This window comes from Bombina bombina, chromosome 6 (assembly GCF_027579735.1).
Source record: "Bombina bombina isolate aBomBom1 chromosome 6, aBomBom1.pri, whole genome shotgun sequence".
NCBI lineage: Eukaryota > Metazoa > Chordata > Amphibia > Anura > Bombinatoridae > Bombina > Bombina bombina.
The window spans coordinates 854,817,386-854,961,564 of NC_069504.1; the positions used below are offsets into that span (position 1 = coordinate 854,817,386).

At 41.2% G+C, this 144,179-nt stretch overlaps 1 protein-coding gene and 1 non-coding gene across 2 annotated transcripts; one reads left to right on the top strand and one right to left on the bottom strand.

Annotated features, from left to right (window-relative positions):
• The first annotated feature begins 9,761 nt into the window (after positions 1-9,761).
• Positions 9,762-100,713, top strand: VAMP2 (vesicle associated membrane protein 2). Its single transcript, XM_053718279.1, has 5 exons — positions 9,762-9,882; positions 73,831-73,939; positions 93,904-94,062; positions 98,672-98,723; positions 99,194-100,713. Coding segments are annotated over exons 1-5 (339 nt in total). The 5' UTR covers positions 9,762-9,880; the 3' UTR covers positions 99,211-100,713.
• On the bottom strand, positions 15,902-15,973 carry TRNAP-UGG (transfer RNA proline (anticodon UGG)). The gene has a single exon. It is a non-coding gene; the product is annotated as a tRNA-Pro (tRNA).
• Positions 100,714-144,179: the final 43,466 nt, after the last annotated feature.

The following is a 144,179-nucleotide window of genomic DNA, read 5'->3' on the forward strand; positions in this document are numbered from 1 at the left end:
GATTGAAGGAAAAAAATGCTTGGAAGCAATGAGTCGCTGGAGAGAAAAATATAATGGAAACCAGGGTGGAGGAGGAAGGAGGTTAAAATATATAAAATGTATAACATTAATGTGATTTGGCTTCTTTTATTGATATCATTATGTATAACTTCAGTGATCTCAGAGGTCTCAGTTGAGACTAGGCCCAAGGAGCAATCTAGCCCTACAATCAGTATTTTCACCATTTAAAGGGGGCCTGGTGAATTCAAGGCTTCACCTGTTTCCTGTCTGGCCTGTCTGTGGGGTGCCCTAAAAAATAGTGTTCAAAATGTAAGGAATGTGTTTTTTATCTGCCTTTACAAGTATGGTGAGAGGGTTTTTAAGATAGCCGCCACAGTGCTAAACAGAAAATATGCCCCAATATTTGTATAGGAAGTGCATATCCATGGTGGATATAGCCAGACATCCCAAGTCTCCCTGAAGTTCAGGGAGTCTCCCTGATTGTAATAGCGACTCCCTGATGCCAGCAAATGGAATGCAATCTCCCTGAAACTCCAAGTACCATGATCCAATGTGGCCCAAATCCGGAAAAGTGTTTCTTTAAGGAATGCCTTTAGTTGCTGGGACGTTATAGAACCCTTAAAGCATGGATCAGTAACCAAAAAGCCCCCAGTGATTTTAATCAAATAAAAACACAAATACTACCTTATTTACTGCACGTAATTAAACTTCGTATTCTAAAATATTTGAGCATTCAACAAGCGTACGATCACTGCAAAATAGGTTTGTTGTATGTGGTTGTGCAATAAAGCTACTGTTTTTAATGTGACTTTAGTGGGAAGCTACTTTAATGATAAATCTCTATCTTATTTAGGATTTCAAGGTGTCCAATATATAACTGGGAGGGAGGAGGGGGGTGGCGGCGTAGTAGCGGGAGAAGCCACCTCCCTGAAATGGGTTTTTGCAGGTTGGGATGTCTGTATAGCTAATTTTATACCTACGTGGCTGATGGCTCAGCTTCTGCTGATTGCACACAGACAGAAAGGGCACTGTAAAAATGTGGGGCCCCACCACAGCCTTTGCCCAGGGACCCAGTGAGTTCTAGTTTTGCCTCTGATGAACTACTTAATGCATTCATTTACCTGCATTGATTTTACTCTCCATTAGTGGTCATGAAGCCTTTTCATGCACATTGTAACATTTAATTAGCCTTCATAGAACAATTTGTAGTTTTTTTTTTACCCTTCTTTAGATAATAAAATACACACAGTATATAAAGCCTAACTAGTGATTTATAAAGTGTTGCTAATACCCCTTCCTATACAACCATGACCATTTCTCCTTTTTTTTCCATCTGTAAACTGTCACAAAGTCTGTCACTAACCTTTGGCTTACTGTATCCTAATAGCATAATATGTGCAGTCTGTGGTGTCAAATTTTAATTGCAGTCATTTCTCTAAGTAAAAAGTTTTTTTTTTAAGATTACTAGTAATTTGATCTGCAGTCATTGGGACAACTCAGCTACACTTTTTTTTGTATTATCTTAAAAAACAACAAAACACACATTTTCTTAAAACACAACCATTATCATCATGTATATGTTAAAGAGAAAAACAAAAAGATCTGTGAACTGATCCATGGGTGACCCCCCTCTTTTGAATGGATCCTGTTAATAAATAAATACTTTGATACATATATAAAGATGTTTAACATTAATCATGAAAATCTTTTGATTTATTGCTATATTACAAATTAGTTGATAATTAAAGGGACACTGAACCCAAATTTTTTCTTTCGTGATTCAGACAGAGCATGCAATTTTAAGCAACTTTCTAATTTACGCCTATTATAATTTTTTCTTCGTTCTCTTGCTATCTTTATTTGAAAAAGAAGGCATCTAAGCTTTTTTTATTGGTTTACACCTCTGGGCAGCACTTTTTTATTGGTGGATGAATTTATCCACCAATCAGCAAGAACAACCCAGGTTGTTCACCAAAAATGGTCCGGTATCTAAACTTAAATTCTTGCATTTCAAATAAAGATACCAAGAGAATGAAGAAAATTTGATAATAGGAGTAAATTAGAAAGTTGCTTAAAATTTCATGCTCTATCTGAATCACAAAAGAAAAAAAATTGGGTTCAGTGTCCCTTTAAGTGATACATGATTAGGGTTGCCACCCGCCCCGGTTTCACCGGGACAGTCCCGGTCTGAGGCTCTGTGTCCCGTGTCCCGGAACTAGCCTCAAATGCCCCGGGCTAAGCGCTCCCTTGGCGCAGCAGTGAGCACAGATTTTATAAAAAATAAGCTGGCCAGAGGAGCGCTTAGCCCGGGGTTACTCAGGACCAAAGTGACATTAACACACCCGAGTATGGAAACGCTTCATAAACTCTGCACTAGGCTCCGCCTCCACCCCGTAACAAATCCGTGCATGGTTGTCATGGATTTCGGGTGACATGTGTGACGTGCCTTGGGGGGGCAGAGGCACCCTACCTCATTTAATTGGCTGAAAGGTTAAACATATAGTCTGCACTCTCCAATTGCAAGTGGCAGCCTTTGTCATCCCCCGCCCTTATTGGCCGCTTGGCATATTCTGTCACAAAATAGCTGGTGGGTGGATTTACATGTCTTGTTTTATGGAGTGTGCGCGCACAGTCTGTCATGCAGTGTTAGGGTTCAGTTACTGCCCAGCAGCTGCAGGTTAAAAAAAAAACAAGAAGAAATGAACAGCAGCCAATCAGCATCAGGAGTGTTGAGGTCATGAAGTGTTTTACTGTGATCTCATGAGATTTCATAGTAAACTTCCTTAAACTGAATAGGGAAAAGACATGCGTTTGTGTCAGGGTTTTTTCCCTGTTTTGTTTGCCATTGTGCTGCTGGCAGCCATTTTACTCACCTCTCTTGCTGACTATGGTGCATTGTGGGGGATGCTGCTCATTTCCTGCACTTCCTTTTATGGCCAGACTGGTGTGCATCATCTGTGTGAGACAGGATGCAGACTCAGAATTGTGATGTCATCACTTATTATTTAAAGGGCCTCTGTTCAGTATGCTTTGCCTTTGCGTTGTCTCAGACCTGTTTGTGAGAGTTCCTGACTCGGCTCGTCTGACTACCAGCTCTGGTTTTGACTCCTGGCTTGTTATTTGACTCGTGGACTTTTTATTATTTTTTTGTTATTAATAAAGGTGTGATTATTTTTGCACTTCTCGTCTCAGTCTGATTCCTGGCACCCTGACAGTTTTCAAGAGGCACACTCCCTTTCAGGTCCTAGGACAGGCATACTGATTTGCTGCTTAAAGTCCATTACAGTGGGGTGTGAATACTTAGGACATTTTGAGGTAAAATATCTTTATCTTTTACATATAGATGTTTAGGTGTTATTTTCTCATCAGCTTTGTACAGCCGTGCTGCACCACTTTCAAGTGTTTTAACATTTGGGTATCATGTCCCTTTAAATTAGGGCATCTATCCTTTTTCCATGACATGTAATTCCTATGGGGATCCTTCACTTTGGCTTCCTAACTGTAAACAGGTTCCATGATTCTACCTTAGTCCAGTAACTAGGTCTCTACCCCTGAGGGTTATCACAATCTAAAGTAATCCATGAAAAGGGGTAAATGGGGTTACTTTTATTTGTTATATCAGGAGATGATATAAGTAAATAAGTACTGTTTTTCTTAGTTATAAGTAAGTTTTTCCCTTTTTTTTCTTTTTTTTGTATAGTTCTTTACACTATGGATTTGATAGGCCACTGATGCCCCTGTTTCCACGCGAGCCTTCAGGCTCACTGGAAACAGCAGTTATGAAGCAGCGGTCTTAAGAACGCTATTCCTTAACTGGTCCACTGCCTCTGAGGCTGCAGACATCAATCCGCCCGATCCTATGCGATCAGGTTGATTGACACCCCCTGCTAGCGACCTATTGGCCGTGAATCTGCAGGGGGCGGCATTTCACAAACAGTTCACCAGAACTGCTTGTGCAATGTTAAATGCCGACAAGATATGCTGTCGGAATTCAGCGATGTCTGTCGGACATGATACGCTACAGCTGCCCCTATGTATTAAAAACTTTGGGTCAGTTCAAGATATAATGCTGTGTATTGTACCATGTAGCATCCTTCTGCACTAACCATGTTCTCTGAAATATTTCGTAAAATAGACTATATATTTAACCTCAGTCTGATCATGGACTAAACAGCAAATGTGAACAGACTTTATTTTACCAAGTTGCAGTGGTTCATTCTCAAAGACTTTCTAATATGAAAACTGACAACTATTGTAATCATCATTTTCCTATTGTTTTTATTTCTATAACATTCTAATAAAGAAAATAAAACATAAAAAAAGTAAGTTAAAGGAACAGCAAAACCCCAAATTTTCTTTCATGATTTGAATAGAAGATACAATTTTAACCCCTTAATGACCACATCACTTTTTCCATTTTCTGTCCGTTTGGGACCAAGGCTATTTTTACATTTCTGCGGTGTTTGTGTTTAGCTGTAATTTTCCTCTTTCTTATTTACTGTACCCACACATATTATATACCGTTTTTCTCGCCATTTAATGGACTTTCTAAAGATACCATTATTTTCATCATATCTTATAATTTACTATAAAAAAATGATAAAATATGAGGAAAAAATTGAAAAAAAACACACTTTTTGTAACTTTGACCCCCAAAATCTGTTACACATCTACAACCACCAAAAAACACCCATGCTAAATAGTTTCTAAATTTTGTCCTGAGTTTAGAAATACCCAATGTTTACATGTTCTTTGCTTTGTTTGCAAGTTATAGGGCAATAAGTACAAGTAGCACTTTGAAATTTCCAAACCACATTTTTTTTCAAAATTAGCGCTAGTTACATTGGAACACTGATATCTTTCAGGAATCCCTAAATATCCCTTGACATGTATATATATATTTTTAGAAGACACCCCAAAGTATTGATATAGGCCCATTTTGGTATATTTCATGCCACCATTTCACCGCCAAATGCGATCAAATAAAAAAAAAGTTCACTTTTTCACAAATGTTTTCACAAACTTTAGGTTTCTCACTGAAATTATTTACAAACAACTTGTGCAATTATGGCATAAATGGTTTTAAATGCTTCTCTGGGATCCCCTTTGTTCCGAAATAGCAAACATATATGGCTTTGGCGTTGCTTTTTGGTAATTAGAAGGCCGCTAAATGCCACTGCGTACCACACGTGTATTAGGCCCAGCAGTGAAGGGGTTAATTAGGGAGCATGTAGGGCGCTTCTAGGGTTAATTTTAGCTTTAGTGTAGTGTAACAGACAACCCCAAGTATTGATCTAGGCCCATTTTGGTATATTTCATGCCACCATTTCACCGCCAAATGCGATCAAATAAAAAAAATTGTTCACTTTTTCACAAACTTTAGGTTTCTCACTGAAATTATTTACAAACAGCTTGTGCAATCAGAAAGTCTGCCAGTACTATTTTTTTTTTTTTTTAATTATTCTGCTGTGTAGGATCCCCACTTAACCCCCAACCTCCCTGACATCCCCCAAACAGCTTTCTAACCCTCCCCCTCTACCTTATTGGGAGCCATCTTGGGTACTGGTAGCTGTCTGCCAGTACCCAGTTTACAAGCCATTTTTTTTTCAGTGCCTTGAACAGCACTTGTTTATTGGTGCTGTCCAATCAGCAAGAACAACCCAGGTTGTGAACCGGCTTCTAAACTTACATTCTTGCTTTTTAAATAAAGATAGCAAAAGAATGAAGAAAAATTGATAATAGGAGTACATTAAAGAAAGTTGCTTAAAATTGCATGCTCTATCTGAATCATGAAAGAAAAAAATTTGAGTTCAGTGTCCCTTTAATGAAGAAGTAAGGTTTGTTTTAACATTTAAATGAACATTAAACACTTATTGCTTTTGTGTAAAATTATTGCTTGTCCCATGAGCCCTAGATAGACCAAAATGCAAATTCTGTCCCTCAGTTTTCCTCAAAATACTGCAAATCAATAGCTGGTTTAGGCAATCTGCAGCATTTGAAGAAATCATAGGTTACATAATTTGCTTTTTGTTTTAATAGCAATGAGGATGGTGTCAAAAGCAACACTCTAAACACTGTGGTGATTTTGAGATATATATATATATATATATATATATATATACACACACACTCACCGGCCACTTTATTAGGTACACCTTGCTAGTACCGGGTTGGACCCCCTTTTGCCTTCAGAACTGCCTTAATTGTTTGTGGCATAGATTTAACAAGGTGTTGGAAACATTCCTCAGACATTTTGGTCCATATTGACATGATAGCATCAAGCAATTGCTGCAGATTAGTCGGCTGCACCCTTATGATGCGAATCTCCAGTTCCACCACATCCCAAAGGTGCTCTATTGGATTGAGATCTGGTGACTGTGGAGGCCATTGGAGTACAGTGAACTCATTGTCATGTTCAAGAAACCAGTTTGAGATGATTTAAACATCTTCTATTCTCCAATTTTGGTGAGCCTGTGCAAATTGTATCCTCAGTTTCCTGTTCTTAGCTGACAGGAGTGGCACCTGGTGTGGTCTTCTGCTGCATCAGCCCATCTGCTTCAGGTTTGAAGTGTTGTGCGTTCAGAGATGGTATTCTGCATACCTTGGTTGTAATGAGTGAGTTACTGTTGCCTTTCTATTATCTTGAACCAGTCTGCCCATTCTCCTCTGACATCAACAAGGCATTTTCGTCCACACAACTGACACTCAATGGATATTTTCTCTTTTTCTGACCATTCTCTGTAAACCCTAGATATAGTTGTGCGTGAAAATCCCAGTATTTAAGCAGTTTTTTAAATACTCAGACCAGCCCGTCTGGCACCAACAACCATGCCACGTACAAAGTCATTTAAAGGGATACTAAACCCAATTTTTTTCTTTCATGAATCAGATAGAGCATGCAATTTTAAGCAACTTCCTAATTTACTCATATTATCAATTTTTCTTTGTTTGCATGTTATCTTTATTTGAAAAAGGCAGAAATATAAGCTTAAGAGCCGGCCCATTTTTGGTTCACTACCTGGGTAGGGCTTGGTGATTGGTGGCTAAATGTAGCAAATCATTCAGCAAGCTGTACACAGGTGGTGAACCAAAAATGGGCCGGCTCATAACCTTACATTCTTGCTTTTGCAAATAAAGATAACAAGAGAAGGAAGAAACATTGATAATAGGAGTAAATTAGAAAGTTGCTTAAAACTGCATGCTCTATCTGAATCATTAAAGAAAAAAATTGGGTGTAGTATCCCTTTAAATCCACTTTCTTACCCCCATTCTGATGCTAATTTGAACTTCAGCAAGTTGTCTTCACCACGTCTAGATGCCTAAATGCATTGAAGCAATTGAACAGATGTACCTAATAAAGTGGCCGGTGAGTGTATGTATATATATATATATATATATATATATATATATATATATATATATATATATATACATATACACACACACACACACACACGTTGGAATAGTGTGTGTAAGTAAGTGGATTTTTGCACTAATGATGAAACAAAATTCCTAATTTGAATTAGACAACATTTTGGGGGCACTCACTCCTACTAAAGGGACACTGAACCCAATTTTTTTTCTTTTGTGATTCAGATAGAGCATGAAATTTTAAGCAACTTTCTAATTTACTCCTATTATCAAATTTTCTTCATTCTCTTAAGATCTTTATTAAAAATGCAAGAATGTAAGTTTAGATGCCGGCCCATTTTTGGTGAACAACCTGAGTTGTTCTTGCTGATTGGTGGATAAATTCATCCACCATTAAAAAAATGCTGTCCAGAGTTCTGAATCAAAAATAAAAGCTTGGATGCCTTTTTTCAAATAAAGATAGCAAGAGAATGAAGAAAAATTGATAATAGGAGTAATTTAGAAAATTGCTTAAAATTGCATGCTCTATCTGAATCACAAAAGAAAAAAATTGGGTTCAGTGTCCCTTAAAGTGAAGGTAAAGTTTTTGTACCCATCAATCCTATTTACAACCCTTTTAGTAACTTAAATCAAGTCGCTAGCTTTATTTTTGAAAAAACATTATTGATTTATGTAATTTTATATCTATATTTTTCTTACGCTTCCTTTCCGTTTCTCCTCCCATTCACTATTTCCTGGTTTAGGATACCGTGACGTATAGAGCGGTCCCACCCGCTCTATACGTGTATACTCAGCTCGTGCACATCGAGCATCGATTAACTGCGCATGCGCATCATTTTTAGACTGTCATCTTTGCGCATGCGGTAATCGCGGCTGCTGCTCTATACTTCGCATGCGTCAATACTTTGCAACATAGTATTGAATGAGTAACGAGATTCATTCAATACTATATTTGCCAACATAGAGACTGGTTCTTTTTTTTGCGATCATTCGCTTCCGTCAATTGTGAATGTTTCCACTTTGTTGCCGTTTTACTTCTGATGCGGTCAAAGCTATGCCTACAATAAATAGGGGATAATGCGCATGCGTGAAGCGTGAATGCGCGCGCTTGGGAACTGCAATTTAGAAACTGTTACGCATGCGCATCACGAACCAGACCATGATGACGTAAATTGACGGCCGCCTAACAGCCAGAGAATCATTTGGATGGCTGCACAATGTGATCGTTGTTTTAAAAAAAAAAAAAATTGACGGGTTGTTTTTCGGATAGCCGAGTAGATGAGAATAACATAGGATATCGCAGGTAATATAAAGATTTAGAAATATTGATGAATTAAACTTATATTTATTTGCCTTGATATATTTAATTTTTAAGAATAGAGCGTTTGTATTTACCTTCACTTTAAGCAAGGTCTAAGTATGGGTTGGGTGGCCCTGAAATGTAAATACTATCTATCTATCTATCTATCTATCTATCTATCTATCTATCTATCTATCTATCTATCTATCTATCTTTACTACACACAAAGACAGTAGAACAACCCAACTGCAACTCTGAAACCATTTGATGTATTCCCACTTAAAAAATGCCAAAACAAACTTTCTAAGAAACATCAGTAATATGCATAAATGAATCTCTGTTCTACAAATTGTGCTCTTTATTATTCTAACTCTCAATTTTCTACATTTGTATAAGAAATACAGAGGTATATATTTGGGACCTGTATGTTATCATCTTTCTTTTTTTGTTTAATTTCTTGATGTTGATTGATTTTTTTTTGCATTCCTAGAATGCTACCAATATTTAATTATTTGGTAGACATGATTGTTGAATGAAACCATTGTTTGAGATCTATGATACAACATTGTAAAAAATATAATAATAAAACAACATATTTAAAGACAACATTTTTTTGCGCTTACCACATATGATGGTAACATCTGGCTAAAGATACCATTTTAATTTCTAAATTTCTATTGCTTATGCCCAGTACAAAATAAAATATAAATAAATATATAGGGACATCTAAAGTCTCCAGAATAAGAGCTAAAAGGGTTAATCAAATAAACGGCTGTACATTGGTGTTTTATGAACCATTCCAATAAATGGTCTGTTTAGTTGGTTATGGTTCATTCCCGTAAGGCAAAATAATTATACAATGACAATAAAAACAAATAGTAGTAATAGGTTAAAAACAAATTGATAGTGTATGTGGGTGTTTTCTATGCACCTCATTATTAGTCATCCGTTTACATTTATCTCTACAATATTATAATATAGATATTATCTGATATATAGACACACATATCCGTGTGTGTGTTACGGTTGTGTACATATCCATATATACACTACATCCCTCCCTCATTCCACCTACACCGTCAATCCCCTTCCCCCCTCTCACACAGGCCCCGGATTGTAGTGACGTCACCGACAGCCATCTTTTCTGTCAGAGCTTGGAGAAGAAGGAGCAGCAGCAGCAGCACCAGAGACTGAACAGCAGCCAGCAAGATGTGAGTGACATTCAACTAATGCATACACAGCATTATGCAATGGTTCACGCGCATACATTGGCATTGCAGGCTACAATATATCACACATCTCTGTACAAGCACAGAGCGATATGATCTGATACTGGAGACAGCAGTATGCGAGGATTTGCTGATCCCGGTGAACACAGAAATATACTCTCTAGCAAGTTGTGACACACACTGCACCAAAGCTATCACACACGCTTACACACAGCATCCCACATACATCACACACTGCACCATGCAAAAAGATCATATCCAAACCATACATAGGTATCCTACATCCTGTTCATGCAGTGAAACACTATCCCCACACATAGATCATACACCAAATCCTATAAGATTTGCTCATCATATAAACCGTAACCAGTATTCTTTATTACACATATATTACAATAAGATCTGTACATACTGCAACCATAAAAAAAAATCTGAATGCCTCACACAAGGATCAGGAAGTACACTGCATTGTGTAGCACAAAGCGTTATTACCAACTGTATGTACCACATAGAGGGTAGTATAGCAACACCACATTACAGATGGAGGCCTAATTTATTTGTATGTACGTACATATGTGATCCTTACTGAGAGGTTGGGGGAGGGGAGAGAGATCCATTCTGGACCTGCAGCATCTACAGGGAACAGACATGGAGAGAGAGAGACTGAGATCAGAGCGCAGGGAGATCACATCCTGGCTCTGTAAATATGGAGTAAATGTATTAGATAAGCATCTCCATCTTCTTTCTACAGTAATCATGACATAGAGAGGTTATAATTCCATACATATTAATTTACAGATTTGTTGGGGTATTTAGTGTCATATGTAAATATACATAATCCTCATCATTAGGGAGGAACCACCCCCATCTTTAATAGCTGCACTATCATGGGGTGGAAATGTATCTATATATTTTTAAACTGTAAAAGGTTGAGTGTGTATATAATATATATTTTTATATATGTGTGTGTATAAATATAAATACATATTTTTTTTTAAATGAAATTAATTACATGATTGTGACACTGATTAACCTCAATATATACACACACACCACACACACACACATTTTGGCCTAGTTGCATTTTGTAATCTTTAGATGTGTGTTATTTATGTAGGTTGGGGGGTAGGCAGAATGTGTGTATATATATATATAAAATCATGGACCCTGTTATGTTAAATTGAAGATTTTACATTGCACTTCAATTTTGATTTAAATTGAGATTCTTGAAAGTATCTGATAAATATTAGTAACAAGATAAGGTGCTCTTGATGTATATAGATCTTGATAATCTGGGAGATGTTAAAAATTAATACAGTGGCTACCAAAAACTGTAGGAAATTGTAATCACATCATTATTTTTGTAGCTGTGTGTATTGAATGAATGTTTAATCTGCGTTATGTACATAAAGAATCTGACGGTGTAATGATGCAGTGTGACAAAGCTGCCTAGTAATACAATGTAAGAGCAGTGATGTACTGTTGATCTGATATAATGTTTTTTACATACTATAGAACATTATTACAGTATGTTGATGCAGAGTTCTGAATAGAAATATAACTTCTCTGCATATTGTCAAGGCTCAGATTACTAAATTAGATTGGCATCTAGACCTATCAGGACCTTCTTACATGATAGGATACAGACTGAGACAATCCTGGTTTATACTAAATGTAGTGTGGCCTTCTCACTGCAGATTATTTTGTACTCGCTGAAACATTGGTTATTTTGTGTTTTATGTGGGGTGGGTTGCTTACTGCAGTGTCAGTAGAGGGTCAGACAGCATTGTGTTACTCTCTCTAAATAACCTCTACAAGAATCAGAAACTACACTAATTTTATTTTTTTAAATATTGTGTAGATTATATAAAGAGACATATCCAGTGCTAGATATTTTTCATTGATATGGATTTTAAGAAATAGGGTAAGAGAATCACAGATACTCAGCTTATGTAGACTGAACTCCAGTAGTGATGTTTTATACCTTTATGTAGGGTAATCTGTTTGCAAATTAACAGTGCTAGACTAATATTTTAGGATTTTTATCCTTTGTGTTACTGAATACTGATTTAATATCAAATCAAGTCTTACACAGAGGTTGTTTATTATGCTGGAAAACCATACTAAAGTTCTTAATGTCATCTCACATTTTGCTGGTACTCTATACAATATTGGTACGCCCAACAAATGTAAACTATTAGGAAAATCTCAAATGGATAGGATTTGAATTGAATTTACAATGGCCTACTGGAGAGATATTATAAAGACAAGCAATATGTGGTGTAGATGCACTGAAAGCCAATGTGTAAATTTAGTATTGACTTTTATCTCATGCAAGGATGTACCTGATAATAGATAATCACTAGACTGGATTCCCAAAAATCTACAGGCTCTGTGAGATAGCTTCCTGTAACCCCTTGCGGGCCTCAAAGGATCCACTAACAAATGGCTGACCACTTGAGGTCACTGTCCGCTGCTTTCCATACAGTGTACTGAAGCTTGCTGGAACAGCATTTTTCAGGGTTATTGGGTTTAACATGGCAGCACCCGACACTGCTAAAAATCCTTGATTTAATGCTTATTTAATATATTTTTCTATTAGCTTAGCAAGTTTATCTTGTGTTTATGTATGTATGTGTATTTATATACACATATATATTAGATACACTCACTCACTCACTCACTCACACTCTCTCTCTCTCTGACAAAATAAGGTATGGATAGTTTAGAGCTTCTAAAGAACCATTATTAACCCCATAGTGACCAGACAATTTTTCAATTTCCTTGTCCTTAAGGACCAGGGCTATTTTTACATTTTTTGCGGTGTTTGTATTTAGCTGTAATTTTCTTCTTATTCATTTACAGTACCCACGTATATTATATACCGTTTTTCTCGCCATTAAATGGACTTTCTAAAGCTACCATTATTTTTATCATATCATATAAGTTACTATAATTTTGTTTTATAAAATATGTTGAAAATATAAAACACTTTTTCTAACGTTGACCTCCAAAATCTGTTACACATCTACAACCACCAAAAAACTCCTATGCTAAATAGTTTCTAAATTTTGTCCTGAGTTTAGAAATACCGAATGTTTACATGTTCTTTGCCTTTTTTCCAAGTTATAGGGCAATAAATACAAGTAGCACTTTGCTATTTCAAAACCATTTTTTCCCCTCAAAATTAGCCATAGTTACATTGTAACACTGATATCTGTCGGGAATCCCTGAACAAACCTTCACGTGTATATTTTTTTTTTTTAGTAGACAACCCAAAGTATTGATCTAGGCCCATTTTGGTATATTTCATGCCACCATTTATCGCCAGATACGATCAAATAAAAAAAATCGTTAACTTTTTTTTACTAACTTTTTCACAAACTTTAGGTTTCTCACTGAAATTATTTACAATCAACTTGTGCAATTATGGCACAAATGGTTGTAAATGTTTCTCTGTGATCCCCTTCGTTCAGAAATAGCAGACATATGGCTTTGGTATTGCTTTTTGGTAATTAGAAGGCCACTAAATGCCGCTGCACACCACACGTGTATTATGCCCAGCAGTGAATTAGGGAGCTTATAGGGTTAATTTTAGGTGTAGTAGACAACCCAAAGTATTGATCTAGGCCCATTTTGGTATATTTCATGCCACCATTTCACCGCCAAATGCGATCAAACTAAAAAAATCTTTAACTTTTTCACAATTTTAGGTTTCTCACTGAAATTATTTACAGTTTGTGCAATTATCGCACAAATGGTTGTAAATGCTTCTCTGGGATCCCCTTTGTTCAGAAATAGCAGACATATATGGCTTTGGTGTTGCCTTTTGGTAATTAGAAGGCAGCTAAATGACGCTGCGCACCACACTTGCATTATGCCCAGCAGTGAAGGGGTTAATTAGGTAGCATGTAGGGTTCATTTTAGATTTAGTGTAGAGATCAGCATCCCACCTGACACATCCCACCCCCTGATCCCTCCCTGACCCCCATCAAAAAGCTCTCTTCCCTCCCCACCTCACAAATGTCACTGCCATCTTAAGTACTGGCAGAAAGTCTGCCAGTACTAAAAAAGCTTTTTTTATTTATTTTTTTATAAATATTGATTCTGAAGTGTTGGATCCCCCTATACAGCTCTCTAACCCTCCCCCCTCTACTTATTTGCAGCCATCTTGGATACTGGCAGCTACTATTTTTTTTATTATTATTTATAATTAAAACTTTTCTGTAGTGCAGCTGCCCCCCATCAATACCCTATCTCCCTCCCCCTCCCTTTACATGCTTTTCAAAACTTTAGTATTTATTGGGCAAATGTGGTGTGCGCCCCCGCCCCCTCTACACGCTACCGCAAATGTGTGCGCACTTAGGGAACAAAGGGACAGGAAGCAACCATCGATGGGCCGCCTACCAGCAGTAGCTCCCACCCACCAACGATCGGTACCATCGATGGCCGATGCAGAGAGGGCCACAGAATGGCTCTCTCTGCATCGGATGCTTAAAAAAGGGTATTGCAGGATGCCTCAATATCGAGGCAATACCTTGAGAGCTGCTGGAAGCGATCACAATCGCTTCCAGCTCTCAATTAGACCAAGGACGTACCAGGAACGTCCATTGTCGCTAACTGACAGTTTTTGCAGGACGTACCTGGTACGTCCTTCGTTGTTACGTGGTTAAAAAATATTTGTGTGTGTGTACCCTTAAGGACCGGGCATTAGGTAGCTTGCAAGGTTCATTTTAGCTTTATTGTATATATTAGCCTCCCAGCTGACACTTCCCACCCTCTGATCCCTCCCTGATCCCTATCAAATAGCTCTCTTCCCTCCCCCAACCCCCACTGGTCACCCCCATCCTAAGTACTGGCAGACAGTCTACCAGTATGCGGTTTTAGACCTTTTTATTATTTATTTTTAATTATTTTGTTTATTATTATTTTCTGCAGTGTAGGATTACCCCCTTACATCCCCACCTCCCTGATCCCTCTGAAAAAGCTCTCTAACCCCCCCCCAACTAATTTCCACCATTTTAGGTACTGGTTGCTGTCTGCCAGTTCCCCTTTTTTCCATATTTTTTAAGATCTATTTTATTAAAAAAAAAACAATTTTTTTTCTGTAGTGTAGCTAACCCCCAAACCATCCCCCTCCCAGATCGATTTGTCACCCTCTAAACTCCCTCCACTATAGAAACCCCTCTCCCTACTCCACCCTCCCTGCCGCTCTAAGCATTTTGATTTTCTGTAGTGTAGCTGTCCCACCGGTTCCCGCCTCCCTCCTAACCCTCCCACATCACCAACAATCGGCATCCCCGCTGCCCGATGCAGAGAGGGACACAGTTTGCATCGGTACCTCTGCAAGTCTTGCACTCTCACCAACTCTTGCAACTTGTCAGGGTGCTATGAAAGTAATTGCAGAAATGTATAAAAGAAGCACTCACTGAACTTACTCCAACAGTGACAAAAGTTTAATGGAATATAGTGACGTTTCGGGACAGCAACAGTCCCTTCCTCTGACCAGAGGAAGGGACTGTTGCTGTCCCGAAACGTCACCACTCCATTAAACTTTTGTCACTGTTGGAGTAAGTTCAGTGAGTGCTTCTATTTATATATATATATATATATATATATATATATGTATATAATTATATTATATTATATTATATTATAAACATATTCCCCTATGTGAAGAACGCTGGAATGTAAAATATTTACAGTATATAAACGGATAAAACCATTGTAAAATATTAATATTGAATAAATATGCTTTTTTGATGTTTTCAGGTATTTGACTGCAAAGGGCTCCAATCTACACACATACATTTATATTTATATATAACCTGCCTAGCGTAAATCTTGATTGTGCTCTTGCATTCGTATTTTCTTTCAACTTGTAATATGCGCATTATTTCCGTTGTGCACAAAAAGCCAAAAATATCGCTCTTGCGCTAAAGTTAGTGCTCCACTTGTAATCTAGCCCAGTGTTTGTCCTTACCATCTCTTGTAAAAAGACGGGCTCGTCCGGGATTTGAACCCGGGACCTCTCGCACCCAAAGCGAGAATCATACCCCTAGACCAACGAGCCAGCTGTCTAGTTGAACAGCTATAAACAAGGAAAACATATTTTTTTGTAAACTCTATTAAACGTTTACCTTTCATATAGTTACCTCTTTTTAATACTGCAGTAAACACTAACTATGCTTTAAACAAGTCCCTACACCAGTCACATTCATCCCTAAACATTCATATTGTATGTAAGCTCTTCTGAACAGAATTGTTTTCCCAACCTGCTTACCCTGGTGAAAGAATATAACCTAGCTGATCTGATAGATTTTTCTTTTTCTTTCAAAAGAGCTTTATTGAGACATAAAAAGTTGTACAAAACTGAGAGAGGTCAAAAACAATGTGAATATAGACTACAAATATAAATCAACCCTTTGCCAGTTACGAGGGTTTTATAAGGTGCTTATGTTGCAATGCCCATAATCGAGCAGCCGGGAGGACTGTGCGTCCCAGGTCCGTCTAAACTACACTGAAGGTTTTACTTTTATAGGGGAGTTTTGAAAGATTGCTTGAACGGTAGAGATCTACATAGTAGGGATAGACCGATATATCGGAGCGGCCGATATTTGGAATTTTTTGAAATATCGGTATCGGACAGAAACTTACCGATATGGAGCAAATCAAAATAAATTTAGCTCTGTGTACTTCAGGGAAACTATGTAGTTTTAAGTGACACAAATCATCTATAGCAGTGATTTGCAACCTTATTTTTGCCATGGCACACTTTTTTACATTAAAAAATCCTGTGGCACACCACCATGCCAAAACACCATGCCAAAATTTTACAAAATCACACATTGTAGCCTAATACAGGATATATATATATATATATATATATATATATATATATATATATATATATATATATATATACTGTACTGGGCTGTCATACCATGCCTCCTACAAACTATACATGACATATTGACATTCATTCACAAACAATCATAATGATTGTCTGTGAATGAATGTCAATGTCATGGTTGTAAATGATGCCTGAAGAGCCTGTCACATACCTCCCAATATTTCAAAATTTGAAAGAAGGACACCCCCTCACTGTTGTCAGTCTGCCGTGGCACACCTGAGGATCTCTCATGGCACACTAGTGTGCCACGGCACACTGGTTGAAAAACACTGATCTATAGGACATATAAGCTGGATATAGCATCTACTAATAAATAGCACTGAAAAAAAAGTCCAATCCCAGGTGTTCCTGGGAGCTCAGTTACCAAGTACCATACCACCAATGGCAGGCCTCTAGATGGACTTGCATAAACAAACATATATGATTTGTGAAATGGAAAATGTGATCTTTAAGTGGCACTTAAAGCTACATAGTTTCCCTGAAGTACACAGAGCTAAATTACTTTTGATTTGCTCATAGGGGTCAGCAATACATAAAATCAATCTGCTTGCTAATTGCTGTCACAAATACATTATTTGTTGCATTCTGATAAATTGTACACATTTGCAAAACATTTCACTAAAACTGCTATATTTGACGATTTTTTATTTTAAATATTTTATTTTCCCCTTTCATGGGAATTGAAAAAAACATTTAAAAAATGATAGTTCAGGCACATCAATTAAATGTCCACAGCAACAAACCTTGAGTAGAAAGCTATGCCGTATAGGAGACTATCAATATTCTCTAGCAGTGGATAACAATGCTCTGACCATTAGGTGGCGCTGTTACACATGTATAAAACTGCCCTTATAATCCATTTCTCAGTACCAGGGAAGGTATTTGCAATCCAGTAAATATATGAGCATATTAAAAATTAAAGCAAATAAATCTAGCACTGCTATTTCAGCATGTCCTTTCTTTCTCTGTCAAGTGGCAGTATGTATGTGTGTATATAAAAAATATATATATATATATATATATATATATATATATATATATATATATATATATATATATATATATATATATATATATATATATATATATATATATATATATATACATTTTTTTTACTTTACTTTGAACCATTATCTGTAAAGTGTACCAAGTGGGCGTGTTTTTAGTGTAGTGGCAATATATGAAAAAAACAGAAGCCGTTTAACAGGAGAACATGCTGAAATGTTATGCTTTCTGCACTATAATGTTTTTCTACTTAACTGGAAGTACTGAAGAAATTGTGTAGTGTCTAGCTTTGCTAATTTTATATCGGTGTGTAGTTTAAAAGGGATTTATGCAATTTTTCTATGTTTTGGGAAGAAATTTAATTACTCCATTTTCAAGCACTTTATTTTTCCCAGTTGTTTACTTTTAATGTTTAACATTTTAATAAGCATGTTCAGTTTATACAAGATTTGTGTAGAAATTGTGTTGATTTTTTTTTCAAAACTTTAAATGTACAGAATATTGGCCCCTGTTATTAGCCTGAAAGGCGGTCAAGAATGGGTATCTGTATCGGCCCTGAAAAAACGATATTGGTCTATCCCTACTTCATAGTATTATGCAAAAGAAGTCTTGGAGGGGTAATGTTTCAAAAAGGAGAAATATAAGTAATTTGCAAAATGAAGAATTCTGTTGAGTATATTGTGAAGAATATCAGAATATAATTTTGAGATTAAGAACTTTGCTCATTCGGAGTGATACTTAGAATGTGATTCTGCAGCGAAGGGACTTGCAGTTATATAAGTTTTGGGTTTGTCAAGTCCTGCACTAGGGTGAAGGTTGCAGTAATGAAAGTGGAAGAGATGTAAATTCATTGGCATCTTTCGTGAGGATAGAGTGAAATGTGTTTTGAGAGAAGCAGGGTTTAGTGCTTGCATATGGGGTGATGGGGAGAGCAGCGATGGAGTAATGATTGCAGACTGATTTTTGGTGTGGGATGTATCATACAGGGAATAAATAGTATATGTACAGCTATGGTATTGAACTGTAAGTAGCATGAGGCTATCCAAGAAGAAATGGCAAACAAATAGTTGGTGTTCTAGTTGAGTAATATCTACAGAAATGGTGCTTAAAGGGACAGTCTACATCAGATTTTTTATTGTTTAGAAATATAGATAATCCCTTTTTTTCGCTGCCAGCTTTCTTCTCTCAAGTCCATGGCGGAGGGGAGGCTACTATCCGTCACACTTGCGTAGATTCCAGTAAGATCATTTCATTTAACTTCTTCATGATTGTACTGTAACTCATTTGTTCCTGCAAACTCACATGTTCTATTCAGACATGTTTTTGAGCTGTTTGTGGACTCTATCCTTCTCGGTTATGGGACTCATCAGTCTCCTCCTTCGATTTGCTCACCTCGTTAGACATGGGGGATGAAGTAATCTCCTTTAAGTCTTGTTATTGATATCCTTCCCAGTTTTGTTGGAAGAACAGGGTTTTCGTTAGGCTGGTCCTGCGGATCTTTCTGTTCTTCTTGGGCGTTAACCCTCGGGTTGCCTGTCATTTTATTTTATCTGGTTAGGATTAATTTATTTTTTATTTTTCATACTATGTTTCCTGCGGGAACTTTCTCTGGGATCGATACTCGCTGTTTGCTTCTACAGAAGTTGTTTGGGGCATATGTTCCATGTTTGTCAATTTTTTCTTCCTCCCTCTCTGAGGGCGGATTTAGCCAGCTTGGCAGTTATGACCCTGGTTGCTGGCTGGTCCTGCTTGGGTTCAGATCTTCTGTCTTGCGGCTTATTCAGACACGTGGCGCCTATTATACCTTGCTGGTCAGTTTGGGGTGCCGAGTGCTCTCAACATTATTTATGTTTCTTGTTATTTGTTTTCCAAGTTTCAGCTAAGCATTCTCAAGAGGACTTGCGGGTCCGTGCGGCTCACAGGATTGTTTCAGTCCTCAATAGCTGTCTCTCTGGTGACTGGGTCAGTGAATTTTGCTGCGTCACTCTGTTGCATCCGATACCCTAGGAACCTAGAGTATTCCTTTCCACATGGTGAGAAAATTAGAGGGTTTAGCGCCTCTTTTCCGCCGGTTGGGGTGGTATTGCTTTAGGAAAGTGTCCTTTTTGGACTTGTTCCTTTAGTGGTTCTCTTCTTCATTGAGACCTTCTTGGACTTTGTCCGTTTCTCCTTGTGGATGGGTCACCTTCGGGGGACATGGATTCCCTTAGGGAGTTGGTGGTTCCTTTTTCGGGACATTAGACAGTGAGGTCTTTTTGGGCTCTGGTTAGGGGGTCCTTCCCTAGTGTTGGGAATGCTCTCCAGGTGGCATCCAAGCCCATGTTTTACTGTCCTCTGACTTCGAATCTGAGGTGATGTGGAGGCTTGATGTTGCTCTTTTCGGGTGACTTGTCCTCACTGTTCCCCTTGTGTCTGGAACTTGTGGCTAGCTGGACAGCTACATCAGCATACTAATGCTCAAGTCCTGCACTAGGGTGAAGGGCTTATTGCTCTTGTTATCTGGGTTATGCTGGATTTTTCCCTGGGAGGTCTGTTTTTTTATATCAGATGAGGGATTTATGTTCCTGGAAGATTGTTTAATCTAAACATTTGTGGGGCCCGGGCTTCTTGTCCTGATCTTCCAGTTGTCGAGGGTTTTACTCAAAGTTTTCTCTTTGGGGATCCCGCTGTGTGAGGTTACCGGACCTTTATGATCCTAGGACTGGCCTGGGGGTTCCAGTTTCCAGGGTATTTGGGCTTAGCCCTTGTTCTGGCTGTTCTGTTTTACATCTTGGCCAGATTTACTGAAAGCCGGGGCTCCTTGGGGCTTGTCTTGTGCTGGACGATATGGTTCCCTTGGGACAGCCAACTAATGTGACCTGATGGTCGGATTTCCTGCCTAGCAAACGTAAGGTTTGCAGTTGCTCATCTGTCAATTTTGCACTTGATATGTGTGCAGGCACAATGGTGTTTCAGGTTTTTCTTTCCGTGTTCATTAGTGACGTGGCCTCTTGGTTCTTCCTACGACTTCCTGTCTTATGGGCAGGTGTTTTTACAATGCTCTCCTCTTCAGGGGGCTCGTTGTCCTCCTTGGGGAGGTGTGTTTCCTTTTTTTAGGGGCCTCTCGTGTTCGGGAGGTGGGGACAGATGTTTTATCTGGTTCGGGGATTGGGCTGCTCTTTGAGTTGTTCCTTTCCATCTGGGGAGCTGCTAGCTCCACATTGTGACTTAGTCGGGTGGCTTTGCTAGATCTCTTTGGGTCTAACGCCTGGTCGATTGTCTTTCGGTTGAAGTGGCTGTGTCCATTCTTCCACCCTTTTGGGGGTCGGTCTTGGGGGATCCTTTCTGTTCCCTTGTTTTCAGATCTTCCGTTGCTTGGGCTTGTCCGGCTAGGTGTAGGATCTGAGATCTGTTTTTCATCCTCAGGTCTTGGGGGTGCCAGTGGACCTTTGGTTTAGAGGTTCTGTGCCTCTCCCCTTTGAGATCTGTGAGTAAGTTTGGCGGCTTGGATTGTCTGGAGTGTGTCCTCTGCCTTGGAGGTTGGACAATCTGCTATTTTGTTTGGTTGCTTTTTCCTTACGGATAGTGTTTTTTCCGTGTCTTCCTACGGATGGCAGCATGTTACTGTACTCAGATGTTTATCTTTCTGAGTTTTCTACTTGTAATTTTTCTGTTTGCTGACTCTCTGAGTTGTGACGTTTTGAGGACTTTGTCTTCAGCTGTCTTTTCGGTGCTGTTGCACGATATTTGGGAGATGTTTCTTCTGCTTGATGATGCCCGGTTGCTCCTTGTGGGTTGGGCGTCGTCTCCCCTTGTTCTCGGGATCCATTTGGGTCTCTGTGGGCTTTGCCTTCTTTTGAAGGGGGCTTTTCCTTTTATTGGATCTTGCTGTACCTTTTGGGTATCCCTTTGGATCACCCTTGCCCTCTCCCTTTTGGGGAGTTTTGTACTGTTGGGCGACGGTTCTCCTGGAGGAGTGTTGGCTTAGTGAGTCTGCTTTGCGGTCCCTAGTTAGGCTTTTGGACTATCTGTGGGTCAGTGTCCTTGGGGCTTTTTCCTTCTAGTTTTTTTGCCCGGCTCCGACGAAGCGGGTTTGGTCGGGTCGTGTGTTTTTTGTTTTTTTGTTTTTTTTTTGCATTCAGTGTCCTCTATAGCTTGGGTATTGTTTTCACAAAAGTAATGAATGCAGCTGTGGACTCTTTCCATTTATGAAGAAAAACTTAAATTATGCTTACCTGATAATTTTCTTTTCTTCAGATGGAGAGAGTCCACGTCTTATTTTTTATTCTTCTGGCACCTTTTCACCCTGGTATTTCTTCTACTGTTCCTTGTTCCTCTGCAGAATGACTGAAGTGGGAGGAGTATTTAAGCCTTTGGCTGGGGTGTCTTTGCCTCCTCCTGGTGGCCAGGTTCTTTTTTACCAAAAGTAATGAATGCAGCTTTGGACTCTTTCCATCTGAAGAAAAGAAAATGATCAGGTAAGCATGATTTAAGTTATTACACGTTCCCCAGTTTTGCATAGCCAACATAGTTATATTAATATATGTTGTACCTCTGTGATTACCTTGCATCTAAGACTCTGCAGACTGCCCCATAATCTCAGGGGGAGTGAGCACAATGTTATCTATATGACACACATGAATTAGAACTGCCTAACTGTGAAAAACGTTCAAAATCCTCTGAGCTAAGAGCCGGTTTTCATTGGTTTAGAAATCGATTTGAGCCTACCTAGGTTTAGCTTATCAAAAATACGACCAAGGGAACAAAGCAAATTTAATGATAAAAGTCAATTGGAAATGTGTTTAAAATTGCGTGCCCTATCTTAAACACGAAAGTTTAATATTGACTTGACTGTCTCTTTAAATTCCAGTGACTTCTAAACATAAGAAGAGACAAGGTATATTCAGAGATGATCTGGGGGCTAAAGACTGAGCCATATGGTAATTTGAGAATACATGCAAAGAACACTAATGGGTCAGGGGATGTACTATCGAACATTCAATGAGTAGTCAAACCATGAAAAATGTGTCTTTTGGTTTCATGAGTGAGCTCAGATAGACATGGCTATGTCCTAAAGTAAGGGCTTGAGAAACCCAAGATTCAGTGGCACCTAGAAAATAAACCTTGGTACTTGAGAAAGTGCCATGACCCTTTGCCCTTGGAGAGAGATTCAAGGTGAAGGCTTGACAGATGTTCCTCTCCCCTTCATGTGGTTTGCACTTTGGCACAGCTGTGCATCATTTCTATCTGGCTTAAAACTTACAATAACACAAGGGGGCCTCCTACCTTTGTCAGCTTTGCTTTTAATAAGGTCATTATAAGATTAGTCGCATATAAAATACAAAACAGTAAGCACTTAATTGTTGAAGTTTTGGGTTGTAGGCCATGTGCATGCTGAACTCTGTGAAAACAGAACTGTGAAGGTGCAGAGCACAGGAGTCTGACTGTCTGATTATTACACAGGGAATGCGGACAAATAAGCCTGACTAGCCAAGAAGCCTGTCCTTATTCTTGGTTACTTTGTCCTGTTCCCACCGACTCTGATCTCTGATATCACTACTCCTGCAGTATACATGAATAGCAGTAAACATGAATCAAGCTGAGCAGTGACACAGTTGAGGATACCACTGTCTTCAGTATGTACTTACAATTGCAAACCCTACTAAGAAGTTATCTCAGTAAAACCAAGCTAAAATAAATAGCATGTATATTTTTTTTAATTGCTTAAGCCTCTGGATTGCAGGGCTATGTGAAATATTGTATGCACATGTATGATGGGAGGTCAAGGGATTAAAACACTGCTGCGATTTGTTATGCACCTGTGATTTAACCCATTTATGTTTTTGGCAAGCTACCATTAGTCATTGCTGTGTGTTAATGCAATGATTAAACCTATAGGTCACCTAATTAATCTATCATTGTGTTAAGTCACTAAATTGACACTTAATGGCCTAGACTGTGAAACTAACATCTCATTGAAAAAACTTGCCACATCATCACCTAGTGATTTGTAGCTACCCCTCACCAGAGCAGGAGGCAATGAGATCAGCCCTATTGAAGTCAATGGAACTGCTTCTATCATTCCACCGCTAACTTCCTGGGGCATAAAACCATTTTCACTATCAAGGACACCGGCCTTACAAAAATGTTTAAAATGTGTAAAATTACTAAACAGAAAAAAATAAAAATTAGCAGCCTCTGAAACAGTTCATTCTAATGTGCAAAAGCGAAAACTTTAAATTGTTAAAGAAAATAAAAAGAGAAAACGTTGTCAGCTTTCATGTGACACAACTGCGAGATGATACTCCACACGGCAGTTCGCATCATTCTAAATACCATATATCACGTTTAGGTGAAAAAAGTAATTTGAGGTTTGGAAGCGAAATAGATTTGGTAAGGTGTGCTAAGATGTATGATTAGAGAAAAATCTTATGGAAGTTAAAGGGACAGTCAAGTCCAAAAAAACCTTTCATGATTTAAATAGGGAATGCAATTTTAAACAACTTTCCATTTTACTTTTATCACCAATTTTGCTTTGTTCTCTTGGTATTCTTAGTTGAAAGCTAAACCTAGGAGGTTCATATGCTAATTTCTTAGACCTTGAAGACTTCCTTTAATCTGAATGCATTTTGACCACTAGAGGGCATTAGTTCATGTGTTTCATATAGATAACATAGAACTCATGTACGTGAAGTTACCCTGGAGTGAGCACTGATTGGCTAAAATGCAAGTCTGTCAAAAGAACTGTAATAAGGGGGCAGTCTGCAGAGGCTTAGATACAAGGCAATCAAAGAGGTAAAATGTGTATTTCTATAACCGTGTTTGTTATGCAAAACTGGGCTATGGGTAATAAAGGGATTATCTTTCTTTTTAAACAACAAAAATTCTGGTGTTGACTGTCCCTTTAACATAAGATTATTTCTTTCCAATGGCATGGAGAGTCCACAAATCCATTCTAATTACTAGTGGGAATTAAACAAACTCCTGGCCACCAGGTGGAGGCAAAGAACACCCCAGCAAAGCTTTAAGTATCCTCCCACAATCTCCAGTCATTCTTTGCCTGTGTACATCGTAGGTGGTGTGCGAAGGTGTCTGATTCAGATCTCTGCGCTGTTTATTCTTTTGCATATATGTCTGGCAGACCTGCCAGATGTTCAGTCTTTTGTTCAGGCCTTGTTCAGAATCAGGCCTGTGTTTAAATCTGTTGCTCCTCCATGGAGTCTTAATCTTGTTCTTATGGTTCTGCAGCAGGCTCCGTTTTTGAGCCTATGCTCTCTGTTGATATTAAGTTGTTGCTTGGAAGGTTTTGTTTCTCCTCGCTATTTCTTCTCTCAGAGTTTCAGAGCATTCGGCTCTGCAGTGGGATTCCTTTTACCTTATTTTTCATGCATACTAGGCGGTCCTTCATACTAAGTTGGGATTTCTTCCATAAGGTAGCGTCGGACCGCAATATCAATCAGGAAATAGTTGTTTCTGAAGGAATGTCTGTTGCATACCTGAATGTTGTGCGTACTCTGAAATTCTATCTGCAGGCAACTAGAGATTTTCGACTATCTTCTGCCTTGTTCGTTGTTTTCTCTGGTAAGCGTAAGGGCCAGAGGCCACTTCTTCTACTCTTTCTTTCTGGTTGAGAAGTGTTATTCGGTTGACTTATGAGACAGCTGGACAACAGCCTCCTGAGAGAATTATGGCTCATTCCACTAGGGCTGTCTCTTCTTCCTGGGCCTTCAAAAATGAAGCTTATGTGGAACAAATCTGCAAGGAGGCCACTTGGTCCTCATTGCATACTTTTTTCCAATAGTTGCCTGCAGATAGAATTTCAGAGTAAGCACATCATTCAAGTATGCAACAGACGTTCCTTCAGGAACAACAATTTCTGACACTACCTTAGGAAGTAATCCTAGCTTAGTACGAAAGACTGCCTAGTCCGCATGAAAAATAAGGTAAGGTGAATCCCACTGCAGAGCCGAAAGCTTGAAACTCTGCGAGAAGAAGAAATAATGAGGAGAAACAAAACCTTCTAAGACAACATCTTAATATCAACAGAGAGCATAAGCTCAAACGGAGCCTGCTGCAGAACCATAAGAACAAGATTAAGGCTTCATGGAGGAGCAACAGATTTAAACACAGGCCTGATTCTGAAAAAGGGCTGAACAAAGGATTTGAACATCAGGTAGGTCTGCCAGACGTATATGCAAAAGAATAGATTGCGCAGACATCTGATTAAGACACCATCTTCGCACACCACCTACGATGTACACAGGCAAAGAATGACTGGGGATTGTGGGAAGTGGGAGGATACTTAAAACTTTGCTAGGGTGCTTTTTGCCTCCACCTGGTGGCCAGGAGTTTAATTCCCACTAGTAATTAGAATGGATGTGTGGACTCTCCATGCCAGGAAAGAAAATAATTTATCAGGTAAGCATATTTTTTTTAATTTTTTTTATTTAGTGGTGCATTAAGAACGTGGGATCACTTTTTTTTTTTTAAGATTGGTGATCTGGTTGTCCTTAGTTATATTTCTTGAGTTTGTGATTTGCAGTGAATTTTGGGTGGTACATCTATGTCAAAAGTTGAAGAGCAACCGACAGGATAGGGTGAGTAATCTTTTTCATAACCCTGTGCAAATCTGGTATTACAAGTTAACATTAAAAATGTAATAGCGTAACTTAACCCAGCCAACGTTTTTTTAAAAGCTTCCTATGCTTTTAATGGATAGCGCAGGGAGCACTATTAATGCATATTTTACAAGTGGTGAGTTATAACTTGTGCTCGAGTGCAACACAAAATAGCAGTGGAAAATTTAGAGCTTTTGGGGACCTGAAGTGTTAATGCTTTAAAATATGTATAACAAAACACATGTATAATATATTAAAATAAAGTATTTCACTCATATTTAAACACATTAAGGGCTAGATTATAAGTGAAGCGCTAAATTATCGCGCCCCAGACATTACAAGTGGCAGGTTATTGTTACCACCAGCTAGCGGTAGCAATTAGTATTTAGAAAACTAAGCAGAGATCACATTTATAAATGCCCCCAAAATACAGTGTAATGTATTAAAAATGGCACTGAAAAGTGCCTTTACATTGTGATCTATGTGTTCCTAGTAAAAAATAAATAAATAAATAAATATATATATATATATATATATATATATATATCTCTATCTCTATATATCTATATATATATATATATATATCTATATATATATATATCTATATATATATATCTATATATCTATATATATATCTATATATATATATATATATATCTATATATATCTATATATATCTATATATATCTATATATATCTATATATATCTATATATATATATATATATATATATATATATATATATATATATATATATATATATATATATATATATATATATCCCTCAGTTTACGCCAGGGTTAGGTTCCAGAAGGAATGGTTGTAATTTGAAACCGTTGTAAATTGAAACCCAGTTTATAATATAAGTCAATGGGAAGTGAGGGAGATAGGTCGCAGGCCCCTCTCAAACACCTAATACATTATTTTTTAAGCTTTGAAATGAAGACTTTAAATGCTAAACAGCATTATAAACCTAATAAAATAATCACACAACACAGACTTCACTTGCATTTTTCTGAAAACAGTTTTTCCTATGCATTCCAATCTGGACTGATTTATAGACAGGAAGATCTTGTTCCTTTGAAATCTGCTCGATAGCTCAGGTCTGGTTAAACTGATTAATTTCAGCTTGCTTGGCTTTGCTGCAACACAAGGGGACAGCTCCACCTACTGGCTATTTTAATAAATGCACTACTTCTCAATGCTTTTCAATAGCAGTCACATGACTGGAAAAAAAGGTTGTTATTCTGAAACGGTGTAAATTGAACCGTTGTAAAACGAGGGCCACCTGTATATGTATATATGTGTATATGCTTATATTTGGTGCCATCGCATGCTCTGGCATTACTCAGTGTAGTGCAAATATCATAAAGCGATATTTAGCGATCCACTTGTAATGTGGCCCTATATATAAAATAAGATATTTTTCATATAATAAACCTTTAACAGTGTTTTAAAGGGATATGTTAAATAACATGATGTTGGTCTGGGATATATATATATATATATATATATATATATATATATATATATATATATATATATATATATATATATATATATTGTGTGTGTGTGTGTATACATATGCATGTGTACAGTGTTTTAAACATTATTTTACACCCATTAAATCTTGTGTCTTTACAACAACAATAGGTGTAGCTAGCGGTGCCTACAACAATCAATAGTTACCATAAAATAGTGTAAAAGTGTAATAAAAAGTTAAAAGAAATAAAACAATATTGACAGTCTATGTCAGCTGCAAAGATTGGAGGCAGTGCTTAAGTGTCAGGAAATCCACCTCGAAAGACCCTATGGAAAAATCACCCACATTTGAATAATCACTACAAAGTGCAAATCAAGTGGACTAGATCCTTATAGAGTCACCCGGCTAACTCGCCTCCCGTTAACACAAATTAACCAGCGATGCGTTTCATCAGGCTGATACTGTACAGACAACTTAACTACCTATTATATTCACATATTGAGCCAATCAAAAGAACCCTGCCTTCCTTACTTTCAATCACGCGCCATTCACTGCACTTGTGGTTATTGTACTAAAAATTCTATAATTTTTTTTTTTTATTAAAATGTGATAAAACATAAATATATTAATATGCATAATATGTTACCAAACTTTCAGAAGGCGATGCAACAATTTATATTATTGTGTGATGTGTTAAGGAAGACGGCTCGATCACATGGTTATTGATAGACCAATCATGACAAGTCTCCATGTGATCATACCTTAGTTAGTGAAGATCTCCACTTTTGACCTTTTTTTTTTTTTTTTTTTTTATTTCAGGGTGCCCCCATAGAAGCCTAATATTTGAAAAATGTATCTGATTTCCAAGTGTTAGTGTGCCCTAGACTATCACTTAAGCACTAATATATTACTTTAAACTTGTAATATAAGCACAAAAATAAAAGTGCTATTGATTTAACTTTAGGGGTGTTGGTGCACAAACTTGTAATTAAGCCTTATGTATGCTATTGCAGCACTTAACTAAAAAATGTTTTAAGCCAGAAGTTTAACAAACTCTTGACAACCTACCGTACTACAGAGTGACCCCGGAGTAATCTAATTGCACTTGAGCATTGTTTAGGTAATATGAGTGGTGGTTAGATGCTTATGGGGAGGTTTGGCCAGCCAAAGGTTTATTTAAGAAAAACACAGAAAATAGAGGAAAGATAAACAGTAGACAGGAGCTCCTAAATCAGGACTATCCTGTAAATTGCTGGCCACCTTAAAGGACCAGTAAATACAGTAGCTTTGCATAAGACACAAATGATAAAAAGACAACGCACTAGCACTTAGTCTGAACTTCAAATAAATAGTAGATTTTTTTTCAGGCAAATTTTAAAGTTATGTCTACTTCCACTCCCCCTGTATCATGTGACAGCCATCGGCCAATCATAAATGCATATAGGTATATTCTCTGAATTCTTGCACATTCTCAGTAGGAGCCGGTGACTCAAAAAGTGTAAATATAAAAAGATTGTGTACATTTAGTTAATGGAAGTAATTTGGAAAGTTGTTTAAAATGACCAGCTCTATCTGAATCATGAAGGTTTAATTTTGACTTGGGTATCCCTTTAACACGTATTGTAAAGCAGGGCTTGACAAATACAGGTACCAGATAGCCACTGACACTTTAAATGTAGGCCTTGGTGCCCTAGATTAGAGTCCCAAGACACCTTGGGTACCCCCCACTCCCCTGTCACCTACCAGCTGCACATAAAATTTATCTTGGTGAGGCTGGAATATTTCTATTTCATAGTGATGGGAAAATCTTCTGGCTTCTAATTTTATTGGCTGGCTCTAGATTTTGAACTAATTTGTTGAGTCCATGCTTGATAACTCATATACCAAGATTATCAGAGGCACTATGAGGTTAAAGTCAAATAAACAAGTAGTTAGCTGACATCAGATTTTTTTGGATAGGCTAGTTGTCCACATGACTTTATGTTATAGTGACACACCAAACAACCGTTCTTTAATGTATCTATGCTTAGGGAGTTTTGTTTATATATGAACTGATAAAACAGATTTAAAGAGTGAGTGTTAAGAGGGAGGGGTAAGAAAGTAGTACAGATACACTGTGGGAAGATGACAACCATGAGGGAGCAAAAAGAGAATCATTATGTAGGTGAAAGATAAAGTGCAAAGAGACTTAGTCATAGTGCTGAAGAGCAGCTTTACCAATATATCATTTTTAGATATATGATCCATTTACAGTGCACCTGTTTCTACAACTGTGGAAACCCTATCTCTTTCAGCAAAGACTACAATCTTATCCATTTAAGGATGTGTAGCTGTATAGCCTAAAGCACTGGTTTTCAAACCTGTCCTCAAGCCTCCCCAACAGTTCAGGTTTTCTTGATTACCTTGGACGAGAGTAGGTAATATAACCGTTTACTAATCAGCTGATTATTTCACCTGTGCTCCAGTGCAGATATCCTCAAAATGTGGCCTGTTAGGGAGGCCTGGGGACAGGTTTGAAAACCAGTGGTCTAAAGCATGGTCTTCAGTCATTGGTGTTAGGCTCATGCTTTTAGGAATTCATTTAAAAGCATTCTAAGTCAGACTTGGAGCTAACATGTAATATATAAAGGTTGTATACATAGAAAGCTCTTCTAGTTGCTAAGATAAAAATAATTAGCCCAAATTTGGTTTATTTTCATTACAAGAAGGTCTTATGTAGGAACTACTAGAGTGCAAACAATTGTAAAATGCAATCCAGAACTTGCAAAAAATGTATCTCAAAACAAGGCAGCCTAGGCAGGTCTGGTGCTTAAAGGGACACTAAAGGCAGAATAAAACTCTTCTTTAATCGATATATTCATATTTAACAATTATATATGTAAAGCACTTACTGTGTCATATTATTACCGTTATTGAGATATGCTTCTGTAAAATTTTATTGTTTTCCAAACCCACTGCTCTCAGTTTCTTTAGCAGACACGAATCAGCTACGATAACCTGAGTTATCAAAATGTCGGTATTCATCTGTAATGCGCATGCGTGATCTTATGAAATCGTCATATGATATGTCACTCTCCTTCTATACATCAAGTGCAGTCTCAAAGGTACATTCTGCGCATTCGCGCAGGTTACTGAAATGCAGTGCGCATGCGCACAGTGACGAAATGGGCATATAATGTTATGCGTGTAAATATATCGTGATTGGACATAGTTACCGCAATGCAGTGCGCATGCGCACAGTGACGAAATGGGATTATAATGATATGCGTGAAAATATTTTGTGATTGGACATTCGTTTGGGTAGTGAAAGGCCCATAATAGGGGGTTTGGCTTCGGTGACATCAGAATCGCAATATAAAATATAATTTTATTAGTGTTGGAGACTTCGTTTTCGTGTATAAGTAGGTAAGTGCTGAAATAGTAACTTTGGTGCTACGAATCTGATTATCTAATACCGCTTAAAAAAGTAAACTTTTGGAATCCTTTAAGCCATCCTTAGAGAATCTCTTGCTTTAGGAGATAGGCTGTATTATAGTTTAATCTCTTTGGTGAACAATATTCAGTTCCAGGGCTACAAGCAGCAGTTCACCAGTTCTACAATGATTCCAAGGTTCCTCGTAACCCAGAGAAATAGAAGGTTTGTGGGCAGATGTTTTAAGACCTTCTGGACTTATATGTAAAATCACTAGTTCTCAAATAGGTCATGTTGTGTCCTGTTTTGGGCTTGAAATAGCTGAACATATATGTAAGAGCTTTATATTAAGTATTTGACTTCTTTCAAGCTCTAGAAAGATATGTTGCCTTTGTTTAGCATCCCATTCCTTTCTAGAGTCTTAAATTATTTGGGTTTGCAGGTTTTTCTGCTGTATCAATTTTAGGTTATGTTTGTTATTTTACATTTATCTACATCCATAAGAGTTTCTGACCTAGGGTGCAGCTCTGTGTTACCGGTTCTTTTGTTTTCTCCTTGTGATGATGTGATTTATAGGGGATTTTTGTTTGTTAACCCAGAATGTGGGAAACCCTAAAAATAATAATTAGACTTTTCCATCATTCTGTAGTAATGGTAATATAAAGGCTTCCATGCCCTTCTTTGCTCCTTAAAGGGATACTGAACCCACATTTTTTTTTCTTTTATGATTCAGATAGAGCATGCAATGTTAAGCATCTTTCTAATTTACTCCTATTTATCAATTTTTCTTTGTTCTTTTGCTATCTTTATTTAAAAAGCAGGAATGTAAAGTTTAGGAGCCAGCCCATTTTAGGTTCAGCACCCTGGATAGTGCTAGCTTATTGGTAGCTACATTTAGCATTCTCTGAGTGCTAATGACGACTCAGAGCCGTCACTAGCACTCTCCCACCTTGAGGGAGATCTGGGGGCTCCCACCCACTTCTACCCCGGCGATCATGCCTGTAGAGTGACAGGCATCGCCGGGGCTTCCTGTTTTGCGTGGTGACATCACGCGCAATAACGTGATGACGTCACCGCGCAATAACGTGATGACGTCACCGCGCAATAACGTGATGACGTCACCGCGCAATAACGTGATGACGTCACCGCGCAATAACGTGATGACGTCACCGCGCAATAACGTGATGACGTCACCGCGCAATAACGTGATGACGTCACCGCGCAACTTTATTTATACTATAGGAGCAGGGGGCATGCTGCTTAGAAGCCTGTATCTCTGGCATCTAAGCAGCTACAGACCCCCAAAACCCACCATTGGAAAGGTAACCTTTCCAACAGTGTAAGTCATGGGGGTCTGAAAAAAAAATAAAAAAAAAATCTTAGCACCCAGGTGGGAAAGTGCTTAGCACTCAAATGGTTAAGTCACTATTATAACCCAGCAACACTTCAATATTTTTTTGTCACTAAAACAAACCTGCCAATATTTATTAGTGATAACCAACATTGTGTTAGGCTCGTGTTTCCTATAAATAGCTAAAGGGACAATTTTGTTTTATATCTGTAGAGTACGTATCAACAATTAAGATCTGCATTGCAAAAGATATATGTACAAAACAAATGCTTTGAAAACATTTTATTCTTGCAGTATTGCATGCACAGAATGTGTTTATCTACTGAACGGGGACTAAACATTTAGCTAAAGTCAGTTCTGTAGCAACACTACTTTCTTTCATGTAATTAACAAGAGTCCATGAGCTAGTGACGTATGGGATATACATTCCTACCAGGAGGGGCAAAGTTTCCCAAACCTTAAAATGCCTATAAATACACCCCTCACCACACCCACAAATCAGTTTTACAAACTTTGCCTCCAAGGGAGGTGGTGAAGTAAGTTTGTGCTAGATTCTACGTTGATATGCGCTCCGCAGCAAGTTGGAGCCCGGTTTTCCTCTCAGCGTGCAGTGAATGTCAGAGGGATGTGAGGAGAGTATTGCCTATTGAATGCAGTGATCTCCTTCTACGGGGTCTATTTCATAAGGTTCTCTGTTATCGGTCGTAGAGATTCATCTCTTACCTCCCTTTTCAGATCGACGATATACTCTTATATTTACCATTTCCTCTACTGATTCTCGTTTCAGTACTGGTTTGGCTTTCTACAAACATGTAGATGAGTGTCCTGGGGTAAGTAAGTCTTATTTTCTGTGACACTCTAAGCTATGGTTGGGCACTTTATTTATAAAGTTCTAAATATTTGTATTCAAACATTTATTTGCCTTGACTCAGAATGTTCAACTTTCCTTATTTCCAGACAGTCAGTTTCATATTTGGGATTATGCTTTAAATTATCATATTTTTTCTTACCTCAAAAAATTTGACTTTTTTCCCTGTGGGCTGTTAGGCTCGCGGGGGCTGTAAATGCTTCATTTTATTGCGTCATTCTTGGCGCGGACTTTTTTGGCGCAAAAATTCTTTCCGTTTCCGGCGTCATACGTGTCGCCGGAAGTTGCGTCATTTTTGACGTTATTTTGCGCCAAAAATGTCGGCGTTCCGGATGTGGCGTCATGTTTGGCGCCAAAAGCATTTAGGCGCCAAATAATGTGGGCGTCTTATTTGGCGCCAAAAAATATGGGCGTCGCTTTTGTCTCCACATTATTTCAGTCTCATTTTTCATTTGCTTCTGGTTGCTAGAAGCTTGATGTTTGGCATTTTTTTCCCATTCCTGAAACTGTCTTATAAGGAATTTGATCTATTTTGCTTTATATGTTGTTTTTTCTCTTACATATTGCAAGATGTCTCACGTTGCATCTGAGCCAGAAGATACTACAGGAAAACCACTGCCTGCTGGATCTACCAAAGCTAAGTGTATCTGCTGTAAACTTTTGGTAGCTATTCCTCCAGCTGTTGTTTGTAATAATTGTCATGACAAACTTGTTAAAGCAGATAATATTTCCTTTAGTGATGTACCATTGCCTGTTGCAGTTCCCTCAACATCTAAGGTGCAGAATGTTCCTGATAACATAAGAGATTTTGTTTCTGAATCCATAAAGAAGGCTTTGTCTGTTATTTCTCCTTCTAGTAAACGTAAAAAGTCTTTTAAATCTTCTCTCTCTACAGATGAATTTTTAAATGAACACCATCATTCTGATTCTTTGGACTCTTCTGGTTCAGAGGATTCTATCTCAGAGATTGATGCTGATAAATCTTCATATTTATTTAAGATGGAATTTATTCGCTCTTTACTTAAAGAAGTACTAATTGCTTTAGAAATAGAGGATTCTAGTCCTCTTGATACTAATTCTATACGTTTGGATAAGGTTTTTAAAGCTCCTGCGGTTATTCCAGAAGTCTTTCCTGTTCCTAATGCTATTTCTGCAGTAATTGCTAAGGAATGGGATAAATTGGGTAATTCATTTACTCCTTCTAAACGTTTTAAGCAATTATATCCTGTTCCGCCTGACAGGTTAGAATTTTGGGACAAAATCCCTAAAGTTGATGGGGCTATTTCTACCCTTGCTAAACGTACTACCATTCCTACGTCAGATGGTACCTCGTTTAAGGATCCTTTAGATAGAAAAATTGAATCTTTTCTAAGAAAAGCTTATCTATGTTCAGGTAATCTTCTTAGACCTGCTATATCATTGGCTGATGTTGCTGCAGCTTCAACTTTTTGGTTGGAAACTCTAGCGCAACAAGTAACAAATCGTGATTCTCATGATATTATTATTCTTCTCCAGCATGCTAATAATTTCATCTGTGATGCCATTTTTGATATTATTAGAGTTGATGTTAGATTTATGTCTCTGGCTATCTTAGCCAGAAGAGCTTTATGGCTTAAGACCTGGAATGCTGATATGGCTTCTAAATCAACTCTACTTTCCATTTCTTTCCAGGGAAACAAATTATTTGGTTCTCAGTTGGATTCTATTATTTCAACTGTTACTGGTGGGAAAGGAACTTTTTTACCACAGGATAAAAAGTCTAAAGGTAAAAACAGGGCTAACAATCGTTTTCGTTCCTTTCGTTTCAACAAAGAACAAAAGCCTGATCCTTCGTCCTCAGGAGCAGTTTCAGTTTGGAAACCATCTCCAGTCTGGAATAAATCCAAGCCTGCTAGAAAAGCAAAGCCTGTTTCTAAGTTCACATGAAGGTACGGCCCTCATTCCAGTTCAGCTGGTAGGGGGCAGGTTACGTTTTTTCAAAGAAATTTGGATCAATTCTGTTCACAATCTTTGGATTCAGAACATTGTTTCAGAAGGGTACAGAATTGGTTTCAAGATGAGACCTCCTGCAAAGAGATTTTTTCTTTCCCATGTCCCAGTAAATCCAGTGAAAGCTCAAGCATTTCTGAATTGTGTTTCAGATCTAGAGTTGGCTGGAGTAATTATGCCAGTTCCAGTTCCGGAACAGGGGATGGGATTTTATTCAAATCTCTTCATTGTACCAAAGAAGGAGAATTCCTTCAGACCAGTTCTGGATCTAAAATTATTGAATCGTTATGTAAGGATACCAACGTTCAAGATGGTAACTGTAAGGACTATATTGCCTTTTGTTCAGCAAGGGAATTATATGTCCACAATAGATTTACAGGATGCATATCTGCATATTCCGATTCATCCAGATCATTATCAGTTCCTGAGATTCTCTTTTCTAGACAAGCATTACCAATTTGTGGCTCTACCGTTTGGCCTTGCTACAGCTCCAAGAATTTTCACAAAGATTCTCGGTGCCCTTCTGTCTGTAATCAGAGAACAGGGTATTGTGGTATTTCCTTATTTGGACGATATCTTGGTACTTGCTCCGTCTTTACATTTAGCAGAGTCTCATACGAATCGACTTGTGTTGTTTCTTCAAGATCATGGTTGGAGGATCAATTTACCAAAAAGTTCTTTGATTCCTCAAATAAGGGTAACCTTTCTGGGTTTCCAGATAGATTCAGTGTCCATGACTTTGTCTTTAACAGACAAGAGACGTCTAAAATTGATTACAGCCTGTCGAAACCTTCAGTCTCAATCATTCCCTTCGGTAGCCTTATGCATGGAAATTCTAGGTCTTATGACTGCTGCATCGGACGCGATCCCCTTTGCTCGTTTTCACATGCGACCTCTTCAGCTCTGTATGCTGAACCAATGGTGCAGGGATTACACGAAGATATATCAATTAATATCTTTAAAACCGATTGTTCGGCACTCTCTAACGTGGTGGACAGATCACCATCGTTTAATTCAGGGGGCTTCTTTTGTTCTTCCGACCTGGACTGTAATTTCAACAGATGCAAGTCTCACAGGTTGGGGAGCTGTGTGGGGATCTCTGACGGCACAAGGAGTTTGGGAATCTCAGGAGGTGAGATTACCGATCAATATCTTGGAACTCCGTGCAGTTTTCAGAGCTCTTCAGTTTTGGCCTCTTCTGAAGAGAGAATCGTTCATTTGTTTTCAGACAGACAATGTCACAACTGTGGCATACATCAATCATCAAGGAGGGACTCACAGTCCTCTGGCTATGAAAGAAGTATCTCGAATTTTGGTTTGGGCGGAATCCAGCTCCTGTCTAATCTCTGCGGTTCATATCCCAGGTGTAGACAATTGGGAAGCGGATTATCTCAGTCGCCAAACGTTGCATCCGGGCGAATGGTCTCTTCACCCAGAGGTATTTCTTCAGATTGTTCAATTGTGGGGGCTCCCAGAGATAGATCTGATGGCCTCTCATCTAAACAAGAAACTTCCCAGGTATCTGTCCAGATCCCGGGATCCTCAGGCGGAGGCAGTGGATGCATTATCACTTCCTTGGAAGTATCATCCTGCCTATATCTTTCCGCCTCTAGTTCTTCTTCCAAGAGTAATCTCCAAGATTCTGAGGGAATGCTCGTTTGTTCTGCTAATAGCTCCGGCATGGCCTCACAGGTTTTGGTATGCGGATCTTGTCCGGATGGCATCTTGCCAGCCATGGACTCTTCCGTTAAGACCAGACCTTCTGTCACAAGGTCCTTTTTTCCATCCGGATCTGAAATCCTTAAATTTAAAGGTATGGAGATTGAACGCTTGATTCTTGGTCATAGAGGTTTCTCTGACTCCGTGATTAATACTATGTTACAGGCTCGTAAATCTGTATCTCGAGAGATATATTATAGAGTCTGGAAGACTTATATTTCTTGGTGTCTTTCTCATCATTTTTCTTGGCATTCTTTTAGAATACCGAGAATTTTACAGTTTCTTCAGGATGGTTTAGATAAGGGTTTGTCCGCAAGTTCTTTGAAAGGACAAATCTCCGCTCTTTCTGTTCTTTTTCACAGAAAGATTGCTATTCTTCCTGATATTCATTGTTTTGTACAAGCTTTGGTTCGTATAAAACCTGTCATTAAGTCAATTTCTCCTCCTTGGAGTTTGAATTTGGTTCTGGGAGCTCTTCAAGCTCCTCCATTTGAACCTATGCATTCATTGGACATTAAATTACTTTCTTGGAAAGTTTTGTTCCTTTTGGCCATCTCTTCTGCTAGAAGAGTTTCTGAATTATCTGCTCTTTCGTGTGAGTCTCCTTTTCTGATTTTTCATCAGGATAAGGCGGTGTTGCGAACTTCTTTTGAATTTTTACCTAAAGTTGTGAATTCCAACAACATTAGTAGAGAAATTGTGGTTCCTTCATTATGTCCTAATCCTAAGAATTCTAAGGAGAAATCATTGCATTCTTTGGATGTTGTTAGAGCTTTGAAATATTATGTTGAAGCTACGAAATCTTTCCGTAAGACTTCTAGTCTATTTGTTATCTTTTCCGGTTCTAGGAAAGGCCAGAAAGCTTCTGCCATTTCTTTGGCATCTTGGTTGAAATCTTTAATTCATCTTGCCTATGTTGAGTCGGGTAAAATTCCGCCTCAAAGAATTACAGCTCATTCTACTAGGTCAGTATCTACTTCCTGGGCGTTTAGGAATGAAGCTTCGGTTGACCAGATCTGCAAAGCAGCAACTTGGTCCTCTTTGCATACTTTTACTAAATTCTACCATTTTGATGTATTTTCTTCTTCTGAAGCAGTTTTTGGTAGAAAAGTTCTTCAGGCAGCGGTTTCAGTTTGAATCTTCTGCTTATGTTTTTTGTTAAACTTTATTTTGGGTGTGGATTATTTTCAGCAGGAATTGGCTGTCTTTATTTTATCCCTCCCTCTCTAGTGACTCTTGTGTGGAAAGATCCACATCTTGGGTAGTCATTATCCCATACGTCACTAGCTCATGGACTCTTGTTAATTACATGAAAGAAAACATAATTTATGTAAGAACTTACCTGATAAATTCATTTCTTTCATATTAACAAGAGTCCATGAGGCCCACCCTTTTTTGTGGTGGTTATGATTTTTTTGTATAAAGCACAATTATTCCAATTCCTTATTTTATATGCTTCGCACTTTTTTTCTTATCACCCCACTTCTTGGCTATTCGTTAAACTGATTTGTGGGTGTGGTGAGGGGTGTATTTATAGGCATTTTAAGGTTTGGGAAACTTTGCCCCTCCTGGTAGGAATGTATATCCCATACGTCACTAGCTCATGGACTCTTGTTAATATGAAAGAAATGAATTTATCAGGTAAGTTCTTACATAAATTATGTTATTTGTGGCCTGAACACGGCCAGTAAGCCAATCAGGGGTGGCATGTTTGTGTAGCTACAAATCACTGGTCGTCTGCTCTGGAGCAGATGTGTATTGTTATTCCGAAGCTGACTTTAAATATGTGTTTAACCCTTTGTGTTAAAAACTCAGTTCAGTACAAGCAGTAGTGCAATAAATAAAGGCTTCTCTACCACATCATTGCTATTTTGTGTGCTTAATGTCAGTTTAATTAACTGTGCAGTTCTGGTAAAAATTCTCAATTGCCTCAGGTGTTAGTTAGCAAATAATCTTTCTCTTGTTAACAGCCCAGACACTGTAAAACAACCTGTTTGCTGTGGGGAAAAAAGTGAAAATACAACCCTGTGTTCTCACACAAATCAACAGCTTTTATTAATCAGTATGAGCTGTAAGGAGAGAGAGGCAGAAATAAAACACTAACCTATAATAATCTTTATTTAAAAATGTATTCACATAAAACATTAGAAGTTAAAACAATTTACGGACCTTGCTTAAATAGTTATTATTGTACAATAAACACCTTAATGAACCAAGTGCATTTGTGTTACCGTTGAAAAGATAGGCTGAGAATACATTTTTAAAATGACTTTTCACACGTACTAAAATAACCCATACGTGTGATAACTTAATTGCTAGTGCGATCCTCTTGCAGTTTGCAGAGCATTCTTGACGCAAGCCATTTCGGGGAATACAGTTAATTTTTACTATATGTAATTTTTTTAAAACTATATATTTACAGGCTTAAAGGGATAGTCTAGTCAAAAATAAACTTCCATGATTCAGACAGAGCAACTTTCTAATTTACTCCCATTATCAATTTTTCTTTGTTCTCTTGGTATCTTTATTTAAAAAAACTGGAAAGTAAGTCTTGGAGCCAGCCCATTTTTTTATTCAGTACCTGGGTAGCGCTTGCTGATTGGATGGCTACATTTAGACACTAATCAGCAAGCGCTATCCAGGTGCTGAACCAAAAACGTGCTGGCTTCTAAGCTTACATTCCAGCTTTTTAAAATAAAGATATCAAGAGAACGAAGAAAAATTGATAATAGGAGTAAATTGCTTAAAGTTGCATGCTCTATCTGAATCATGAACGTTTAATTTTTACTATACTATCCCTTTAATTGTGAATTTATATGTAAGGTATTTTTGTGACCTATAGAAAAAGCTTCTGTTAATGTAGGATTATCCTCACAGTTGCAATTTATTTATTGGCCAGCAGGAGACAGTGTTCTGCCAAAAATGTCTGCAGGTTTGAGCAATTTAGTGGGTTAAGACATTAGCAAGTTTATTCCACATACTGCTCAGAAATTTATGCTCATATTTGTGAAAATATAGAAACCGGAGATTCGAAATGGGGAAGGAGCAATAAGAGAAAATTATAGGTCAGTGAGGGAAAAAAAGGATAAGAGAAATATTGTTAAAGGGACGTTGCTATTTCTTACATATACATAGTATACATATTATTATATTTAAGAAATTAAGCAATCCATTTCTAAAATGTTTTTTTCTTCTTCTAAAAATAGCATTTAAAATTATTATCTTGTTTTCAATCTTTGTTTTGTTTTTCAGTCAAGGGATACAACTTTTTAACCTTTTAATGCCGTTATGCCGTTCTATTCCGTCATAATTGCACTGGGCTTTAAAGCCGTTATGACGGAATAGAACGTCATAGCTAACGGCTGTCCTGAAGCCTTCTGTGCTTCTAGGACTTGATCGTGGTCTGGAGGGTGTTCCTAGGGTTGTAGGGACGCCCCCCAGATGCGATCCAATAATTGAAATTTCGCGATCGTATGCACGATCGCGTAGTTTCAATTTGTCTACATCGGAACAGGTGTTCCGATGTAGGCACTTTAACCCTGTCACGAAAGGGTTAAAAGCGTTGTGTTGTTTGTTATACTTGCTCTGGTTAATTAGGGGACAATACTAAAGGGATATAAAATGAAGTTATTCCCTGCCTCTATCTAGTTATGGGTGCCGCCATGTTGAGGTCTGGCTTTCACTGCTTTCCAGGGCTGATGTGCACATTTACAGCAACTCACCCTTCAGAAACCTGCAGTCAATGTTCCCTCTATGGCAATAAGTGGCCCAGCAGTGAAACAGTTAATAGGGGAACCACACCTTGCAGTCTGCATTGTGTAGTGTTTGCTGATTGCTATAATTAACTGTTTCACTGCTGGGCCACTCGCAAAACTAGCCTTAGAGGGAACACTGCCTGCTGTGTAACCTAGGTTCCAAAATCCCAGAACCCATAAATAGAGGGAGGTCCTTTAAATCCTTTTAGTAGGCTCATATACTAATTTATTAGCCCTTGAAGGCCGCCTCTTATCTGAATGCATTTGACATTTATTCACAACTAGAGGGGATTAGTTAATTAGTGCCATAAAGATAACATTGTGCTCCCTCCCGTGGAGTTACCTGGGAGTCAGCACTGATTGGCTAAAATGCGTCTCTGTCAAAAGGACTGAAATAAGGGGTTATTCTGCAAGGCTTAGATACAAGGTAATCACAGAGGTAAAAAGTATATTAATATAACTGTGTTGGTTATGCAGAATTGGGAATGCGTAATAAAGGGATTATCTATCTTTTTAAACAATAACATTTCTGGTGTAGACTGTCCCTTTGAATAGCAATCCAATTGTAATCTAGCCCTTTGTGAGCATAATATGCCTGGGTTGGAAGAAGGGTGATATGGTGGAAACCTTCTGTTTGAAATATAGAAGCTAGTAAGAATATTTAGGAGCCAGATGGTGGTATTTGTATATAGATATATGGAGAATAACCCATAAAGTTAGAACCCATGGGTAAAATTCCAGGAGCAAGATGTGCATATGTTAGTAGTGTATTTGCAAATTATTAGGGGGGAGGAGCATTTGTCCCTTATTGGTTATTTTGTATTTTTAACCAGTTATTTAGCAAGGTTTCTTTCTTCTCTCTCAGGTTAGGTACGTTACCATATAAGACAATGCACAAATGAAATGTTTTGTCAAACATTAGCTTCAAATAGCAAGATGACTTTCTGCCTTTGGCAATATCAGACAAAGACCAATATCTTATGAACATTTATACCCAGAGGCTTGTTGTTAAATGTAAGTTCTAAAGAATCTTAGGGTAAAACGTTTCAAATTGAAATGATCTAATAATAATAAGACTGATTACTTTTACTAGGATCAGCTTTTGCTGTTACATATTGTATATTGCAAGAAGTGTGCTTTGATTAGAATGTCCCTTTAAGTAAAATGGCATGATGATCTGGATTTAATGGGGCATAAAATAACTAATATGCTGTGCAGCATCTGCTAGAAAATAAAGAAAACAAAACTTCTTGCTTTTGTGTAAAATTGTTTTTGTCACAGGCTCCCTAGGAGGCATCAGGTAAATTCTATAGCCTGCAAATCAGATAGCGAGTTTAGCCAATTTGTAGTATTGTTCCATCATTGTGTCCTAATCCTTCTTCAAAGAAGGAACGTCTTTTGCATAATCTGGACGTAGTCCGTGCCTTGAAGTTTTACTTACAGACTACTAAAGATTTTCGTCAAACATCTGCCCTGTTTGTTGTTTACTCTGGACAGAGGAGAGGTCAAAAAGCTTCGGCAACCTCTCTCTCCTTTTGGCTTCGGAGCATAATACGCTTAGCCTATGAGACTGCTGGACAGCAGCCCCCTGAAAGGATTACAGCTCATTCTACTAGAGCTGTGGCTTCCACCTGGGCCTTTAAATATGAGGCCTCTGTTGAACAGATTTGCAAGGCTGCGACTTGGTCTTCGCTTCACACCTTTTCAAAATTTTACAAATTTGACACTTTTGCTTCTTCGGTGGCTGTTTTTGGGAGAAAGGTTCTACAGGCAGTGGTTCCTTCCGTTTAAGTTCCTGCCTTGTCCCTCCCATCATCCGTGTACTTTTGCTTTGGTATTGGTATCCCACAAGTAATGGATGATCCGTGGACTGGATACACTTAACAAGAGAAAACATACTTTATGCTTACCTGATAAATTTATTTCTCTTTTAGTGTATCCAGTCCACGGCCCGCCCTGTCCTTTTAAGGCAGGTCTAAATTTTAATTAACCTACAGTCACCACTGCACCCTATGGTTTCTCCTTTCTCGGCTTGTTTCGGTCGAATGACTGGATATGGCAGTGAGGGGAGGAGCTATATAGCAGCTCTGCTGTGGGTGATCCTCTTGCAACTTCCTGTTGGGAAGGAGAATATCCCACAAGTAATGGATGATCCGTGGACTGGATACACTACAAGAGAAATAAATTTATCAGGTAAGCATAAATTATGTTTTTTTTCTGACAATTTTAAGTTATGTCTTTTTCCACTCCCCCTGTACCACGTGACAGCCATCAGCCAATCACAAATGCATACACATACCATGTGACAGCCATCAGCTATTCACAAATGCATATACACTTATTCTTGCACATGCTCAGTAGGAGCTGGTGACTCAGAAAGTTTAAATATAAAAATACTGTGCACATTTAGTTAATGGAAGTAAATTGGAAAGTTGTTGAAAATGGCATGCTCTATCTGAATAATGAAAGTTTAATTTTGATTGTGTCCCTTTAAGAAAGAAGTTCTTTCTCAGGGGTTTTAAATGTCATTCATTTGGAAGTATTGCTGCGGGTGCGGACTCTGCAGCTTATTGAAGTAATGTTTTGTCTGGTATAGTTTCTGAAGCGACTACTTTAGAAGAGATCCTAGTTAGGATCAAGGTTTAGAACCTTGCTATTTTTTATTTTTATTTTCAATATTCTTTTTATTTATAACAATATCAACAAAAATGACAGAACTTTACATTAACAGTTTTGCTATAGATATAGTCTGTCATTTATAATTGGCACTTTTTGTTCATAATGTCTTTTAATTTGCAGAAATAAAACATATTTTACACATTGCCATAAAACTATAGGAAAGGGTAAACTACCACAATTTGGGTTCGGTTTGAAAGTCCAGCGTTTATAATGGATTCGTAATCTTTCTCTAGGGCCATGTTTTCCTTGCTAATATTTTTATCTTTGATGCCAGCATGCAAGTTAAAGGGATACCTTCCTTGGGTTAAGAAGAATTCCCAGATCCTGGGATCTGGAAAATAGTATCCCTAGGTTAAAGGAAAGGATTCAGGTCTTGCTTCTCCAGGGGCAGGTTTTTTCCTGTCTAAGTTTCCTGCAGTCCAGTCAAAGAGAATGGTCTTCTTAATCTGCTTGAAGGACCTGTCTTCCCTGGGAGTGTTTATTCCAGTTCGCGTAGAGGAACATGGTCAAGACTTTTATTCAGATCTCAGGGTTCTATCGGTCAAAAATCTCTTTGTGGTTCCCAAAAGAGAGGGAACTTTCCGTCCCTTTCTAGCCTTAACGTGCTTCTACAAACTCCTCAGGGTTCCGTCCTTCAAGATGGAAACCATTCATTCCATTCTTTCTTGGGTTCAGGAAGGTCAGTTCATGACGACCAGATACCTGAAGGACGCGTATGTCCATGTTCCCATTTCAGGGATCATCACCTTTTTCTGAGGTTTGCCTTTCTGGACAAGCATTTCCAGTTGGTTGCACTTCTGTTTGGTCTTGCCAAGGCTTCCAGAATATTCACATAGATTCTGGGGGCTCTTTTGGCAGTGGTCAGATCACAGGGAATTGCTGTGGCGCCTTTCCTAGACGACATTTTTGTACAGGCGTCTTCCTTTCAACTAGCTAAATCTCATACAGAGATGTTGTTGTCTTTTCTACGTCTCTACGGATGTAGGTGAATCAGAAAGAGTTCCCGTGTTCCAGCTACAAGGGTGTATTTCTTAGGTACAATCATGGTTTCCCTGCCCATGAATATTTTCCTAACGGATAACAGGAAATCAAAACTTCTTTCTTTGTGCCTTTCTCTCCAGTCTATTTGCCCATCGGTGGCTCAATGCATGGAGGTGATTGGTCTGATGATTGCTTCCATGGACATCATTCCTTTTGCTCGGTTCCATCTGAGACCTATGCATCTATGCATTCTCAGTCAGTGGAACGGAGACCATTCAAATTTATCGCAGAGGATCTGGATCCCTATCAAGAGACTATCTCTTGTGTATTTCACAGGAAAATCTGGCTCGGGCACTTGCTTCCTGAGACCTTACTGGGTGATTGTGACTACAGACACCAGTCTGGGGAGCAGTTTGGGGCTCTCTAAAGTTCAAGACCTGTGGACTCAGGAGGAGTTTTCTCTCCCCATAAACATCTTGGAGGAGAAAGGTTTGTCAATTGAGAGCAATTTTCAATGCCTTGATAGCTTAGCCTCAAATATCTTTGCTCCGGTTTATCAGATTCCGAACAGACATCACCTCAGTGGCTTACATCAACCACCAGGGAGGAACTTGGAGTTCCTTAGCTATGAAGGACGTGACTCACATTCTGCAGTGGGCGGAAGCTCACGATTGTCTCCTATCTGCCATCCACATTCCAGGAGTGGACAATTGGGAGGTGGTTTTTCTGAGCCAGACAGACTTTTCATCCCCGGGAGTGGGCTCTCCATCTGGAGGTGTTCTCCAGGATAACCCTCATGTGGGGGTTCCGAAAGTTGGATCTGATGGCGTCTCGTCAGAACACCAAGCTTCCAAAGTACGGTTCAAGTTCAAGAGATCCTCAGGCCGCCCTGATAGATACCATGGCAGTTCTGTGGGTTTTCGGTCTAGCATACCTTTTTTCCTCAGTTTGCTCTCCTTCCACGAGTCATTGCTCGTATCAAGCAGGAGAGAGCGTGATTCTGATAGCTTCTGCCTGGCCTCGCAGGATCTGGTTTGCAGATCTGGTGGAGATGTCATCTCTTCCACCTTGGAGGTTTCCTCTGAGGAAGGACCTTCTACTTCAGGGTAATTCCTCTATTCAAATCCGGATTCTCTGATGCAGACTTCTTGGAGATTGAACAACTAGTTCTATCTAGACGTGTTTTTTCGGAAACGGTCATTGATACTATGTTTCAGTCTCGTAAGCCTGTTACTCGCAGGATGTACCATAAGGTATGGCGTAAATTTATTTTTTGATGCGAAGCTAAAGGCTTCTCCTGGAGTCGGGTAAGGATTCCTCGAATTTTGACGTTTCTTCAGGATGGTCTGGAGAAAGGGTTGTCAGTCAGTACTCTGAAGGGTCAGATTTCGGCTCTGTATATTCTTTTGCACAAATGTCTGGCAGATTTACCAGATGTTCTAGCTTTTGTTCAGGCCCTGGTCAGATTCAGGCCTGTGTTTAAACTTGTTGCTCCTCCCTGGAGCCTTATCCTAGTTCTTAAAGTTTTGCAGCAGGCTCCGTTTGAGCCGATGCATGTTGTTGATATAAAGTTGTTATCGTGGAAGGTTTTGTTCCTTCTTGCTATTTCTTCCGCTCGCAGAGTTCTGAGTTTTCAGCTCTGCAGTGTGGTTCCCCACATTTTATTTTTCATGCAGATGAGGCGGTCCTTCGTACTAAATTGGGGTTTCTCCCTAAGGTAGTGTGAGATCGAAACATTAATTAGGAAATTGTTGTTCCTTCCTTTTGTCCTAATACTTTGTCTCATAAGGAACATTTTTTGCATAGCTGGATGTGCTGCTTGCTCTAAAATTTTACCTAAAATCTACTAAGATATTCGGCAATCTTCTGCCCTGTTTGTTGCTTTCTCTGGAAAGCGTAAGGGTCAGAAGGCCACTTCTACTACTTTTTCCCTCGGGTTAAGAAGTATGATTCGTTTTGCTTTTGAGACTACTGGTCAGCAGCCTCCTGAGTGAATTTCGGCTCATTCCACTAGGGCTGTCTCCTCTTTTTGGGAACGGATTTGCAAGGCGGCAACATGGTCCTCTTTGCACACTTTTTTCAAATTCTATAAATGTGATACTTTTGCCTCGGCTGAGGCCTCTTTTGGGAGATAGGTTCTTCCAGTGGCGGCTCGTGGGTTATTTAAATGGTGGTTCACAATACATTGTGAAAATTAAATTTACATTTAAGACTAAAAGGTAAAATGTAATAATATACATGTTCCTGCCTATCTGCAGCAGTTAAATATAGGAGTCAGGGATAAAATAAAATGTAAAATGCAATAATATGCAGTATGCAGGTTTCCTGCCTATCTGTAGCAGTTAACTGCTTTTTGTAGAAAAAAAAAACTAAGGCCTAGATTTAGAGTTTTGTCGGTAAAGACCCGTGGTTCGAACGCTGCTTTTGTTCCCCAGCGCACCCTTAAGACAACGCTGGTATTTAGAGTTGTCTGAATGGCTGCGTTAGCCTCAGAAAAGGGAGCGTTGAGCCAAATTTAGCTCCACTTCAACCCTCAATACCAGCGTTGCTTTAGTCAGCGGTAAGCTGGAAAAACGTGCTCGTGCACGATATCCCCATAGGAAACAATGGGGCTGAGCTGGCTGAAAAAAACTAACACCTGCAAAAAAGCAGCATCCATCTTCTAACGCAGCCCCATTGTTTCCTATGGGGAAACACTCTCTAAGTCTACACCTAACACCCTAACATGAACCCCAAGTCTAAACACCCCTAACCTTACACTTATTAACCCCTAATCTGCTGCCCCCGCTATCTCTGACACCTACATTATAATATTAACCCCTAATCTGCCGCTCCGGACACCGCAACCTACATTATAGCTATGAACCCCTAATCTACAGCCCCTAACATCGCCGACACCTATATTATATTTATTACCCCTAATCTGCCCCCCCAAGGTCGCCGCCACCTACCTACACTTATTAACCCCTCATCTGCCGACCGGACCTCGTCGCCACTATAATAAATGTATTAACCCCTAAACCGCTGCACTCCCGCCTCGCAAACACTATAATAAATTGTATTAACCCCTAATCTGCCCTCCCTAACATCGCTGCCACCTACCTACAAATATTAACCCCTAATCTCCCGCCCGCAACGTCGCCGCTACTATAATAAATTTATTAACCCCTAAACCTAAGTCTAACCCTAACCCTAACACCCCCCTAACTTAAATATCATTTAAATTAATCTAAATAAATTTACTATCATTAAATACATTTTTCCTATTTAAAAATAAATACTTACCTATAAAATAAACCCTAATATAGCTACAATATAACTATTAGTTACATTGTAGCTATTTTAGGATTTATACTTATTTTACAGGAAACTTTGTATTTATTTTAACTAGGTACAATAGCTATTAAATGGTTAATAACTATTTAATAGCTACCTAGTTAAAATAATTACAAAATTACTTGTAAAATAAATCCTAACCTAAGTTACAAATACACCTAACACTACACTATCAATAAATTAATTAAATAAATTAACTACAATTAGCTAAACTAAAATACAATTAAATAAACTAATCTATAATACAAAAAACAAACAAACACTAAATTACAGAAAATATTATTTTTTTTTACAAGAAGTTTAAACTAATTACACCTAATACCTAAGTCCCCTAATAAAATAAAAAAGCCCCCCAAAATAATAAAATGCCCTACCCTATTCTAAATTACAAAGTAATCAGCTCTTTTACCAGCCTTTAAAAGGGCCTTTTGCGGGGCATTGCTACAAAGTAATCAGCTCTTTTACCTATAAAAAAAAAAAAATACAACCCTCCCCAACATTAAAACCCCCCACCCACATACCCCTACTCTAACCCATCCAAACCCCCCTCAAATAAATCTAACACTAACCCCCTGAAGATCTCCCTACCTTGAGTCGTCTTCACCCAGCCGAGCCGAATTCTTCATCCAAGCAGGGCAAGAAGATGTCCTCCATCCGGTAGAAGTCTTCATCCAAGCGGGGTCTTCTATCTTCATCCATCCAGAGCGGAGTGGAGCCATCTTCCAGCCAGCCGTCGCGGAGCCATCCTCTTCAACCGACGGACTAACGACGAATGACGTCCCTCGAATTCCGATTGGCTGATAGGATTCTATCAGCCAATCGGAATTAAGGTAAGAAAAATCTGATTGGCTGATTGAATCAGCCAATCAGATTGAAGTTCAATCAGATTGGCTGATCCAATCAGCCAATCGAATTGACCTCGAATTCTATTGGCCTTTCTGATCAGCCAATAGAATGCAAGGTCAATCCGACTTTTTTTGGCGGTTGGAGTCTTGTCGGTAGAGGGTCTACCGCTCACTTCTTCCAAGACTCGAAATACCAGCGTTAGGCAAATCCCATTGAAAAGATAGGATACGCAATTGACGTAAGGGGATATGCGGTAGCCTCGAGTCGCTGAAAGAAAGTGAGCGGTAGACCCTTTCCTGCTTGACTCTAAATACCAGCGGGCGGTAAAAAGCAGCGTTAGGACCCCTTAACTCTGCTTTTGACGGCTAACGCCAAACTCTAAATCTAGGCGTAACTTTTTACAAAACTAGTAGTATTAACAACGGCTAGCTAGTAAAATGAAAATGAGTCTGACTATGCAGAGGTCTGGACTGCACTTCTCTCTCTGCTGTGCTAACAAAACTAGCTCCTGCCTCCTACTGTATTAACTTAACAAGTTTCAACACAGTGCTGTGCTAACAAATGAGCTCCGGCCTCCTAGTATACTATAATAACCACCGTCCGCTACACTAGTAAAATGAGTCTGCTCTGGACTGCTTAGTCTCTCTCTGCATGCTAACAAAATGAGCTCCTCTCAGCTCAAACGACTAGCCCGCACTGCGTTTTTGTGCTGATGCACGTGATCTGAGTGGTGAAATTGGCTGCTCACTCGCACAGCATAAACTGTGCGATTAGAGAAGTATAGGGGCTGGGTTGGAGCGGTGGCTGCAGGCACTTATCGCACGTGCTGTTTAATTTTTATTTTTTTATTTTAAAACACTGTCTGGCTTGGACCTTTTTTGGCTGAGTAATTAAATATAATTTCTTCTGTTAAGTGTGATCAGTCCACGGGTCATCATTACTTCTGGGATATTACTCCTCCCCAACAATTAAGTGCAAGAGGATTCACCCAGCAGAGCTGCATATAGCTCCTCCCCTCTACGTCACTCCCAGTCATTCTCTTGCACCCAACGACTAGATAGGATGTGTGAGAGGACTATGGTGATTTTATTTAGTTTTATTTCTTCAATCAAAAGTTTGTTATTTTTTAATAGCACCGGAGTGTGTTATTCCTTCTCTGGTAGAGTTTGAAGAAGAATCTACCAGAGTTTTTACTATGATTTTAGCCGGAGTAGTTAAGATCATATTGCTGTTTCTCGGCCATCTGAGGAGAGGTAAACTTCAGATCAGGGGACAGCGGGCAGTTTAATCTGCAAAGAGGTATGTAGCAGTTTTTATTTTCTGACAATGGAATTGATGAGAAAATCCTGCCATACCGACATAATATCATGTATGTATTTTTTACATTTGAGTATTCTGGGGAATGTTACTTCACTGGAATTACACTGTGTATATAAACTTTAGCCTATTTGGTTTTTACTAATTTATGTTAAACGTTTTTGCTGGAATGTAAAATCGTTTTCATTTTCTGAGGTACTGGGTGAATAAAATGTTTGGGCACTATTTTTCCACTTGGCAGTTGCTTTATCTAATTATGACAGTTTACTGATCTCTCTCACTGTTGTGTGTGAGGGGGAGGGACCTTTTTTTGGCGCTCTTTGCTACGCATCAAAAATTTCAGTCAGAAGCTCATTGTTTTTTTCCTGCATGTTCCAGTTTATCTCTACAGAACTCAGGGGTCTTCAAAGCTTGTTTGAGGGAAGTAATCTAACAGAGCTGTGAGATTGTAGTTGGCTGTGATTAAAAACGTTTATTCTTTAACTTTTTTATGCCATCAGGGTTAGTTATTCTTTGCTAATGGGAACAAGCCTTTGCTAAAATTGTGTTTTGTTTTGCAAAGTTTATTGATTTCAACTGTTATATATCTTCTGTGCTTCTTAGGCACAGTACGTTTTTTTCATTGTATTTCCAAGTTGCAAGTTTAGTTGCTAGTGTGTTAAACATGTCTGATTCAGAGGATGAGACCTGTACTATTTGTAATAACGCCAAAGTGGAGCCCAATAGAAATTTATGTACTAACTGTATTGATGCTACTTTAAATAAAAGTCAATCTGTACAAATTGAACAAATTTCACCAAACAACGAGGGGAGAGTTATGCCGACTAACTCGCCTCACGTGACAGTACCTGCATCTCCCGCTCGGGAGGTGCGCGATATGGCGGCGCCCAGTACATCTGGGCGGCCATTACAAATAACACTACAAGATATGGCTACTGTTATGACGCAAGTTTTGGCTAAATTACCAGAACTAAGAGGCAAGCGCGATCACTCTGGGGTGAGAACAGAGTGCGCTGATAATGCTAGGGCCATGTCAGATACTGCGTCACAACTTGCAGAGCATGAGGACGGAGAGCTTCATTCTGCGGCTGACGGTTCTGATCCAAACAGATTGGATTCAGATATTTCAAATTTTAAATTTAAGCTGGAAAACCTCCGTGTATTACTAGGGGAGGTGTTAGCGGCTCTGAATGATTGTAACACTGTTGCAATACCAGAGAAAATGTGCAGGTTGGATAAATATTTTGCTGTACCAACAAGTACTGACGTTTTTCCTATACCTAAGAGACTAAATGAAATTATTACTAAGGAGTGGGATAGACCCGGTGTGCCGTTCTCACCCCCTCCGATATTTAGAAAGATGTTTCCAATAGACACCTCCACACGGGACTTATGGCAAACGGTCCCTAAGGTGGAGGGAGCAGTTTCTACTTTAGCTAAGCGTACCACTATCCCGGTAGAGGATAGCTGTGCCTTTTCAGATCCAATGGATAAAAAGTTAGAGGGTTACCTTAAGAAAATGTTTGTTCAACAAGGTTTTATATTGCAACCCCTTGCATGCATTGCGCCGGTCTCGGCTGCAGCGGCATTCTGGATTGAGTCTCTGGAAGAGAACCTTAGTTCAGCTACGCTGGACGACATTTCGGACAGGCTTAGAATACTTAAGCTAGCTAATTCATTCATTTCGGAAGCCGTAGTACATTTAACTAAACTTACGGCTAAGAATTCCGGATTCGCCATTCAGGCGCGTAGAGCACTGTGGCTAAAATCCTGGTCAGCTGATGTAACTTCTAAGTCCAAATTACTTAATATACCTTTCAAAGGGCAGACCTTATTTGGGCCCGGTTTGAAAGAAATTATCGCTGACATTACAGGAGGTAAGGGCCACGCCCTGCCTCAAGACAAAGCCAGACCTAAGGCTAGACAGTCTAATTTTCGTTCCTTTCGGAATTTCAAAGCAGGAGCAGCGTCAACTTCCACTGCTCCAAAACAAGAAGGAGCTGGTGCTCGCGTCAGACAAGGCTGGAGACCTAACCAGTCCTGGAACAAGGGCAAGCAGGCCAGGAAACCTGCTGCTGCCACTAAAACAGCATGAATTGAGGGCCCCCGATCCGGGATCGGATCTAGTGGGGGGCAGACTTTCTCTCTTCGCCCAGGCTTGGGCAAGAGATGTCCAGGATCCCTGGGCGCTAGAGATAATATCTCAGGGATACCTTCTGGACTTCAAATACTCTCCTCCAAGAGAGAGATTTCATCTGTCAAGGTTGTCAACAAACCAAACAAAGAAAGAAGCGTTTCTACGCTGTGTACAAGAACTTTTGTTAATGGGAGTAATCCATCCAGTTCCACGATCGGAACAGGGACAAGGGTTTTACTCAAATCTGTTTGTGGTTCCCAAAAAAGAGGGAACTTTCAGACCAATCCTGGATTTAAAGATCCTAAACAAATTCCTAAGAGTTCCATCGTTCAAAATGGAGACTATTCGAACAATTTTACCCATGATCCAAGAAGGTCAGTACATGACCACAGTGGATTTAAAGGATGCTTACCTTCACATACCGATCCACAAAGATCATTACCGGTATCTAAGGTTTGCCTTTCTAGACAGGCATTACCAGTTTGTAGCTCTTCCATTCGGATTGGCTACAGCTCCAAGAATCTTCACAAAGGTTCTAGGTGCTCTTCTGGCGGTACTAAGACCGCGGGGAATTTCGGTAGCTCCGTACCTAGACGACATTCTGATACAAGCTTCAAGCTTTCAAACTGCCAAGTCTCATACAGAGTTAGTACTGGCTTTTCTAAGGTCACATGGATGGAAGGTGAACGAAAAGAAAAGTTCACTTGTCCCACTCACAAGAGTTCCCTTCCTGGGGACTCTTATAGATTCTGCAAAAATGAAGATTTACCTGACAGAGGACAGGTTAACAAGACTTCAAAGTGCTTGCCGCACCCTTCATTCCATTCAACACCCGTCAGTGGCTCAATGCATGGAGGTAATCGGCTTAATGGTAGCGGCAATGGACATAGTACCATTTGCTCGCTTACACCTCAGACCACTGCAACTATGCATGCTAAGTCAGTGGAATGGGGATTACTCAGACTTGTCCCCTTCTCTGAATCTGGATCAAGAGACCAGAAATTCTCTTCTATGGTGGCTTTCTCGGCCACATCTGTCCAGGGGGATGCCATTCAGCAGACCAGACTGGACAATTGTAACAACAGACGCCAGCCTTCTAGGTTGGGGTGCCGTCTGGAATTCTCTGAAGGCTCAGGGACAATGGAGTCAGGAGGAGAGTCTCCTGCCAATAAACATTCTGGAATTGAGAGCAGTTCTCAATGCCCTCCTGGCTTGGCCCCAGTTGTCAACTCGGGGGTTCATCAGGTTTCAGTCGGACAACATCACGACTGTAGCTTACATCAACCATCAAGGAGGGACAAGAAGCTCCCTAGCAATGATGGAAGTATCAAAGATAATTCGCTGGGCAGAGTCTCACTCTTGCCACCTGTCAGCAATCCACATCCCGGGAGTGGAGAACTGGGAGGCGGATTTCTTAAGTCGTCAGACTTTTCATCCGGGGGAGTGGGAACTTCATCCGGAGGTCTTTGCCCAAATTCTTGGACGTTGGGGCAAACCAGAGATAGATCTCATGGCGTCTCGACAGAACGCCAAGCTTCTTCGTTACGGGTCCAGATCCAGGGATCCAGGAGCAGTCCTGATAGATGCCCTGACAGCACCTTGGGACTTCAGGATGGCTTATGTGTTTCCACCCTTCCCGTTACTTCCTCGATTGATTGCCAGAATCAAACAGGAGAGAGCATCAGTGATTCTAATAGCACCTGCATGGCCACGCAGGACTTGGTATGCAGACCTGGTGGACATGTCATCCTGTCCACCTTGGTCTCTACCTCTGAAACAGGACCTTCTAATACAGGGTCCTTTCAAACATCAAAATCTAACTTCTCTGAAGCTGACTGCTTGGAAATTGAACGCTTGATTTTATCAAGACGTGGGTTTTCTGAGTCAGTTATTGATACCTTAATACAGGCTAGGAAGCCTGTTACCAGAAGGATTTACCATAAGATATGGCGTAAATACCTATATTGGTGTGAATCCAAAGGTTACTCTTGGAGTAAGGTTAGGATTCCTAGGATATTGTCTTTTCTACAAGAAGGTTTAGAAAAGGGTTTATCTGCTAGTTCATTAAAGGGACAGATTTCAGCTCTGTCCATTCTGTTACACAAACGTCTGTCAGAAGTTCCAGACGTTCAGGCTTTTTGTCAGGCTTTGGCCAGGATTAAGCCTGTGTTTAAAACTGTTGCTCCACCATGGAGTTTAAACCTTGTTCTTAATGTTTTACAGGGCGTTCCGTTTGAACCCCTTCATTCCATTGATATAAAGTTGTTATCTTGGAAAGTTCTATTTTTAATGGCTATTTCCTCGGCTCGAAGAGTCTCTGAGTTATCAGCCTTACATTGTGATTCTCCTTATTTGATTTTTCATTCGGATAAGGTAGTTCTGCGTACTAAACCTGGGTTCTTACCTAAGGTAGTCTCTAACAGGAATATCAATCAAGAGATTGTTGTTCCATCTTTGTGCCCAAATCCTTCTTCGAAGAAGGAACGTCTTCTGCACAATCTGGACGTAGTTCGTGCCCTAAAGTTTTACTTACAGGCAACTAAGGAATTTCGACAAACGTCTTCTCTGTTTGTCGTTTACTCTGGTCAGAGGAGAGGTCAAAAGGCTTCTGCTACCTCTCTTTCTTTTTGGCTTCGCAGCATAATTCGTTTAGCTTATGAGACTGCTGGACAGCAGCCTCCTGAAAGAATTACAGCTCATTCTACTAGAGCTGTGGCTTCCACTTGGGCCTTCAAGAATGAGGCCTCTGTTGAACAGATTTGCAAGGCTGCAACTTGGTCTTCGCTTCATACTTTTTCCAAATTTTCCAAATTTGACACTTTTGCTTCCTCGGAGGCTATATTTGGGAGAAAGGTTCTTCAGGCAGTGGTTCCTTCTGTATAAAGAGCCTGCCTATCCCTCCCGTCATCCGTGTACTTTTGCTTTGGTATTGGTATCCCAGAAGTAATGATGACCCGTGGACTGATCACACTTAACAGAAGAAAACATAATTTATGCTTACCTGATAAATTCCTTTCTTCTGTAGTGTGATCAGTCCACGGCCCGCCCTGTTTTTAAGGCAGGTAAATATTTTTTAAGTTATACTCCAGTCACCACTACACCCTTGGCTTCTCCTTTCTCGTTGGTCCTTGGTCGAATGACTGGGAGTGACGTAGAGGGGAGGAGCTATATGCAGCTCTGCTGGGTGAATCCTCTTGCACTTCCTGTTGGGGAGGAGTAATATCCCAGAAGTAATGATGACCCGTGGACTGATCACACTACAGAAGAAAGGAATTTATCAGGTAAGCATAAATTATGTTTTTCTCCAACATAGGTGTGTCCGGTCCACGGCGTCATCCTTACTTGTGGGATATTCTCTTCCCCAACAGGAAATGGCAAAGAGCCCAGCAAAGCTGGTCACATGATCCCTCCTAGGCTCCGCCTACCCCAGTCATTCTCTTTGCCGTTGTACAGGCAACATCTCCACGGAGATGGCTTAGAGTTTTTTAGTGTTTAACTGTAGTTTTTATTATTCAATCAAGAGTTTGTTATTTTAAAATAGTGCTGGTATGTACTATTTACTCAGAAACAGAAAAGAGATGAAGATTTCTGTTTGTATGAGGAAAATGATTTTAGCAACCGTTACTAAAATCCATGGCTGTTCCACACAGGACTGTTGAGAGGAATTAACTTCAGTTGGGGGAACAGTGAGCAGTCTCTTGCTGCTTGAGGTATGACACATTCTAACAAGACGATGTAATGCTGGAAGCTGTCATTTTCCCTATGGGATCCGGTAAGCCATGTTTATTAAGATTGTAAATAAGGGCTTCACAAGGGCTTATTAAGACTGTAGACTTTTTCTGGGCTAAATCGATTCATTATTAACACATATTTAGCCTTGAGGAATCATTTAATCTGGGTATTTTGATAAGTTTATATCGGCAGGCACTTTTTTAGACACCTTTCTCTTTAGGGGCTTTTCCCAAATCATAGGCAGAGCCTCATTTTCGCGCCGGTGTTGCGCACTTGTTTTTGAGAGGCATGACATGCAGTCGCATGTGTGAGGAGCTCTGATACATAGAAAAGACTTTCTGAAGGCGTCATTTGGTATCGTATTCCCCTTTGGGCTTGGTTGGGTCTCAGCAAAGCAGACACCAGGGACTGTAAAGGGGTTAAAGTTAAAAACGGCTCCGGTTCCGTTATTTTAAGGGTTAAAGCTTCCAAATTTGGGGTGCAATACTTTTAAGGCTTTAAGACACTGTGGTGAAATTTTGGTGAATTTTGAACAATTCCTTCATATTTTTTCGCAATTGCAGTAATAAAGTGTGTTCAGTTTAAAATTTAAAGTGACAGTAACGGTTTTATTTTAAAACGTTTTTTGTACTTTGTTATCAAGTTTATGCCTGTTTAACATGTCTGAACTACCAGATAGACTGTGTTCTGAATGTGGGGAAGCCAGAGTTCCTTCTCATTTAAATAAATGTGATTTATGTGACAATGACAATGATGCCCAAGATGATTCCTCAAGTGAGGGGAGTAAGCATGGTACTGCATCATTCCCTCCTTCGTCTACACGAGTCTTGCCCACTCAGGAGGCCCCTAGTACATCTAGCGCGCCAATACTCCTTACTATGCAACAATTAACGGCTGTAATGGATAATTCTGTCAAAAACATTTTAGCCAAAATGCACACTTATCAGCGTAAGCGCGACTGCTCTGTTTTAGATACTGAAGAGCATGACGACGCTGATAATAATGGTTCTGAAGGGCCCCTAAACCAGTCTGATGGGGCCAGGGAGGTTTTGTCTGAGGGAGAAATTACTGATTCAGGGAACATTTCTCAACAAGCTGAACCTGATGTGATTACGTTTAAATTTAAGTTGGAACATCTCCGCATTCTGCTTAAGGAGGTATTATCCACTCTGGATGATTGTGACAAGTTGGTCATCCCAGAGAAACTATGTAAAATGGACAAGTTCCTAGAGGTCCCGGGGCTCCCAGAAGCTTTTCCTATACCCAAGCGGGTGGCGGACATTGTAAATAAAGAATGGGAAAGGCCCGGTATTCCTTTCGTCCCTCCCCCCATATTTAAAAAATTGTTTCCTATGGTCGACCCCAGAAAGGACTTATGGCAGACAGTCCCCAAGGTCGAGGGAGCGGTTTCCACTTTAAACAAACGCACCACTATACCCATAGAAGATAGTTGTGCTTTCAAAGATCCTATGGATAAAAAATTAGAAGGTTTACTTAAAAAGATGTTTGTTCAGCAGGGTTACCTTCTACAACCAATTTCATGCATTGTCCCTGTCGCTACAGCCGCGTGTTTCTGGTTCGATGAGCTGGTAAAGGCGGTCGATAGTGATTCTCCTCCTTATGAGGAGATTATGGACAGAATCAATGCTCTCAAATTGGCTAATTCTTTCACCCTAGACGCCACTTTGCAATTGGCTAGGTTAGCGGCTAAGAATTCTGGGTTTGCTATTGTGGCGCGCAGAGCGCTTTGGTTGAAATCTTGGTCAGCTGATGCGTCTTCCAAGAACAAGCTACTTAACATTCCTTTCAAGGGGAAAACGCTGTTTGGCCCTGACTTGAAAGAGATTATCTCTGATATCACTGGGGGTAAGGGCCATGCCCTTCCTCAGGATCGGCCTTTCAAGGCCAAAAATAAACCTAATTTTCGTCCCTTTCGTAGAAACGGACCAGCCCAAAGTGCTACGTCCTCTAAGCAAGAGGGTAATACTTCTCAAGCCAAGCCAGCTTGGAGACCAATGCAAGGCTGGAACAAGGGAAAGCAGGCCAAGAAACCTGCCACTGCTACCAAGACAGCATGAAATGTTGGCCCCCGATCCGGGACCGGATCTGGTGGGGGGCAGACTCTCTCTCTTCGCTCGGGCTTGGGCAAGAGATGTTCTGGATCCTTGGGCGCTAGAAATAGTCTCCCAAGGTTATCTTCTGGAATTCAAGGGGCTTCCCCCAAGGGGGAGGTTCCACAGGTCTCAGTTGTCTTCAGACCACATAAAAAGACAGGCATTCTTACGTTGTGTAGAAGACCTGTTAAAAATGGGAGTGATTCATCCTGTCCCAAAAAAGAGGGAACGTTCAGACCAATCTTAGATCTCAAGATCTTAAACAAGTTTCTCAAGGTTCCATCGTTCAAAATGGAAACCATTCGAACAATTCTTCCTTCCATCCAGGAAGGTCAATTCATGACCACGGTGGATTTAAAGGATGCGTATCTACATATTCCTATCCACAAGGAACATCATCGGTTCCTAAGGTTCGCATTCCTGGACAAGCATTACCAGTTCTCTATCTCCATCAACAAGGGTTCCCTTCTTGGGGACAATAATAGACTCCTTAGAAATGAGGATTTTTCTGACAGAGGCCAGAAAAACAAAACTTCTAGACTCTTGTCGGATACTTCATTCTGTTCCTCTTCCTTCCATAGCGCAGTGCATGGAAGTGATAGGTTTGATGGTAGCGGCAATGGACATAGTTCCTTTTGCGCGCATTCATCTAAGACCATTACAACTGTGCATGCTCAGTCAGTGGAATGGGGACTATACAAACTTGTCTCCGAGGATACAAGTAAATCAGAGGACCAGAGACTCACTCCGTTGGTGGCTGTCCCTGGACAATCTGTCACAAGGGATGACCTTCCGCAGACCAGAGTGGGTCATTGTCACGACCGACGCCAGTCTGATGGGCTGGGGCGCGGTCTGGGGATCCCTGAAAGCTCAGGGTCTTTGGTCTCGGGAAGAATCTCTTCTACCGATAAATATTCTGGAACTGAGAGCGATATTCAATGCTCTCAAGGCTTGGCCTCAGCTAGCGAGGGCCAAGTTCATACGGTTTCAATCAGACAACATGACAACTGTTGCGTACATCAACCATCAGGGGGGAACAAGGAGTTCCCTGGCGATGGAAGAAGTGACCAAAATCATTCTATGGGCGGAGTCTCACTCCTGCCACCTGTCTGCTATCCACATCCCAGGAGTGGAAAATTGGGAAGCGGATTTTCTGAGTCGTCAGACATTGCATCCGGGGGAGTGGGAACTCCATCCGGAAATCTTTGCCCAAGTCACTCAACTGTGGGGCATTCCAGACATGGATCTGATGGCCTCTCGTCAGAACTTCAAAGTTCCTTGCTACGGGTCCAGATCCAGGGATCCCAAGGCGGCTCTAGTGGATGCACTAGTAGCACCTTGGACCTTCAAACTAGCTTATGTATTCCCGCCGTTTCCTCTCATCCCCAGGCTGGTAGCCAGGATCAATCAGGAAAGGGCGTCGGTGATCTCGATAGCTCCTGCGTGGCCACGCAGGACTTGGTATGCAGATCTGGTGAATATGTCATCGGCTCCACCATGGAAGCTACCTTTGAGACGAGACCTTCTTGTTCAAGGTCCGTTCGAACATCCGAATCTGGTCTCACTCCAGCTGACTGCTTGGAGATTGAACGCTTGATCTTATCGAAGCGAGGGTTCTCAGATTCTGTTATCGATACTCTTGTTCAGGCCAGAAATCCTGTAACTAGAAAGATTTACCACAAAATTTGGAAAAAATATATCTGTTGGTGTGAATCTAAAGGATTCCCTTGGGACAAGGTTAAGATTCCTAAGATTCTATCCTTCCTTCAAGAAGGATTGGAAAAAGGATTATCTGCAAGTTCCCTGAAGGGACAGATTTCTGCCTTGTCTGTGTTACTTCACAAAAAGCTGGCAGCTGTGCCAGATGTTCAAGCCTTTGTTCAGGCTCTGGTTAGAATCAAGCCTGTTTACAAACCTTTGACTCCTCCTTGGAGTCTCAACTTAGTTCTTTCAGTTCTTCAGGGGGTTCCGTTTGAACCCTTACATTCCGTTGATATTAAGTTATTATCTTGGAAAGTTTTGTTTTTGGTTGCAATTTCTTCTGCTAGAAGAGTTTCAGAATTATCTGCTCTGCAGTGTTCTCCTCCTTATCTGGTGTTCCATGCAGATAAGGTGGTTTTACGTACTAAACCTGGTTTTCTTCCAAAAGTTGTTTCTAACAAAAACATTAACCAGGAGATTATCGTACCTTCTCTGTGTCCGAAACCAGTTTCGAAGAAGGAACGTTTGTTGCACAATTTGGATGTTGTTCGCGCTCTAAAATTCTATTTAGATGCTACAAAGGATTTTAGACAAACATCTTCCTTGTTTGTTGTTTATTCCGGTAAAAGGAGAGGTCAAAAAGCAACTTCTACCTCTCTCTCTTTTTGGATTAAAAGCATCATCAGATTGGCTTACGAGACTGCCGGACGGCAGCCTCCCGAAAGAATCACAGCTCATTCCACTAGGGCTGTGGCTTCCACATGGGCCTTCAAGAACGAGGCTTCTGTTGATCAGATATGTAGGGCAGCGACTTGGTCTTCACTGCACACTTTTACCAAATTTTACAAGTTCGATACTTTTGCTTCTTCTGAGGCTATTTTTGGGAGAAAGGTTTTGCAAACCGTGGTGCCTTCCATTTAGGTGACCTGATTTGCTCCCTCCCTTCATCCGTGTCCTAAAGCTTTGGTATTGGTTCCCACAAGTAAGGATGACGCCGTGGACCGGACACACCTATGTTGGAGAAAACAGAATTTATGTTTACCTGATAAATTACTTTCTCCAACGGTGTGTCCGGTCCACGGCCCGCCCTGGTTTTTTAATCAGGTCTGATAATTTATTTTCTTTAACTACAGTCACCACGGTTTCATATGGTTTCTCCTATGCAAATATTCCTCCTTAACGTCGGTCGAATGACTGGGGTAGGCGGAGCCTAGGAGGGATCATGTGACCAGCTTTGCTGGGCTCTTTGCCATTTCCTGTTGGGGAAGAGAATATCCCACAAGTAAGGATGACGCCGTGGACCGGACACACCGTTGGAGAAAGTAATTTATCAGGTAAACATAAATTCTGTTTTTCCAATAGGGGGGCTATTGGGGAAAATTATATTTATTCAGCCAAAAACGATTTCTTCTTTTGTCTCTGGGGGTTCTCCACTGGGTTCTTCAAGCAGTGGTGCCTTCTGTTTAGGTCCTCCTGCCTTGTTCTCCCTCCCTGTTCATTCCGTGTACTCTAGTTTGGGTATTGGTTCCCACTAGTAATTGGAATGACGTTGTGGACTCTCCTTGTCATGGGAAACAAAACAAAATGTATGCATACCTGATAAATTTATTTCTCTCCGGACATGAGTGTCTTTTTCATTATAATTTGGCAGTTTTTTTTTTTAAAAGTAAACCTCATGCACCTTTTCACCCTTGTGTTTCTTCTTTTTCCATTTTCCTTCGGCTGAATGACTGGGGATTATGGGTAAGGGAAGTTAAACTTAACAGCTTTGCTGGGGTGCTCTTTGCCTCCTCCTGCTGGCCAGGAGTTAAATATCCCAGTAGTAATTGGAATGACGTCATGGAGTTTCCATATCCAGAAATAAATAAATTTTGTCAGGTAAGCATAAATTTTGTTTTTTAGGTACTGGCATATAGCTGCCAGTACCTACAATAGCGGCAATAGTTAGGGAAGGAGAGGTTTAGAAAGGTTTTTTTTTTTAGGGGGGATCAGGGAGGTTTGAGGGTTAGGGCCACCCTACACTGCAGAATTTTTTTTTATTAAAAAAAAGTTTTTTTTTTTTGTTTTATTGGCAGACTGTCTGCCAGTAGTATACATATTATTTAAATGGGACAAGCCAAACAGAGGAGGAAAGAGATTTGGGAGTAGTAATAGATAACAAGCTAAAGATGGGTGCACAATGCTGGGCAGGGGCTTCTAAGGCTAAAAAAATACTAGCATGTATTAAGAGGCATTCATCTAAGGAAAGAAAGCATAATTCTGTTTTCTCCAACATAGGTGTGTCCGGTCCACGGCGTCATCCTTACTTGTGGGATATTCTCTTCCCCAACAGGAAATGGCAAAGAGCCCAGCAAAGCTGGTCACATGATCCCTCCTAGGCTCCGCCTACCCCAGTCATTCTCTTTGCCGTTGTACAGGCAACATCTCCACGGAGATGGCTTAGAGTTTTTTAGTGTTTAACTGTAGTTTTTTATTATTCAATCAAGAGTTTGTTATTTTGAAATAGTGCTGGTATGTACTATTTACTCAGAAACAGAAAAGAGATGAAGATTTCTGTTTGTATGAGGAAAATGATTTTAGCAACCGTAACTAAAATCCATGGCTGTTCCACACAGGACTGTTGAGAGCAATTAACTTCAGTTGGGGGAACAGTGTGCAGTCTCTTGCTGCTTGAGGTATGACACATTCTAACAAGACGATGTAATGCTGGAAGCTGTCATTTTCCCTATGGGATCCGGTAAGCCATGTTTATTACGATTGTAAATAAGGGCTTCACAAGGGCTTATTTAGACTGTAGACTTTTCTGGGCTAAATCGATTCATTATTAACACATATTTAGCCTTGAGGAATCATTTTATCTGGGTATTTTGATATAATAATATCGGCAGGCACTGTATTAGACACCTTATTTCTTAGGGGCTTTCCCAAAGCATAAGCAGAGTCTCATTTTCGCGCCGGTGTGGCGCACTTGTTTTTGAGAGGCATGGCATGCAGTCGCATGTGAGAGGAGCTCTGATACTTAGAAAAGACTTTCTGAAGGCTTCATTTGGTATCGTATTCCCCTTTGGGTTTGGTTGGGTCTCAGCAAAGCAGATACCAGGGACTGTAAAGGGGTTAAAGCTTAAAACGGCTCCGGTTCCGTTATTTTAAGGGTTAAAGCTTCCAAATTTGGTGTGCAATATTTTTAAGGCTTTAAGACACTGTGGTGAAAATTTGGTGAATTTTGAACAATTCCTTCATGTTTTTTCGCAATTGCAGTAATAAAGTGTGTTCAGTTTAAAATTTAAAGTGACAGTAACGGTTTTATTTTAAAACGTTTTTTGTACTTTCTTATCAAGTTTATGCCTGTTTAACATGTCTGAACTACCAGATAGACTGTGTTCTGAATGTGGGGAAGCCAGAATTCCTATTCATTTAAATAAATGTGATTTATGTGATAATGACAATGATGCCCAAGATGATTCCTCAAGTGAGGGGAGTAAGCATGGTACTGCATCATTCCCTCCTTCGTCTACACGAGTCTTGCCCACTCAGGAGGCCCCTAGTACATCTAGCGCGCCAATACTCCTTACTATGCAACAATTAACGGCTGTAATGGATAATTCTGTCAAAAACATTTTAGCCAAAATGAACCCTTGTCAGCGTAAGCGTGGCTGCTCTGTTTTAGTTACTGAAGAGCATGACGACGCTGATATTAATATCTCTGAAGGGCCCCTAACCCAATCTGAGGGGGCCAGGGAGGTTTTGTCTGAGGGAGAAATTACTGATTCAGGGAACATTTCTCATCAGGCTGAATCTGATGTGATTACATTTAAATTTAAGTTGGAACATCTCCGCATTTTGCTTAAGGAGGTATTATCCACTCTGGATGATTGTGAAAAGTTGGTTATCCCAGAGAAACTATGTAAAATGGACAAGTTCCTAGAGGTGCCGGGGCTCCCAGAAGCTTTTCCTATACCCAAGCGGGTGGCGGACATTGTTAATAAAGAATGGGAAAGGCCCGGTATTCCTTTCGTCCCTCCCCCCATATTTAAAAAATTGTTTCCTATGGTCGACCCCAGAAAGGACTTATGGCAGTCAGTCCCCAAGGTCGAGGGAGCGGTTTCTACTTTAAACAAACGCACCACTATACCCATAGAGGATAGTTGTGCTTTCAAAGATCCTATGGATAAAAAATTAGAAGGTTTGCTTAAAAAGATGTTTGTTCAGCAGGGTTACCTTCTACAACCCATTTCATGCATTGTCCCTGTCACTACAGCTGCATATTTCTGGTTTGATGAACTGATAAAGGTGCTCGATAGTGATTCTCCTCCTTATGAGGAGATTATGGACAGAATCAATGCTCTCAAATTGGCGAATTCTTTCACTCTAGACGCCACTTTGCAATTGGCTAGGTTAGCGGCTAAGAATTCTGGGTTTGCTATTGTGGCGCGCAGAGCGCTTTGGTTGAAATCTTGGTCGGCTGATGCGTCTTCCAAGAACAAGCTACTAAACATTCCTTTCAAGGGGAAAACGCTGTTTGGCCCTGACTTGAAAGAGATTATCTCTGATATCACTGGGGGTAAGGGCCACGCCCTTCCTCAGGATCGGCCTTTCAAGGCAAAAAATAGACCTAATTTTCGTCCCTTTCGTAAAAACGGACCAGCCCAAAGTGCTACGTCCTCTAAGCAAGAGGGTAATACTTCTCAAGCCAAGCCAGCTTGGAGACCAATGCAAGGCTGGAACAAGGGAAAGCAGGCCAAGAAACCTGTCACTGCTACCAAGACAGCATGAAATATTGGCCCCCGATCCGGGACCGGATCTGGTGGGGGGCAGACTCTCTCTCTTCGCTCAGGCTTGGGCAAGAGATGTTCTGGATCCTTGGGCGCTAGAAATAGTCTCCCAGGGTTATCTTCTGGAATTCAAGGGACTTCCCCCAAGGGGGAGGTTCCACAGGTCTCAGTTGTCTTCAGACCACATAAAAAGACAGGCGTTCTTACATTGTGTAGAAGACCTGTTAAAAATGGGAGTGATTCATCCTGTTCCATTAAGAGAACAAGGGATGGGGTTCTACTCCAATCTGTTCATAGTTCCCAAAAAAGAGGGAACGTTCAGACCAATCTTAGATCTCAAGATCTTAAACAAATTTCTCAAGGTCCCATCGTTCAAGATGGAAACCATTCGAACTATCCTTCCTTCCATCCAGGAAGGTCAATTCATGACCACGGTGGATTTAAAGGATGCGTATCTACATATTCCTATCCACAAGGAACATCATCGGTTCCTAAGGTTTGCATTCCTGGACAAACATTACCAGTTTGTGGCGCTTCCTTTCGGATTAGCCACTGCTCCAAGGATTTTCACAAAGGTACTAGGGTCCCTTCTAGCGGTGCTAAGACCAAGGGGGCATTGCAGTAGTACCTTACCTGGACGACATTCTGATTCAAGCGTCGTCCCTTCCTCGAGCAAAGGCTCACACGGACATCGTCCTGGCCTTTCTCAGATCTCACGGCTGGAAAGTGAACGTGGAAAAGAGTTCTCTATCCCCGTCAACAAGGGTTCCCTTCTTGGGAACAATTATAGACTCCTCAGAAATGAGGATTTTTCTAACAGAGGCCAGAAAAACAAAACTTCTGGACTCTTGTCGGATACTTCATTCCGTTCCTCTTCCTTCTGTAGCTCAGTGCATGGAAGTGATCGGGTTGATGGTAGCGGCAATGGACATAGTTCCTTTTGCGCGCATTCATCTAAGACCATTACAACTGTGCATGCTCAGTCAGTGGAATGGGGACTATTCAGACTTGTCTCCAAAGATACAAGTAAATCAGAGGACCAGAGACTCACTCCGTTGGTGGCTGTCCCTGGACAACCTGTCACGAGGGATGACATTCCGCAGACCAGAGTGGGTCATTGTCACGACCGACGCCAGTCTGATGGGCTGGGGCGCGGTCTGGGGATCCCTGAAAGCTCAGGGTCTTTGGTCTCGGGAAGAATCTCTTCTACCGATAAATATTCTGGAACTGAGAGCGATATTCAATGCTCTCAAGGCTTGGCCTCAGCTAGCGAGGACCAAGTTCATACGGTTTCAATCAGACAACATGACGACTGTTGCGTACATCAACCATCAGGGGGGAACAAGGAGTTCCCTAGCGATGGAAGAAGTGACCAAGATTATTCTATGGGCGGAGTCTCACTCCTGCCACCTGTCTGCTATCCACATCCCGGGAGTGGAAAATTGGGAAGCGGATTTTCTGAGTCGTCAGACATTGCATCCGGGGGAGTGGGAACTCCATCCGGAAATCTTTGCCCAAGTCACTCAACTATGGGGCATTCCAGACATGGATCTGATGGCCTCTCGTCAAAACTTCAAAGTTCCTTGCTACGGGTCCAGATCCAGGGATCCCAAGGCGGCTCTAGTGGATGCACTAGTAGCACCTTGGACCTTCAAACTAGCTTATGTGTTCCCGCCGTTTCCTCTCATCCCCAGGCTGGTAGCCAGGATCAATCAGGAGAGGGCGTCGGTGATCTTGATAGCTCCTGCGTGGCCACGCAGGACTTGGTATGCAGATCTGGTGAATATGTCATCGGCTCCACCTTGGAAGCTACCATTGAGACGAGACCTTCTTGTTCAGGGTCCGTTCGAACATCCGAATCTGGTTTCACTCCAGCTGACTGCTTGGAGATTGAACGCTTGATTTTATCGAAGCGAGGTTTCTCAGATTCTGTTATCGATACTCTTGTTCAGGCCAGAAAGCCTGTAACTAGAAAGATTTACCACAAAATTTGGAAAAAATATATCTGTTGGTGTGAATCTAAAGGATTCCCTTGGGACAAGGTTAAGATTCCTAGGATTCTATCCTTCCTTCAAGAAGGATTGGAAAAAGGATTATCGGCAAGTTCCCTGAAGGGACAGATTTCTGCCTTGTCGGTGTTACTTCACAAAAAACTGGCAGCTGTGCCAGATGTTCAAGCCTTTGTTCAGGCTCTGGTTAGAATCAAGCCTGTTTACAAACCTTTGACTCCTCCTTGGAGTCTCAATTTAGTTCTTTCAGTTCTTCAGGGGGTTCCGTTTGAACCCTTACATTCCGTTGATATTAAGTTATTATCTTGGAAAGTTTTGTTTTTAGTTGCAATTTCTTCTGCTAGAAGAGTTTCAGAATTATCTGCTCTGCAGTGTTCTCCTCCTTATCTGGTGTTCCATGCAGATAAGGTGGTTTTACGTACTAAACCTGGTTTTCTTCCAAAAGTTGTTTCTAACAAAAACATTAACCAGGAGATTATCGTACCTTCTCTGTGTCCGAAACCAGTTTCAAAGAAGGAACGCTTGTTGCACAATTTGGATGTTGTTCGCGCTCTAAAATTCTATTTAGATGCTACAAAGGATTTTAGACAAACATCTTCCTTGTTTGTTGTTTATTCAGGTAAAAGGAGAGGTCAAAAAGCAACTTCTACCTCTCTCTCTTTTTGGATTAAAAGCATCATCAGATTGGCTTACGAGACTGCCGGACGGCAGCCTCCCGAAAGAATCACAGCTCATTCCACTAGGGCTGTGGCTTCCACATGGGCCTTCAAGAACGAGGCTTCTGTTGATCAGATATGTAGGGCAGCGACTTGGTCTTCACTGCACACTTTTACCAAATTTTACAAGTTTGATACTTTTGCTTCTTCTGAGGCTATTTTTGGGAGAAAGGTTTTGCAAGCCGTGGTGCCTTCCATTTAGGTGACCTGATTTGCTCCCTCCCTTCATCCGTGTCCTAAAGCTTTGGTATTGGTTCCCACAAGTAAGGATGACGCCGTGGGACCGGACACACCTATGTTGGAGAAAACAGAATTTATGTTTACCTGATAAATTTCTTTCTCCAACGGTGTGTCCGGTCCACGGCCCGCCCTGGTTTTTTTAATCAGGTCTGATAATTTATTTTCTTTAACTACAGTCACCACGGTACCATATGGTTTCTCCTATGCTAATATTCCTCCTTAACGTCGGTCGAATGACTGGGGTAGGCGGAGCCTAGGAGGGATCATGTGACCAGCTTTGCTGGGCTCTTTGCCATTTCCTGTTGGGGAAGAGAATATCCCACAAGTAAGGATGACGCCGTGGACCGGACACACCGTTGGAGAAAGAAATTTATCAGGTAAACATAAATTCTGTTATTGTATAAATCCATGGTAAGACCTCACCTTGAATATGGAGTGCAGATCTGGGGACCAATCTCAAAAAAAGACATTGCAGACCAAGAAAAAGTTTAGAGAAGGGCCACAAAGCTAATAATGGGAATGGAGAATTTAAGCTATGAGAAAATGTTAGCCACACTGGGTCTGTTTTCTCTAGAAAAAAGGCACTTGAGAGGTGACATGATTACTTTATATAAATATATTCAAGGCCCATACACAGAGATGGCAGAAGCTCTGTTTATTACTAGAAAATTGTTTCTGACAAGAGGTCACAATTTAAAGGGACACTGTACCCAAATTTTTTCTTTCGCAATTCAGATAGAGCATGACATTTTAAGCAACTTTCTAATTTACTCCTATTATCAAATTTTCTTCATTCTCTTGGTATATTTATTTGAAATGCAAGAAAGTAAGTTTAGATGCCGGCCCATTTTTGGTGATCAACCTGGGTTGTTCTTGCTGATTGGTGGATAAACTCATCCACCAATAAAAAAGTGCTGTCCAGAGTTCTGAATAAAAAAAAGCTTAGATGTCTTCTTTTTCAAATAAAGAAAGCAAGAGAACAAAGAAACATTGATAATAGGAGTAAATTAGAAAGTTGTTTAAAATTGCATGCTCTATCTGAATCACGAAAGAAAAACTTTGGGTTCAGTGTCCCTTTAAGGCTGGAGGAAAGGAGATTTAATCTGCAATAGATTTTTTTTTTTTTTTTTTTTTTTACTGCAACAGCAATAAAATTATGGAACTCATTACCAAATGAGTTAGTGAATGCCTTAGATACATTTAAAACTGGTTTGGATACATTTCTGGCTAGAAAGAGAATTCATGGATATGATTGCTTGTAATAAATGGGTCACATTTTAATAGGATTAATGTAAGCTCAACTGGACCTTTTTTGTAAGTATATTTGATTTCTATAGGTTGAACTCGATGGACTTCGGTCTTTTTTCAACCTCATTTACTATGTTACATACATACACTTTTGCTCAGTACTATGTGTGTATATATCTATCTATATATCAATATAAATATACAGATGGCCCTCGGTTTACAACGGTTCAATTTGCACAGTTTCAGAATAACAACCTTTTTTTCCCAGTCATGTGACTGCTATTGAAAAGCATTGAGAAGCAGTGCATTGATTAAAAAAGCCAGTAGGTGGAGCTGTCCACTTGTGTTGCAGCAAAGATATACATGCCAAGCAAGCTTAAATTAATCAGTTTAACCAGACCTGAGCTATCAAGCAGATTTCAAAAGAAACAAGATCTTCCTGTCTATAAATCAGTCCAGATTGGAATGCATAGAAAGAACTGTTTGCAGAAAAATGCAAGTAAAGTCTGTGTTGTGCGATTATTTTATTAGGTTTATAATGCAGTTTAGCAAATGTTTTTGTTAATTTAACTTTGTTTAATTATATATTCTGTATTATTATATTATACACTCCAGCAAGCTCTCAGCTAAGATTAAATGCAAAACTGGAAGAGTTAGTTACCTCATCTGGCCAAATGGGATAAGCCAAGGTACCACGTCAAGGTCTCTCCCAAAATCTGGGTCCCTAATACAGCCATACAAATGTAAGCTCTCAATCAAACAAACTGGGAACATGTCAAGGGTTCACAGATGTATGTAATCACCCTAGAGTCCTAGACATAAAAAACACGGAAGGGGACTGCACTCTCAGACTGGACTGGGTACACATCCTGTGACCCTGCAACATGCTCATCCCTGGGTGCTCAATAGTACTCTCAGGAAGCTGTGCTTTCCCCAGAGTCAGTTAACCCCAGACAAGTCTGGGTGCAAGCACCATAGGGAAAGTTACAAAATAAATTAATACAACACACAGAGAAAGTCCAGCACTCTCTTGCAAGCTCTCTGCTAAGATTAAAAACAATACTGGAAGAGTTAGTTACCGCATCTGGCCAAATGGGACAAGCCCAGGTACCACATCAAGGTCTCTCCCAAAACCTGGTCCCCTAATACAGCCATACAATTGTAAGCTCTCAATCAAACAAACTGGGAACATGTCATGGGTTCACAGACTTATGTAATCAACCTAGACATATACAAAACTGGAAGAGTTAGTTACCGCATCTGGCCAAATGAGACGCATACATACACATCTTTAGAAGGTGTAGACTGTCCCTTTAAATTCCTTTTGCCTGCTCCCCCCCCCCCTAACACCTAAGACCTCATATCTCTGAGCCCTTATAACTTTTTGTGCAAAAAGTTTTTAAAATAAATTTTTATTACATGGTATTATAAGTGTAACTGTATTGTGTAATGTATTCATGATATGTTTTGTGAAACAGATAAACACAACTCTGAGGCTGCGCTATCCCGACTAGTGTTAACTTCAATTGTGCTCAACTGATAATGTTTATTTTCAACTTGTAATATAAACGCAATTTAACTTGAGCAAAAACACGATATCGCTTGCGCACATCTATAACATATGTGTTCTTTATAAATACGCACAGTTCACTAATTATTGGAGTTGTGTAGAGTTAGATTTAACATTATAATTACAACATAATAATTTTAGATTTAAGTAGGAGTAAGTGAATTTGATACAAATAAAAAAGTTTAGCTATGATCTATTTTTTTTACAATGCAGCCTATATAATATATCTATAGGTCCCAAAGAAGGTGGGCACGTTCCGTCCTATTCTGGACCTAAAGGCCTTAAACTCACTTGAGGTTTCTAAGATTCGCCTTCTTGGACCAGCACTTCCAGTTTGTGGCCCTTCTGTTTGGTCTGGCAACTGCACCAAGAGTCTTCACAAAGGTTCTGGGAGCTCTTCTCACAGTAGCGAGAGCCAGAGGAATTGCAGTGGCACCTTCTCTGGACAATATCCTGGTCCAGGCTCTGTCCTACAGTCTCTTGCAGAGGATCACTCGAGAGCTCTTCTCTTTCTCCTTCAATCCGATGGGTGGAAAATAAACGAAGGAAAGAGTTCATTGGTCCCCAGCAAAAGGGTGGAATTCCTGGGTATGGTAATAGATTCTTCAGCCATGAAGATATTTTTGACAGATCAGAGACACTGCAAGCTTGCGTCCAACTGTCTAGCTCTTCAGACATCCTCCGGGACATCTGTGGCCAGGTGTATGGAGGTGATTGGGCTCATGGTATCCAGCTTAGATGTCATTCCATTTGCCAGGTTCCAGCTCAGACCTCTTCAGCTGTGCATGTTGAGACAATGGAACGGCGATCATTCGGATCTGTCCCAACAGATATCTCTAAACAGACAGGTGAGGGAGTCCCTATCTTGGTGGACCCGACCGGGGCAGTTGTCTCAGGGGTCATCGTTTTTGAGACCATCCTGGGAGATTAAGACCATGGATGCAAGTCTATCAGGATGGGGAGCTGTTTGGGGTGCCAGAAGGGCACAGGGCAGATGGACTCAAGAAGAATCAAGTCTACCGATAAATATATTGGAACTTCGAGCGATATTGAACGCACTGAAGGCTTGGCCCCTTCTGGGGTCGTCCCGATTTATCAGATTCCAGTGAGACATTACCTCGGTGGTTTACATAAACCATCAGGGGGGATGAGAAGCTCCCTAGCCATGAGGGAAGTATCTCAGATTCTGGAGTGGGCAGAGACTCACAATTGTTCGCTCTCAGCGATCCACATTCCGGGTGTGGACAACTGGGAAGCGGATTTTCTGAGCAGACAGACGTTTCATCCAGGGGAATGATCTCTCCATCCCGAGATGTTCGAAGAAAGCTGCAGCAGATGGGGGACGCTGGAGATAGATCTCATGGCATCCAGACTCAATTGCAAGCTACCCAGATACGGGTCGCGATCCAGGGATCCCCAGGCGGAACTGATGGATGCCTTGGCGGTACCCTGGGACTTCAACCTAATTTACATATTTCCACCATTACCTCTTCTACCTCGAGTAGTGGCCCGCATGAAGCAGGAGCAAGCATCGGCTATTTTGATTGCTCCGTCGTGGCTGCGGAGGATGTGGTTTGCGGATCTGGTGGCGATGTCGTCATCTCCGCTGTGGAAGTTACATTGTCGCAGGGATCTGCTGGTTCAAGGTCCCTTTCTACATCAAAATCTAGATTCTCTGATGCTGACTGCGTGGAGATTGAACGACTAGTCTTAGCCAAGAGAGGATTTTCGGAAAAAAGTGATTGACACTCTTGTTCAGGCCAGGATGCCGGTCACTCAACGCATCTACCACAAGGTGTGGAGGACCTACTTGTCCTGCTGTGAGGATCGAGGATATCCCTGGCATAAGGTCAGGGTATCCAGGATTTTTGCTTTTCTCCAGGACCCTCTCGATAAGGGTCTTGCCGCCAGTTCCCTAAGGGGACAGATCTCGGCTTTATCTGTACTGTTGCATAGGAATCTTGCGGAGCGTCCTGACATTCAGTCCTTTGTTCAGGCTCTGGTTAGGATCAGGCCTGTTTTCAGGAATCCGGTTCCTCCTTGGAGCTTAAACGTGGTTCTTAGGGTCTTGCAGAGGGCTCCGTTTGAGCCTATGCATGCTCTTGACATCAAGGTTCTTTCATGGAAAGTCCTATTATTATTGGCTATTGCATCGGAGTCTCTGAGTTGGCGGTCTTGCAATGTGAGCCTCCCTATTTGGTTTATCATGCCGATAAGGCTGCTCTTCGCACTGGATTGGGATTCCTTCCCAAGGTGGTGTTGAGTCGTAACATTAATCAGGAAATAGTAGTTCCTTCTTTGTGTCCTAACCCCCCTTCTTCGAAGGAGAGGTTACTTCATAATCTAGATGTGGTTCGGGCGTTGAAGTTTTATCTTCAGGTCAAGTAGAAGTTCAGACAGACTTCATCCTTATTTGTTGTGTTTTTGGGGAAGCACTTGGGGACAAAGGGCCTCTGCCACTTCTCTATCTTTTTGGTTGAGGAGTATGATCCGACTGGCATATGAGACAGTGGGACATAAGCCTCCTCAGAGGATTACGGCTCACTCGACTAGAGCTGTGGCCTCTTCTTGGGCATTTAAGAATGATGCTTCTATGGAGCAGATTTGTAAGGCAGCCACTTGGTCTTCCTTACATACTTTTGCGAAAATCTATAAATTTGACGTTTTTGCTTCAGCTGAAGCAGATTTTGGGAGACGGGTTCTGCAGGCTGTGGTGCCTTCAGTATAGGGTCCGCCTCCTTTTACCCTCCCGTTTTTTCATTCAGTGTCCTCTAGAGCTTGGGTATTTGTTCTTACAAGTAATTAATGAAGCAATGGACTCTCCTCCCATTAAGATGGAAAACATAAATTATGCTTACCTGATAATTTCATTTCCATCTGTGGGAGGAGAGTCCACTTCTACCGCCCGTTTCTCCGGTGGGCGGATTTAAATTTATTATTAATCTTCTGGCACCATTTATACTCTGATATTTCTCCTACTGCTCCTTGTTCCCTTGGCAGAATGACTGGGGGATGAGGGGAGTGGGGAGGTATTTAAACCTTTGGCTGGGGTGTTTTTGCCTCCTCCTGGTGGCCAGGTTCTTAATTCCCACAAGTAATGAATGAAGCAGTGGACTCTCCTCCCACAGATGGAAATGTAATTATCAGGTAAGCATCATTTGTTTTCTAAGCCATTGAACTGCCTCTTATCTCTGCAGAGACTTAGATACAAGGTAATCACAGAGTTAAAAAGTGTATTTAATACAACAGTGTTGATTATTCAAAGCTGGGGAATGGGTAATAAAGGGATTATCTATCTTTTTAAAAAAATACAAATTCTGGCGTAGCCTGTCCCTTTTAAAAAATTGCTATTTATTACTGTCTGCTATTACTGTACACCATACACACAGCCCCTCCTGCTATTCTGATACTAACCTGTTCTGTGTTTTTTCCCCTGTCAGGTCTGCCCCAGCTGCCGGTCCCCCTGCTGCCCCTGGAGAAGGTCCCCAAGCTCCCCCTAACCTCACCAGCAATAGGAGGCTGCAGCAAACTCAAGCACAGGTGGATGAGGTAAGGTTTTGGAAGAATGGATCTGCTTGTTATTTATCATTATCAATTCTTTATAAAGCGTCAACATGATTCACAGAGCTATGACATTAGGATAATTACATGAATGTTCAGACACTGTTAGCCGTGAACCCCCTTTACATGGGATGAGCTTTTGTTCTATCAATAGTAGCTATAGCTTAAAGGGACATTTAACACTTTGAGATGGTAATATAAAATGATAATTTTATATTATTTTTGTCCCCCTTTTCCTGTAATTCCATTCTGAAATTGTGAGCTTTTTAGTTCCTGTTAGAAATGGAAGTGCAGAACCCTGTTATATTCCACACAGCCATTGGCTGCACACTCTAGTTTCCTATTTATAACTGTCCCTAATTGGCCACAGCAGAGAAGGTAACCAAAGTTACAACATGGCAGCTCCCATTGTTTTATAGACACTAAAATTTACACTTACAGTATCACTATTTAAACCACTAAGGAAGCGTTAAAAAAATACATCCACATGTTATTCTCAGACTAATCTTTTCTTTGAATGTATCATTCTATATAGCATTTATTTAGTGTTTATTGTCCCTTTTCTTTTACAAGATATGACGAGTCCACGGATTTCATCCTTACTTGTGGGATTTAACCTCCTGCTAGCAGGAAGTGGCAAAGAGCACCACAGTTCTCAAAGTCTTCCTTGAAACTAACTCTCTCCAACGGTTCTACCAAAATGTATGAAAACATTGCTTGATGTTTCTTTACAGTTTTCTTTATTTAGTATGTATCTTAAATTGTTATAAGGTAGATCTGACAATAAATAATTATCATCATATATCTTAATTTTGGAAATTGCTACAGAGTAAAAAGGAAATTTATGCTTACCTGATAAATTTATTTATTTTACGATACGACGAGTCCACGGATTTCATCCTTACTTATGGGATTACGCCTCCTGTTTAGCAGGAAGTGGCAAAGAGCACCACAGCAGAGCTGTATATATAGCTCATTCCTTCCCCTCCCCCTCCAGTCATTCTCTTTGCCTGTGTTAGTGATAGGAAGAGGTAAAGTGAGGTGTTAGTTTAGATTCTTCAATCAAGAAGTTTATTATTATAAAATAGTTCCATTGAGTACTATTTTTCTCAGGGAAAAATCGTCAGTCTAGGAGTGGAGACATCTTATTTCTTCTACAAGATACGACGAGTCCACGGATTTCATCCTTACTTGTGGGTTATTAACCTCCTGCTAACAGGAAGTGGCAAAGAGCACCACAGCAGAGCTGTATATATAGCTTCTCCCTTCCCTCCACCCCCAGTCATTCTCTTTGCCTGTGTTAGTAATAGGAAGAGGTAAAGTGAGGTGTTAGTTTTAGATTCTTCAATCAAGAAGTTTTTTATTTTAAATGGTACCGGCGAGTACTATTTTCCTCAGGGAGATTTGAAATGAAGAAGATTTCTGCCCTGAGGTTGATGATCTTAGCAGATGTAACTAAGATACATGTTGGTTCCCACAGAGCTTCTGAAGGCAGTGCAAGAGAAATCTTCAGTGTGGAGAACGGTGTCATGCTACAAGCAGCATTGAGGTATGTTCAGTCTTTTGTTTTCTGGAGAGACTTGATATATCAGAACAGGCTGACATTATTCCCTAACTGGGGAGGAGTAATCAGTATGCACTGCAAGAAAGAATAGTGTACCTGGTATTCCTTTTATTGTACTTATTTAAAGGGACACTCAAGTTAAAATTAAACTTCATGATTCAGATACAGCATGCAATTTTAAACAACTTTCCAATTTACTTCCATTAACAAAATGTGCACAGTCTTTTTATATTTACACTTTTTGAGTCACCAACTCCTACTGAGCATGTGCAAGAATTCACAGCATATACGTATATGCATTTGTGATTGGCTGATGGCTGTCAAATGATACAGGGGGAGTGGAAATAGACATAACTTTGCAATTTATTTAACAAAAATCTACTTCTCATTTGAAGTTCAGACTAAGTGCGATTGCATTGTCTTTTTATCATGCATTTGTTGATTATGCAAATCTACTGTATTGACTGGTCCTTTAAGAGTGTGCTGTTTTCACTTTAAATTTGCTGTGTGGGCTGATGCTGAGAGATGCGATTCTGACTTAGTTATTTTGAGGCTATATCTGGCTGACAGGGCATTTTATTCTCTGAGATGCGCTTTATAAGAGGGGCACATGGCTGTTTGTATATGGAGACCGACATGTTAGTTCTCTACCCATGCGGGTCATGATACGGCTAAGAGTTACGCCCACGGTGGGCGGGGCCTATTTTTGCACGCTCAGCCGCGCAGTGTATTTTCCGGATCGGAAGCAAAGCCCTGAGGCTCCGGTGGGGCCTAGTTCAGTTTTTGCAATCGTAGGGCCCAGAGTGTCTTGACCGGTTTCTTCAGTGTAATCTGGGGGCAGGTAGGCGCCGCAGGGGCCGGAATGGCTATAAATTTATCAAGCTCATAAAGTATTTATAATTTATATATTACATACCCTAACAAGTGGTGCAATATTGTTAAGCTATTTTGGGCACATTAGGACATTTTCTACTGCTGTAAATGTTTTATTTGTGATAACAGAAAAATTGTTGTGCTTTTATTATTTAAAGCGCAGTACACTTTTACTAAAAATTTTTCCTTTGTATATGTTTTAACTCAAAGTACAATCTTTCAAATAAAGAACGACTATTATTGCTATTGCTAGTCTGTTTAACATGCCTGAACCTGAGGAAACTACTTGTTCTATGTGTTTAGATGCCATTGTGGAACCCCCTCTTGCTTTTTGTCCCTCATGTTCTGAAAGGGCCTTACAATGTAAAGGGTAGATTTTCTTTAAGGAAAGTGTGTCTAAGAATGCTTCTCAGTCTGATGAGAATCAGGGTATGCTGCTACTTTCTTCCCATGCGCCACAACCTCTAACGCCCACCCAAGCGACACCGGGTTCTTCAACTGCATCTACTTCATTTACTCTGCAGGATATGGCTGCAGTTATGTCATCTACCCTTACAGAGGTTTTATCTAAGTTGCCAGTGTTACAGGGCAAACGCAGCAAGACAGAAGCCAATTTGAATACTGTGACTTCTGATGCTTTGTTGGCTATTTCCGATGTACCCTCACAGGGATCTGATTTGGGGGTCAGGGAACTTCTGTCTGAGGGGGAACTTTCTGATTCAGGAAATGTGTTGCCTCAGACAGACTCGGACGTCATGTCCTTTAGATTTAAGCTTGAACACCTCCGTCTGTTGCTTGGGGAGGTTTTAGCGACTCTGGATGACTGTGACTCTATTATGGTACCACCAGAGAAATTGTGTAAGATGGACAAATACTTAGAGGTGCCTACTTACTCTGATGTTTTTCCAGTTCCTAAGAGAATCTCGGACATTATTACACGGGAATGGGAAAGACCGGGTATCCCGTTCTCACCTTCTCGTAATTTTAAGAAAATGTATCCCATATCTGCCACTGTTCAGAACTCTTGGCAAACAGTCCCTAAGGTCGAGGGAGCTATATCTACCCTGGCTAAGCGTTCAACTATTCCTATTGAGGACAGTTGTGGTTTCAAAGACCCTATGGATAAGAAATTGGAGGGTCTTCTAAAGAAGTTATTTATTCATCAGGGTTTCCTTTTACAACCGACAGCCTGCATTGTACCAGTTACCACTGCGGCGGCTTTCTGGTTTGACACCTTAGAAGAGTCTCTTAAGACTGAGACTCCTTTAGAGGAAACTTTAGATAGAATTAAGGCTCTTAAGCTGGCTAATTCTTTTATTACGGACGCCGCCTTTCCGATTGCCAAGTTGGCGGCTAAGAATGCCGGATATGCCATTTTAGCGCGTAGAGCGTTGTGGTTAAAGTCTTAGTCTGCTGATGTGTCATCCAAGTCAAAGCTTTTAGCTATTCCTTTCAAAGGGAAGACCCTATTCGGGCCTGACTTGAAAGAAATCATTTCTGACATTACGGGAGGTAAGGGTCATCTCCTACCTCAGGATAGAGCAGCTAAACTGAGGGGTAAACAAAATAATTTTCGTTCCTTTCGGAACTTCAAAGGAGTCCCTGCTTCTTCTTCCGCTAAACAGGAAGGGAATTTTGCTCAAGCCAAGTCCATCTGGAGACCCAACCAGGCTTGGAACAAAGGTAAACAACCCAAAAAGCCCACGGCTGCTCCCAAGACAGCATGAAGGGGCGGCCCGCGATACGGGACCGGATCTAGTAGGGGGCAGACTTTCTCTCTTTGCCCAGGCTTGGGTAAGAGATGTTCAGGACTCCTGGACACTGGACATCGTGTCCCAAGGGTATCAACTGGAATTCAAAAATTCTCTCCCAAGGGGGGAGGTTTCTTCTTTCATGATTGTCTGTAGACCAGATAAAAAGAGAGGCGTTCTTACGTTGTGTAAAAGACCTCCCTACTATGTGAGTAATTCATCCCGTTCCAATACTGGAATAGGGGCAGGGGTTTTACTCAAATCTTTTCGTGGTTCCCAAAAAAGAGGGAACGTTCAGACCCATTTTAGATCTCAAGAGTCTAAACAAATTTCTCAGAGTCCCACCTTCAAGATGGAGACTATTCGAACAATTCTACCATTGATCCAGGAGGGTCAATATATGACTACCGTGGACTTGAAGGATGCATACCTTCATATTCCTATCCACAAGGATCATCATCAGTTCCTAAGGTTTGCCTTCCTGGACAAACATTTTCAGTTTGTGGCTCTTCCCTTCGGGTTGGCCACAGCACCCAGGATCTTCACGAAGGTTCTAGGGTCCCTTCTGGCGGTTCTCAGGCCGCGGGGTATTGCAGTGGCGCCTTATCTAGACGATATTCTAATCCAGGCGTCGTCTTACCATCTGACAAAGTCTCATACAGACATGGTTCTGTCCTTTCTGAGGACTCACGGGTGGAAGGTGAATCTAGAAAAGAGTTCATTAATTCCACAGACCAGGGTTCCCTTCCTGGTAACTCTAATAGATTCCATATCCATGAAAATTTTCTTGACAGAGGTCAGAAAATGTAAGATTCTGAATACATGCCGAGCCCTTCAGTCCAATCCTCGGCCATCAGTAGCTCAGTGCATGGAGGTAATTGGATTGATGGTGGCGGCGATAGACATCATTCCGTTTGCTCATTTTCATCTCAGACCACTACAACTGAACATGCTCAGGCAGTGGAATGGAGTTTATGCAAATCTGTCTCCTCAGATAGATCTGGATCAGGAGACAAGAGACTCTCTTCTTTGGTGGTTGTCGCCGGATCATCTGTCCCAAGGGACTTGCTTCCGCAGACCCTCATGGGTGAAAGTGACAACGGACGCCAGCCTACTAGGTTGGGGTGCAGTCTGGAATTCCCTGAAGGCTCAGGGTGTGTGGACTCAGAGTCTCTACTTCCAATCAATATTCTGGAATTGAGAGCAATATTCAATGCGCTTCAGGCTTGGCCTCAGTTGGCTTCGGCCAAATTCATCCGTTTTCAGTCGGACAACATCACGACTGTGGCTTACATCAATCATCAGGGAGGAACAAGAAGTTCCTTAGCGATGACAGAAGTATCCAAGATAATTCGGTGGGCGGAGGCTCACTCTTGTTATCTGTCAGCAATCTACATCCCAGGAATGGGCAACTGGAAGCGGACTTTTTAAGCAGACAGACGTTTCATCCGGGGGAGTGGGAACTCCATCCGGAGGTCTTTGCCACCCTGATTCTCAGATGGGGCAGACCGGAATTGGATCTGATGGCGTCTCGTCAGAATGCCAAGCTCCCAATATACGGATCCAGGTCAAGGGATTCTCAGGCCGAACTGATAGATGCCTTGGCAGTGCCTAGGTCGTTCAACCTAGCTTATGTGTTTCCACCGTTTGCTCTCCTTACCCGGGTGATTGCTCGGATCAAACAGGAGAGGGCTTCAGTAATTCTAATCGCGCCTGCGTGGCCTCGCAGGACTTGGTATGTCGATCTAGTGGACATGTCCTCTCTGCTGCCGTGGAAGCTTCCATTGAGGCAGGACCTTCTCATTCAGGGACCCTTCCAACACCCGAATCTAGTTTCTCTGCAACCGAATGCTTGGAGATTGAACGCTTGATTTTATCTAAGCGGGGGTTCTCTGATTCGGTCATTGATACTTTGATTCAGGCACGTAAGCCTGTTACTAGAAAGATCTACCATAAGATATAAATATCTTTATTGGTGGGAATCCAAGGGCTACTCAAGGAGTAGAGTTAGGATTCCCAGGATTCTGTCTTTTCTCCAAGAAGGATTGGAGAAAGGGTTATCAGCAAGCTCCTTAAAGGGACAAATCTCTGCTTTGTCAATTTTACTACACAAACGTTTGGCAGATGTTCCAGACGTTCAGTCTTTTTGTCAGGCTCTAACCAGAATCAAGCCTGTGTTTAGACCAATTGCTCCACCCTGGAGTTTGAATTTAGTTCTTAATGTTCTTCAAGGGGTTCCGTTTGAACCCATGCATTCCATAGATATTAAGTTGTTATCTTGGAAGGTGTTATTTTTGGTTGCTATTTCTTCTGCTCGTAGAGTTTCTGAGCTTTCAGCGTTACAATGTGACTCTTCCATTCTGCTAAGGTGGTTTTACGTACCAAACCTGGTTTCCTTCCTAAGGTTGTTTCTAATAAGAATATTAATCAGGAAATTGTTGTTCCTTCATTATGTCCTAATCCTTCTTCTAAGAAGGAACGTTTGTTGCATAACTTGGACGTGGTCCGTGCCTTGAAGTTTTACTTACAGGCGACTAAAGAATTTCGTCAATCATCTTCATTATTTGTTGTTTTCTCGGGAAAGAGTAGGGGCCAGAAAGCTACGGCTACCTCTCTTTCTTTTTGGCTGAAGAGTATCATCCGTCTGGCATATGAGACTGCTGGACAGCAGCCTCCTGAAAGAATTACAGCTCATTCTACTAGGGCTGTGGCTTCCTCATGGGCATTTAAAAAACGATGCTTCTGTTGAACAGATTTGCAAGGCTGTAACTTGGTTGTCTCTTCACACTTTTTTTCCAAATTTTATACTTTTGCTTCTTCTGAGGCTATTTTTGGGAGAAAGGTTTGTCAAGCAGTGGTGCCTTCCGTTTAGGTTCCTGTCTTGTCCCTCCCTTTCATCCGTGTCCTATAGCTTTGGTATTGTATCCCATAAGTAAGGATGAAATCCGTGGACTCGTCGTATCTTGTAAAAGAAAAGGAAATTTATTCTTACCCGATAAATGTATTTCTTTTACGATAAGACGAGTCCACGGCCCACCCTGTTTTTTTCTAAGACAGGCTTTTATATTTGTTAAACTTCAGTCACCTCTGCACCTTGGCTTTTCCTTTCTCTTCCTAACTTCGGTCGAATGACTGGAGGTGGGAGGGAAGGGAGGAGCTATATATACAGCTCTGCTGTGGTGCTCTTTGCCACTTCCTGCTAAACAGGAGGCGTAATCTCATATGTAAGTATGAAATCCGTGGACTGGTCGTATCGTAAAATAAATAAATTTATCAGATAAGCATAAATTTCCTTTTTACTCTGTAGCAATTTCCAAAATTAAGATATATGATGATAATTATTTATTGTCAGATCTACCGTATAACAATTTAAGATACATACTTTAAGATACATACTAAATAAAGAAAACTGTAAAGAAACATCAAGCAATGTTTTCATACATTTTGGTAGAGAGTTAGTTTCAAGGAAGACTTTGAGAACTATAGTAGACTGAGATAGGAAAGTGTAATTAAGGATAAAATGTATAATTTCTTCTGTTATGTGTGATCAGTCCACGGGTCATCATTACTTCTGGGATATAACTCCTCCCCAACAGGAAATGCAAGAGGATTCACCCAGCAGAGCTGCATATAGCTCCTCCCCTCTACGTCACTCCCAGTCATTCTCTTGCACCCAACGACTAGATAGGATGTGTAAGAGGACTATGGTGATTATTCTTAGTTTTTATGACTTCAATCAAAAGTTTGTTATTTTACAATGACACCGGAGTGTGTTATTACCTCTCTGGCAGAGTTTGAAGAAGAATCTACCAGAGTTTTACTATGATTTTAGCCGGAGTAGTTAAGATCATATTGCTGTTCTCGGCCATCTGAGGAGAGGTAAAAACTTCAGATCAGGGGACAGCGGGCAGATGAATCTGCATAGAGGTATGTAGCAGTTTTTATTTTCTGACAATGGAATTGATGAGAAAATCCTGCCATACCGATATAATGTCATGTATGTATACTTTGCACTTCAGTATTCTGGGAATGGTACTTCACTGGAATTACTCTGTAAAAAGTACATAAGAATTTTTTTATATGTATTGATTATGTTAAACGTTTTTGCTGGAATGTAGAATCGTTTACATTTAGTGAGGTACTGAGTGAATAAATGTTTGGGCTATTTTTCCACTTGGCAGTTGCTTATTCTAATTATGACAGTTTCGTTTCTCCCTCACTGCTGTGTGTGAGGGGGAGGGGCCGTTTTTGGCGCTCTTTGCTACGCATCAAAATTTCCAGTCAGTTGCTCATTGTATTTCCTGCATGATCCGGTTCATCTCTACAGAACTCAGGGGTCTTCAAAACTTCTTTTGAGGGAGGTAGATTCTCTCAGCAGAGCTGTGAGAATTATATATTGACTGTGATAAAAAACGTTACTCTGTAATTTAATTAATTTTGCTTTGCTAATGGGAAACCTTTGCTAAAGTTGTGTTGTTTACAAGGATTGATGCTATAACTGTTTTTCAGTTTATTATTTCAACTGTCATTAATCGTTTAGTGTTTCTTTGAGGCACAGTACGTTTTTATTAAATAAAATTGTAGCCAAGTTGCAAGTTTATTTGCTAGTGTGTTGAACATGTCTGATTCAGAGGAAGATACCTGTGTCATTTGTTCCAATGCCAAGGTGGAGCCCAATAGAAATTTATGTACTAACTGTATTGATTCTACTTTAAATAAAAGCCAATCTGTACAAATTGAACAAATTTCACCTAACAGCGAGGGGAGAGTTATGCCGACTAACTCGCCTCACGTGTCAGTACCTGCATCTCCCGCTCGGGAGGTGCGTGATATTGTGGCGCCCAGTACATCTGGGCGGCCATTACAGATAACATTACAAGATATGGCTACTGTTATGACTGAAGTTTTGGCTAAATTACCAGAACTAAGAGGCAAGCGTGATCACTCTGGGGTGAGAACAGAGTGCACTGATAATACTAGGGCCATGTCTGATACTGCGTCACAGCTTGCAGAGCATGAGGACGGAGAGCTTCATTCTGTGGGTGACGGTTCTGATCCAAACAGATTGGATTCAGATATTTCAAATTTTAAATTTAAATTGGAGAACCTCCGTGTATTACTAGGGGAGGTTTTAGCGGCTCTGAATGATTGTAACACAGTTGCAATACCAGAGAAAATGTGTAGGTTGGATAAATATTTTGCGGTACCGGCGAGTACTGATGTTTTTCCTATACCTAAGAGACTTACTGAAATTGTTACTAAGGAGTGGGATAGACCCGGTGTGCCGTTCTCACCCCCTCCAATATTTAGAAAAATGTTTCCAATAGACGCCACCACACGGGACTTATGGCAAACGGTCCCTAAGGTGGAGGGAGCAGTTTCTACCTTAGCTAAGCGTACCACTATCCCGGTTGAGGATAGCTGTGCTTTTTCAGATCCAATGGATAAAAAACTAGAGGGTTACCTTAAGAAAATGTTTGTTCAACAAGGTTTTATATTGCAACCCCTTGCATGCATCGCGCCGGTCACGGCTGCTGCAGCATTCTGGATTGAATCTCTGGAAGAGAACATTAGTTCAGCTACGCTGGACGAGATTACGGACAGGTTTAGAGTCCTTAAACTAGCTAATTCTTTCATTTCGGAAGCCGTAGTACATTTAACCAAACTTACGGCTAAGAATTCAGGATTCGCCATTCAGGCACGCAGAGCACTGTGGCTAAAATCCTGGTCAGCTGATGTTACTTCTAAATCTAAATTGCTTAATATACCTTTCAAGGGACAGACCTTATTCGGGCCCGGGTTGAAGGAGATTATCGCTGACATTACAGGAGGTAAAGGCCATGCCCTGCCTCAGGACAAAGCCAAAGCTAAGACTAGACAGTCTAATTTTCGTTCCTTTCGTAATTTCAAAGCAGGAGCAGCATCAACTTCCTCTGCACCAAAACAGGAAGGAGCTGTTGCTCGTTACAGACAAGGCTGGAGACCTAATCAGTCCTGGAACAAGGGCAAGCAGGCCAGGAAACCTGCTGCTGCCCCTAAGACAGCATGAATCGAGGGCCCCCGATCCGGGACCGGATCTGGTGGGGGGCAGACTTTCTCTCTTCGCCCAGGCTTGGGCAAGAGATGTTCAGGATCCCTGGGCGCTAGAGATCATATCTCAGGGATACCTTCTGGACTTCAAATTCTCTCCCCCAAGAGGGAGATTTCATCTGTGAAGGTTGTCAACAAACCAAATAAAGAAAGAGGCGTTTCTACGCTGCGTACAAGATCTTTTATTAATGGGAGTGATCCATCCGGTTCCGCGGGCGGAACAAGGACAAGGGTTTTACTCAAATCTGTTTGTAGTTCCCAAAAAAGAGGGAACTTTCAGGCCAATCTTGGATTTAAAGATCCTAAACAAATTCCTAAGAGTTCCATCGTTCAAAATGGAAACTATTCGGACAATTTTACCCATGATCCAAAAAGGTCAGTACATGACCACAGTGGATTTAAAGGATGCTTACCTTCACATACCGATTCACAAGGATCATTACCGGTATCTAAGGTTTGCCTTTCTAGACAGGCATTACCAATTTGTAGCTCTTCCATTCGGATTGGCTACGGCTCCAAGAATCTTCACAAAGGTTCTGGGTACTCTTCTAGCGGTCCTAAGACCGCGAGGAATTTCGGTAGCTCCATACCTGGACGACATTCTGATACAAGCTCCAAGCTTTCAAACTGCCAAGTCTCATACAGAGTTAGTACTGGCATTTCTAAGGTCGCATGGATGGAAGGTGAACGAAAAGAAGAGTTCTCTCTTTCCACTCACAAGAGTTCCCTTCTTGGGGACTCTGATAGATTCTGTAGAAATGAAGATTTACCTGACAGAAGACAGGTTAACAAAGCTTCAAAATGTATGCCGTGTCCTTCATTCCATTCAACACCCGTCAGTAGCTCAATGCATGGAGGTGATCGGCTTAATGGTAGCGGCAATGGACATAGTACCTTTTGCTCGCCTACATCTCAGACCTCTGCAATTGTGCATGCTAAGACAGTGGAATGGGGATTACTCAGATTTGTCCCCTACTCTGAATCTGGATCAAGAGACCAGAAATTCTCTTCTATGGTGGCTTTATCGGCCACATCTATCCAGGGGGATGCCATTCAGCAGGCCAGACTGGACAATTGTAACAACAGACGCCAGCCTACTAGGTTGGGGCGCTGTCTGGAATTCTCTGAAGGCTCAGGGTTTATGGAATCAGGAGGAGAGCCTCCTTCCAATAAACATTCTGGAATTGAGAGCAGTTCTCAATGCCCTTCTGGCTTGGCCCCAGTTAACAACTCGGGGGTTCATCAGGTTTCAGTCGGACAACATCACGACTGTAGCTTACATCAACCATCAGGGAGGGACAAGGAGCTCCCTAGCAATGATGGAAGTATCAAAGATAATTCGCTGGGCAGAGTCTCACTCTTGCCACCTGTCAGCAATCCACATCCCGGGAGTGGAGAACTGGGAGGCGGATTTCTTGAGTCGTCAGACTTTTCATCCGGGGGAGTGGGAACTTCATCCGGAGGTCTTTGCCCAAATACTTCGACGTTGGGGCAAACCAGAGATAGATCTCATGGCGTCTCGTCAGAACGCCAAACTTCCTCGCTACGGGTCCAGATCCAGGGATCCGGGAGCGGTTCTGATAGATGCTTTGACAGCACCTTGGACCTTCGGGATGGCTTATGTGTTTCCACCCTTCCCGATGCTTCCTCGATTGATTGCCAGAATCAAACAGGAGAGAGCATCAGTGATTCTAATAGCGCCTGCATGGCCACGCAGGACTTGGTATGCAGATCTAGTGGACATATCATCCTGTCCACCTTGGTCTCTACCTCTAAAACAGGACCTTCTGATTCAGGGTCCATTCAAACATCAAAATCTAACTTCTCTGAAGCTGACTGCTTGGAAATTGAACGTTTGATTTTATCAAAACGTGGTTTTTCTGAGTCGGTTATTGATACCCTGATACAGGCTAGGAAGCCTGTTACCAGAAGGATTTACCATAAGATATGGCGTAAATACCTATCCTGGTGCGAATCCAAAGGTTACTCTTGGAGTAAGGTTAGGATTCCTAGGATATTGTCCTTTCTACAAGAAGGTTTAGAAAAGGGTTTATCGGCTAGTTCATTAAAGGGACAGATCTCAGCTCTGTCCATTTTGTTGCACAAGCGTCTGTCAGAAATTCCAGACGTCCAGGCTTTTTGTCAAGCTTTAGCTAGGATCAAGCCTGTGTTTAAAACTGTTGCTCCGCCATGGAGTTTAAAACCTGGTTCTTAACGTTTTACAAGGAGTTCCGTTTGAACCCCTTCATTCCATTGATATAAAGTTGTTATCTTGGAAAGTTCTATTTTTAACGGCTATTTCTTCGGCTCGGAGAGTCTCTGAGTTATCAGCCCTACATTGTGATTCTCCTTATTTGATTTTTCATTCAGATAAGGTAGTTCTGCGTACAAAACCTGGGTTCTTACCTAAGGTAGTCACTAACAGGAACATCAATCAGGAGATCGTTGTTCCTTCTTTGTGCCCGAATCCTTCTTCAAAGAAGGAACGTCTTCTGCACAATCTGGATGTAGTTCGTGCCCTCAAGTTCTATTTGCAGGCAACTAAGGAATTTCGACAAACGTCTTCCCTGTTTGTCGTGTACTCTGGTCAGAGGAGAGGTCAAAAGGCTTCGGCTACCTCTCTTTCCTTCTGGCTTCGTAGCATAATTCGTTTAGCCTATGAGACTGCTGGACAGCAGCCTCCTGAAAGAATTACAGCTCATTCTACTAGAGCTGTGGCTTCCACTTGGGCCTTTAAGAATGAGGCCTCTGTTGAACAGATTTGCAAGGCTGCAACTTGGTCTTCGCTCCATACTTTTTCAAAATTTTACAAATTTGACACTTTTGCTTCTTCGGAGGCAATTTTTGGGAGAAAGGTTCTTCAGGCAGTGGTTCCTTCTGTATAATGAGCCTGCCTAGCCCTCCCGTCATCCGTGTACTTTTGCTTTGGTATTGGTATCCCAGAAGTAATGATGACCCGTGGACTGATCACACATAACAGAAGAAAACATAATTTATGCTTACCTGATAAATTCCTTTCTTCTGTTGTGTGATCAGTCCACGGCCCGCCCTGTTTTTTAAGGCAGGTAAATATTTTTTAAATTATACTACAGTCACCACTTCACCCTTGGTTTCTCCTTTCTCGTTGGTCCTTGGTCGAATGACTGGGAGTGACGTAGAGGGGAGGAGCTATATGCAGCTCTGCTGGGTGAATCCTCTTGCATTTCCTGTTGGGGAGGAGTTATATCCCAGAAGTAATGATGACCCGTGGACTGATCACACAACAGAAGAAAGGAATTTATCAGGTAAGCATAAATTATGTTTTTTAAAGACTATAGTTGATATCTATGGTATTTAATATTAAAGTGAAATTAAACTAAAATAATATTAATTTCTCCAACATAGGTGTGTCCGGTCCACGGCGTCATCCTTACTTGTGGGATATTCTCTTCCCCAACAGGAAATGGCAAAGAGCCCAGCAAAGCTGGTCACATGATCCCTCCTAGGCTCCGCCTTCCCCAGTCATTCTCTTTGCCGTTGCACAGGCAACATCTCCACGGAGATGGCTTAGAGTTTTTTGGTGTTTAAATGTAGTTTTATTCTTCAATCAAGAGTTTGTTATTTTAAAATAGTGCTGGTATGTACTATTTACTCTGAAACAGAAAAGAGATGAAGATTTCTGTTTGTAAGAGGAAGATGATTTTAGCAACCGTTACTAAAATCGATGGCTGTTTCCACACAGGACTGTTGAGATGAAGTAACTTCAGTTGGGGGAAACAGTGGGCAGACTTTGCTGCTTGAGGTATGACACATTTCTAACAAGACTTGGTAATGCTGGAAGCTGTCATTTTCCCTATGGGATCCGGTAAGCCATTTTCTTAGTTTAAATATAAGAATAAAGGGCTTCACAAGGGCTTTAAAGACTGGTAGACATTTTTCTGGGCTAAAACGATTACTTTATAAGCATATTTAATGGATTATAACTTTGAAGAGTTATTTTAATCTTGGGAATTGTATTAAAAAAACGGCAGGCACTGTATTGGACACCTTTTTCACTGGGGGCCTTTTCTAGTCATAGGCAGAGCCTCATTTCCGCGCCACTAATGCGCAGTTGTTTTTGGAAAGCAAGGCATGCAGATGCATGTGTGAGGAGCTCAGATCCACTGAAAAAGCTCATTGAAGGCGTCATTTGGTATCGTATTCCCCTCTGGGCTTGGTTGGGTCTCAGCAAAGCAGATACCAGGGACTGTATAGGGGTTAAATGTAAAAACGGCTCCGGTTCCGTTATTTTAAGAGTTAAAGCTTTCAAATTTGGTGTGCAATACTTTTAAGGCTTTAAGACACTGTGGTGAAATTTTGGTGAATTTTGAACAATTCCTTCATACTTTTTCACATATTCAGTAATAAAGTGTGTTCAGTTTAAAATTTAAAGTGACAGTAACGGTTTTATTTTAAAACGTTTTTTGTGCTTTGTTATCAAGTTTATGCCTATTAACATGTCTGAACCATTAGATAGACGATGTTCTGTATGTTCCGAAGCCAAGGTTCCTCTCCATTTAAATATATGTGATGAATGTGATAAACAAAGTAGGGACAATGATGCCACTGATAATAATGTTGCCCAAAATGATTCCTTAAGTGAGGGGAGTAAGCATGGTACTGCATCATCTCCTATGTCTACCCAAGTCTTGCCCACTCAGGAGGTCCCTAGTTCATCTAGTGCGCCAATTCTCCTTACTATGCAACAATTAACGGCTGTAATGGATAATTCTATTAAAAACATTTTAGCCAAAATGCCCACTTATCAGCGAAAGCGCGACTGCTCTGTTTTAGATACTGAAGAGCATGAGGACGCTGATGATAATGGTTCTGACATGCCCTTACACCAGTCTGAAGGGGCCAGGGAGGTTTTGTCTGAGGGAGAAATTTCAGATTCAGGAAATATTTCTCAACAAGCTGAACCTGACGTTATTACATTCAAATTTAAATTGGAACATCTCCGCGCTCTGCTTAAGGAGGTGTTATCTACTCTGGATGATTGTGACAATTTGGTCATTCCAGAGAAATTATGTAAGATGGACAAGTTCCTAGAGGTCCCGGTGCCCCCCGAAGCTTTTCCTATACCCAAGCGGGTAGCGGACATTGTAAATAAAGAATGGGAAAGGCCCGGCATACCTTTTGTCCCTCCCCCTATATTTAAGAAATTATTTCCTATGGTCGACCCCAGGAAGGACTTATGGCAGACAGTCCCCAAGGTCGAGGGGGCGGTTTCTACTCTAAACAAACGCACTACTATCCCTATAGAAGATAGTTGTGCTTTCAAAGATCCTATGGATAAAAAATTAGAGGGTTTGCTTAAAAAGATGTTTGTTCAGCAAGGTTACCTTCTACAACCAATTTCATGCATTGTTCCTGTCACTACAGCAGCGTGTTTCTGGTTCGAAGAACTAGAAAAGTCGCTCAATAAAGAATCTTCTTATGAGGAGGTTATGGACAGAGTTCAAGCACTTAAATTGGCTAACTCTTTTACCTTAGACGCCACTTTGCAATTAGCTAGATTAGCGGCGAAAAATTCAGGTTTTGCTATTGTGGCGCGCAGAGCGCTTTGGCTAAAGTCTTGGTCAGCGGATGTGTCCTCCAAGAACAAATTGCTTAACATCCCTTTCAAGGGGAAAACGCTGTTTGGCCCTGACTTGAAAGAGATTATTTCAGACATCACTGGGGGAAAGGGCCACGCCCTTCCTCAGGATAGGTCTTTTAAGGCTAAAAATAAACCAAATTTTCGTCCCTTTCGCAGAAACGGACCAGCCTCAAATTCTACATCCTCTAAGCAAGAGGGTAATACTTCTCAAACCAAGCCAGCCTGGAGACCGATGCAAGGCTGGAACAAAGGTAAGCAGGCCAAGAAGCCTGCTACCGCTACTAAGACAGCATGAGATGTTGGCCCCCGATCCGGGACCGGATCTGGTGGGGGGCAGACTCTCTCTCTTCGCTCAGGCTTGGGCAAGAGATGTTCAGGATCCTTGGGCGCTAGAAATAGTTTCTCAAGGTTATCTCCTGGAATTCAAGGAACTACCCCCAAGGGGAAGGTTCCACAGGTCTCAATTGTCTTCAGACCAAATAAAAAAACAGGCATTCTTACATTGTGTAGAAGACCTGTTAAAAATGGGAGTGATTCATCCTGTTCCATTAGGAGAACAAGGGATGGGGTTTTACTCCAATCTGTTCATAGTTCCCAAAAAAGAGGGAACATTCAGACCAATTTTGGATCTCAAGATCCTAAACAAATTTCTCAGGGTTCCATCGTTCAAAATGGAAACCATTCGGACAATTCTTCCTACCATCCAGGAAGGTCAATTCATGACCACGGTGGATTTAAAGGATGCGTATCTACATATTCCTATCCACAAGGAACATCATCGGTTCCTAAGGTTCGCCTTTCTGGACAAGCATTACCAGTTTGTGGCACTTCCATTCGGATTAGCCACTGCTCCAAGGATTTTCACAAAGGTACTAGGGTCCCTTCTAGCGGTGCTAAGACCAAGGGGCATTGCAGTAGTACCTTACTTGGACGACATACTGATTCAAGCGTCGTCTCTGTCACAAGCAAAGGCTCATACGGACATTGTCCTAGCCTTTCTCAGATCTCACGGGTGGAAAGTGAACGTAGAAAAAAGTTCTCTATCCCCGTCAACAAGAGTTCCCTTCTTGGGAACAATATTAGACTCCTTAGAAATGAAGATTTTTCTGACAGAGGCCAGAAAATCAAAACTTCTAAGCTCTTGTCAAGTACTTCATTCTGTTTTTCTTCCTTCCATAGCGCAGTGCATGGAACTAATAGGTTTGATGGTTGCGGCAATGGACATAGTTCCTTTTGCGCGAATTCATCTAAGACCATTACAACTGTGCATGCTCAGACAGTGGAATGGGGATTATACAGACCTGTCTCCGACGATCCAAGTAGATCAGAGGACCAGAGATTCACTCCGTTGGTGGCTGACCCTGGACAACCTGTCACAAGGGATGAGCTTCCGCAGACCAGAGTGGGTCATTGTCACGACCGACGCCAGTCTGGTGGGCTGGGGCGCGGTCTGGGAACCCCTGAAAGCTCAGGGTCTATGGTCTCGGGAAGAATCTCTTCTCCCGATAAACATTCTGGAACTGAGAGCGATATTCAATGCTCTCACGGCTTGGCCTCAACTAGCAAAGGCCAAATTCATAAGGTTTCAATCAGACAACATGACGACTGTTGCATATATCAACCATCAGGGGGGAACAAGGAGTTCCCTGGCGATGGAAGAAGTGACCAAAATAATTCAATGGGCGGAAATTCACTCCTGCCACTTGTCTGCAATCCACATCCCAGGAGTGGAAAATTGGGAAGCGGATTTTCTGAGTCGTCAGACATTTTATCCGGGGGAGTGGGAACTCCATCCGGAAATCTTTGCCCAAATAACTCAATTATGGGGCATTCCAGACATGGATCTGATGGCGTCTCGTCAGAACTTCAAGGTTCCTTGCTACGGGTCCAGATCCAGGGATCCCAAGGCGACTCTAGTAGATGCACTAGTAGCGCCCTGGACCTTCAACCTAGCTTATGTATTCCCACCGTTTCCTCTCATTCCCAGGCTGGTAGCCAGGATCAATCAGGAGAGGGCTTCGGTGATCTTGATAGCTCCTGCGTGGCCACGCAGAACTTGGTATGCAGACCTGGTGAATATGTCATCGGCTCCACCATGGAAGCTACCTTTGAGACAGGACCTTCTTGTTCAAGGTCCGTTCGAACATCCGAATCTGGCCTCACTCCAACTGACTGCTTGGAGATTGAACGCTTGATTTTATCAAAGCGTGGGTTCTCAGATTCTGTCATTGATACTCTTATTCAGGCTAGAAAGCCTGTAACTAGAAAAATTTACCATAAAATATGGAAAAAATATATCTGTTGGTGCGAATCTAAAGGATTCCCATGGAACAAGATTAAAATTCCTAAGATTCTATCCTTTCTACAAGAGGGTTTGGAGAAAGGATTATCTGCAAGTTCTCTGAAGGGACAGATTTCTGCTTTATCTGTTTTACTTCACAAAAAGCTGGCGGCTGTGCCAGATGTTAGAGCTTTTGTTCAGGCTCTGGTTAGAATCAAGCCTGTTTACAGACCTTTGACTCCTCCTTGGAGTCTCAATTTAGTTCTTTCAGTTCTTCAAGGGGTTCCGTTTGAACCCTTACATTCCGTAGATATTAAGTTATTATCTTGGAAAGTTTTGTTTTTGGTTGCAATTTCTTCTGCTAGAAGAGTTTCAGTGTTATCTGCTCTGCAGTGTTCTCCTCCTTATCTGGTGTTCCATGCAGATAAGGTGGTTTTGCGTACTAAACCTGGTTTTCTTCCGAAAGTTGTTTCTAACAAAAATATTAACCAGGAGATAGTTGTGCCTTCTTTGTGTCCGAATCCAGTTTCAAAGAAGGAACGTTTGTTGCACAATTTGGATGTAGTTCGTGCTCTAAAATTCTATTTAGAGGCTACAAAGGATTTCAGACAAACATCTTCCTTGTTTGTTGTTTATTCTGGTAAAAGGAGAGGTCAAAAAGCAACTTCTACCTCTCTCTCTTTTTGGCTGAAAAGCATCATCCGATTGGCTTATGAGACTGCCGGACGGCAGCCTCCTGAAAGAATCACAGCTCACTCCACTAGGGCTGTGGCTTCCACATGGGCCTTCAAGAACGAGGCTTCTGTTGATCAGATATGTAAGGCAGCAACTTGGTCTTCACTGCACACTTTTACCAAATTTTACAAATTTGATACTTTTGCTTCTTCGGAGGCTATTTTTGGGAGAAAGGTTTTGCAAGCCGTGGTGCCTTCTATCTAGGTGACCTGATTTGCTCCCTCCCATCATCCGTGTCCTAAAGCTTTGGTATTGGTTCCCACAAGTAAGGATGACGCCGTGGACCGGACACACCTATGTTGGAGAAAACAGAATTTATGCTTACCTGATAAATTACTTTCTCCAACGGTGTGTCCGGTCCACGGCCCGCCCTGGTTTTTTTAATCGGGTCTGATGAATTATTTTCTCTAACTACAGTCACCACGGTATCATATGATTTCTCCTATGCATATTCCTCCTTTACGTCGGTCGAATGACTGGGGAAGGCGGAGCCTAGGAGGGATCATGTGACCAGCTTTGCTGGGCTCTTTGCCATTTCCTGTTGGGGAAGAGAATATCCCACAAGTAAGGATGACGCCGTGGACCGGACACACCGTTGGAGAAAGTAATTTATCAGGTAAGCATAAATTCTGTTATTAAGATATTAAATGTGATACTGTAAACATGACTCAGATTACTAAACTATTAGTTGTGCATTGTCTAAGACAAATTCCACTACTTTGTTAGTGGCCAGATAAATACCTCTATCGGCATAAAAAGTTGTGTTTTTTTTTAACACTTTAACAATAATTTAAAATAGACAAACAAAACAAAAACGGTAATTCATTTTAAAATACCCTCTTTTTAGATGGAAAATAAAATAATTTAATATCCCTTTAAAGGGAGTTTATTTTAGGGCCGCAGTTTCTAATGGAACTGTAGGCCTGTTGCGGTGCTGGAGGGGAAGATTTGGGTAATGGGTCGGTAGATTGATATTGGTTTTCTGACTGGATATAATAGTTCTAGTTAAAGCAGCTAACTAGCTTCCTCTTTTTTCAGGTAGTGGATATTATGCGTGTGAATGTAGACAAAGTGTTGGAGAGGGATTCAAAATTATCCGAGTTGGATGACCGTGCTGATGCTCTGCAGGCCGGAGCCTCGCAGTTTGAAACAAGTGCAGCAAAACTCAAGCGCAAGTACTGGTGGAAAAACCTCAAGGTATCATTATCCTACCCGAACCACCAGCTTTTCTCACACCTTAGCCCTTCTTAAGTTACTGTTAGTCCCCTTGCTTGCAACCACATGCCCTTTCTGTCTTCCTTCCTATTACAACTCACGGTGACTCATGTACCTTCTGTTCCTGACTGACTCTATATGTTTTAGCTTTACATCTCTCTTTGCATGTTTTCTCTTATTCTCTTATATTGTGCCCCCACTTACTGTCCTTCTCCTTAATTTATTTCTCTCTCACCCTACATTTTAATTTATATCGTCTTCTGTTCTCTCTCTTTCTTGCCTTTCAAAATTTCTTCACCTTTTTAACTATCTCTTTTAGTATATTTACGTTATATCTCTCTTTGACCCCAAAACAACCCGGCACACGTCATTTAGCCCTTTAAGGACCAGCGTTGTACACTGTATGGCGCATGTGCCCTGGACTGTTTGCATGCCTGTCTTGCCTCTGTTGGTGCGACTGTGCTATTTCTGCATGTCTTAGAAGTGAGGAAGTGCAGAAACGGCGTAATGCAGGACACCCCAGGTATATCTCATGCTGCTGCTGGAAAGCCTTCATGTAAAGCTAGCTAGCAGCAGCACAGTATCAAACATGACAGTTACTGTGTATACAATAGCTTGTCTTGGCTTCTCCCCTTCTGTCCAATTGAACATGTGCAGGGATAACAGGGTTATATTTATAATAATAAGTGTTTTTATATATATATATATTTTATAATTTTATTTTAATAAAGTGTTTTTACCCCTAAATTTTATTTTCTGCTCTTGGTGATAAAAGGTGTAAACATAATGGGCAGATTACAAGTGGAGCGCTAAACATCGCTTTCAAGAAAGCGATATTAGCGCTCCACTTTGTAATAACAGTGCCAGCTATTTACAAGTTCACAGCATGTGCTCACGAGAAGGCGCTTCCATAGCCTCCTATGGGAGCCTCGTTCTGATGCCAGTAAAGTAGCACAGTGATAGCAGCAATTTTAAATATCGTCTGAGGAAGGGGATACTTTGTCTCCGAAACGTCACATTAAAAAATCTTTTGGTGTTTGAAAAAGTCCAGTGAGTGCAAGTTCTTGTTACCATTATATATATATACTAGTCCTACCGTGTTGTGTGATGTTGTGTGATATTGAGTCTCTCTCTCTCTCTCTCTCTCTCTCTCTCTCTCTCTCTCTCTCTCTCTCTCTCTCTCTCTCTCTCTCTCTCTCTCTCTCTCTCTCTCTCTCTCTCTCTCTCTCTCTCTCTCTCTCTCTCTCTCTCTCTCTCTCTCTCTCTCTCTCTCTCTCTCTCTCTCTCTCTCTCTCTCCTTCTCTCTCTCTCTCTCTCCTTCTCTCTCTCTCCTTCTCTCTCTCTCTCTCTCTCTCTCCTTCTCTCTCTCTCCTTCTCTCTCTCTCCTTCTCTCTCTCTCCTTCTCTCTCTCTCCTTCTCTCTCTCTCCTTCTCTCTCTCTCTCCTTCTCTCTCTCTCTCTCTCCTTCTCTCTCTCTCTCCTTCTCTCTCTCTCTCCTTCTCTCTCTCTCTCCTTCTCTCTCTCTCTCTCTCTCTCTCTCTCTCTCTCTCTCTCTCTCTCTCCTTCTCTCTCTCTCTCCTTCTCTCTCTCTCTCCTTCTCTCTCCTTCTCTCTCTCTCTCCTTCTCTCTCTCTCTCCTTCTCTCTCTCTCTCCTTCTCTCTCTCTCTCCTTCTCTCTCTCTCTCCTTCTCTCTCTCTCCTTCTCTCTCTCTCCTTCTCTCTCTCTCTCCTTCTCTCTCTCTCTCCTTCTCTCTCTCTCTCCTTCTCTCTCTCTCTCTCCTTCTCTCTCTCTCTCTCCTTCTCTCTCTCTCTCTCCTTCTCTCTCTCTCTCTCCTTCTCTCTCTCTCTCCTTCTCTCTCTCTCTCCTTCTCTCTCTCTCTCCTTCTCTCTCTCTCTCCTTCTCTCTCTCTCTCCTTCTCTCTCTCTCTCCTTCTCTCTCTCTCTCCTTCTCTCTCTCTCTCCTTCTCTCTCTCTCTCCTTCTCTCTCTCTCTCTCCTTCTCTCTCTCTCTCTCCTTCTCTCTCTCTCTCCTTCTCTCTCTCTCCTGCCGGGTCCTCGTGCTGCGTTGTTTCACCCCCTGCGCGTGCGATCATCTCTGCTGCCGGGTCCTCGCGCTGCTTTGTTTCACCCCCTGCGCGTGCGATCATCTCTGCTGCCGGGTCCTCGCGCTGCGTTGTTTCACCCCCTGCGCGTGCGATCATCTCTGCTGCCGGGTCCTCGCGCTGCGTTGTTTCACCCCCTGCGCGTGCGATCAGCTGCAAGAGTTTGTCTGAACTGCGCATGACGGCTTCAGACAAACTCTTGTCTTTTATAATATAGGATATATATATATATATATATAGGGTATTGGTTATATACATTAACACATAGGGTATTGGTTATATAAATTAACGCATAAATATGTGTATATAAGCATATACATGTATAGTTACAGGTAACACACAGTTCCCATAGATCGCTATGTAAAGGCACTTTTCAGTGCTGTTTTTTTTATAACTCCCCACTCCCTCCAACTTTATAAGCGCTAATTGCTAGGTAGCAATATTAAGACACTTGTAATGAATGGTTAAAGGGACATTATACACTCATTTTTTCTTTGCATAAATGTTTTGTAGATGATCTATTTATATAGCCCATAAAGTTTTATTTTTAAATGTATAGTTTTGCTTATTTTTAAATAACATTGCTCTGATTTTCAGACTCCTAACCAAGCCCCAAAGTTTTATGTGAATACCGTCAGCTACCTTCTCCAGCTTGCTCCTGTTTGTGTAAAGGGTCTTTTCATATGCAAAAGAAGGGGGAGGGGGGGAGTGTCTTATTTGCCACTTGCAGTGGGCGTTCCAACTGCCTTTTCAACAGAGTCAAACTGACAGCTTCTAAGTAAGTTTTTAAACAGTTTTATACTGGATTTTTATATCAGTATCTGTGCATCTTATTCTTTATAGTAGTGTCTGTTACATGCAGTTATATGAAAATGAGTGTATACTGTCCCTTTAATTATTTGCCCGTTTGCAGGCGCACACTAATTTAGCTCTCCACTTGTAATCTTGCCCTATGTGTCAAAATACCTCTAGAAGAAATACCCTGGCATGTCTAAATTCTAGTAATATATACTTTTGTGTAGCAGCTTTGAATTGGGTGACCACTATTTAGCTTTCAGTTCAAGCATAGCAAATTTTATTGTTAAACCAATAATTCCATATTTGTAGTATTTGGCCTATATTTGCTATAAGTAACTTGGAAACATAGACATATGGGGTATTCCTATCAAGACAACATAATTAATTTATTTGGAGGTATTTTTCTTTAGCTACACACTAGTTTTTGTAGAAAGAAAACTGCTCCATCTTTTTTGCTTTTTCTAATGAACACACTTAAAGGGACATGAAGCCCAAAATGTTTCTTTCATGATTCAGATAGAGAATACAATTTTAAACAACTTTGCAATTTACTTCTATTATTTAATTTGCTTCATTCTCTTGTTATTCTTTGCTAAAAGATTTATCTTTGAAAGTTCAGGAGCAGCAGAGAATCTAGGTTCTAGCTGCTGATTGGTCGCTGCATATATATATATATATATATATATATATATATATATATATATACCGATTGTCATTGGCTAACCATTTGTTCATTTAGAAACCTGTAGTGCATTGCTGCTCCTTCAACAAATGATACCAAGAGAATAAAACAAATTAAATAATTGAAGTAAATTAGAAAGTTGTTTAAAATTGTATTCTCTATCTGAATCATGAAAGAAAATTTTGAGGTTTCATGTCCCTTTAAGAGTCGATCACAATCCTTTAGAAAAACTTATCAATTGATTTATCTATAAGAATCCCTATAGACTTTTATGGTGATTTTTTGTTACAAATAATTTGATACGTTTTTCTAAAGGGTTGTTATCTAATCATTGCACCTATAGGGTAAGGTCACTTCTATTTGCAAATGTAACAAATGTGTTTAAAAGTAATAAAAATCTCCACCAAAGACTATGGGCTAGATTATGAGTCTCACACTAAAGTTATCGCGGGTTGTAATAAGCAATATCTTGATTGCGCTAACTTGCGTGCGTATTACAAGTTGAAAGTAAATGGGTGTATGAACATATATATACATACATACATACATACATACATACATACATACTTTTGCGATAAGTGTCAGATTTTTATTTTAAGCAAGCTCCATTAAAGTCTAGGGAGAGAAGAAGTTAATGTGGTCGTGATATCCCAAGTCCCGAAGTTTCGCTCTCATGCTAACGTTTTACTTTCAACTTAAAATACCTGCGCTATCCCGCCCACGTTTAAAATTTACTGCCAGCGGTGTTAGTGAAAAAAATATTTAGTGCACCACTTGTAATCTGGCCCTATATTGTTACAAGCAGATGTTATGTTTGCAAATGGATGAAACCCTGTGTCTTCTCCTGCTTGCTTTTGTTCAGACAATGTCATTGCTCTCACCTTCTTTTCCTATTGTGTTCTCTATCTTGCTCCCTCCTCCCACACTTTTCCCTTTTGACTTTGTCTTCTTATCACTTTTTCCCTCTTTCTTTCATTTCCTTGTTTAAATGATTTCTTTTTTCTTTCTGCAGATGATGATCATTATGGGTGTGATATGTGCTATCATTCTCATCATAATAATTGGTGAGTTCTTTATGTAGAGGTTGTTGTGTATTATAAAATACCTGCTTCTTATATCTGCTGCCGATTGCATATGATCGTACTAACCTTTTCCTTTTTCTCTTTTGTCCTCTCCCAATCTTCCTCTATCTCTGTTTGCTTTTTATTTTCCTTTCTCTTACATTTCTTCTCTTGATGTTGTTTCTGCTGTTTGTGTACTTGCTTCTCCTTTTTCACGGCATTGTTTCCTACCCATACTTTGCTTCTGAACACCTTACTGTTTTTTTACTCTTTTTTTGTTCTTCCTTTTCCTCTGTCCTCATATTTCTTGCTTCTCTCTTCCCATCACATTTTTGTCTCTCTTCTCTCTCCATCCTCTACTCGCCTGCCTTTCTTCCCCTCTGCTCACCTCTCTCCTTCCGTTTACTCACTCTTTTCTTATCCTTTCTTTTGCTCCCTATGTCACTGTATTCTTTTTTTTTCCCTTTTTTCAGTCTATTTCAGCACCTAAGGAATTTGCACTCTCCCTTCTTTCTCTTATTCTCTCTCGCCCCTCTTCCTCGCCGGATCTATCATCTCCCCCAGCTGGGACCAGACAAACTTCAACATAACTCCCCTTCCAGCCTTTTTTCCCCCTCTCCCTCTACTTTAGGGAAAAGGGGGCCCATGTATTGTGCAGATACTCTCCCTTCTACCCTTTCTGTAAATACCCTCTGATTGGATAATCCCCCTAATTTATATATACACACACATATATATATAGATATATATATTTAATTTGTCTGTGTGGGTTTTTCTGTTCTTTTGTTTTCTGTGGAGCTGTGCGTCTGTGGTATTTCTACCTGGGGGAGGGGGGAGGAGAAAATTACCTCTGGAATAACATCTGTCAACTCACCAAATTAAATTATTACATAGAGGATGGAAGTGGAGGGTTAAATAAGGAGGATTATGTTTGTGAAAATGCTCTCCTTCTCCTCTTCTCTCCAACCCACCTATTAGTTTTGTATTCACCATATCCCCGTATATATATAGTATATTTATGGTGTGTTATAAGAGGAATGCTTAATAAACAGAAGTGTTACTCCTCTGTGCTCAGATTCTCCCAAAATAAACTATGCCCTCCCCTTTCTGAAGTTAAGATTTGGTGACTGGTTTTATCACAAGGGTATTTGGGTTGCTAGAGTACGGCTGCACCTCTTTTCTGTCACTACTCTGGAGGGATATAGTGTAAGGGATGGATGCTCAACGCTTAATACTCTGCACCCAAGCTCTTTAACTGGTTCTCCTATGTCTATCTGATATGGTGTAAAAAAGCAGCCTTGCAGGAGGCTGCGTCACCAGATAGCCCTGGAGTAGAATGGAGGATATAATGTTAAGTATATTGGGGAATGGCAATTTGAGGTATAGTACTAGAGTACGTGAGCAAGTTACCCCATGTTCCTACTATCATCCGACCACATTGGAGGAAAATGATATATGCTATTGGGGTCTATGACTGTCTAGTAATACCGCAAATATGATAATGTAAGGGCAGGGGGCAACATTTCAACCCTTAACTAAGTGTTACTGAGAGAGAAGTCGTGGGGCAATTACTTAAACTTCCCCTTTGACAATTTTTAATTTAAGTGTTTTCATTGCAAAAACAATTACCCTTCTTGCCCCACCACCAAAGAATTACCCTCCTTCTTATTATTATTAACCCTTTTAATTCCTCTGCATGGGATCAGCCATTATGTAGCTGCTGCCAACTGGAGCAATAAGGCACTGGGACAGCTGGGATTTTGTATGCCCATTATAGTGTATTTATCCCACTGGCCAGGTCCTTTTGTATTTACTTGGCTCATTTTCCTGCAATGTCTTGTTAGGGGGGAGGGTGTGTGGGCGTGTATGTGTGTGGCCAGGGGCAATAGGGTAATTCCTCCCTCTCTCTCTCTTTGTTAACCTCCTTAATTACCCCTCCCTCCTCCTCCTGCCCCCACAACATAAATATTACAATAAATGTTGTTTAACCAAACACTGGTGTTTCTGTCTTGTTTTTTTTTTTTTTTAACAAAGAATATGATCAGGGGTATTTTGGGGTACTAAATTACAAAATTGGTACCTCAAAGCATCTGAAAGGCAAGAACTATTGTGTGTAATACTCTAAATATATTACTCAATACTTTTAGTCACTAGCAATAAAACAATCCTGTACTGACTGAGATTGCGTAAAGCTCACATTAAATAAGCATTAGTAGTTTCACTATTACTTTTCTTCTGTTATGTGTGATCAGTCCACGGGTCATCATTACTTCTGGGATATTATCTGCTCCCCTACAGGAAGTGCAAGAGGATTCACCCAGCAGAGTTGCTATATAGCTCCTCCCCTCTACGTCACCTCCAGTCATTCTCTTGCACCCAAAGACTAGATAGGAGGTGTGAGAGGACTATGGTGATTATACTTAGTTTTTAGAACTTCAATCAAAAGTTTGTTATTTTACAATAGCACCGGAGCGTGTTATTACCTCTCTGGCAGAGTTTGAAGAAGAATCTACCAGAGTTTTTCTTATGATTTTAACCGGAGTAGTTAAGATCATATTGCTGTTTCTCGGCCATCTGAGGGAGGTAAAAACTTCAGATCAGGGGACAGCGGGCAGTTGAATCTGCATTGAGGTATGTAGCAGTTTTTATTTTCTGAATGGAATTGATGAAAAAATCCTGCCATACCGTTATAATGAACATGTATGTATGCTCTACACTTTAGTATTCTGGGGATGGTATTTCACCGGAATTACTCTGTAAAAGTACATTAAACCTTTTATTAGGTATTTTTCATGTTAAACGTTTTTGCTGGAATGTAGAATCGTTTGCATTAATGAGGTACTGAGTGAATAAATATTTGGGCATTATTTTTCCACTTGGCAGTTTGCTTGTTTTAATTATGACAGTTTCGTTTCTCTCTCACTGCTGTGTGTGAGAGGGAGGGGCCGTTTTTGGCGCTCTTTGCTACGCATCAAAAATTTCCAGTCAGTTACTCTTGTATTTTCTGCATGATCCGGTTCATCTCTAACAGAACTCAGGGGTCTTCAAACTTCTTTGAAGGGAGGTAGATTCTCTCAGCAGAGCTGTGAGACTTATATAGTGACTGTGATTTAAAACGTTGCTCTGTAATTTTTATGTTTAAAATTTAATTAGTGTTATTTTACTAATGGGAACAAACCTTTGCTAAAAAGTTGTGTTGTTTGTAAAGAGTGATGCTATAACTGTTTTTCAGTTCATTATTTCAACTGTCATTTAATCGTTTAGTGCTTCTTGAGGCACAGTACGTTTTTGTTAAATAAAATTGTACCCGAGTTGCATGTTTATTGCTAGTGTGTTAAACATGTCTGATTCAGAGGAGGATACCTGTGTCATTTGTTCCAATGCCAAGGTGGAGCCCAATAGAAATTTATGTACTAACTGTATTGATGCTACTTTAAATAAAAGCCAATCTGTACAAATTGAACAAATTTCACCAAACAGCGAGGGGAGAGTTATGCCGACTAACTCGCCTCACGTGTCAGTACCTGCATCTCCCGCCCGGGAGGTGCGTGATATTATGGCGCCTAGTACATCTGGGCAGCCATTACAGATAACATTACAAGATATGGCTACTGTTATGACTGAAGTTTTGGCTAAATTACCAGAACTAAGAGGCAAGCGTGATCACTCTGGGATGAGAACAGAGTGCGCTGATAATTCTAGGGCCATGTCTGATACTGCGTCACAGCTTGCAGAGCATGAGGACGGAGAGCTTCATTCTGTAGGTGACGGTTCTGATCCAAGCAGATTGGATTCAGATATTTCAAATTTTAAATTTAAATTGGAAAACCTCCGTGTATTACTAGGGGAGGTCTTAGCAGCTCTTAACGATTGTAACACTGTTGCAATACCAGAGAAAATGTGTAGGTTGGATAAATACTTTGCGGTACCGGCGAGTACTGACGTTTTTCCTATACCTAAGAGATTAACTGAAATTGTTACTAAGGAGTGGGATAGACCCGGTGTGCCGTTCTCACCCCCTCCAATATTTAGAAAGATGTTTCCAATAGACGCCACCACACGGGACTTATGGCAAACGGTCCCTAAGGTGGAGGGAGCAGTTTCTACTTTAGCTAAGCGTACCACTATCCCGGTGGAGGATAGCTGTGCTTTTTCAGATCCTATGGATAAAAAATTAGAGGGTTACCTTAAGAAAATGTTTGTTCAACAAGGTTTTATATTGCAACCCCTTGCATGCATCGCGCCGATTACGGCTGCGGCAGCATTTTGGATTGAGTCTCTGGAAGAGAACCTTAGTTCAGCTACGCTGGACGACATTACGGACAGGCTTAGAGTCCTTAAACTAGCTAATTCATTCATTTCGGAGGCCGTAGTACATTTAACCAAACTTACGGCTAAGAATTCAGGATTCGCCATTCAGGCACGTAGGGCGCTGTGGCTAAAATCCTGGTCGGCTGATGTAACTTCTAAGTCCAAATTACTTAATATACCTTTCAAGGGGCAGCCCGGTTTGAAAGAAATTATTGCTGACATTACAGGAGGTAAGGGCCACGCTCTACCTCAAGACAAAGCCAAAGCTAAGGCTAGACAGTCTAATTTTCGTCCCTTTCGGAATTTCAAAACAGGAACAGCATCAACTTCCACTGCACCAGAACAGGAAGGAGCTGTTGCTCGTTACAGACAAGGCTGGAAACCTAACCAGTCCTGGAATAAGGGCAAGCAGGCCAGGAAACCTGCTGCTGCCCCTAAGACAGCATGAACCAAGGGCCCCCGATCCGGGACCGGATCTAGTGGGGGGCAGACTCTCTCTCTTCGCCCAGGCTTGGGCAAGAGATGTCCAGGATCCCTGGGCGCTAGAGATCATATCTCAGGGATACCTTCTAGACTTCAAATTCTCTCCCCCAAGAGGGAGATTTCATCTGTCAAGGTTGTCAACAAACCAAATAAAGAAAGACGCGTTTCTACGCTGTGTACAAGATCTATTATTAATGGGAGTGATCCATCCGGTTCCGCGGTCGGAACAAGGACAAGGGTTTTACTCAAACCTGTTTGTGGTTCCCAAAAAAGAGGGAACTTTCAGGCCAATCTTGGATTTAAAGATCCTAAACAAATTCCTAAGAGTTCCATCGTTCAAAATGGAAACTATTCGGACAATCTTACCCATGATCCAAGAGGGTCAGTACATGACCACAGTGGATTTAAAGGATGCTTACCTTCACATACCGATTCACAAAGATCATTACCGGTATCTAAGGTTTGCCTTCTTAAACAGGCATTACCAGTTTGTAGCCCTTCCATTCGGATTGGCTACGGCTCCAAGAATCTTCACAAAGGTTCTGGGTGCCCTTCTGGCGGTACTAAGACCGCGAGGAATTTCGGTAGCTCCGTACCTAGACGACATTCTGATACAAGCTTCAGGCTTTCAAACTGCCAAGTCTCATACAGAGTTAGTTCTGGCATTTCTAAGGTCGCATGGATGGAAAGTGAACGAAAAGAAGAGTTCTCTCTTTCCTCTCACAAGAGTTCCATTCTTGGGGACTCTTATAGATTCTGTAGAAATGAAGATTTATCTGACAGAAGACAGATTAACAAAGCTTCTAAATGCATGCCGTGTCCTTCATTCCATTCAACTCCCGTCAGTAGCTCAATGCATGGAGGTGATCGGCTTAATGGTAGCAGCAATGGACATAGTACCCTTTGCACGCCTACATCTCAGACCGCTGCAATTGTGCATGCTGAGTCAGTGGAATGGGGATTACTCAGATTTGTCCCCCACTCTGAATCTGGATCAAGAGACCAGAAACTCTCTTCTATGGTGGCTTTCTCGGCCACATCTGTCCAGGGGGATGCCATTCAGCAGGCCGGACTGGACAATTGTAACAACAGACGCCAGCCTACTAGGTTGGGGCGCTGTCTGGAATTCTCTGAAGGCTCAGGGACAATGGAGTCAGGAGGAAAGTCTCCTGCCAATAAACATTCTGGAATTGAGAGCAGTTCTCAATGCCCTTCTAGCTTGGCCCCAGTTAAAAACTCGGGGGTTCATCAGGTTTCAGTCGGACAACATCACGACTGTAGCTTACATCAACCATCAGGGAGGGACAAGAAGCTCCCTAGCAATGATGGAAGTATCAAAGATATTTCGCTGGGCAGAGTCTCACTCTTGCCACCTGTCAGCAATCCACATCCCGGGAGTAGAGAACTGGGAGGCGGATTTCTTGAGTCGCCAGACTTTTCATCCGGGGGAGTGGGAACTTCATCCGGAGGTCTTTGCCCAAATACTTCGACGTTGGGGCAAACCAGATATAGATCTCATGGCGTCTCGCCAGAACGCCAAACTTCCTCGCTACGGATCCAGATCCAGGGATCCGGGAGCGGTTCTGATAGATGCTTTGACAGCACCTTGGAACTTCAGGATGGCTTATGTGTTTCCACCCTTCCCGCTGCTTCCTCGATTGATTGCCAAAATCAAACAGGAGAGAGCATCAGTGATTCTAATAGCACCTGCATGGCCACGCAGGACTTGGTATGCAGATCTAGTGGACATGTCATCCTGTCCGCCTTGGTCTCTACCTCTAAGACAGGACCTTCTGATACAGGGTCCATTCAAACATCAAAATCTAACTTCTCTGAAGCTGACTGCTTGGAAATTGAACGCTTGATTTTATCAAAACGTGGTTTTTCTGAGTCGGTTATTGATACCCTGATACAGGCTAGGAAGCCTGTTACCAGAAAGATTTACCATAAAATATGGCGTAAATACCTATACTGGTGTGAATCCAAAGATTACTCCTGGAGTAAGGTTAGGATTCCTAGGATATTGTCTTTTCTACAAGAAGGTTTAGAAAAGGGTTTATCGGCTAGCTCATTAAAGGGACAGATCTCAGCTCTGTCCATCTTGTTACACAGGCGTCTGTCAGAAAATTCAGACATCCAGGCCTTTTGTCAGGCTTTAGCTAGGATCAAGCCTGTGTTTAAAACTGTTGCTCCGCCATGGAGTTTAAACTTAGTTCTTAACGTTTTACAGGGTGTTCCGTTTGAACCCCTTCATTCCATTGATATAAAATTGTTATCTTGGAAAGTTCTATTTTTAATGGCTATTTCCTCGGCTCGAAGAGTCTCTGAGTTATCAGCCCTACATTGTGATTCTCCTTATCTGATCTTTCACTCAGACAAGGTAGTTCTGCGTACTAAACCTGGGTTCTTACCTAAGGTTGTTTCTAACAGGAATATCAATCAAGAGATTGTTGTTCCATCCTTGTGTCCAAATCCTTTTTCAAAGAAGGAACGTCTTCTACACAATCTGGATGTAGTTCGTGCCCTCAAGTTCTACTTGCAGGCAACTAAAGATTTTCGCCAAACTTCTTCCCTGTTTGTCGTTTATTCTGGACAGAGGAGAGGTCAAAAAGCTTCTGCTACCTCTCTCTCTTTTTGGCTTCGTAGCATAATACGTTTAGCCTATGAGACTGCTGGACAGCAGCCTCCTGAAAGAATTACAGCTCATTCCACTAGAGCTGTGGCTTCCACTTGGGCCTTTAAGAATGAGGCCTCTGTTGAACAGATTTGCAAGGCTGCAACTTGGTCTTCGCTTCATACTTTTTCCAAATTTTACAAATTTGACACTTTTGCTTCTTCGGAGGCTATTTTTGGGAGAAAGGTTCTTCAGGCAGTGGTTCCTTCTGTATAATGAGCCTGCCTATCCCTCCCGTCATCCGTGTACTTTTGCTTTGGTATTGGTATCCCAGAAGTAATGATGACCCGTGGACTGATCACACATAACAGAAGAAAACATAATTTATGCTTACCTGATAAATTCCTTTCTTCTGTTGTGTGATCAGTCCACGGCCCGCCCTGTTTTTTAAGGCAGGTAAATATTTTTTAAATTATAATCCAGTCACCACTACACCCTTGGCTTCTCCTTTCTCGTTGGTCTTTGGTCGAATGACTGGAGGTGACGTAGAGGGGAGGAGCTATATAGCAACTCTGCTGGGTGAATCCTCTTGCACTTCCTGTAGGGGAGCAGATAATATCCCAGAAGTAATGATGACCCGTGGACTGATCACACAACAGAAGAAAGGAATTTATCAGGTAAGCATAAATTATGTTTTTCTGCTGTTCTCTGAGTCCATCCAGCAGGAAAATAAATGGTGACCCTGCTGTATTCTTTAGTGATTGCTTGATCAGTGCAGGAGATCTGCAAAGTAGGATAAACAAAACTCAAGAGGTTTGTCCCTAATCTACAAAACAAATTTGACTTAAAAAAAAATTACAATTTAAATTACGGGAAAGGCAGCAAAACAAATAATGGAACTGCAATGCAAAGTTTGATATAATGCATCATTAAAGAGATATGAGACCCAATTTCTTTCCTAAGGTATGGAGAGTCCACAATGTCATCAATTACTAGTGGGAATATCACTCCTGGTCAGCAGGAAGAGGCAAAGAGCACCACAGCAAAGCTGTTAAGTGTCACTCCCCTTCCCACAATCCCCAGTCATTCTCTTTGCCTTTGTCAATGGAGGAGGTGAAGTTTTGGTGTCTGAAGAAACTTAGATTTCTCTACAAGCAAGATTTTTGGGTCTAGCCGTAGTCCACATTAATCTCTTCAGTAGGGTAGTGGTGGCTTTAAAGCAGTTCGGAAATTGTAAGGAGTTATTTATGTGCTTCATTGCAACTGTCAAAAATTCTATGTAGGTATGAATACCAGAAGAATCGGAGTGAGATTACAAGAACATCTCAGAAATATCAAAAATGCGGCAAAAGATCAGCAAGCAGGAAAAACCATCACCTCAGTTGCTAGACACTTCCTACAAACCCAAGCAGCCGGATTTACAATGTTGGGGTATACAGAAAGTAGATCTAGGAATAAGATGTGGACATATAGAACAAGCTCTATTAAGAGCTGAAAGTAGATGGATATTCTTATTAAATTCAGTCCAACCATTTGGACTGAACGAACAGAATATCTTCATACCATTCCTATAAAAACAACCTAATCTAGTGTACCCAATTCTGCCTACAACATCACCAAATCCATTCTTGACAATTAATTTAGGACAATGTTACACAAACATACTGAAGCGATACAAACTATATACAAGTGTCAAGACTTTGGCGTTATTATCATATCATAAATATATGGCCAATAGATGCATTCTCTGCAAAGCAGTATAATATTTATATAATGCAATTATACATTTTTGTTGGGGTTGTTTAGTATTCACCCATCACCTCTGTTATCACTGATACAGCAATCATCTAGTTATACACTGTATACATTATCAAGCACAATACATGTGTTGCAACATTCTTCACATCCAGACATTTCACCATTATCACATAATACAACTTGGACTTATTATTTTTATGCCCAAGTGCAAAATTAATTATGTCACACAATTGTTGACCTTATTAAAGACAGATCAGCATTGATAATGAATTATCTATAGGCAATTATTCACAAAACCATGCAGGTTTCTCACACAATTTATTTTGATTTATTTCAAATCCAGCTTCACGGTTGTGTTTAAGTGTTCACACACTTGTTCACTTCTGTGTATGCACTAATTCAATACAAACCTTAATCCAACCCCACCGGCACGTACGATTCAATATATATATAATTTCTTGCATTTATGAAATTAAATCCTGCTGCAGGCCCTATATCGCTTCGTTCAGTGTAAGAATATGATACGTCATTTGCAACACGCCCATCTGATGTAATCACAGTAGGCGGGGCAACACTAGCAGGTTATAAAAGCTCATCATCAAGCGCCGCGTGCAGTCTTTGACAAAGCCGACAAGCGGCGAAACATGTTAGGGTCCTGTTGAGGAGTCTAGGGAACTCCTGTGTTTTAGGGCGTCCTGCGGGTGCGAGTAGCGTGACCCCTTATCTACTGTGCTCAATTATACTATAGAATAATCTGCATAATTCGCTACTTTCATTTACTGTAGTTGTTGTGAGATTCAACTGTGTAACTTTTAGGGCTTTTTTTTCAGGCGATTAAATTAGACCTTCTTGATTTCACCGTATTACCTCTGAGCTTGCTACAATTTGAGCCGCTTAGCTATATAACCATATAGTAGCATTACCTTCACTAATAAACTCTAGGACTGTTATTTATTATAACATGTATATATACTCAATGCCTATATAATTACGTTTATGGCCAGCTTTGTACCCTCACATAACCAGATTTATCTGATACAGCATAGGATTTATGTCAGAGTGGATTACAAATGTACAGCTATAACGATCTCATGCTTTAACTCTCATGTCCTGTACTCAATAGGACCAGTACTGAACATTTTGTTTTTTATCTCCTTAATCCAGTTATATATTACACACTGTGTCACACTATTTGCAATTGACCACAAAGTAACTAATATAAACCATTGTGATCTTAAGGTGAATTTAGTTTATTGCCATATCTCAAGGTATTATGCCGTTATGCTCTCAAATACTTTAAATTGGGTCACGATAACTCAAATAACAATAGATCCTCAACAAAATATTAGAGGATACGATAGCTATTACCTGGGTGTTTACCTATATCGAATCTCACCTAATACAATTTAAGTCAATTACTTTGTGTAGACATTTTGTTACTAGTTGGTAGTATTGCAACACATAATCAAACGGTATACTGCTGTAATAGTATGTGCTACTTTTTATATCACGCACATATTTTGTACATATTCAGCTGTTAAGAGATTCAATGCTCAGGATTTCAACCAACACTGTAATTAGATAGTTAGCTTGTGTGATATGAGAGCCCAATAATATTTTGACTTCATTTTGAAGTTGGCAATTAGTGGAGAGCTATTATTAGAGAGAGATATATCCGTGAAGGGTATGTATTCACATTTACCCAAGATCAACTCTCTACAACATAAACCTATTTGTTATTATATGTTCAAGCATTATTGAGTAGGTATAATTAACACACAAGCCAATAAGACTATATCTCACTCGTACTGAAGGAATCACTTCATCTATAACCATTATAGCTGTTAATGTCATCCTTTAAGACAATACAGTAGTGAACAATTTAATATAGCATCATAAGAGATCACACTATATTACTATACTAGTAGCACATCCTACTATTATCACGCTAACCCAACCCCAGGTCGTAATTTTAAAGTTGCACCCTGTTTTTAGTTATACTTTAATAAAAGTTATATTTTAAAGCTTATGTCTTAGTACCTCATCCCATGTCCTGGAGACATTGTCCTTTTGAACCAAATCTACAAATTTAGACTTTGGACTCTGGAGTGCTATAAGTGTATACTTAAGAGGATCTCATTCCTCGTCTCTTTCTCTAGTCTTAATTATACACAGCACCGTTACCTGAACCCACAGTGATGCTACTGTGGAATTTCTTAAACAGGCAGCAGTCCCAATCTACCCTCAGTAGTGCCATTGGTTTTCTTCCTCTTATTACGGAATCTCTCCTCTGTCTTCTTCGATCCCATGGATGGAAAATAAATCTAGAGAGAGTTCTCTTGTATCAAGTACCAGGGTAGAATTTTCGGGTACTATAATAGACTCCATAGACATGAGAATATTGGCTCGGTGCATGGAGGTGATTGGTCTCATGGTGTCCAGCTTGGACATAATTTCCTTTGCCAGGTTTCACCTCAGACTGTTGCAACTGCGCATGCGGAAGCAGTGGAAAGGCAATCATTTGGATCTGTCTCAACCGATTTCTCTGGACAACCGATCGAGAGAATCACTCTCTTGGTGTTTTTGTCCGGATCACTTGTCCCAAGGAACGTTCGTCTCAAGACCATCCTGGATGATTGTGACTACGGTTGCGAGTCTGTCAGGATGGGGAGCTGTTTGGGGTGCCAGGAAGGCACAGGGTCTATGGACTCAGGAGGAAAAGTTCCTTCCTGATCGCATTTTGGATCTTCGGCAATATACAATGCTCTGAAGGCTTGGCCTCTGCTGGGTTTGTCCCAGTTTTTCAGGGGGAACGAGAAGCTCCCTAGCTATGAGGGAAATATCCCGGATTCTGGAGTGGGTGGAGACCCACATTTGTTTGCTGTCACATGGGTGAGCCAATGACAATCAGTATATATATGCAGCCACCAATCAGCAGCTAAAACAAGGTTATTTGCTGCTCCTGAGCGTTACTAAACCTTTCAGCAAAGAATAACAAGAGAAGGAAGCAAATTAAATAATAGAAGTAAATTGGAAAGTTGTTTAAAATTGTGTGTTCTGTCTAAATCATGAATGTCTAATTATGACTTTACTGTCTCTTTAATAACTGTCATGTGATGATGGTATTCACGTGATTAGATTTAATTGCACTGCACTTCACAGAAGACTCCTATAAAGATATTTTCAATCTCATATTCAAATGGAAATAATATTCTGAAGAAATATTTTAGCTTTGCTCACCCCACACATTAATTGAGACAAAACTGCTATGGAAAATTTATAAGAGGTAATTTAACGGTAATTGGTGGTTTCACTTGGCTGGTCAATGGTGGAAAAAAATGTAACAATTTAATGGTGGTGTTAATTGTGATAAAACAAGGTGGTTACCTTTTTGTAGTTGCACAAAGGAGAATAAAAATGAGATAATCAAGTTATATCTATAAAAATGCATTTTTGGAAGTGGGGAGAGGTGTAAGTGTCGCCTTGGAATTTTGTTACGTTTTCCACCTGTATTTTGCTCTGGAGGTAACCTAGGGCAGAATTACCAGGAGTTTACTCAGCCGTGAATTTGTTCTTCTGCACGATTTATGGTCGTCAGCGGCCACATTACAATTAGCAGAGTGAGATAAACTTCTATGTGACAATAGAGCAAATGAGACCATACATCAGTCCCGGTCAACAGTGGGGCTTTGAAAGGAGTAGACAGCATAGCTGTTGCTGCCTCAAAAGTCAGTATGTAATGGTATTTTGTGTTGTATTTGTCTGTGTAATCCACACCTGCAATAGTGTTAGTATTAGACTACGGTCATATCCGTCTCTCAGCACCACTGAACAGAAAACAGTTCCACACTTCTCATTAGGTAATTAGGCAGGTGTATTTGTAGCACATTTTTACATTGAGCAGTAATATATACTGTGAAACCTCAACTTGCAGACTGAATCAATTGGTGTGATAGCTATAGGAAGTTAAATACGGACAACTACTTTGTTCTACACAAATCTGCTGTTTTAATAACTCGGCTTGCATAATTAATATTTCTCTTGCAAGGTGTATCCAGTCCACGGATTCATCCTTTACTTGTGGGTTATTCTCATTCCCTACAGGAAGTGGCAAAGAGAGCGCACAGCAGAGCTGTCCATATAGCTCCCCCTCTAGCTCCACCCCCCAGTCATTCTCTTTGCCGGCTCTAAGCACTAGAGTCTCTCTACGGGAGGGTAAAGTGAATGTGGTGTTAGAATTGTAGTTTTATTATCTTCAATCAAAAGTTTGTTATTTTTAAATGGTACCGGTTTGTACTATTTACTCTCTGGCAGAAAAAAGATGAAGAATTCTGCTGAGAGGAAGATGATTTTAGCATGTTGTAACTAAAATCCATTGCTGTTCCCACACAGGACTGAGGAGTACCAGAAAACTTCAGTTGGGGGGAACAGTTTGCAGGCTTGACTGCAATGAGGTATGTTCAGTCATTTATTTCTAGACAAGACTGAGATAATGCTAGAAGACTGACAATATCCCCATGTGGGGAGGGTAAGCTATGTTCTGAGACTTAGTAAAGAAATGAATGCTTACATAACAGGGCTAAGTATGCTGGTTGACACTAACTTAGGGCAATCGATTATTTTACTTAAGAGTAGGGGGCAGACTTTCTCTCTTCGCTCAGGCCTGGGCAAGAGATGTTCACAATCCCTGGGCATTAGAGATTGTTTTCCAGGGATATCTTCTAGAATTCAAGGACTCCCCTCCAAGGGGAAGGTTCCACATTTCTCGTCTGTCTACAGACCAGACAAAGAAAGAGGCGTTCTTACGCTGTGTAGAAGATCTACATACGATGGGAGTGATATACCCAGTTCCAATTGCAGAACAAGGACTGGGTTTTTACTCAAACCTGTTTGTGGTTCCCAAAAAAGAAGGAACTTTTAGACCAATCCTGGATCTAAAATTTCTAAACAGATTCCTCAGAGTCCCATCATTCAAGATGGAGACCATTCGGACAATCTTACCTATGATCCAGGAAGGTCAATATATGACTACCGTGGATCTAAAGGATGCGTACCTGCATATTCCTATCCACAAAGATCATCATCAGTTCCTCAGGTTCGCTTTTCTAGACAAGCATTACCAGTTTGTGGCTCTTCCATTCGGGTTAGCCACTGCTCCCAGAATTTTCACAAAGGTGCTAGGGTCCCTTCTGGCGGTTCTAAGACTGCGGGGCATAGCAGTGGCGCCTTATTTAGACGACATCTTAATTCAGGCACCGTCTTTTCACAGAGCCAAGGCTCACACGGAGATTGTATTGGCCTTTCTTAGGTCTCACGGGTGGAAGGTGAACATCAAAAAGAGTTCTCTGTCCCCACTCACAAGGGTTCCCTTCCTAGGAACACTAATAGATTCGGTAGAAATGAAAATATTTCTGACGGAGGTCAGAAAATTTAAACTTTTAACTACTTGCCGAGTTCTTCATTCCATTCCTCGGCCATCTGTAGCTCAGTGCATGGAGGCAATCGGATTAATGGTAGCGGCAATGGACATAGTCCCTTTCGCTCGGATACATCTCAGACCACTGCAACTATGCATGCTCAATCAGTGGAATGGGGATTATGCAGATTTGTCTCCTCAATTACAGTTGGACCAGGAGACCAGAGATTCTCTTCTCTGGTGGTTGTCTCAGGATCATCTGTCTCAGGGAATATGTTTCCACAGACCAGAGGGGATCATTGTAACGACCGACGCCAGTCTTTTAGGCTGGGGTGCAGTCTGGGACTCCCTGAAAGCTCAAGGCTTATGGTCTCGGGAAGAATCTCTTCTCCCGATAAACATTCTGGAGCTGAGGGCGATATTCAACGCGCTTCAGGCATGGCCTCAACTAGCTGTGGCCAAATTCATGAGATTTCAGTCGGACAACATCACGACTGTAGCTTACATCAATCATCAAGGGGGAACAAAGAGCTCCCTAGCGATGAAGGAAGTAACCAAAATAATCAGGTGGGTGGAGGATCACTCCTGCCATCTCTCAGCAATTCACATCCCAGGAGTAGACAACTAGGAGGCGGATTTCCTGAGTCATCAGACTTTTCATCCGGGGGAGTGGGAACTCCACCCGGAGGTATTTGCCCAGCTGATTCAGCTTTGGGGCACTCCAGAGTTGGATCTGATGGCGTCCCGTCAGAACACCAAACTTCCTCTCTACGGGGCCAGGTCCCGGGACCCCAAGGCGGTATTGATAGATGCTCTAGCAGCGCCTTGGTCCTTCAATCTGGCTTATGTTTTCCCACCGTTTCCCCTTCTCCCTCATCTGGTCGCCAGAATCAAGCAGGAGAAGGCTTCAGTGATTCTGAAAGCGCCTGCGTGGCCACGCAGGACTTGGTATGCAGACCTAGTGGACATGTCATCTGTCCCACAATGGACACTGCCAATGAGGCAGGATCTTCTAATTCAGGGTCCATTCAAGCATCCAAATCTAATTTCTCTATGTCTGACTGCTTGGAGATTGAACGCTTAATTCTATCAAAGCGTGGTTTCTCTGGGTCAGTTATAGATACCCTGATTCAGGCGAGAAAGCCTGTCGCCAGGAAAATCTACCATAAGATATGGCGAAAATATCTTTGTTGGTGTGAATCCAAGGGTTACTCATGGAGTAGGATTAGGATTCCCAGGATATTGTCTTTTCTCCAAGAAGGTTTGGAGAAAGGATTGTCAGCTAGTTCCTTAAAAGGACAGATATCTGCTCTGTCTATCCTTTTACACAATCGTCTGGCAGAGGTTCCAGACGTTCAAGCGTTTGCACAGGCCTTAGTCAGAATCAAGCCTGTCTATAAACCTGTGGCTCCGCCATGGAGTCTAAATCTAGTTCTTTCAGTTCTTCAAGGGGTTCCGTTTGAACCTTTACATTCCATAGATATTAAGTTGTTATCTTGGAAAGTGTTGTTTTTGGTAGCTATCTCTTCTGCTCGAAGAGTCTCAGAATTATCTGCCTTACAGTGCGATTCACCTTACCTGGTGTTCCACGCAGATAAGGTAGTTTTGCGTACCAAACCTGGTTTCCTTCCTAAAGTGGTTTCTAATAAGAATATTAACCAGGAAGTAGTTGTTCCTTCTCTGTGTCCTAATCCTTCTTCGAAGAAGGAACGTCTGTTGCACAATCTTGATGTAGTTCGTGCTCTAAAGTTCTATTTGCAAGCAACTAAGGATTTCAGACAAACATCTTCCTTGTTTGTTATCTATTCTGGTAAGAGGAGAGGTCAGAAAGCGACTGCTACCTCTTTCCTTTTGACTGAAAAGCATCATCCGTTTGGCCTATGAGACTGCTGGCCAGCAGCCTCCTGAAACTATTACTTCTCATTCTACCAGAGCAGTGGCTTCCACATGGGCTTTTAAAAACGAGGCTTCTGTTGAACAGATTTGTAAGGCAGCGACTTGGTCTTCACTGCATACTTTTTCAAAATTTTACAAATTCGATACTTTTGCTTCTTCGGAGGCTATTTTTGGGAGAAAGGTTTTGCAAGCAGTGGTGCCTTCCGTTTAAGGTACCTGCCTTGTTCCCTCCCTTCATCCGTGTCCTAAAGCTTTGGTATTGGTATCCCACAAGTAAAGGATGGATCCGTGGACTGGATACACCTTACAAGAGAAAACAGAATTTATGTTTACCTGATAAATTACTTTCTCTTGCGTTGTATTCAGTCCACGGCCCGCCCTGGCAATTAAGTTAGGTAAATTTTTTTTGGTTTAAACTACAGTCACCACTGCACCCTATGGTTTCTCCTTTTTCTTCCTAACCTTTGGTCGAATGACTGGGGGGTGGAGCTAGAGGGGGAGCTATATGGACAGCTCTGCTGTGTGCTCTCTTTGTCACTTCCTGTAGGGAATGAGAATATCCCACAAGTAAAGGATGAATCCGTGGACTGGATACACCGCAAGAGAAAGTAATTTATCAGGTAAGCATAAATTCTGTTATTGTTCTAGGTTTCCCTTGGTGCTAATGGGTTAAGGGTTACTCCACATGGGGGGGCTTGATTTCTTTAGACTCTATCCTGCTTTTAAATTGTGTAATAAATAATTTGTTCAATATTGGTTTGATTTTTTTGGTGCTAAGTAACAGGGCCTAGTCAAAATCAAAATAAAGCACATACATACAGTTATAATGTGCTGTTTATAATAATTTCATAAATCTGCCTAGAGTCTGTCCTGTAAATATATGCTACACATACAAAATCTGCTGTTTAATAAATTACACGCTCAAATTTGTTACAACATGTAATTATAGCATGTGACTCAAACTGCTGACTCAGAAGAGCACTGCTGGTACTGAGTGTTTTTTTAACTGTGTTTAACCCCTTTTGTGTGTAGGGCTTAAACAGAGATGCAGGGTCACTAGTTTTAAAATGACATACTCTTAACAAATTAGTGCATGTAATTTTTTTACTATAATTGTCCTTTAAGTAAAATATATTTAAAGAAGAGCCCATCATTAATAACATATCCACGAACCATTACTCCTGGGAATTATTCTTCCCTACTACTAGGAGGAGGCAAAGTTTACCAAACCCCAAGAGCTCTATAAAACCACTTGCACCTCACAGGTACCTCAGTCTTGTCTTTGCCTCCACTGGAGGAAACAGTGGGAGGGGTTTACAGTCTTTGTTGAGGGATGTACATGAGGTACAGTTAGTGGCTCCTTTTTTTCACCTAATTGGAAAATTTGTCACAGACCTTCCATAAATGGTTGCAAGGGGCTTGTTTTTTACCTCCTATGGATCTTCAATATACTCCTATTACATAACCTCTGCTGATTTGTTTCAGTACTAGTGTGGCTTTCTACTGGTTTATGAGTGTCTGTTGGTAAGCATCATTTCTTCTACTAGATACGACGAGTCCACAGATTCATCCTTACTTGTGGGATATTATCCTCCTGCTAACAGGAAGTGGCAAAGAGCACCACAGCAGAGCTGTATATATAGCTCCTCCCTTCTCTCCACCCCCAGTCATTCTCTTTGCCTATACTAGTAATAGGTAAAGTGAAAGAGGTGTTAAAATTATTTTTATTTTCTTCAAGCAAGACTTTTTTATTTTAAATGGTACCGGTGAGTGCTATTTTTCCTCAGGCAGCAGATGGATGAAGATTTCTGCCTGGAGGCTGATGATCTTAGCAGTTGTCACTAAGATCCAGAGGAGTTCCCACAGAATGGCTGAGGAGTACTTGAGAAGCTTCAGTGTGGGGAACGTTTTTCATGCTATACAAGCATTGAGGTATGTTCAGTCATTTTTTTCTGGAGAGACTGTGGTATTTCAGAACTGGCTGACATAATTCCCATGAGGGAAGGGGTAAGCAGTAATCCTACATGTAAGGGAGGGGTATTACTGGGACCTGTATATTATGGGCTAAAAATTGGTTGACACTGGTAACATAATGTTTTGATGAGAAACGGTTTTATGTTTGAGGGCAACATAACGTTTTTATGAGCAAACGTTTTTATGTTTGATGGCACTGGAGGGTTTCACATGGCTTGTAGTACTATATTGGGAATATGAAAAACCCACATGGCTAGTTCCTATACCGCTTTACAGCGTTTTTTTTTACTAGGCAGAGAGACATCGTAGGATGGGCGGGGCCTAATTTTGCGCTTCAGACGCGCAGTTAAATTTCATATGAAGGCAGCAAGCACCTGCTCTGGTGGGCCTAAGCTGAAGATATAGCCTAACAAAATGATAGTGAGATTTCTCAGACCCCTGAGGGCAGGTAGGCGCCACAGCAGAGCTGTGGCGAGGTGCAGGGGGTTGCTATTCTATTTTTCATAACATTTTTGGGTAACATTTTTTTCTCATTGAGGGTTAATTGTCCTTTACTTGTGGTGCAATCTTAGGTTACAAGATAAGACGCATATATGCTAAAATTGTGAGATTTATAACATTTTAAAGTAGTTTTGGAAAAATTGTACGCTTTTTTACTCTTAAAGGCGCAGTACCGTTTTTCAGATTGTTGGTTTTTTTTCATTAAATAAAGTGTTTTCAAGACTTTTTGTGGTTATTACTAGCCTGTTCAACATGTCTGACATTGAGGAAAGTCAATGCTCTATGTGTTTAGAAGCCATTGTGGAACCCCCACTTACATTGTGTCCCTCATGTACTGAAAGGGCCTCACATTGCAAAGAACATATTTCTCTTGTTAAGTGTATCCAGTCCACGGATCATCCATTACTTATGGGATATTCTCCTTCCCAACCGGAAGTTGCAAGAGGATCACCCAAGCAGAGCTGCTATATAGCTCCTCCCCTCACATGTCATATCCAGTCATTCTCTTGCAACCCTCAACATAGATGGAGGTCGTGAGAGGACTGTGGTGTTTTATACTTAGTTTATTTCTTCAATCAAAAGTTTGTTATTTTTAAATGGCACCGGAGTGTGCTGTTTATCTCAGGCAGTATTTGGAAGAAGAATCTGCCTGCGTTTTTCTATGATCTTAGCAGAAGTAACTAAGATCCATTTGCTGTTCTCACACATTCTGAGGAGTGAGGTACTTCAGAGGGGGAATGGCGTGCAGGTTTTCCTGCAGATAAGGTATGTGCAGTAATATTTTTCTAAGGAATGGAATTGACTAAGAAAATACTGCTGATACCGAAGTAATGTAAGTAAAGCCTTAAATGCAGCGATAGCGACTGGTATCAGGCTTATTAATAGAGATACATACTCTTATAAAAATGTGTTTTAAAACGTTTGCTGGCATGTTTAATCGTTTTTTAACGTACATTGGTGATAAAACTTTAATGTTAGTATAGCCTTAAATGCAGTAAAAGCGACTGGTATCAGGCTTATTAATAGAGATACATACTCTTGTAAAAATGTGTTTTAAAACGTTTGCTGGCATGTTTAATCGTTTTTTAACATATGTTTGGTGATAAAACTTATTGGGGCCTAATTTTTCCACATGGCTGGCTTAAATTCTGCATAGAAACAGTTAACTGAGGCTTCCCACTGTTGTAATATGAGTGGGAGGGGCCTAATTTAGCGCTTTTTTGCGCAGTTAAAATTACAAAATGAATCATCCAGATTCCCTCAGCAGTCCCATGAATACTACAGGACTTCTCTAAAGGGCTAAAAAGACTTCCAAAATCGTTTATGGGGAAGGTAATCCACAGCTCAGCTGTGGCAGTTTTGTTGTGTCTGTTTAAAAACGTCTATGTCGTTTTTTTAATCTGTTTTTTGCATTAAGGGGTTAATCATCCATTTGCAAGTGGGTGCAATGCTCTGTTACCTTATTACATATACTGTAAAAATTTTGTTTGATTTACTGCCTTTTTTCACTGTTTTTCAAATTTTGACAAAATTTGTTTCTCTTAAAGGCACAGTAACGTTTTTTATATTTGCTTGTTAACTTGATTTAAAGTGTTTTCCAAGCTTACTAGTCTCATTATTAGTCTGTTCTAACATGTCTGACATAGAGGAAGCTCTGTGTTCATTATGTTTAAAAGCCATGATGGAACCCCATCTTAGAATGTGTACCAGATGTACTGATTTCATGTTAAACAATAAAGATAATTTTTTGTCTTTAAAAACATTATCACCAGAGGATTCTGTCGAGGGGGAAGTTATGCCGACTAACTCTCCCCACGTGTCAGATCCTTCGACTCCCGCTTCAGGGACTCACGCTCAAATGGCGCCAAGTACATCAAGGGCGCCCATAGCGTTTATTTACAAGACATGGCAAAGGTTGTGAATAATACACTGGCAGCGGTATTAGTCAGACTACCTGAAATTAAAGGAAAGCAAGATAGCTCTGGGGGTAGTTACAGAGCATACAGAAGCTTTAAGAACCATGTCTGATACTGCCTCACAATATGCAGAAGCTGGGGAGCTTCGGTCTGTGGGTGATATTTTTGACTCAGGGAAGATGATTTAACCTGATTCTGATATTTCTACATTTAAAATTTATGCTTGAGAACCTCCACTTGTTGCTCAGGGAGGTTTTAGCTGCTCTGAATGACTGTGTACAATCGCAGTGCCAGAGAAATTGTGTAGACTAGATAGATACTATGCAGTGCCGGTGTGTACTGATGTTTTTCCAATACCTAAAGAGGTTTACTAAAATTATTAATAAGGAATGGGATAGACCAGGTGTGCCATTCTCTTCCCCTCCTATTTTTAGAAAAATGTTTCTAATAGTTGCCACCGCACGGGACTTATGGCAGACAGTTCCTAAGCTAATGTGTAGAGAAGAGTTGCTACTCTAGCTAAGCGTATCACTTACCCTGTCGAGGACAGTTGTGCTTTTTTAGATCCAATGGATAAAAAATTAGAGGGTTACCTTAGGAAAATGTTTATTCAACAGGGTTTTATCCTGCAGCCCCTTGCATGGATTGCTTTTGTCACTGCTGCTGCGGCGTTCTGGTTTGAGTCTCTGGATGAGGCTTTACAGGTAGCGACTCCATTGCATGAATACTTGACAAGCTTAGAGCACTTAAGCTAGCCAATTCCTTGTTCCTGATGCCTTGTTTTTTTTAACTAAACTAACTGCTAAGAATTCTGTTTTTACTATGCTGGCGCGCACAGCGCTATGGCTTATATTATGGTCAGCTGTCGTGACTATACTAAATAAGCTACTTAACGTCCCTTCAAGGGGCAGACCCTATTCGGCCCTGGTTTGAAGGAGATTATTGCTAATATCACTGGAGGAAAAGGTAATGCCCTTCCTCAGGACAGGTCCAAATCAAGGGCCAAAAAGTCTAATTTTCGTGCCTTTCGAAACTTCAAGGCAGGCGTGGCATCAATTTCCTCTAAGGCAAATCAAGAGGGAACTTTTGCTCAGTCCAAGACGGTCTGGTGACAACCGGACCTGGAACAAAGATAAGCAGGCCAAGGAGCCTGCTGCTGCCTCTAAGACAGCATGTAGAACGGCTCCCTATCCGGTAACGGATCCTGTAGGGGGCAGACTTTCATTTTTCGCCCAGGCGTGGGCGAGAGAGAGAGGCCCAGGATCCCTGGGCATTGGAAATTACATTAACCAGAGATATCTTCTGGATTTCAAAGCTTTTCCCCCCCAAAAAAGGGGAGATTTCACCTTTCACAATTATCTGCAAACTGGATAAAGAAAGAGGCATTCTTACACTGTGTACGAGACCCATCCAGTTCCAGGGGAGGAACAGGGATAGAGTTTTTACTCAAATCTGTTTGTGGTTCCCAAGGAGAGGGAACCTTCAGATCTATTTTGGATCTAAAGATCTTAAACAAATTCCTCAGAATTCCATCATTTAAGTTGGAAACTATTCGTACCATCTTAACTATGATCCAGGAGAGTCAATAGAGGGCTACAATGGATTTGAAGGATGCTTATCCTCACATTACGATGCATAAAGATCACCATCGTTTTTCATGTTTGCCTTTGTAGACAGGCATTACCAGTTTGTAGCTCTTTCCTTTGGGTTAACTACAGCCCCAAGAATCTTTATGGAGGTTCTGGGGTCGCTTTGGCGGTTCTTAGGCCGCGGGGCATAGAAATGGCCCCTTATTTAGACGACATCCTGATACAGGCGTCAAACATCCAAGTTGCCAAGTCTCATACGGACGTAGTACTGGCATTTCTGAGATCGCATGGGTGGAAAGTGAACAAGGAAAGAGTTCCCTATCCCCAATCTCAAGGGTTTCCCTCCTAGGGATTCTGATAGATTTTGTAGAAATTAAAATTTACCTGATGGAGTCCAGGTTGTCAAGGTTTCTAAATTTCTGCCGTGTTCTTCATTCCATCCGCGCCCTTTGGTGGCTCAGTACATGAATGTAATCGGCTTAATGGTAGCGGCAAGGGACATAGTATCGTTTGCATGCCTACATTTCAGACCGCTGCAACTATGCATGCTCAGAGGAACGGGGATTACACAGATTTGTTCTCCGGTTAAATCTGGACCAAGAGATCAGAGATTCTCTTCTCTGGTGACTATCTCGGGTCCATCTGTCCAAGGGTATGACCTTCCGCAGGTCAGATGGGACAATTGTTACAACAGATGCCAGCCTTTTAGGTTGGGATACAGTCTGGATCTCCCTGAAGGCTCAGGGATAGTGGACTCAGGAGGAGACCCTCCTTCTAATGAATATTCTGGAACTAGGAGCGATATTCCATGCTCTTCAGACTTGGCCTCAGTTAGCAACTCTGATGTACATCATATTTCAGTCGGACAATATCACGACTGTGGCTTACATCAACCATCAAGGGGGAACAGAAGTTCCCTAGCGATGTTAGAAGTCTTAAAATAATTCACTGGACAGAGACTCACTCTTGTCTATCAGCTATCCATATCCCAGGTGTTGAGAACTGGGAGACGGATTTTCTAAGTCGTCTGACTTTTCATCCGGGGGAGTGGGAATTCCCTCCGGAGGTGTTTGCACAAGATCAAGCAGGAGAGTGCTTGGCATTTTTTGACAGCGCCTGCGTGGCCACGCAGGACCTGGTATGCAGATCTGGTGGACATGTCATCCTTCCACCATGGTCTCTGCTTCTGAGACAGGACTCTCTACCTCAGGGTCCTTTCAACCATCTAAATATAACTAATCTGAGTTGGACTGCCTGGAGACTGAACGTTTGATGTTATCAAAGCATGGCTTCTCCAAGTCAGTCATTGATACCTTAATACAGGCATGAAAGCCTGTCTCTAGGAAAATTTAACATAGATATGGTGTAAATATCTTATTGTTATGAATCCAAGGGTTACTCATAGAGTAAAGTCTGGATTCCCAGGATATTATCTTTTCTCCAAGATGATTTTGAGAAAGGGTTGTCAGCTAGTTCTTTAAAAGGACAGATTTCTACTGTCTATTCTTTTGCACAAGCGTCTGGCAGGTATTCTAGACGTTCAGGCTTTTGGTCAGGCTTTGGTTAGAACCAAGCCTGTGTTTAAAACTGTTGCTCCGCCATGGAGCTTAAACCTGGTTCTTAAGGTTCTTCAAGGAGTTCCGTTTGAACCTTTTCATTCCATAGATATCAAACTTTTATCTTGGAAAGCTCCTTCTTGGTAGCTATTTCCTCGGCTCGTAGAGTCTCCGAGTTATCTGCGTTACTATGTGATTCTCCTTATCTGGTCCTCCGTACGGATAAGGTAGTCCTGCGTACCAACCTGGGTTTTTACCTAAGGTGGTATCTAACAAGAATATCACTCAAGAGATTGTTGTTCCATTCTTGTATCCTAATCCTTCTTCAAAGAAGGTACGTCTATTACACAATTTGGACGTGGTTCGTGCTTTAAAGTTTTTCTTACAAGCTACTACAGATTTTCATCAAACATTCACCTTGTTTGTTCTCTATTCTGGACAGAGGAGAGGTCAAAAGACTTCAGCAACCTCTCTATCTTTTTGGTTAAAAAGCATAATTCATTTAGCTTAGGAGACTGCTGGACAGCAGCCTTCTGAAGGGATTACAGCTCATTCTACTAGAGCTGTGGTTTTCACTTGGGCCTTTTTAAAATGAGGCTTCTGTTGAACAGATTTACGGGACGGAGTCTTGGTCTGCGCTTCATACTTTTTCAAATTTAACAAATTTGATACTTTGCTTCTTCGGAGGCTATTTTTGGGAGAAAGGGTTTTTTACAGGCAGTGGTCACTTCCGTTTAAGTACCTGCCTTGTCCCTCCCATCATCCGTGTACTTTAGCTTTGGTATTGGTATCCCATAAGTAATGGATGATCCGTGGACTGGATACACTTAACAAGAGAAAACATAATTTATGCTTACCTGATAAATTTATTTCTCTTGTAGTGTATCCAGTCCACGGCCCGCCCTGTCCTTTTAAGGCAGGTCTAAATTTTAATTAAACTACAGTCACCACTGCACCCTATGGTTTCTCCTTTCTTGTCTTGTTTCGGTCGAATGACTGGATATGACATGTGAGGGGAGGAGCTATATAGCAGCTCTGCTGTGGGTGATCCTCTTGCAACTTCCTGTTGGGAAGGAGAATATCCCATAAGTAATGGATGATCCGTGGACTGGATACACTACAAGAGAAATAAATTTATCAGGTAAGCATAAATTATGTTTTTTGGTGATAAAAGTATGTCTAGGGATGATTCTCAGTCTGAAGAGAATCAGGTTATGCCATCCAATTCTCCCCAAGTGTCACAACCTTTAACGCTCACTCAAGCGACGCCAAGTACTTCTAGTGCGTCTAATTCTTTTACCCTGCAAGATATGGCTGCAGTTATGTCTACTACCCTTACAGAGGTATTATCTAAACTGCCAGGTTTACAGGGTAAGCGCAGTAGGTCCGGTATTAAAGTAAATGCTGAGCCCTCTGATGCTTTATTGGCCATCTCCGATGTACCCTCACAGTGTTCTGAGTTGGGAGTAGGGGAATTGCTGTCTGAGGGAGAGCTTTCAGACTCAGGAAAGGTGTTCCCTCAAACAGGTTTTAGCAACTCTGGATGATTGTGACCCTATTGTAATACCACCAGAGAAATTGTGTAAAATGGATAAGTATCTAGAGGTTCCTACTTACACTAATGTTTTTCCAGTCCCTAAAAGGATTTCGGACATTGTTACTAAGGAATGGGACAGACCAGGCATTCCGTTCTCTCCCCCTCCTACTTTTAAGAAAATGTTTCCCATATCTGACACCATTCGGGATTCCTGGCAGACGGTCCCTAAGGTGGAGGAAGCTATTTCTACCCTGGCTAAGCATACAACTATACCTATTGAGGACAGTTGTGCTTTCAAAGATCCTATGGATAAAAAATTAGAGGGTCTTTTAAAGAAATTGTTTATTCATCAGGTTTTCTTCTACAACCGATAGCATGCATTGTTCTACTGCAGCAGCTTTTTGGTTTGAGGCTCTAGAGGAGTCTCTTAAGGTTGAGACCCCGTTAGATGATATTTTGGATTGAATTAAGGCTCTCAAGCTAGCTTATTCTTTTATTACCGATGCCGCTTTTCAAATGACTAAATTAGCGGCAAAAATGCAGGCTTTGCCATTTTAGAGCGTTATGGCTTAAGTCTTGGTCTGCTGATGTGTCATTAAAATCTAAGCTTTTAGCTATTCCTTTTAAAGGTAAGACCCTATTCGGGCCTGAACTAAAAGAAATAATTTCAGACATTACTGGAGGTAAAGGTCATGCCCTTCCTCAGGACAAGACTGTTAAGATGAGGGCTAACCAAATTTTTTTTTCGTTCCTTTCGAAACTTTAAAGGTGGACCCTCTACTCCCTCCTCCGCAACGAAGCAGGAGGGGAATTTTTTCCCAAGTCAGTCTGGAGACTTAACCAGACCTGGAATAAAGGTAAACAGGCTAAGAAGCCTGCTGCTGCTACCAAGACAGCATGAAGGGGCAGCCCCCGATCCGGGACCGGATTTAGTAGGGGGCAGACTTTCTCTCCACTCAGGCTTGGGCAAGGGATGTTCAGGATACCTGGGCATTAGAAATTGTGACCCAGGGGTATCGACTAGAATTAAAGGATTTTCTCCCAAAACAAAAAGAGAGGCGTTATTACGCTGTGTAGAAGACCTCTATACCAGTGTTTTTCAACCAGTGTGCCGTGGCACACTAGTGTGCCGTGAGAGATCCTCAGGTGTGCCGCGGCAGACTGACAACAGTGCGGGGGTGTTTGTGAATGAATGTCAATATGTCATGTATAGTTTGTAGGAGGCATGGCATGACAGCACAGTACAGTGTGTGTATATATATATATATATATATATATATATATACTGTATTAGGCTACAATGTGTGATTTTGTAAAATTTTGGGATGGTGGTGTGCCACAGGATTTTTGTAATGTAAAAAAGTGTGCCACGGCAAAAAAAAGGTTGCAAATCACTGCTCTATACCATGGGTGTAATTTGTCCAGTTCCAAAACTAGAACAGGGACAGGGGTTTTACTCAAATCTGTTTGTGGTTCCCAAAAAAGAGGGAACCTTCAGACCGATTTTAGATCTCAAATGTCTAAACAAATTTCTCAGAGTCCCATCATTCAAGATGGAGACCATACGAACAATTTTACCAATGATCCAGGAGGGTCAATATATGACCACCGTGGACTTGAAGGATGCGTATCTTCGCATTTCTATCCACAAGGATCATCACCAGTTTCTCAGGTTCGCCTTCCTAGACAAACACTACCAGTTTGTGGCCCTTCCTTTCGGGTTGGCTACAACTCCCAGAATCTTCACAAAGGTGCTAGGGTCCCTTCTGGCGGTTCTAAGGCCGCGGGGCATAGCAGTGGCGCCCTATCTGGACGATATTTTGATTCAGGCGTCAACTTACCATCTAACCAAATCTCACACGGACATCGTGTTGGCTTTTCTAAGAACTCATGGTTGGAAAGTGAAAAGAGTTCACTAGTTCCACTAACAAGAGTTCCATTTCTGGGAACTCTGATAGACTCGGTAGACATGAAAATATTTCTGACGGCGGTCAGAAAGTTAAATGTTCTAAACACTTGCCGAGCGCTTCAGTCCCTTCTTCGGCCATCAGTGGCTCAGTGTATGGAGGTCATTGGATAAATGGTAGCGGCAATGGACATCGTTCTGTTTGCACGCTATCATCTCAGGCCACTGCAGCTGTGCATGCTCAGACAGTGGAATGGGGATTATGCAAATTTATCTCCTCAGATAGATCTGGATCAAGAGACCAGAGACTCTCTTCTTTGGTGGTTGTCACAGGATCATCTGTCCCAGGGCATGTGCTTCCGCAGGCCAGCACGAGTAATAGTGACGACGGATGCCAGGGGGTGCAGTCTGGAAGTCCCTGAAGGCTCAGGGTGTTTGGACTCAAGAGGAATCGCTCCTACCAATCAATATTCTGGAACTGAGAGCAATATTCAACGCGCTTCAGGCGTGGCCTCAGTTGGCTCTGGCCAAATTCATAAGATTCCAGTTGGACAATATCACGACTGTAGCATACATCAATCATCAAGGGGGAACAAGGAGTTCTCTAGCAATGATAGAGGTTTCAAAGATAATCCGATCGGCGGAGGCTCACTCTTGCCATCTATCAGCAATCTATATCCCAGGAGTAGAGACCTGGGAAGCGGATTTTCTAAGTCGTCAGACTTTTCATCCGGGGGAGTGGGAGCTCCATTCGGAGGTGTTTGCGGCATTGATCCATCAATGAGGCACACCGGAATTGGATCTGATGGCATCTCGTCAGAATGCCAAACTTCCTTGTTACGGGTCCAGATCAAGGGATCCCCAAGCCGTACTGATAGATGCTCTAGCAGTACCTTGGTTGTTCAACCTGGCTTATGTGTTTCCTCCATTTCCTCTCCTACCTCGTCTGATTGCAAGAATCAAACAGGAGAGGGCGTCAGTAATCCTGATAGTTCCTGCGTGGCCACGCAGGACTTGGTATGCAGATCTAGTGGACATGTCATCTCTGCCACCGTGGAAACTGCCATTGAGACAGGACCTTCTCATCCAAGGTCCGTTCTAACATCCAAATCTAAATTCTCTGCAGCTGACTGCCTGGAGATTGATTTTATCTAAACGGGGATTCTCTGAGTCGGTCATTGATACCTTGATTCAGGCTCGAAAGCCTGTCACTAGGAAAATTTCCCATAAGATATGGCGTAAATATCTTTATTGTTGCAAATCCAAAGGCTACTCATGGAGTAGGGTTAGGATTCCTAGAATTTTGTCTTTTCTCCAAGAAGGATTGGAGAAGGGTTTATCAGCTAGTTCCTTAAAGGGACAAATTTCTGCTTTGTCAATTTTACTACACAAGCGTCTGGCGGATGTCCCAGACGTTCAGTCTTTTTGTCAGAATTAAGCCTGTGTTTAAACCTGTTGCTCCGCCATGGAGTTTGAATTTAGTTCTCAATGTTCTTCAAGGGGTTCCGTTTGAACCTATGCATTCCATGGATATTAAGCTTTTATCCTGGAAAGTTTTGTTCTTAGTTGCTATCTCTTCTGCTCGAAGGGTGTCTGAGCTTTCTGCGTTACAATGTGATTCGCCTTCTCTTATATTCCATTCTGATAAGGTGGTTTTGCGTACTAAACCTGGATTCCTTCCTAAGGTTGTTTCAAATAAGAATATTAATCAGAAAATTGTGGTTCCTTCCTTGTGTCATAATCCTTCGTCTAAGAAGGAACGTCTGTTACATAATTTGGACGTGGTTCGGGCCTTGAAGTTTTACTTACAAGCGACCAAGGATTTCCGTCAAACATCCTCTCTATTCGTTGTTTATTCTGGAAAGCCTAGGGGTCAAAAAGCGACGGCTACCTCTCTCTTTTTTTGGCTGAAAAGCATCATCCGTTTGGCATACGAGACTGCTGGACAGCAGCCTCCAGAAAAGATTACGGCTCATTCTACTAAAGCGGTGGCTTCTACATGGGCTTTTAAAAACGATGCATCTGTTGAATAGATTTGTAAGGCTGCGACTTGGTCCTCCCTTCATACTTTTTCCACATTTTACGAATTTTATACTTTTGCTTCTTCGGAGGCTATTTTTCGGAGAAAGGTTCTTCAAACAGCGGTGCCTTCTGTTTAGGTATTTGTCTTGTCCCTCCCGTTCATCCGTGTCCTGTTGCTTTGGTATTGTATCCCACAAGTAAGGATGAATCTGTGGACTTGTCGTATCTAGTAGAAGAAAAGGAAATTTATGCTTACCTGATAAATTGATTTCTTCTACGATACGACGAGTCCACGGCCCTCCGTCATGTTAGACAGATTATATTGTTGTTTTCAAAACTTCAGTCACCTCTGCACCTTTTAGCTTTTCATTTCTCTTCCTATACCTTCGGTCGAATGACTGGGGGTGGAGAGAAGGGAGGAGCTATATATACAGCTCTGCTGTGGTGCTCTTTGCCACTTCCTGTTAGCAGGAGGATAATATCCCACAAGTAAGGATGAATCCGTGGACTCGTCGTATCGTAGAAGAAATCAATTTATCAGGTAAGCATAAATTTCCTTTTTTATCTTTATGACACTCTAAAGCCTCATGTGGGCATCTATAGTTATGTGTAATTTTTCTCTGCACATCAGCCTTTAGGTCTTCCGCTTTGAGATAGCTTGTCAGAGTTTTTTGTGCACTCTGGAGCGTTCGATTTTTCCTGTGCTTCAGTTTTCAGGTTAACGCACATAGGGTTAGCGGACATATGCCCTCACGTCTGGTTTGGCAAGCTAATCTCTTTTGTAACAGTTGAGCTTTGGCGAATCCTCCTTATTCAGCTGAGTGTTATCCAGGTTTGGATGTGAAGTTTTTACTTGTCCTTTGTGTTATTTTCAGTTAGTCTTAGCAAGCTTTGAGTTTGTAAGATTTATATAGCTTCTTTAGGAGGAGGTAAGTTTTCCTTTTCTTCAGGAAGTTTTTTTTAAGGGGATATAATTTATGCTATTGTAGTTTAATACTGAGCTTTCTGATTCTGTCTCTAAATCTACCTTAGAAGCTAAGTCTCCTTAACACCTTCCTCCCAATATTAAAGAGACAGTCTACACCAGTTTTATTGTTTTAAAAGATAGATAATCTTATTATTACCCATTCCACAGTTTTGCATAACTAACAGTTATATTAGTATACATTTTTACCTCTGTGATTACCTTGTATCTCTAAGCATCTTCTGACAGCCCCCTGATCACATGACTTTGTATTATTATCTATTGACTTGCATTTTAGCCAATTAGTGCAGTGTCTGCCACAAGCCACGGGCGTGATCACAATGTTATCTATATGGCTCACATGAACTAGCACTACCCTTGTTGTGAAAAGCTAATACAAAAGCATGTGATAAGAGGCTGTCTTTAATAGCTTAGAAACATGCAGTCATTTATAGGTTTTAAATGTTATAAAGTATATTAAAATAACTATGTTGGTTGTGCAAAGCTGGGGGAAGGGTAGTAAAGGCATTATCTATCTTTTTAAACAATAGCAATTTTAGTGTTGACTGTCCCTTTAAAGGGACACTGAACCCAAATTTTTTCTTTCGTGATTCAGATAGAGCATGCAATTTTAAGCAACTTTCTAATTTACTCCTATTATCAATTTCTCTTTATTCTCTTGCTATCTTTATTTGAAAAAGAAGGCATCTAAGCTAAGGAGCCAGCCAATTTTTAGTTCAGTACTCTAGACAGCACTTGTTTATTGGTAAGTGAATTTATCAACCAATCAGCAAGAACAACCCAGGTTGATCACCAAAAATTGGCCGGCATCTAAACTTACATTCTTGCTTTTCAAATAAAGATACCAAGAGAATGAAGAAAATGTGCTAATAGGAGTAAATTAGAAAGTTACTTAAAATTGCATCCTCTATCTGAATCACAAAAGATTTTTTTTTGTTCAGTGTCCCTTTAAGTGTGTATTGTAAAAAGGTTGTTGTTTCTCCTCCAGCTTATTTATGTGACTTATGTTTAATTATGTTAACCCCTTTACTACCGGGACATTCAGAGAAAAACTTGCCCAAAATACCGGAGAATTTTCAGCATTTTTGCTATCCATTCAAACAGAAATAGAGATACGGATGGATTCCGTATCAAGCAAAAACTTCACACAGCAGGAGTTTGTAATCCATTTAATATATAAACAACCAAACTTTTCAGCCCTCACATGGGCTTTTGTCAATGGTAAACACAAGCCAGGACGAACATAACACATACTGCTACCCTCCACCTCTAAATACCCACCTCCCTTAAGTCACAGCCAATCTGGACGCCCGAGCGGTACACACCCACATGTAACGAACAACCGCAAACAGATGCAGAGCCAAGTCGCATCACCTAGAAATGGGCCGGCCGACTCCACCTCAAGCGTGTCATGTGTTGACCAAATAGCCAATGATCATAGCGCATAGCTATATGAAGCAAGCAGACACGTAAAATGTGGGCGGTACTACAAGCGGCGTGTACTGACATGCATCAACTAGCCAATATGACAACACATAAACACCCAAAGGAAATTATCTAAGTGTAATAAGGAGAACATAATTACAGGGGCTCTTTAGACATAATAATACAAATCTAAGAGCGTGAGTGACACCCTTTATACTCTAAGGTATCAAGGTGACAAACCCACATAGCAAGGATCACACCCCAGCATATCAAAACTATACATGCAGAAACATAGAGAGTATTATCAATACATAAAACTATGCTTAGGGACCAAAACGGTCCACATTACTAGTGGGGAAATAAGAATAAGACGCATCATATGACAAACAGACCCAGATGATATTTTTTCATCTGGTCTTATAGCAGCAGCCAAAGTCAATGTTCGTGTTAAGTCCACGGGGGGTAACCGTGTCAAGGTTGAATATCCAATGAGCTTCCAGTTGCAATAGTCTCTGTCCTCTGTCACCCTCCCTGTTGGAGCGGGGTACATGATCAATCAGAATGTACGAAGTGATGAGATAGGGTGTCCAGCATTAAGAAAGTGACGTGCCACCGGCTGGTCCGAACGTCCCTTGTCAAGAGCCTGCCGTATAGCAGACTTATGGTTAGCAAATCTTTCCCTGAAGGATGTCACTGTCTTTCCAATATAATACATGAAGCATGGACAGATAATGGCGTAAATTACAAAGTCAGACGTACATGTTAGCCTGTGGTTAATCTTAAACCGCTTATTAGTGTGCGGATGTTGGAACGAATTCCCAACGATGAGGCTATTGCATGTCACACAGTTGCCACACCTGATACAAACCAAACAGAAACCTAAATTCATCACGGCTTGCAGTCAAGAGTTCCATAAAATCTGTGATATTATCAAAGAATCATTGCCTATCCTATATACAGATCCCATTTTAAAAAATGTAATTGAGGAAGGATGTGACTTTATACCTAGAAATGGCAAAACTCTAGGGAACTACTTGTCCCCTTCTGATCTCAAACCTAAAGCCAACAAATGCTGGCTACAAAAAAAGAAGGGTTTCTTCAAATGCAGGAGACCAATATGTAAGACATGTGGTATGTGTCTGAGGGAAATAAATATATCTCCAACAGTACCCAATGTGAACATAATATCAACTTTTACATTAATTGTTCTACAACTCATGTAATTTACCTGTTAACATGCAAAATTTGTAAAACACAATATACAGGTAAAACTACAAGACCACTAAAAGAAAGATTTTTAGAACATATACGCTCTATCGAAGATGATTTTTCCGATACACCAGTTGCAAGACATTTTAAATCTCTTCATAATGCTGACTCCTCTGCTTTATATGTTCAAGGTATAGATTTTGTACCAGTTTGGAGAACGGGGGTGATAGAGAGATGACCTTAAAAGGGAGATCTTTTGGATCTTTACCCTACAAACGAGCTTTCCAAAGGGTCTCAATATGAGACGGGATCTTGATTTATTTACCTAATATACCTTGGGGTGATATAATTGACTCAAATTAGTGGGCTTACATTTGCTATCTATATTAGGCACAGTCCTGTTTATAGTGGCTGTTTAGTATTTCTGACATAATTTCATATATAGGCCTTCTTTTAATGACGCAATCTTCAAGATTGCGCTCCCTTTTCGTGTCTGGCATGGTGCACCTCGTTGATGTTTTTCTCTTCTGTATGCTGGCTGTGTGCGATCGAAAGAGTCTTGCTTGTGAGTAGTCTGGCTCATAGGAGGTAGCGAGTGCCCCAGCTATTGGGCGTTAAAGGGTGCCAGTTATTTTTTTTTGTCATTTTTGTAATCCCAAGATTATAGAGGATTCTGCTATGCGCAACACGGATGCCTCCGATATGGATAATCAATGCCCATCAGTTATGTCATCAGTTATGTTCCAATTGCCATTCTAGAGTACTCTCTTCTTTTTGGGGGCAGATAGCGGTCCTTGTCTTGGCCAGGTACCTTCATAGGAGTCGTGATCCGCGGGGTTGACCCCTCGGAGGTTTGGGCTTGACGGACTCTGGGACTGAGTGGTTTAGTTTGGCTTTGCCCGGGGTGTGACTAATGTGCAGTTAACTGGGCTTTGGGTTTTCACCCATGTCGTCTATTTTTTTCGGGTGTCGAATAATCAGGCTGTTGAGCCTTCGAAGGAACCGCATTTTGTACCCACCTGTTGTTTGCATTCAGTATCCTCTAGCTTGGGTATTCTTTTCCAAAAAGTAATGAATGCAGCTGTGGACTCTTCCCTTTTAAGAAGAAAAACATAAATTATGTTTACCTGATAATTTCATTTCTCCAACATAGGTGTGTCCGGTCCACGGCGTCATCCTTACTTGTGGGGATATTCTCCTCCCCAACAGGAAATGGCAAAGAGCCCAGCAAAGCTGGTCACATGATCCCTCCTAGGCTCCGCCTTCCCCAGTCATTCTCTTTGCCGTTGTACAGGCAACATCTCCACGGAGATGGCTTAGAGTTTTTTAGTGTTTAACTGTAGTTTTTATTATTCAATCAAGAGTTTGTTATTTTAAAATAGTGCTGGTATGTACTATTTACTCTGAAACAGAAAAGAGATGAAGATTTCTGTTTGTAAGAGGAAAATGATTTTAGCAACCGTTACTAAAATCGATGGCTGTTTCCACACAGGACTGTTGAGAGGAATTAACTTCAGTTGGGGGAACAGTGAGCAGACTTTTGCTGCTTGAGGTATGACACATTCTAACAAGACGATGTAATGCTGGAAGCTGTCATTTTCCCTATGGGATCCGGTAAGCCATTTTTATTACAGAAAGAAAAAAAGGGCTTCACAAGGGCTTTTTAAGACTGTAGACATTTTCTGGGCTAAATCGATTTATATATAAACATATTTTATACTCCATAGCCTTGAGGAATTATTTTAATCTTGGGAATTATGTAAAATAACCGGCAGGCACTGTATTGGACACCTTATTCTCTAGGGGCTTTCCCTAATCACAGGCAGAGTCTCATTTTCGCGCCTCTATTGCGCACTTGTTTTTGAGAAGCATGACATGCAGATGCATGTGTGAGGAGCTCTGATACATAGAAAAGACTTTCTGAAGGCGTCATTTGGTATCGTATTCCCCTTTGGGCTTGGTTGGGTCTCAGCAAAGCAGATACCAGGGACTGTAAAGGGGTTAAATATAAAAACGGCTCCGGTTCCGTTATTTTAAGGGTTAAAGCTTCCAAATTTGGTGTGCAATACTTTTAAGGCTTTAAGACACTGTGGTGAAATTTTGGTGAATTTTGAACAATTCCTTCATACTTTTTCGCAATTGCAGTAATAAAGTGTGTTCAGTTTAAAATTTAAAGTGACAGTAACGGTTTATTCTAAAACGTTTTTTGTACTTTGTTATCAAGTTTCTTCTGTTATGTGTGATCAGTCCACGGGTCATCATTACTTCTGGGATATTATCTGCTCCCCTACAGGAAGTGCAAGAGGATTCACCCAGCAGAGTTGCTATATAGCTCCTCCCCTCTACGTCACCTCCAGTCATTCTCTTGCACCCAAAGACTAGATAGGAGGTGTGAGAGGACTATGGTGATTATACTTAGTTTTTAGAACTTCAATCAAAAGTTTGTTATTTTACAATAGCACCGGAGCGTGTTATTACCTCTCTGGCAGAGTTTGAAGAAGAATCTACCAGAGTTTTTTCTTATGATTTTAACCGGAGTAGTTAAGATCATATTGCTGTTTCTCGGCCATCTGAGGGAGGTAAAAGCTTCAGATCAGGGGACAGCGGGCAGTTGAATCTGCATTGAGGTATGTAGCAGTTTTTATTTTCTGAATGGAATTGATGAAAAAAATCCTGCCATACCGTTATAATGAACATGTATGTATGCTCTACACTTTAGTATTCTGGGGATGGTATTTCACCGGAATTACTCTGTAAAAGTACATTAAACCTTTTATTAGGTATTTTTCATGTTAAACGTTTTTGCTGGAATGTAGAATCGTTTGCATTAATGAGGTACTGAGTGAATAAATATTTGGGCATTATTTTTCCACTTGGCAGTTTGCTTGTTTTAATTATGTCAGTTTCGTTTCTCTCTCACTGCTGTGTGTGAGAGGGAGGGGCCGTTTTTGGCGCTCTTTGCTACGCATCAAAAATTTCCAGTCAGTTACTCTTGTATTTTCTGCATGATCCGGTTCATCTCTAACAGAACTCAGGGGTCTTCAAACTTCTTTGAAGGGAAGTAGATTCTCTCAGCAGAGCTGTGAGACTTATATAGTGACTGTGATTTAAAACGTTGCTCTGTAATTTTTATGTTTAAAATTTAATTAGTGTCATTTTACTAATGGGAACAAACCTTTGCTAAAAAGTTGTGTTGTTTGTAAAGAGTGATGCTATAACTGTTTTTCAGTTCATTTTTTCAACTGTCATTTAATCGTTTAGTGCTTCTTTGAGGCACAGTACGTTTTTTTGCTAAATAAGATTGTAACCAAGTTGCATGTTTATTGCTAGTGTGTTAAACATGTCTGATTCAGAGGAAGATACCTGTGTCATTTGTTCCAATGCCAAGGTGGAGCCCAATAGAAATTTATGTACTAACTGTATTGATGCTACTTTAAATAAAAGCCAATCTGTACAAATTGAACAAATTTCACCAAACAGCGAGGGGAGAGTTATGCCGTCTAACTCGCCTCACGTGTCAGTACCTGCGTCTCCCGCCCGGGAGGTGCGTGATATTATGGCGCCTAGTACATCTGGGCAGCCATTACAGATAACATTACAAGATATGGCTACTGTTATGACTGAAGTTTTGGCTAAGTTACCAGAACTAAGAGGCAAGCGTGATCACTCTGGGGTGAGAACAGAGTGCGCTGATAATTCTAGGGCCATGTCTGATACTGCGTCACAGCTTGCAGAGCATGAGGACGGAGAGCTTCATTCTGTAGGTGACGGTTCTGATCCAAGCAGATTGGATTCAGATATTTCAAATTTTAAGTTTAAATTGGAAAACCTCTGTGTATTACTAGGGGAGGTCTTAGCGGCTCTTAACGATTGTAACACTGTTGCAATACCAGAGAAAATGTGTAGGTTGGATAAATACTTTGCGGTACCGGCGAGTACTGACGTTTTTCCTATACCTAAGAGATTAACTGAAATTGTTACTAAGGAGTGGGATAGACCCGGTGTGCCGTTCTCACCCCCTCCAATATTTAGAAAGATGTTTCCAATAGACGCCACCACACGGGACTTATGGCAAACGGTCCCTAAGGTGGAGGGAGCAGTTTCTACTTTAGCTAAGCGCACCACTATCCCGGTGGAGGATAGCTGTGCTTTTTCAGATCCTATGGATAAAAAATTAGAGGGTTACCTTAAGAAAATGTTTGTTCAACAAGGTTTTATATTGCAACCCCTTGCATGCATCGCGCCGATTACGGCTGCGGCAGCATTTTGGATTGAGTCTCTGGAAGAGAACCTTAGTTCCGCTCCGCTGGACGACATTACGGACAGGCTTAGAGTCCTTAAACTAGCTAATTCATTCATTTCGGAGGCCGTAGTACATTTAACCAAACTTACGGCTAAGAATTCAGGATTCGCCATTCAGGCACGTAGGGCGCTGTGGCTAAAATCCTGGTCAGCTGATGTAACTTCTAAGTCCAAATTACTTAATATACCTTTCAAGGGGCAAACTTTATTTGGGCCCGGTTTGAAAGAAATTATCGCTGACATTACAGGAGGTAAGGGCCACGCCCTGCCTCAAGACAAAGCCAAAGCTAAGGCTAGACAGTCTAATTTTCGTCCCTTTCGGAATTTCAAAGCAGGTGCAGCATCAACTTCCACTGCACCAAAACAGGAAGGAGCTGTTGCTCGTTACAGACAAGGCTGGAAACCTAACCAGTCCTGGAATAAGGGCAAGCAGGCCAGAAAACCTGCTGCTGCCCCTAAGACAGCATGAACCGAGGGCCCCCGATCCGGGACCGGATCTAGTGGGGGGCAGACTCTCTCTCTTCGCCCAGGCTTGGGCAAGAGATGTCCAGGATCCCTGGGCGCTAGAGATCATATCTCAGGGATACTTTCTAGACTTCAAATTATCTCCCCCAAGAGGGAGATTTCATCTGTCAAGGTTGTCAACAAACCAAATAAAGAAAGACGCGTTTCTACGCTGTGTACAAGATCTATTATTAATGGGAGTGATCCATCCGGTTCCGTGGTCGGAACAAGGACAAGGGTTTTACTCAAACCTGTTTGTGGTTCCCAAAAAAGAGGGAACTTTCAGGCCAATCTTGGATTTAAAGATCCTAAACAAATTCCTAAGAGTTCCATCGTTCAAAATGGAAACTATTCGGACAATCTTACCCATGATCCAAAAGGGTCAGTACATGACCACAGTGGATTTAAAGGATGCTTACCTTCACATACCGATTCACAAAGATCATTACCGGTATCTAAGGTTTGCCTTCTTAGACAGGCATTACCAGTTTGTAGCCCTTCCATTCGGATTGGCTACGGCTCCAAGAATCTTCACAAAGGTTCTGGGTGCCCTTCTAGCGGTTCTGAGACCGCGAGGAATTTCGGTAGCTCCGTACCTAGACGACATTCTGATACAAGCTTCAAGCTTTCAAACTGCCAAGTCTCATACAGAGTTAGTTCTGGCATTTCTAAGGTCGCATGGATGGAAAGTGAACGAAAAGAAGAGTTCTCTCTTGCCTCTCACAAGAGTTCCATTCTTGGGGACTCTTATAGATTCTGTAGAAATGAAGATTTATCTGACAGAAGACAGATTAACAAAGCTTCTAAATGCATGCCGTGTCCTTCATTCCATTCAACTCCCGTCAGTAGCTCAATGCATGGAGGTGATCGGCTTAATGGTAGCAGCAATGGACATAGTACCCTTTGCACGCCTACATCTCAGACCGCTGCAATTGTGCATGCTGAGTCAGTGGAATGGGGATTACTCAGATTTGTCCCCCACTCTGAATCTGGATCAAGAGACCAGAAACTCTCTTCTATGGTGGCTTTCTCGGCCACATCTGTCCAGGGGGATGCCGTTCAGCAGGCCGGACTGGACAATCATAACAACAGACGCCAGCCTTCTAGGTTGGGGCGCTGTCTGGAATTCTCTGAAGGCTCAGGGACAATGGAGTCAGGAGGAAAGTCTCCTGCCAATAAACATTCTGGAATTGAGAGCAGTTCTCAATGCCCTTCTAGCTTGGCCCCAGTTAAAGACTCGGGGGTTCATCAGGTTTCAGTCGGACAACATCACGACTGTAGCTTACATCAACCATCAGGGAGGGACAAGAAGCTCCCTAGCAATGATAGAAGTATCAAAGATAATTCGCTGGGCAGAGTCTCACTCTTGCCACCTGTCAGCAATCCACATCCCGGGAGTGGAGAACTGGGAGGCGGATTTCTTGAGTCGCCAGACTCTTCATCCGGGGGAGTGGGAACTTCATCCGGAGGTCTTTGCCCAAATACTTCGACGTTGGGGCAAACCAGAGATAGATCTCATGGCGTCTCGCCAGAACGCCAAACTTCCTCGCTACGGATCCAGATCCAGGGATCCGGGAGCGGTTCTGATAGATGCTTTGACAGCACCTTGGAACTTCAGGATGGCTTATGTGTTTCCACCCTTCCCGCTGCTTCCTCGATTGATTGCCAAAATCAAACAGGAGAGAGCATCAGTGATTCTAATAGCGCCTGCATGGCCGCGCAGGACTTGGTATGCAGATCTAGTGGACATGTCATCCTGTCCGCCTTGGTCTCTACCTCTAAGACAGGACCTTCTGATTCAGGGTCCATTCAAACATCAAAGTCTAACTTCTCTGAAGCTGACTGCTTGGAAATTGAACGCTTGATTTTATCAAAACGTGGTTTTTCTGAGTCGGTTATTGATACCCTGATACAGGCTAGGAAGCCTGTTACCAGAAAGATTTACCATAAAATATGGCGTAAATACCTATACTGGTGTGAATCCAAAGATTACTCCTGGAGTAAGGTTAGGATTCCTAGGATATTGTCTTTTCTACAAGAAGGTTTAGAAAAGGGTTTATCGGCTAGCTCATTAAAGGGACAGATCTCAGCTCTGTCCATCTTGTTGCACAGGCGTCTGTCAGAAAATTCAGACATCCAGGCCTTTTGTCAGGCCTTAGCTAGGATCAAGCCTGTGTTTAAAACTGTTGCTCCGCCATGGAGTTTAAACTTAGTTCTTAACGTTTTACAGGGTGTTCCGTTTGAACCCCTTCATTCCATTGATATAAAATTGTTATCTTGGAAAGTTCTATTTTTAATGGCTATTTCCTCGGCTCGAAGAGTCTCTGAGTTATCAGCCCTACATTGTGATTCTCCTTATCTGATCTTTCACTCAGACAAGGTAGTTCTGCGTACTAAACCTGGGTTCTTACCTAAGGTTGTCTCTAACAGGAATATCAATCAAGAGATTGTTGTTCCATCCTTGTGTCCAAATCCTTCTTCAAAGAAGGAACGTCTTCTACACAATCTGGATGTAGTTCGTGCCCTCAAGTTCTACTTACAGGCGACTAAAGATTTTCGCCAAACTTCTTCCCTGTTTGTCGTTTATTCTGGACAGAGGAGAGGTCAAAAAGCTTCTGCTACCTCTCTCTCTTTTTGGCTTCGTAGCATAATACGTTTAGCCTATGAGACTGCTGGACAGCAGCCTCCTGAAAGAATTACAGCTCATTCCACTAGAGCTGTGGCTTCCACTTGGGCCTTTAAGAATGAGGCCTCTGTTGAACAGATTTGCAAGGCTGCAACTTGGTCTTCGCTTCATACTTTTTCCAAATTTTACAAATTTGACACTTTTGCTTCTTCGGAGGCTATTTTTGGGAGAAAGGTTCTTCAGGCAGTGGTTCCTTCTGTATAATGAGCCTGCCTATCCCTCCCGTCATCCGTGTACTTTTGCTTTGGTATTGGTATCCCAGAAGTAATGATGACCCGTGGACTGATCACACATAACAGAAGAAAACATAATTTATGCTTACCTGATAAATTCCTTTCTTCTGTTGTGTGATCAGTCCACGGCCCGCCCTGTTTTTTAAGGCAGGTAAATATTTTTTAAATTATAATTCAGTCACCACTACACCCTTGGCTTCTCCTTTCTCGTTGGTCTTTGGTCGAATGACTGGAGGTGACGTAGAGGGGAGGAGCTATATAGCAACTCTGCTGGGTGAATCCTCTTGCACTTCCTGTAGGGGAGCAGATAATATCCCAGAAGTAATGATGACCCGTGGACTGATCACACAACAGAAGAAAGGAATTTATCAGGTAAGCATAAATTATGTTTTTTGCCTGTTTAACATGTCTGAACTACCAGATAGACTGTGTTCTGAATGTGGGGAAGCCAAGGTTCCTTCTCATTTAAATAGATGTGATTTATGTGACACAAAATTTAGAGAAAATGATGCCCAAGATGATTCCTCAAGTGAGGGGAGTAAGCATGGTACTGCATCATCCCCTCCTTCGTCTACACCAGTCTTGCCCACACAGGAGGCCCCTAGTACATCTAGCGCGCCAATACTCCTTACTATGCAACAATTAACGGCTGTAATGGATAATTCTATCAAAAACATTTTAGCCAAAATGCCCACTTATCAGCGAAAGCGCGACTGCTCTGTTTTAGAAAATACTGAAGAGCATGAGGACGCTGATGATATTGGTTCTGAAGGGCCCCTACACCAGTCTGAGGGGGCCAGGGAGGTTTTGTCTGAGGGAGAAATTTCAGATTCAGGGAAAATTTCTCAACAAGCTGAACCTGATGTGATTACATTTAAATTTAAATTGGAACATCTCCGCGCTCTGCTTAAGGAGGTGTTATCCACTCTGGATGATTGTGAGAATTTGGTCATTCCAGAGAAACTATGTAAAATGGACAAGTTCCTAGAGGTCCCGGGGCCCCCCGAAGCTTTTCCTATACCCAAGCGGGTGGCGGACATTGTAAATAAAGAATGGGAACGGCCCGGTATACCTTTCGTCCCTCCCCCCATATTTAAAAAATTGTTTCCTATGGTCGACCCCAGAAAGGACTTATGGCAGACAGTCCCCAAGGTCGAGGGGGCGGTTTCTACTCTAAACAAACGCACCACTATACCCATAGAAGATAGTTGTGCTTTCAAAGATCCTATGGATAAAAAATTAGAAGGTTTGCTTAAAAAGATGTTTGTTCAGCAAGGTTACCTTCTACAACCAATTTCATGCATTGTTCCTGTCACTACAGCAGCGTGTTTCTGGTTCGATGAGCTAGAAAAGGCGCTCAATAATAATTCTTCTTATGAGGAGATTATGGACAGAATTCATGCTCTCAAATTGGCTAATTCTTTCACCCTAGACGCCACTTTGCAATTGGCTAGGTTAGCGGCGAAAAATTCTGGTTTTGCTATTGTGGCGCGCAGAGCGCTTTGGTTAAAATCTTGGTCAGCGGATGCGTCTTCCAAGAACAAATTGCTTAACATTCCTTTCAAGGGGAAAACGCTGTTTGGCCCTGACTTGAAAGAGATTATCTCTGATATCACTGGGGGCAAGGGCCACGCCCTTCCTCAGGATAGGTCTTTCAAGGCCAAAAATAAACCTAATTTTCGTCCCTTTCGCAGAAACGGACCAGCCCCAAGTGCTACGTCCTCTAAGCAAGAGGGTAATACTTCTCAAGCCAAGTCAGCCTGGAGACCAATGCAAGGCTGGAACAAAGGAAAGCAGGCCAAGAAACCTGCCACTGCTACCAAGACAGCATGAGATGTTGGCCCCCGATCCGGGACCGGATCTGGTGGGGGGCAGACTCTCTCTCTTCGCTCAGGCTTGGGCAAGAGATGTTCTGGATCCTTGGGCACTAGAAATAGTCTCACAAGGTTGTCTTCTGGAATTCAAGGGGCTTCCCCCAAGGGGGAGGTTCCACAGGTCTCAATTGTCTTCAGACCACATAAAAAGACAGGCATTCTTACATTGTGTAGAAGACCTGTTAAAAATGGGAGTGATTCATCCTGTTCCTTTAGGAGAACAAGGGATGGGGTTCTACTCCAATCTGTTCGTAGTTCCCAAAAAAGAGGGAACATTCAGACCAATCTTAGATCTCAAGATCCTAAACAAGTTTCTCAAGGTTCCATCGTTCAAAATGGAAACCATTCGAACAATTCTTCCTTCCATCCAGGAAGGTCAATTCATGACCACGGTGGATTTAAAGGATGCGTATCTACATATTCCTATCCACAAGGAACATCATCGGTTCCTAAGGTTCGCATTCCTGGACAAGCATTACCAGTTTGTGGCACTTCCGTTCGGATTAGCCACTGCTCCAAGGATTTTCACAAAGGTACTAGGGTCCCTTCTAGCGGTGCTAAGACCAAGGGGCATTGCAGTAGTACCTTACTTGGACGACATTCTGATTCAAGCGTCGTCCCTTCCTCAAGCAAAGGCTCACACGGACATTGTCCTGGCCTTTCTCAGATCTCACGGGTGGAAAGTGAACGTAGAAAAAAGTTCTCTATCTCCGTCAACAAGGGTTCCTTTCTTGGGAACAATAATAGACTCCTTAGAAATGAGGATTTTTCTGACAGAGGCCAGAAAATCAAAACTTCTAAACTCTTGTCAAATACTTCATTCTGTTCCTCTTCCTTCCATAGCGCAGTGCATGGAAGTAATAGGTTTGATGGTAGCGGCAATGGACATAGTTCCTTTTGCGCGAATTCATCTAAGACCATTACAACTGTGCATGCTCAGTCAGTGGAATGGGGACTATACAGACTTGTCTCCGACGATACAAGTAGATCAGAGGACCAGAGATTCACTCCGTTGGTGGCTGTCCCTGGACAACCTGTCACAGGGGATGAGCTTCCGCAGACCAGAGTGGGTCATTGTCACGACCGACGCCAGTCTGGTGGGCTGGGGCGCGGTCTGGGGACCCCTGAAAGCTCAGGGTCTTTGGTCTCGGGAAGAATCTCTTCTCCCGATAAATATTCTGGAACTGAGAGCGATATTCAATGCTCTCAAGGCTTGGCCTCAGCTAGCAAGGGCCAAGTTCATACGTTTTCAATCAGACAACATGACGACTGTTGCGTACATCAACCATCAGGGGGGAACAAGGAGTTCCCTGGCGATGGAAGAAGTGACCAAAATCATTCAATGGGCGGAGACTCACTCCTGTCACTTGTCTGCAATCCACATCCCAGGAGTGGAAAATTGGGAAGCGGATTTTCTGAGTCGTCAGACATTTCATCAGGGGGAGTGGGAACTCCATCCGGAAATCTTTGCCCAAATTACTCAATTGTGGGGCATTCCAGACATGGATCTGATGGCCTCTCGTCGGAATTTTAAGGTTCCTTGCTACGGGTCCAGATCCAGGGATCCCAAGGCGACTCTAGTAGATGCACTAGTAGCACCTTGGACCTTCAAACTAGCTTATGTATTCCCGCCGTTTCCTCTCATCCCCAGGCTGGTAGCCAGGATCAATCAGGAGAGGGCATCGGTGATCTTGATAGCTCCTGCATGGCCACGCAGGACTTGGTATGCAGACCTGGTGAATATGTCATCGGCTCCACCATGGAAGCTACCTTTGAGACGAGACCTTCTTGTTCAAGGTCCGTTCGAACATCCGAATCTGGTCTCACTCCAACTGACTGCTTGGAGATTGAACGCTTGATCTTATCAAAGCGAGGGTTCTCAGATTCTGTCATTGATACTCTTGTTCAGGCCAGAAAGCCTGTAACTAGAAAAATTTACCACAAAATATGGAAAAAATATATCTGTTGGTGTGAATCTAAAGGATTCCCTTGGGACAAGGTAAATATTCCTAAGATTCTATCCTTTCTTCAAGAAGGTTTGGAGAAAGGATTATCTGCAAGTTCCTTGAAGGGACAGATTTCTGCCTTGTCTGTGTTACTTCACAAAAAGCTGGCAGCTGTGCCAGATGTTCAAGCCTTTGTTCAGGCTCTGGTTAGAATCAAGCCTGTTTACAAACCTTTGACTCCTCCTTGGAGTCTCAATTTAGTTCTTTCAGTTTTTCAGGGGGTTCCGTTTGAACCCTTACATTCCGTTGATATTAAGTTATTATCTTGGAAAGTTTTGTTTTTGGTTGCAATTTCTTCTGCTAGAAGAGTTTCAGAATTATCTGCTCTGCAGTGTTCTCCTCCTTATCTGGTGTTCCATGCAGATAAGGTGGTTTTACGTACTAAACCTGGTTTTCTTCCGAAAGTTGTTTCTAACAAAAACATTAACCAGGAGATAGTCGTGCCTTCTTTGTGTCCGAATCCAGTTTCAAAGAAGGAACGTTTGTTGCACAATTTGGATGTTGTTCGTGCTCTAAAATTCTATTTAGATGCTACAAAGGATTTTAGACAAACATCTTCCTTGTTTGTTGTTTATTCTGGTAAAAGGAGAGGTCAAAAAGCAACTTCTACCGCTCTCTCTTTTTGGATTAAAAGCATCATCAGATTGGCTTATGAGACTGCCGGACGGCAGCCTCCTGAAAGAATCACGGCTCATTCCACTAGGGCTGTGGCTTCCACATGGGCCTTCAAGAACGAGGCTTCTGTTGATCAGATAT

What these genes read in the sequence shown, in the direction of transcription:
- VAMP2 (XM_053718279.1), top strand. An exon ending in CTCAAGCACAGGTGGATGAG is followed by an intron (nt 73,940 to 93,903) that starts GTAAGGTTTTGG and finishes CTCTTTTTTCAG; the next exon opens with GTAGTGGATATTATGCGTGT. An exon ending in ACTGGTGGAAAAACCTCAAG is followed by an intron (nt 94,063 to 98,671) that starts GTATCATTATCC and finishes TTCTTTCTGCAG; the next exon opens with ATGATGATCATTATGGGTGT.